Below are 143,426 nucleotides of genomic sequence, written 5' to 3'. Positions count from 1 at the left end.
TGGCTTAAGATATTATGTATTGTAATAGAAAATTGTTATAAAAGCGTTTTGTGTTTGCTGGGAATTCACAGCCATATAATTAATTATAATAACGCACTTTTTGTTTATAAACATGTTAAAAAATACATTAACACAGAATAATGTGGCAACAAATCAAACGTGCATTTAAATGCAACAAGCAAAAATAAATAAATAAAGCAAATGCACGGAAAAGAAACGAGGAATAAAACAAACACCGCGATTAAAAAATCAGATCGTATACTTTGTAATAATTGAAATAAATTATAAAAATCAACAGGTTTATATTTAAAACAAGTAAAAAATATCTGCCAGCGGGGTAAGAAAAATAAACTTAATTCTAGTTTCAACTTAATTCAATAATAAACTCAATTTAGGTTTATTTTTCTTACCCCACTGGCAGATATTTTTACTTGTTTTAAGCCTTAACCTATTACATTTTAGAATTTATTTCAGTAAACAAGACTTAAATTCTAAGCCACTTTGCTTATTAAGTAAATGTATCTTGATTTAAGAATTATTTTTTAACTCGAAAACATGAATAAAATACTAAGTAAACGAACAGATTGGGATGTTCAAAACACTTAAACATTTTTTTTTTCACTCTACCCTTCATATTACAGCTGTCGAAAAACCACAGCAACGTTGACAGACCTGGAAGCCATGATATATTAGCAGTTTTTAAAATAAGTTAAATCTAGAATCCTTATTGGTTTTAGATACTTAAAAGCAATGAATGATCTTCTTTCTTTTGAATTGATTTGGTATTATGGAGGAGCTCTGTGTCTGGTTATTGAAGATGATTTGGTCTTTGCTCCTATGTTGGCTTATTTTTTGTTATTTCCGTTACTATATATATATATTTTTTTTTTTTCCCCTTTGTTTTTTCTGATTTGAGGTTATGAAAATGTTTTAATTTGTAATAAAGGTTTTTTGAAAATTCTAAATTCTCTCTCTCTCTCTCTCTCTCTCTCTCTCTCTCTCTCTCTCTCTCTCTCTCTCATGAGCGTGGATCAGTTCCTGCATCAAGGAAAAAATGCGCATCCTGGTAAATTTCAGAAGTTAGACGACTGAGCTGCAGCGGACAGCGTAAGATTTATGAAAACACATTTGAGAAGAAAGGCAAAGCATGTTTCACAGTTAATCCAAGACCATAATGACAATTTTGCGCTCTGTTTCCCGAAGCTCGTGGAGGCGTGGAGCAGCATACACAGTTAAGGTATGTGCGATCTACCGGCATTACCTTTACGATCGACGTATTGGATCTGCAAGCTGCAAGCAAATTAACTGAAGCTTTACTTCATGTTTCTGTTTGGTTAAGCGATGACTGCTTTTTCCCAACAGTTTGTGTGTGTTTTCTGCATGGGTTTAGAAAACATGAACTTCTGATCTGCTAGCTCAACGTTCTACCTCTGTAACGTATAGAGTTAAATGCCCGCTAGCCTCCACCCCAAAAGCCAGCGCCTTCGCCGGCTCCCCCTTTGGCTGCGTCTATTCCGGTATCGCTTCTCGGCCTTTTGGCTAAGATCAAGTGTAGTATCTGTTCTTATCAGTTTAATGTCTGATACGTCTCCTATCCGGAGACTATATGTTAAATGGATTTTTGACCTTCGGAAACGGAAGCGGAGCTTGCTCCTTCCACTCCATGCATCAACATGGTATTGCAGTGTTTCCATGAATGGTGCGCTCCCCTTCTCGGGGACAAATAAGTCAAATACAAAAAAAGAATTTGCTTCTTTTGTGCGTGAATGACGGTGTTTTTTCTAATACGTGTGTTTCTTTAAATTGCTGTGTTTTCGTTGGCTTTATTGGTTTAACGAAAAGCTTGCGTGGAAATGAACACGCTGATAAAGAAATGTTTTTGTAATGTATTTAATTATTTTCTTTACAAGTTTGTGGTGGTGATCCGAGGACGAATTAAACATCCTCGACACAGCTGAAGGTGCAACAAAAGCGAAAGAGGCCGATTGGAATGTTAAAAACACCTGAAAACTTTTTTCACTACCCTTCATACTACAGCTGTCGAAAATCCACAGCAACTACAGCTGTCGAAAATCCACAGCAACGTCGACAGACCTGGAAGCATAGCTGTACTTGTTTAACTCACAACGACAACGGGTAAGTCATTGAGCCCTGTGTTTTTATTTATCCACGTTCTAAAATTGCTATGCTTTCGTTGTTTCTTGATTGCTCTGTACATTTCTTTGTTTCTATTCCACGTAAAGTTACTTTGTAATAACGAAACCATATATTTGAATGCGCAATTTAAATCCATTTGATTTAAATTGTTTCACATATTTCACTCTACACGGTTCAACCGGGCTGGAAACGGAATAAAAATAGGGTAGATCTCGAAGAATGTTTGGTCTCAGACGTGGCTTCGTGCGCTTTCCACCTGGTCACACACAGTAATGAAATGTTAGTCGGACGGCCTTCGGGGGCGCCGTTGATGTGATCGGTCACAGGAAGATGCGGCCGTCTGGCCTCAAAGGTAGTGATGGGCAGAGCGAGGCTTCGTGAAACACTGAAACAGTTGAATCAATTGTGTCGAGGCTTCGAAACATGGATCGAAACCGCCTCCACAGTGACACCTAGTGGTCATTTGCACGTATTGCCATAGAGCAGCCTTGACAAGGTTTTAGACGAGCACTGACAAATTGTATCCCACATGTTGTGTAATTGATATAAGTGATCAGGTAGGAGAGTGGATAGTGTCCTAGACTCTCATGCAAAAGCCCTTTGGATCGAACCCCGGGAAACGCATTGTTATTACCGTCGTCACAATTAAGTTACATATTTTTTGTTGTTGTTTTAACATCTGTTTGACAACTACATGAGCTTTTAGGCTCATCTTTGTCAATAACTATAAGCTGGTCTATTTAATAAATAAATAGAATAGAGATAAATACCACATAAACAATAAAAAATTAATAAAATATATCAAGCCACCATGTCACATCTGCTGTGTGTGGAAGGACTTAGCCTACTTCTTTTTTACAGATAATTTCTCCAGCCTTTGAAAAACTCCTCTCACAAAAACCCACAAGGTCAATATGCGTTTATTTCACTTTTATACAGATGTGCGATTGTGTTGTCTGTTCCCGACCGTGCCAATCAAACGCTGATTCGGCAGAACACACCTGATGAAACATTTAATGAAACACTTCGAGGCTTCGTTTGGTCATAGTCACGTGACATGGGTGTTTTGAATCACGCTTCGGATCAGTGTTTCGACACATCTGCGCTTCGGGATCTCGCAAAGCTTCGGAACGACTGTTTCGCGTCAGCCATCCCTACTCAAAGGGTGTCGCTCATACTTACCTGGCAGGGGAGACACCATGATCATGAAGGTGGTTCACCCAGGGCGAGGCTCAGCCATTGCACTCCGGTTGTGCTGACCCTTTGCGAATTCCCCAAATGTGGGAATCTCGACTGCAAAATTTCTGATAGTGGGGGACTGCGTTCGCGCTCTCCCCTGACCTATGTGTTAAAAATAGATTCTTTTGTCGTTTTACGTAAAATCCAAGAGACGTCTAACCACGGCCCAAGAATACATTAGTCATCAAAAAAGCGGCTATTCAACGACTACATAATTTCTAATAGACAGCGAATATGTGTCTAGGCTAAAACAAGGCTTAATTTGGGCTGTCAGTGAAAATCTAATAGACGTTTGACCATTCCAAAAGAATAGACTAGCCATTAAATAGAACCACAATCAAACGGCTACATGTCTAAGAGACAGTCAACAAAATAATGCTTAGATGATTCTTTTATTTCCAATATAAGAGGTTCTCGGGAATGGCAATCATCCAAACTAATAAATTATAAAGGCTTTTATAAGAAAATGACAACAGTTAAACAACATAGACAGCGTTGGGCAATACAAAATGCTAATAAATACAAGACAAATTGAAATATTGTACATGCATGTACATTAAACAAGCCAACAAATCTGCCAATGGGCTACGACAATTTTTCTTGAATTAAGTGTTTATATCTAGATTTGTTTCTTACCCCTTTGGCAGATTTATTTGCTTGTTTTAAGCCCAAATTCGCTTAAATTTTGAGTTTTTTTCTCCCTAAAGGCTAGGCTTATTTTCTTAGGGCATTTTGCTCATCAAAAAATGCATCTTATTTTAAGACTTTCTAGATATTTGTACAGTGAAAACAGTTCGAAATAACAAGTAAGAAATGATTTTTTGCAATGTATTCATTCATTCGCTACCCTTCATAATACAGCTGTCGAAAAACCACAGCAACGTCGACAGACCTGGAAGCGTAGCTGTATTTGTTTAACTCACAAAGACAACGGGTAAAGTATTTTCTTGATTACCTAAATGACTTGCCGTAAGAAAATAAGTTTAGGTTTAAGGGGGGGAAATACAGTTTAAAGGGATATTTCAATTTATGATGATAATTCTGTCATCATTTACTCATGCATACAGGCTTACAACAACACGAGGATTAGTTTTTTTCTGAGTAACACAAAAGAAGGTATTTTGAGGAATGATGGTAAACCCACAGCAGATAGTCACCATTGACTTCCATAGTAGGAATAAAAAAAATATGATGGAATTTATTAGGTACCATCAACCGTGTGCTAACCATCACTTTGCAAAATATTTTCTTCATCATTTATCACGATACTTCCAAAATATTTTTTCCTACTAAGTCAATGTTTCATTATTTGCTTTACAAGCTTAAAAATGATGGTGACATGATTCCATGGTAATCACAAACAGTTAAACAAGTAAGATAATCACCATTACTTTTAAAAGCATTTTGAAAATTGCTTGCTTATGCTGGGAGTAAAGGTATTTCACGCAGTGCGCATCCTCTTTAAAAGGTAATGTATGCTTCTTTTAAAGCTGACACATTTGCCACATTAAAATAACAGAAATGTGTACTTTTTAAACTTTTTGGAGCCGGTGTGTCTGTGTTCTTGGGGCACACATCTACATGTAAAAGCAGAATTGCTTATTATTCTTCTCTATTTCTTGTATAGGTCAATTATGAGTGAAGAACCGTTCACCAAATGAAGACCGCAGCCAGGTGACGGGATTCTGTGGTAATCGCAAACAGGTAAACCAGTAAAATAATCATCATTTATTGTTAAAATAATTTTGAAAATTGAAGTTCTGTGTGTTCTTATTGTACTTTATTTATTTCTGCAGGTAAGCACCATACCGTAAGCTTCATTCCCTTTATAACAGGTAAGGTTCATACTGTTTTATTCTTTTGTACTGTTTTATTCGTACTGTTTTAAATCATTCAGTAAATGCAAAGTTAAACTGATGTGTTTTTAATCTAGATTTAAAAGTGTCTACTGTTGAAGCACATCTGATCTCTTCTGAAAGCTGATAATAACTAAATGCTGATGCACCTTGTTTTGAGTGAACCCCTGTTTTTTCTAAATGACCTGATCCTATTGCTCCGAGTAATCGGTTTCATATTCGATTAGCATATCTGTCATGTATTTCGGCCTGTAGCCATGAAGTGGTTTTTAAACAAGTAACAGTACTTTTTTAATCCATTGTCCATTGCAATAATCGGCCCTGCTGGTGATGAAAGCATGAACAAGTTTCTCTAAGTCCTGTCTTGAGACAAAACCTCCAATTCTGGCAATATTTCTGAGATGGTAGTAAAAGCAGAATTCCTTATTATTTTTCTCTATCTCAGGCTCTATGGCATATATGTCATGATTTTATTTGTCTATTTATATGTCTATTTACAAGGACTGCCTTGGCCAAACGTTATTGTTAATTAATATTGAAGCAGTTATTTAACATATTTCCTTTGAGTAGTGATTTGTGTAATGATCCATATATCTATTTTTATGTATATTTTTAACTTAGGAATGTGATTTTAAAGCACATATTTGTTATTGTATGACACCTCTCATGTTATGAAAGTAAAAAATAAATGTATTTTCTGATGTCTTGCATTTCTGTTTTTAAACTGTTAATCCTTATCAAGTGCTATACATTAGAAAGTGGATAAATAACAAAAATGTCACTCCTGACAGCTGATAAATTAATCGTTCTTTATAGCACCACTGAGGTGAGCATTTTTCAAGGCAAGATTCTTTATAGAACCGTATAAAAAGGTTCTATATAGTACCAAAAAAACGGGTTCTGCTATGGTTACAAGCTGAAGAACCCTTATTTGGTACTATTTAGGAGCATTTGTCTTTAGAGTGTTGCGTAGGTTCGAAACTTTCAATCTTTAAACCAAAAAAAAGGGTCACACGGTTTTATTTGTGGTGTGGACATGAACACGCTGCAGGCATTGAAATGTAATTTGTAATTTATTGTCTCATTTCATATTTAACAAATAGAAAGCAAAGTGCTATTCAATCAGTTTAACTAAACAACTGGTGTTCCTCAATTTTGGGGCCTATTTTGTTCAGTATATCAGTTTTGTTCAGTTTTGTATGTGCATGCAAAAAGCATTCAGCGAGCAAATTAACTGAAGCTTTACCTTCGTGTTTCTTTTTGTATGAGTGATAACTGTTTCTGTATGTATTTGTATGGTTTTTTTACAAGTATAGAGTGAAATGCACACGGTGAGTAATGAACGCAGACCTTCAGTGCCGGATCTCTGACCCGCTAACCTCCATCCCGACAGCCAGCGCCTTCTCCGGATGCCATTGCGGTATCGCTCCTCAGCTTTTTGGGTAAAATCGAGTGGACACCGGGGACTACACGTTTGAATGGATTTTTGACCTTCGGCTATGGAAGCGAGGCTTGCTCCGTCCACTCCGTGCATCGACTCTGGCGCTTTCCGGGGACAAATAAGGTGAGTTTAAAACCAGAGTTTGCTTCTTTTGTGCGTGGTTGCCAGTTTGTTTGCCAATCCGTGGTCATAATATGTTCCGCTTCGTGGTTTCTCCATCGCTCAGTACTTTTCTGTGTTTCTATTTTACGTAAAGCTAACACCAAAACGATTGTGGAAAGCGCTATATAGATTGTTCTCAAAGAAAAAACGAGAAACAAACCCATGTGAATATGGGTCAAATTATCTAGGCGGAGCACTTCGTTCAAAGAAAAACGCAACAGAATTGTTTGCGTTGAACAAAGACAATGGTGCGTGCAGACATCGAATGTGTATTGTGGATAAAAAATGGCCAGTGGGGTGGGACAATTTTTCTTGAATTAAGTGTTTATGGGAAAAGTTAACGAATTTTTTCTTACCCTGTAGGCAGATTTATTTGCTTGTTTTAAGCATAAAATAACAGGAGAAGAAATTGTGTAGGGGGAGCAGAGGGTTTTTTTTTTCGTTCAAAGAAAAGCAGCGTGGCACGAATGAATGTTTGGCTGAAATGCTATCGTAATTTCCCCCTTAATTTTCCTTACAAACATGAAACCAGAGAGAAGGGCCAGTTGGCATCGAATTGCACCTTGTATTCGGTGATTGATTGAGGAAAAATATGCGTATGTGTATATATACACTTGTTTTGTTGAACAGAGACAATGGCCGCGTGCTCCAGCGTCACCTATATGCCTATTTCACAAAATGGCGCCTTTGACCGGAAGTAAGGAAAACATCGTTCAGGTTGCACCACTACGATGGCCACTCAATATAGTATGGACTGACAGCTGCTTTGTTTTCTCCTACACATGAATTTACTTGTAAAAATAACAATAACATATATTGTCGATTGGTGTTATATTATTTTTTTAGCATTTCGTCTTATCAAAATATATCATATGTTAGACAGCTGTCAATTTTAAATAAAATAACGAGACATACATAACTATTCGTGTCTGCTCCCGTTTATTGTAATGAGTCTGCACATTTGGAGAAATACTTAGACATTTTACTTCTTATTTCTTTAGACTGAATAATTATTTCTTATTAATTCCAAAGTATGAGACCCGATGATCTAATCGTGGTGTATGTGCTATTCCTCGTTTGTTTGCCTGCATCCATTGCTTTACGGCTTGCTTGTTGCGTTGAAATGCACATTTGATTTCTTTACCAGCATTGGATTTAGACCATTCAATGAGAAGAGTTAACAGCGTTTATTATGATTGATAAGCCCTCAACGGAGAATGAAGTCTGCATACATTAAAAGCCTTATTTTGTTTTTATCGTGTGCCTTCCAAAATGTATGCGACGAAACTTAAATCACGCAAAAAATGAATGGTAACTAGACGTGCTTGTTGTGTGCAGGGAGTGCATTTATTTGTAAACTTTTGCTAAATCAAAATGGTTTATTTGTATTTGCTTTTTACCTGGGTTTTATCAGGTTCGCAGTCGGGACATTTTTAATCCATAGTGTATGGAGTTATCTAGTAGAAAATGATCTGCTGTTTTTTGGTAGAATGTTGTGTGAGCTAAAGAAACGAGGAATAAAACACACACCGCGATTAAAAAAATCAGATCGCATACTTTTTAATTGAAAATAAATAATAATTAATTTCAAAGAAATAAGAAGTAAAATGTGTAAGTATTCCTCAAAATGTGCTTTGGACTAAGTCCCCCGTCATCACAGCAAACGGGAGCAGACCCGAATAGGTATGTCTAGTTATTTTATTAACAATTCCCAGCCGTCTGTAAATTCATGTTTGAAAGAAAAAAGTAAATGAATATCTTACTTACTGTTTTTGTCTTGTTTTCTAGTGAATATCTGACAATTCTTAAATGGAGATACATTTACTTGGTAAGCAAAGTGGCTTAAGATATTATGTATTGTAATAGAAAATTGTTATAAAAACGTTTTGTTTTTGCTGGGAATTCTTGTATATATTTCACAGCTATATAATTAATTATAATAACGCACTTTTTGTTGATAAACATGTTAAAAAATACATTAACACAGAATAATGTGGCAACAAATCAAACGTGCATTTAAATGCAACAAGCAGAAAATAAATAAATAAAGCAAATGCATGGAAAAGAAACGAGGAATAAAACAAACACCGCGATTAAAAAAAATCAGATTGCATACTTTGTAATTGAAAATAAATAATAATTAATTCCAAAGAAATAAGAAGTAAAATGTGTAAGTATTCCTCAAAATGTGCTTTGGACTAAGTCCCCGTCATCACAGCAAACGGGAGCAGACCCGAATAGGTATGTCTAGTTATTTTATTTAAAATTTCCAGCCGTCTGTAAATTCATGTTTGAAAGAAAAAAGTAAATGAATATCTTACTTACTGTTTTTGTCTTGTTTTCTTGTGAATATCTGACAATTCCTAAATGGAGATACATTTACTTGGTAAGCAAAGTGGCTTAAGATATTATGTATTGTAATAGAAAATTGTTATAAAAGCGTTTTGTGTTTGCTGGGAATTCACAGCCATATAATTAATTATAATAACGCACTTTTTGTTTATAAACATGTTAAAAAATACATTAACACAGAATAATGTGGCAACAAATCAAACGTGCATTTAAATGCAACAAGCAAAAATAAATAAATAAAGCAAATGCACGGAAAAGAAACGAGGAATAAAACAAACACCGCGATTAAAAAATCAGATCGTATACTTTGTAATAATTGAAATAAATTATAAAAATCAACAGGTTTATATTTAAAACAAGTAAAAAATATCTGCCAGCGGGGTAAGAAAAATAAACTTAATTCTAGTTTCAACTTAATTCAATAATAAACTCAATTTAGGTTTATTTTTCTTACCCCACTGGCAGATATTTTTACTTGTTTTAAGCCTTAACCTATTACATTTTAGAATTTATTTCAGTAAACAAGACTTAAATTCTAAGCCACTTTGCTTATTAAGTAAATGTATCTTGATTTAAGAATTATTTTTTAACTCGAAAACATGAATAAAATACTAAGTAAACGAACAGATTGGGATGTTCAAAACACTTAAACATTTTTTTTTTCACTCTACCCTTCATATTACAGCTGTCGAAAAACCACAGCAACGTTGACAGACCTGGAAGCCATGATATATTAGCAGTTTTTAAAATAAGTTAAATCTAGAATCCTTATTGGCTTTAGATACTTAAAAGCAATGAATGATCTTCTTTCTTTTGAATTGATTTGGTATTATGGAGGAGCTCTGTGTCTGGTTATTGAAGATGATTTGGTCTTTGCTCCTATGTTGGCTTATTTTTTGTTATTTCCGTTACTATATATATATATATTTTTTTTTTCCCCTTTGTTTTTTCTGATTTGAGGTTATGAAAATGTTTTAATTTGTAATAAAGGTTTTTTGAAAATTCTAAATTCTCTCTCTCTCTCTCTCTCATGAGCGTGGATCAGTTCCTGCATCAAGGAAAAAATGCGCATCCTGGTAAATTTCAGAAGTTAGACGACTGAGCTGCAGCGGACAGCGTAAGATTTATGAAAACACATTTGAGAAGAAAGGCAAAGCATGTTTCACAGTTAATCCAAGACCATAATGACAATTTTGCGCTCTGTTTCCCGAAGCTCGTGGAGGTGTGGAGCAGCATACACAGTTAAGGTATGTGCGATCTACCGGCATTACCTTTACGATCGACGTATTGGATCTGCAAGCTGCAAGCAAATTAACTGAAGCTTTACTTCATGTTTCTGTTTGGTTAAGCGATGACTGCTTTTTCCCAACAGTTTGTGTGTGTTTTCTGCATGGGTTTAGAAAACATGAACTTCTGATCTGCTAGCTCAACGTTCTACCTCTGTAACGTATAGAGTTAAATGCCCGCTAGCCTCCACCCCAAAAGCCAGCGCCTTCGCCGGCTCCCCCTTTGGCTGCGTCTATTCCGGTATCGCTTCTCGGCCTTTTGGCTAAGATCAAGTGTAGTATCTGTTCTTATCAGTTTAATGTCTGATACGTCTCCTATCCGGAGACTATATGTTAAATGGATTTTTGACCTTCGGAAATGGAAGCGGAGCTTGCTCCTTCCACTCCATGCATCAACATGGTATTGCAGTGTTTCCATGAATGGTGCGCTCCCCTTCTCGGGGACAAATAAGTCAAATACAAAAAAAGAATTTGCTTCTTTTGTGCGTGAATGACGGTGTTTTTTCTAATACGTGTGTTTTAAAATTGCTGTGTTTTCGTTGGCTTTATTGGTTTAACGAAAAGCTTGCGTGGAAATGAACACGCTGATAAAGAAATGTTTTTGTAATGTATTTAATTATTTTCTTTACAAGTTTGTGGTGGTGATCCGAGGACGAATTAAACATCCTCGACACAGCTGAAGGTGCAACAAAAGCGAAAGAGGCCGATTGGAATGTTAAAAACACCTGAAAACTTTTTTCACTACCCTTCATACTACAGCTGTCGAAAATCCACAGCAACTACAGCTGTCGAAAATCCACAGCAACGTCGACAGACCTGGAAGCATAGCTGTACTTGTTTAACTCACAACGACAACGGGTAAGTCATTGAGCCCTGTGTTTTTATTTATCCACGTTCTAAAATTGCTATGCTTTCGTTGTTTCTTGATTGCTCTGTACATTTCTTTGTTTCTATTCCACGTAAAGTTACTTTGTAATAACGAAACCATATATTTGAATGCGCAATTTAAATCCATTTGATTTAAATTGTTTCACATATTTCACTCTACACGGTTCAACCGGGCTGGAAACGGAATAAAAATAGGGTAGATCTCGAAGAATGTTTGGTCTCAGACGTGGCTTCGTGCGCTTTCCACCTGGTCACACACAGTAATGAAATGTTAGTCGGACGGCCTTCGGGGGCGCCGTTGATGTGATCGGTCACAGGAAGATGCGGCCGTCTGGCCTCAAAGGGTGTCGCTCATACTTACCTGGCAGGGGAGACACCATGATCATGAAGGTGGTTCACCCAGGGCGAGGCTCAGCCATTGCACTCCGGTTGTGCTGACCCTTTGCGAATTCCCCAAATGTGGGAATCTCGACTGCAAAATTTCTGATAGTGGGGGACTGCGTTCGCGCTCTCCCCTGACCTATGTGTTAAAAATAGATTCTTTTGTCGTTTTACGTAAAATCCAAGAGACGTCTAACCACGGCCCAAGAATACATTAGTCATCAAAAAAGCGGCTATTCAACGACTACATAATTTCTAATAGACAGCGAATATGTGTCTAGGCTAAAACAAGGCTTAATTTGGGCTGTCAGTGAAAATCTAATAGACGTTTGACCATTCCAAAAGAATAGACTAGCCATTAAATAGAACCACAATCAAACGGCTACATGTCTAAGAGACAGTCAACAAAATAATGCTTAGATGATTCTTTTATTTCCAATATAAGAGGTTCTCGGGAATGGCAATCATCCAAACTAATAAATTATAAAGGCTTTTATAAGAAAATGACAACAGTTAAACAACATAGACAGCGTTGGGCAATACAAAATGCTAATAAATACAAGACAAATTGAAATATTGTACATGCATGTACATTAAACAAGCCAACAAATCTGCCAATGGGCTACGACAATTTTTCTTGAATTAAGTGTTTATATCTAGATTTGTTTCTTACCCCTTTGGCAGATTTATTTGCTTGTTTTAAGCCCAAATTCGCTTAAATTTTGAGTTTTTTTCTCCCTAAAGGCTAGGCTTATTTTCTTAGGGCATTTTGCTCATCAAAAAATGCATCTTATTTTAAGACTTTCTAGATATTTGTACAGTGAAAACAGTTCGAAATAACAAGTAAGAAATGATTTTTTGCAATGTATTCATTCATTCGCTACCCTTCATAATACAGCTGTCGAAAAACCACAGCAACGTCGACAGACCTGGAAGCGTAGCTGTATTTGTTTAACTCACAAAGACAACGGGTAAAGTATTTTCTTGATTACCTAAATGACTTGCCGTAAGAAAATAAGTTTAGGTTTAAGGGGGGGAAATACAGTTTAAAGGGATATTTCAATTTATGATGATAATTCTGTCATCATTTACTCATGCATACAGGCTTACAACAACACGAGGATTAGTTTTTTTCTGAGTAACACAAAAGAAGGTATTTTGAGGAATGATGGTAAACCCACAGCAGATAGTCACCATTGACTTCCATAGTAGGAATAAAAAAAATATGATGGAATTTATTAGGTACCATCAACCGTGTGCTAACCATCACTTTGCAAAATATTTTCTTCATCATTTATCACGATACTTCCAAAATATTTTTTCCTACTAAGTCAATGTTTCATTATTTGCTTTACAAGCTTAAAAATGATGGTGACATGATTCCATGGTAATCACAAACAGTTAAACAAGTAAGATAATCACCATTACTTTTAAAAGCATTTTGAAAATTGCTTGCTTATGCTGGGAGTAAAGGTATTTCACGCAGTGCGCATCCTCTTTAAAAGGTAATGTATGCTTCTTTTAAAGCTGACACATTTGCCACATTAAAATAACAGAAATGTGTACTTTTTAAACTTTTTGGAGCCGGTGTGTCTGTGTTCTTGGGGCACACATCTACATGTAAAAGCAGAATTGCTTATTATTCTTCTCTATTTCTTGTATAGGTCAATTATGAGTGAAGAACCGTTCACCAAATGAAGACCGCAGCCAGGTGACGGGATTCTGTGGTAATCGCAAACAGGTAAACCAGTAAAATAATCATCATTTATTGTTAAAATAATTTTGAAAATTGAAGTTCTGTGTGTTCTTATTGTACTTTATTTATTTCTGCAGGTAAGCACCATACCGTAAGCTTCATTCCCTTTATAACAGGTAAGGTTCATACTGTTTTATTCTTTTGTACTGTTTTATTCGTACTGTTTTAAATCATTCAGTAAATGCAAAGTTAAACTGATGTGTTTTTAATCTAGATTTAAAAGTGTCTACTGTTGAAGCACATCTGATCTCTTCTGAAAGCTGATAATAACTAAATGCTGATGCACCTTGTTTTGAGTGAACCCCTGTTTTTTCTAAATGACCTGATCCTATTGCTCCGAGTAATCGGTTTCATATTCGATTAGCATATCTGTCATGTATTTCGGCCTGTAGCCATGAAGTGGTTTTTAAACAAGTAACAGTACTTTTTTAATCCATTGTCCATTGCAATAATCGGCCCTGCTGGTGATGAAAGCATGAACAAGTTTCTCTAAGTCCTGTCTTGAGACAAAACCTCCAATTCTGGCAATATTTCTGAGATGGTAGTAAAAGCAGAATTCCTTATTATTTTTCTCTATCTCAGGCTCTATGGCATATATGTCATGATTTTATTTGTCTATTTATATGTCTATTTACAAGGACTGCCTTGGCCAAACGTTATTGTTAATTAATATTGAAGCAGTTATTTAACATATTTCCTTTGAGTAGTGATTTGTGTAATGATCCATATATCTATTTTTATGTATATTTTTAACTTAGGAATGTGATTTTAAAGCACATATTTGTTATTGTATGACACCTCTCATGTTATGAAAGTAAAAAATAAATGTATTTTCTGATGTCTTGCATTTCTGTTTTTAAACTGTTAATCCTTATCAAGTGCTATACATTAGAAAGTGGATAAATAACAAAAATGTCACTCCTGACAGCTGATAAATTAATCGTTCTTTATAGCACCACTGAGGTGAGCATTTTTCAAGGCAAGATTCTTTATAGAACCGTATAAAAAGGTTCTATATAGTACCAAAAAAACGGGTTCTGCTATGGTTACAAGCTGAAGAACCCTTATTTGGTACTATTTAGGAGCATTTGTCTTTAGAGTGTTGCGTAGGTTCGAAACTTTCAATCTTTAAACCAAAAAAAAGGGTCACACGGTTTTATTTGTGGTGTGGACATGAACACGCTGCAGGCATTGAAATGTAATTTGTAATTTATTGTCTCATTTCATATTTAACAAATAGAAAGCAAAGTGCTATTCAATCAGTTTAACTAAACAACTGGTGTTCCTCAATTTTGGGGCCTATTTTGTTCAGTATATCAGTTTTGTTCAGTTTTGTATGTGCATGCAAAAAGCATTCAGCGAGCAAATTAACTGAAGCTTTACCTTCGTGTTTCTTTTTGTATGAGTGATAACTGTTTCTGTATGTATTTGTATGGTTTTTTTACAAGTATAGAGTGAAATGCACACGGTGAGTAATGAACGCAGACCTTCAGTGCCGGATCTCTGACCCGCTAACCTCCATCCCGACAGCCAGCGCCTTCTCCGGATGCCATTGCGGTATCGCTCCTCGGCTTTTTGGGTAAAATCGAGTGGACACCGGGGACTACACGTTTGAATGGATTTTTGACCTTCGGCTATGGAAGCGAGGCTTGCTCCGTCCACTCCGTGCATCGACTCTGGCGCTTTCCGGGGACAAATAAGGTGAGTTTAAAACCAGAGTTTGCTTCTTTTGTGCGTGGTTGCCAGTTTGTTTGCCAATCCGTGGTCATAATATGTTCCGCTTCGTGGTTTCTCCATCGCTCAGTACTTTTCTGTGTTTCTATTTTACGTAAAGCTAACACCAAAACGATTGTGGAAAGCGCTATATAGATTGTTCTCAAAGAAAAAACGAGAAACAAACCCATGTGAATATGGGTCAAATTATCTAGGCGGAGCACTTCGTTCAAAGAAAAACGCAACAGAATTGTTTGCGTTGAACAAAGACAATGGTGCGTGCAGACATCGAATGTGTATTGTGGATAAAAAATGGCCAGTGGGGTGGGACAATTTTTCTTGAATTAAGTGTTTATGGGAAAAGTTAACGAATTTTTTCTTACCCTGTAGGCAGATTTATTTGCTTGTTTTAAGCATAAAATAACAGGAGAAGAAATTGTGTAGGGGGAGCAGAGGGTTTTTTTTTTCGTTCAAAGAAAAGCAGCGTGGCACGAATGAATGTTTGGCTGAAATGCTATCGTAATTTCCCCCTTAATTTTCCTTACAAACATGAAACCAGAAAGAAGGGCCAGTTGGCATCGAATTGCACCTTGTATTCGGTGATTGATTGAGGAAAAATATGCGTATGTGTATATATACACTTGTTTTGTTGAACAGAGACAATGGTCGCGTGCTCCAGCGTCACCTATATGCCTATTTCACAAAATGGCGCCTTTGACCGGAAGTAAGGAAAACATCGTTCAGGTTGCACCACTACGATGGCCACTCAATATAGTATGGACTGACAGCTGCTTTGTTTTCTCCTACACATGAATTTACTTGTAAAAATAACAATAACATATATTGTCGATTGGTGTTATATTATTTTTTTAGCATTTCGTCTTATCAAAATATATCATATGTTAGACAGCTGTCAATTTTAAATAAAATAACGAGACATACATAACTATTCGTGTCTGCTCCCGTTTATTGTAATGAGTCTGCACATTTGGAGAAATACTTAGACATTTTACTTCTTATTTCTTTAGACTGAATAATTATTTCTTATTAATTCCAAAGTATGAGACCCGATGATCTAATCGTGGTGTATGTGCTATTCCTCGTTTGTTTGCCTGCATCCATTGCTTTACGGCTTGCTTGTTGCGTTGAAATGCACATTTGATTTCTTTACCAGCATTGGATTTAGACCATTCAATGAGAAGAGTTAACAGCGTTTATTATGATTGATAAGCCCTCAACGGAGAATGAAGTCTGCATACATTAAAAGCCTTATTTTGTTTTTATCGTGTGCCTTCCAAAATGTATGCGACGAAACTTAAATCACGCAAAAAATGAATGGTAACTAGACGTGCTTGTTGTGTGCAGGGAGTGCATTTATTTGTAAACTTTTGCTAAATCAAAATGGTTTATTTGTATTTGCTTTTTACCTGGGTTTTATCAGGTTCGCAGTCGGGACATTTTTAATCCATAGTGTATGGAGTTATCTAGTAGAAAATGATCTGCTGTTTTTTGGTAGAATGTTGTGTGAGCTAAAGAAACGAGGAATAAAACACACACCGCGATTAAAAAAATCAGATCGCATACTTTGTAATTGAAAATAAATAATAATTAATTTCAAAGAAATAAGAAGTAAAATGTGTAAGTATTCCTCAAAATGTGCTTTGGACTAAGTCCCCCGTCATCACAGCAAACGGGAGCAGACCCGAATAGGTATGTCTAGTTATTTTATTAAAAATTCCCAGCCGTCTGTAAATTCATGTTTGAAAGAAAAAAGTAAATGAATATCTTACTTACTGTTTTTGTCTTGTTTTCTAGTGAATATCTGACAATTCTTAAATGGAGATACATTTACTTGGTAAGCAAAGTGGCTTAAGATATTATGTATTGTAATAGAAAATTGTTATAAAAACGTTTTGTTTTTGCTGGGAATTCTTGTATATATTTCACAGCTATATAATTAATTATAATAACGCACTTTTTGTTGATAAACATGTTAAAAAATACATTAACACAGAATAATGTGGCAACAAATCAAACGTGCATTTAAATGCAACAAGCAGAAAATAAATAAATAAAGCAAATGCATGGAAAAGAAACGAGGAATAAAACAAACACCGCGATTAAAAAAAATCAGATCGCATACTTTGTAATTGAAAATAAATAATAATTAATTCCAAAGAAATAAGAAGTAAAATGTGTAAGTATTCCTCAAAATGTGCTTTGGACTAAGTCCCCGTCATCACAGCAAACGGGAGCAGACCCGAATAGGTATGTCTAGTTATTTTATTTAAAATTTCCAGCCGTCTGTAAATTCATGTTTGAAAGAAAAAAGTAAATGAATATCTTACTTACTGTTTTTGTCTTGTTTTCTTGTGAATATCTGACAATTCTTAAATGGAGATACATTTACTTGGTAAGCAAAGTGGCTTAAGATATTATGTATTGTAATAGAAAATTGTTATAAAAGCGTTTTGTGTTTGCTGGGAATTCACAGCCATATAATTAATTATAATAACGCACTTTTTGTTTATAAACATGTTAAAAAATACATTAACACAGAATAATGTGGCAACAAATCAAACGTGCATTTAAATGCAACAAGCAAAAATAAATAAATAAAGCAAATGCACGGAAAAGAAACGAGGAATAAAACAAACACCGCGATTAAAAAATCAGATCGTATACTTTGTAATAATTGAAATAAATTATAAAAATCAACAGGTTTATATTTAAAACAAGTAAAAAATATCTGCCAGCGGGGTAAGAAAAATAAACTTAATTCTAGTTTCAACTTAATTCAATAATAAACTCAATTTAGGTTTATTTTTCTTACCCCACTGGCAGATATTTTTACTTGTTTTAAGCCTTAACCTATTACATTTTAGAATTTATTTCAGTAAACAAGACTTAAATTCTAAGCCACTTTGCTTATTAAGTAAATGTATCTTGATTTAAGAATTATTTTTTAACTCGAAAACATGAATAAAATACTAAGTAAACGAACAGATTGGGATGTTCAAAACACTTAAACATTTTTTTTTCACTCTACCCTTCATATTACAGCTGTCGAAAAACCACAGCAACGTTGACAGACCTGGAAGCCATGATATATTAGCAGTTTTTAAAATAAGTTAAATCTAGAATCCTTATTGGTTTTAGATACTTAAAAGCAATGAATGATCTTCTTTCTTTTGAATTGATTTGGTATTATGGAGGAGCTCTGTGTCTGGTTATTGAAGATGATTTGGTCTTTGCTCCTATGTTGGCTTATTTTTTGTTATTTCCGTTACTATATATATATATATATATTTTTTTTTCCCCTTTGTTTTTTCTGATTTGAGGTTATGAAAATGTTTTAATTTGTAATAAAGGTTTTTTGAAAATTCTAAATTCTCTCTCTCTCTCTCTCTCTCTCTCTCTCATGAGCGTGGATCAGTTCCTGCATCAAGGAAAAAATGCGCATCCTGGTAAATTTCAGAAGTTAGACGACTGAGCTGCAGCGGACAGCGTAAGATTTATGAAAACACATTTGAGAAGAAAGGCAAAGCATGTTTCACAGTTAATCCAAGACCATAATGACAATTTTGCGCTCTGTTTCCCGAAGCTCGTGGAGGCGTGGAGCAGCATACACAGTTAAGGTATGTGCGATCTACCGGCATTACCTTTACGATCGACGTATTGGATCTGCAAGCTGCAAGCAAATTAACTGAAGCTTTACTTCATGTTTCTGTTTGGTTAAGCGATGACTGCTTTTTCCCAACAGTTTGTGTGTGTTTTCTGCATGGGTTTAGAAAACATGAACTTCTGATCTGCTAGCTCAACGTTCTACCTCTGTAACGTATAGAGTTAAATGCCCGCTAGCCTCCACCCCAAAAGCCAGCGCCTTCGCCGGCTCCCCCTTTGGCTGCGTCTATTCCGGTATCGCTTCTCGGCCTTTTGGCTAAGATCAAGTGTAGTATCTGTTCTTATCAGTTTAATGTCTGATACGTCTCCTATCCGGAGACTATATGTTAAATGGATTTTTGACCTTCGGAAATGGAAGCGGAGCTTGCTCCTTCCACTCCATGCATCAACATGGTATTGCAGTGTTTCCATGAATGGTGCGCTCCCCTTCTCGGGGACAAATAAGTCAAATACAAAAAAAGAATTTGCTTCTTTTGTGCGTGAATGACGGTGTTTTTTCTAATACGTGTGTTTTAAAATTGCTGTGTTTTCGTTGGCTTTATTGGTTTAACGAAAAGCTTGCGTGGAAATGAACACGCTGATAAAGAAATGTTTTTGTAATGTATTTAATTATTTTCTTTACAAGTTTGTGGTGGTGATCCGAGGACGAATTAAACATCCTCGACACAGCTGAAGGTGCAACAAAAGCGAAAGAGGCCGATTGGAATGTTAAAAACACCTGAAAACTTTTTTCACTACCCTTCATACTACAGCTGTCGAAAATCCACAGCAACTACAGCTGTCGAAAATCCACAGCAACGTCGACAGACCTGGAAGCATAGCTGTACTTGTTTAACTCACAACGACAACGGGTAAGTCATTGAGCCCTGTGTTTTTATTTATCCACGTTCTAAAATTGCTATGCTTTCGTTGTTTCTTGATTGCTCTGTACATTTCTTTGTTTCTATTCCACGTAAAGTTACTTTGTAATAACGAAACCATATATTTGAATGCGCAATTTAAATCCATTTGATTTAAATTGTTTCACATATTTCACTCTACACGGTTCAACCGGGCTGGAAACGGAATAAAAATAGGGTAGATCTCGAAGAATGTTTGGTCTCAGACGTGGCTTCGTGCGCTTTCCACCTGGTCACACACAGTAATGAAATGTTAGTCGGACGGCCTTCGGGGGCGCCGTTGATGTGATCGGTCACAGGAAGATGCGGCCGTCTGGCCTCAAAGGGTGTCGCTCATACTTACCTGGCAGGGGAGACACCATGATCATGAAGGTGGTTCACCCAGGGCGAGGCTCAGCCATTGCACTCCGGTTGTGCTGACCCTTTGCGAATTCCCCAAATGTGGGAATCTCGACTGCAAAATTTCTGATAGTGGGGGACTGCGTTCGCGCTCTCCCCTGACCTATGTGTTAAAAATAGATTCTTTTGTCGTTTTACGTAAAATCCAAGAGACGTCTAACCACGGCCCAAGAATACATTAGTCATCAAAAAAGCGGCTATTCAACGACTACATAATTTCTAATAGACAGCGAATATGTGTCTAGGCTAAAACAAGGCTTAATTTGGGCTGTCAGTGAAAATCTAATAGACGTTTGACCATTCCAAAAGAATAGACTAGCCATTAAATAGAACCACAATCAAACGGCTACATGTCTAAGAGACAGTCAACAAAATAATGCTTAGATGATTCTTTTATTTCCAATATAAGAGGTTCTCGGGAATGGCAATCATCCAAACTAATAAATTATAAAGGCTTTTATAAGAAAATGACAACAGTTAAACAACATAGACAGCGTTGGGCAATACAAAATGCTAATAAATACAAGACAAATTGAAATATTGTACATGCATGTACATTAAACAAGCCAACAAATCTGCCAATGGGCTACGACAATTTTTCTTGAATTAAGTGTTTATATCTAGATTTGTTTCTTACCCCTTTGGCAGATTTATTTGCTTGTTTTAAGCCCAAATTCGCTTAAATTTTGAGTTTTTTTCTCCCTAAAGGCTAGGCTTATTTTCTTAGGGCATTTTGCTCATCAAAAAATGCATCTTATTTTAAGACTTTCTAGATATTTGTACAGTGAAAACAGTTCGAAATAACAAGTAAGAAATGATTTTTTGCAATGTATTCATTCATTCGCTACCCTTCATAATACAGCTGTCGAAAAACCACAGCAACGTCGACAGACCTGGAAGCGTAGCTGTATTTGTTTAACTCACAAAGACAACGGGTAAAGTATTTTCTTGATTACCTAAATGACTTGCCGTAAGAAAATAAGTTTAGGTTTAAGGGGGGGAAATACAGTTTAAAGGGATATTTCAATTCATGATGATAATTCTGTCATCATTTACTCATGCATACAGGCTTACAACAACACGAGGATTAGTTTTTTTCTGAGTAACACAAAAGAAGGTATTTTGAGGAATGATGGTAAACCCACAGCAGATAGTCACCATTGACTTCCATAGTAGGAATAAAAAAAATATGATGGAATTTATTAGGTACCATCAACCGTGTGCTAACCATCACTTTGCAAAATATTTTCTTCATCATTTATCACGATACTTCCAAAATATTTTTTCCTACTAAGTCAATGTTTCATTATTTGCTTTACAAGCTTAAAAATGATGGTGACATGATTCCATGGTAATCACAAACAGTTAAACAAGTAAGATAATCACCATTACTTTTAAAAGCATTTTGAAAATTGCTTGCTTATGCTGGGAGTAAAGGTATTTCACGCAGTGCGCATCCTCTTTAAAAGGTAATGTATGCTTCTTTTAAAGCTGACACATTTGCCACATTAAAATAACAGAAATGTGTACTTTTTAAACTTTTTGGAGCCGGTGTGTCTGTGTTCTTGGGGCACACATCTACATGTAAAAGCAGAATTGCTTATTATTCTTCTCTATTTCTTGTATAGGTCAATTATGAGTGAAGAACCGTTCACCAAATGAAGACCGCAGCCAGGTGACGGGATTCTGTGGTAATCGCAAACAGGTAAACCAGTAAAATAATCATCATTTATTGTTAAAATAATTTTGAAAATTGAAGTTCTGTGTGTTCTTATTGTACTTTATTTATTTCTGCAGGTAAGCACCATACCGTAAGCCTCATTCCCTTTATAACAGGTAAGGTTCATACTGTTTTATTCTTTTGTACTGTTTTATTCGTACTGTTTTAAATCATTCAGTAAATGCAAAGTTAAACTGATGTTAAACTGATGTGTTTTTAATCTAGATTTAAAAGTGTCTACTGTTGAAGCACATCTGATCTCTTCTGAAAGCTGATAATAACTAAATGCTGATGCACCTTGTTTTGAGTGAACCCCTGTTTTTTCTAAATGACCTGATCCTATTGCTCCGAGTAATCGGTTTCATATTCGATTAGCATATCTGTCATGTATTTCGGCCTGTAGCCATGAAGTGGTTTTTAAACAAGTAACAGTACTTTTTTAATCCATTGTCCATTGCAATAATCGGCCCTGCTGGTGATGAAAGCATGAACAAGTTTCTCTAAGTCCTGTCTTGAGACAAAACCTCCAATTCTGGCAATATTTCTGAGATGGTAGTAAAAGCAGAATTCCTTATTATTTTTCTCTATCTCAGGCTCTATGGCATATATGTCATGATTTTATTTGTCTATTTATATGTCTATTTACAAGGACTGCCTTGGCCAAACGTTATTGTTAATTAATATTGAAGCAGTTATTTAACATATTTCCTTTGAGTAGTGATTTGTGTAATGATCCATATATCTATTTTTATGTATATTTTTAACTTAGGAATGTGATTTTAAAGCACATATTTGTTATTGTATGACACCTCTCATGTTATGAAAGTAAAAAATAAATGTATTTTCTGATGTCTTGCATTTCTGTTTTTAAACTGTTAATCCTTATCAAGTGCTATACATTAGAAAGTGGATAAATAACAAAAATGTCACTCCTGACAGCTGATAAATTAATCGTTCTTTATAGCACCACTGAGGTGAGCATTTTTCAAGGCAAGATTCTTTATAGAACCGTATAAAAAGGTTCTATATAGTACCAAAAAAACGGGTTCTGCTATGGTTACAAGCTGAAGAACCCTTATTTGGTACTATTTAGGAGCATTTGTCTTTAGAGTGTTGCGTAGGTTCGAAACTTTCAATCTTTAAACCAAAAAAAAGGGTCACACGGTTTTATTTGTGGTGTGGACATGAACACGCTGCAGGCATTGAAATGTAATTTGTAATTTATTGTCTCATTTCATATTTAACAAATAGAAAGCAAAGTGCTATTCAATCAGTTTAACTAAACAACTGGTGTTCCTCAATTTTGGGGCCTATTTTGTTCAGTATATCAGTTTTGTTCAGTTTTGTATGTGCATGCAAAAAGCATTCAGCGAGCAAATTAACTGAAGCTTTACCTTCGTGTTTCTTTTTGTATGAGTGATAACTGTTTCTGTATGTATTTGTATGGTTTTTTTACAAGTATAGAGTGAAATGCACACGGTGAGTAATGAACGCAGACCTTCAGTGCCGGATCTCTGACCCGCTAACCTCCATCCCGACAGCCAGCGCCTTCTCCGGATGCCATTGCGGTATCGCTCCTCGGCTTTTTGGGTAAAATCGAGTGGACACCGGGGACTACACGTTTGAATGGATTTTTGACCTTCGGCTATGGAAGCGAGGCTTGCTCCGTCCACTCCGTGCATCGACTCTGGCGCTTTCCGGGGACAAATAAGGTGAGTTTAAAACCAGAGTTTGCTTCTTTTGTGCGTGGTTGCCAGTTTGTTTGCCAATCCGTGGTCATAATATGTTCTGCTTCGTGGTTTCTCCATCGCTCAGTACTTTTCTGTGTTTCTATTTTACGTAAAGCTAACACCAAAACGATTGTGGAAAACGCTATATAGATTGTTCTCAAAGAAAAAACGAGAAACAAACCCATGTGAATATGGGTCAAATTATCTAGGCGGAGCACTTCGTTCAAAGAAAAACGCAACAGAATTGTTTGCGTTGAACAAAGACAATGGTGCGTGCAGACATCGAATGTGTATTGTGGATAAAAAATGGCCAGTGGGGTGGGACAATTTTTCTTGAATTAAGTGTTTATGGGAAAAGTTAACGAATTTTTTCTTACCCTGTAGGCAGATTTATTTGCTTGTTTTAAGCATAAAATAACAGGAGAAGAAATTGTGTAGGGGAAGCAGAGGGTTTTTTTTTTCGTTCAAAGAAAAGCAGCGTGGCACGAATGAATGTTTGGCTGAAATGCTATCGTAATTTCCCCCTTAATTTTCCTTACAAACATGAAACCAGAGAGAAGGGCCAGTTGGCATCGAATTGCACCTTGTATTCGGTGATTGATTGAGGAAAAATATGCGTATGTGTATATATACACTTGTTTTGTTGAACAGAGACAATGGCCGCGTGCTCCAGCGTCACCTATATGCCTATTTCACAAAATGGCGCCTTTGACCGGAAGTAAGGAAAACATCGTTCAGGTTGCACCACTACGATGGCCACTCAATATAGTATGGACTGACAGCTGCTTTGTTTTCTCCTACACATGAATTTACTTGTAAAAATAACAATAACATATATTGTCGATTGGTGTTATATTATTTTTTTAGCATTTCGTCTTATCAAAATATATCATATGTTAGACAGCTGTCAATTTTAAATAAAATAACGAGACATACATAACTATTCGTGTCTGCTCCCGTTTATTGTAATGAGTCTGCACATTTGGAGAAATACTTAGACATTTTACTTCTTATTTCTTTAGACTGAATAATTATTTCTTATTAATTCCAAAGTATGAGACCCGATGATCTAATCGTGGTGTATGTGCTATTCCTCGTTTGTTTGCCTGCATCCATTGCTTTACGGCTTGCTTGTTGCGTTGAAATGCACATTTGATTTCTTTACCAGCATTGGATTTAGACCATTCAATGAGAAGAGTTAACAGCGTTTATTATGATTGATAAGCCCTCAACGGAGAATGAAGTCTGCATACATTAAAAGCCTTATTTTGTTTTTATCGTGTGCCTTCCAAAATGTATGCGACGAAACTTAAATCACGCAAAAAATGAATGGTAACTAGACGTGCTTGTTGTGTGCAGGGAGTGCATTTATTTGTAAACTTTTGCTAAATCAAAATGGTTTATTTGTATTTGCTTTTTACCTGGGTTTTATCAGGTTCGCAGTCGGGACATTTTTAATCCATAGTGTATGGAGTTATCTAGTAGAAAATGATCTGCTGTTTTTTGGTAGAATGTTGTGTGAGCTAAAGAAACGAGGAATAAAACACACACCGCGATTAAAAAAATCAGATCGCATACTTTGTAATTGAAAATAAATAATAATTAATTTCAAAGAAATAAGAAGTAAAATGTGTAAGTATTCCTCAAAATGTGCTTTGGACTAAGTCCCCCGTCATCACAGCAAACGGGAGCAGACCCGAATAGGTATGTCTAGTTATTTTATTAAAAATTCCCAGCCGTCTGTAAATTCATGTTTGAAAGAAAAAAGTAAATGAATATCTTACTTACTGTTTTTGTCTTGTTTTCTAGTGAATATCTGACAATTCTTAAATGGAGATACATTTACTTGGTAAGCAAAGTGGCTTAAGATATTATGTATTGTAATAGAAAATTGTTATAAAAACGTTTTGTTTTTGCTGGGAATTCTTGTATATATTTCACAGCTATATAATTAATTATAATAACGCACTTTTTGTTGATAAACATGTTAAAAAATACATTAACACAGAATAATGTGGCAACAAATCAAACGTGCATTTAAATGCAACAAGCAGAAAATAAATAAATAAAGCAAATGCATGGAAAAGAAACGAGGAATAAAACAAACACCGCGATTAAAAAAAATCAGATCGCATACTTTGTAATTGAAAATAAATAATAATTAATTCCAAAGAAATAAGAAGTAAAATGTGTAAGTATTCCTCAAAATGTGCTTTGGACTAAGTCCCCGTCATCACAGCAAACGGGAGCAGACCCGAATAGGTATGTCTAGTTATTTTATTTAAAATTTCCAGCCGTCTGTAAATTCATGTTTGAAAGAAAAAAGTAAATGAATATCTTACTTACTGTTTTTGTCTTGTTTTCTTGTGAATATCTGACAATTCTTAAATGGAGATACATTTACTTGGTAAGCAAAGTGGCTTAAGATATTATGTATTGTAATAGAAAATTGTTATAAAAGCGTTTTGTGTTTGCTGGGAATTCACAGCCATATAATTAATTATAATAACGCACTTTTTGTTTATAAACATGTTAAAAAATACATTAACACAGAATAATGTGGCAACAAATCAAACGTGCATTTAAATGCAACAAGCAAAAATAAATAAATAAAGCAAATGCACGGAAAAGAAACGAGGAATAAAACAAACACCGCGATTAAAAAATCAGATCGTATACTTTGTAATAATTGAAATAAATTATAAAAATCAACAGGTTTATATTTAAAACAAGTAAAAAATATCTGCCAGCGGGGTAAGAAAAATAAACTTAATTCTAGTTTCAACTTAATTCAATAATAAACTCAATTTAGGTTTATTTTTCTTACCCCACTGGCAGATATTTTTACTTGTTTTAAGCCTTAACCTATTACATTTTAGAATTTATTTCAGTAAACAAGACTTAAATTCTAAGCCACTTTGCTTATTAAGTAAATGTATCTTGATTTAAGAATTATTTTTTAACTCGAAAACATGAATAAAATACTAAGTAAACGAACAGATTGGGATGTTCAAAACACTTAAACATTTTTTTTTTCACTCTACCCTTCATATTACAGCTGTCGAAAAACCACAGCAACGTTGACAGACCTGGAAGCCATGATATATTAGCAGTTTTTAAAATAAGTTAAATCTAGAATCCTTATTGGTTTTAGATACTTAAAAGCAATGAATGATCTTCTTTCTTTTGAATTGATTTGGTATTATGGAGGAGCTCTGTGTCTGGTTATTGAAGATGATTTGGTCTTTGCTCCTATGTTGGCTTATTTTTTGTTATTTCCGTTACTATATATATATATATATTTTTTTTTCCCCTTTGTTTTTTCTGATTTGAGGTTATGAAAATGTTTTAATTTGTAATAAAGGTTTTTTGAAAATTCTAAATTCTCTCTCTCTCTCTCTCTCTCTCTCTCTCTCTCTCTCTCATGAGCGTGGATCAGTTCCTGCATCAAGGAAAAAATGCGCATCCTGGTAAATTTCAGAAGTTAGACGACTGAGCTGCAGCGGACAGCGTAAGATTTATGAAAACACATTTGAGAAGAAAGGCAAAGCATGTTTCACAGTTAATCCAAGACCATAATGACAATTTTGCGCTCTGTTTCCCGAAGCTCGTGGAGGCGTGGAGCAGCATACACAGTTAAGGTATGTGCGATCTACCGGCATTACCTTTACGATCGACGTATTGGATCTGCAAGCTGCAAGCAAATTAACTGAAGCTTTACTTCATGTTTCTGTTTGGTTAAGCGATGACTGCTTTTTCCCAACAGTTTGTGTGTGTTTTCTGCATGGGTTTAGAAAACATGAACTTCTGATCTGCTAGCTCAACGTTCTACCTCTGTAAAGTATAGAGTTAAATGCCCGCTAGCCTCCACCCCAAAAGCCAGCGCCTTCGCCGGCTCCCCCTTTGGCTGCGTCTATTCCGGTATCGCTTCTCGGCCTTTTGGCTAAGATCAAGTGTAGTATCTGTTCTTATCAGTTTAATGTCTGATACGTCTCCTATCCGGAGACTATATGTTAAATGGATTTTTGACCTTCGGAAATGGAAGCGGAGCTTGCTCCTTCCACTCCATGCATCAACATGGTATTGCAGTGTTTCCATGAATGGTGCGCTCCCCTTCTCGGGGACAAATAAGTCAAATACAAAAAAATAATTTGCTTCTTTTGTGCGTGAATGACGGTGTTTTTTCTAATACGTGTGTTTTAAAATTGCTGTGTTTTCGTTGGCTTTATTGGTTTAACGAAAAGCTTGCGTGGAAATGAACACGCTGATAAAGAAATGTTTTTGTAATGTATTTAATTATTTTCTTTACAAGTTTGTGGTGGTGATCCGAGGACGAATTAAACATCCTCGACACAGCTGAAGGTGCAACAAAAGCGAAAGAGGCCGATTGGAATGTTAAAAACACCTGAAAACTTTTTTCACTACCCTTCATACTACAGCTGTCGAAAATCCACAGCAACTACAGCTGTCGAAAATCCACAGCAACGTCGACAGACCTGGAAGCATAGCTGTACTTGTTTAACTCACAACGACAACGGGTAAGTCATTGAGCCCTGTGTTTTTATTTATCCACGTTCTAAAATTGCTATGCTTTCGTTGTTTCTTGATTGCTCTGTACATTTCTTTGTTTCTATTCCACGTAAAGTTACTTTGTAATAACGAAACCATATATTTGAATGCGCAATTTAAATCCATTTGATTTAAATTGTTTCACATATTTCACTCTACACGGTTCAACCGGGCTGGAAACGGAATAAAAATAGGGTAGATCTCGAAGAATGTTTGGTCTCAGACGTGGCTTCGTGCGCTTTCCACCTGGTCACACACAGTAATGAAATGTTAGTCGGACGGCCTTCGGGGGCGCCGTTGATGTGATCGGTCACAGGAAGATGCGGCCGTCTGGCCTCAAAGGTAGTGATGGGCAGAGCGAGGCTTCGTGAAACACTGAAACAGTTGAATCAATTGTGTCGAGGCTTCGAAACATGGATCGAAACCGCCTCCACAGTGACACCTAGTGGTCATTTGCACGTATTGCCATAGAGCAGCCTTGACAAGGTTTTAGACGAGCACTGACAAATTGTATCCCACATGTTGTGTAATTGATATAAGTGATCAGGTAGGAGAGTGGATAGTGTCCTAGACTCTCATGCAAAAGCCCTTTGGATCGAACCCCGGGAAACGCATTGTTATTACCGTCGTCACAATTAAGTTACATATTTTTTGTTGTTGTTTTAACATCTGTTTGACAACTACATGAGCTTTTAGGCTCATCTTTGTCAATAACTATAAGCTGGTCTATTTAATAAATAAATAGAATAGAGATAAATACCACATAAACAATAAAAAATTAATAAAATATATTAAGCCACCATGTCACATCTGCTGTGTGTGGAAGGACTTAGCCTACTTCTTTTTTACAGATAATTTCTCCAGCCTTTGAAAAACTCCTCTCACAAAAACCCACAAGGTCAATATGCGTTTATTTCACTTTTATACAGATGTGCGATTGTGTTGTCTGTTCCCGACCGTGCCAATCAAACGCTGATTCGGCAGAACACACCTGATGAAACATTTAATGAAACACTTCGAGGCTTCGTTTGGTCATAGTCACGTGACATGGGTGTTTTGAATCACGCTTCGGATCAGTGTTTCGACACATCTGCGCTTCGGGATCTCGCAAAGCTTCGGAACGACTGTTTCGCGTCAGCCATCCCTACTCAAAGGGTGTCGCTCATACTTACCTGGCAGGGGAGACACCATGATCATGAAGGTGGTTCACCCAGGGCGAGGCTCAGCCATTGCACTCGCGTGATTTTTTTTCCCAAACCAGTTCAGATAGGAGTTTTACTTAAACATGAGCTCAGGGGCAGAAAGAAATTTGATTGGTTCACAAAAATGACCAATGAAAGTCCTCAACCGGAGCCTTCAAGGCAGCTTCTGCAGTGAAGCAGTTCGAGCTCACCGTTGGTCAGGTGAGTAGCGCAGATGGTTAGATAGGAATGTGACTGGTTTGGAATTCAGCTCGAAATGTTTCGAGCGTTTAAGTTACGTGTAACCACGTTTTCACGTGTCCGTGGCACGACTTTCTTTTTCGTGCCAGTTTCACGTAATGGTTACTCAATTTTTTTTCCTTTTTTCAAACCATTGTCGTTTGGGATTGGGGTTAGATTTGTGGGTTTTTTTCATTTTTAAACTGTTTTCGCGTGAGGATGAAGTTGGGTTTGGGTTAGAATGGCAGTGGTTTATACATTTATTTGTCAGCAATTTAAACTGCTTTCACTTGATGTTGGGGTTAGAGTTGGGTTTGGGTTAGGATGTCATTTTACGTAAAAGAAAGTTGTTCTAACCCCAATCCCAAACGACAATGGTAAGAAAATAGGAAAAACAATTGAGTAAACATTACGTGAAACTGGCACGAAAAAGAAAGTCGTGCCACGGACACGTGAAAACGTGGTAACACGTAACTTAAACGCTCGAAACATTTCGAGCTGAATTCAAAACAGTCACATTCCTATCTAACCATCTGCGCTACTCACCTGACCAACGGTGAGCTCGAACTGCTTCACTGCAGAAGCTGCCTTGAAGGCTCCGGTTGAGGACTTTCATTGGTCATTTTTGTGAACCAATCAAATTTCTTTCTGCCCCTGAGCTCATGTTTAAGTAAAACTCCTATCTGAACTGGTTTGGGAAAAAAAATCACGCCATTGCACTCCGGTTGTGCTGACCCTTTGCGAATTCCCCAAATGTGGGAATCTCGACTGCAAAATTTCTGATAGTGGGGGACTGCGTTCGCGCTCTCCCCTGACCTATGTGTTAAAAATAGATTCTTTTGTCGTTTTACGTAAAATCCAAGAGACGTCTAACCACGGCCCAAGAATACATTAGTCATCAAAAAAGCGGCTATTCAACGACTACATAATTTCTAATAGACAGCGAATATGTGTCTAGGCTAAAACAAGGCTTAATTTGGGCTGTCAGTGAAAATCTAATAGACGTTTGACCATTCCAAAAGAATAGACTAGCCATTAAATAGAACCACAATCAAACGGCTACATGTCTAAGAGACAGTCAACAAAATAATGCTTAGATGATTCTTTTATTTCCAATATAAGAGGTTCTCGGGAATGGCAATCATCCAAACTAATAAATTATAAAGGCTTTTATAAGAAAATGACAACAGTTAAACAACATAGACAGCGTTGGGCAATACAAAATGCTAATAAATACAAGACAAATTGAAATATTGTACATGCATGTACATTAAACAAGCCAACAAATCTGCCAATGGGCTACGACAATTTTTCTTGAATTAAGTGTTTATATCTAGATTTGTTTCTTACCCCTTTGGCAGATTTATTTGCTTGTTTTAAGCCCAAATTCGCTTAAATTTTGAGTTTTTTTCTCCCTAAAGGCTAGGCTTATTTTCTTAGGGCATTTTGCTCATCAAAAAATGCATCTTATTTTAAGACTTTCTAGATATTTGTACAGTGAAAACAGTTCGAAATAACAAGTAAGAAATGATTTTTTGCAATGTATTCATTCATTCGCTACCCTTCATAATACAGCTGTCGAAAAACCACAGCAACGTCGACAGACCTGGAAGCGTAGCTGTATTTGTTTAACTCACAAAGACAACGGGTAAAGTATTTTCTTGATTACCTAAATGACTTGCCGTAAGAAAATAAGTTTAGGTTTAAGGGGGGGAAATACAGTTTAAAGGGATATTTCAATTCATGATGATAATTCTGTCATCATTTACTCATGCATACAGGCTTACAACAACACGAGGATTAGTTTTTTTCTGAGTAACACAAAAGAAGGTATTTTGAGGAATGATGGTAAACCCACAGCAGATAGTCACCATTGACTTCCATAGTAGGAATAAAAAAAATATGATGGAATTTATTAGGTACCATCAACCGTGTGCTAACCATCACTTTGCAAAATATTTTCTTCATCATTTATCACGATACTTCCAAAATATTTTTTCCTACTAAGTCAATGTTTCATTATTTGCTTTACAAGCTTAAAAATGATGGTGACATGATTCCATGGTAATCACAAACAGTTAAACAAGTAAGATAATCACCATTACTTTTAAAAGCATTTTGAAAATTGCTTGCTTATGCTGGGAGTAAAGGTATTTCACGCAGTGCGCATCCTCTTTAAAAGGTAATGTATGCTTCTTTTAAAGCTGACACATTTGCCACATTAAAATAACAGAAATGTGTACTTTTTAAACTTTTTGGAGCCGGTGTGTCTGTGTTCTTGGGGCACACATCTACATGTAAAAGCAGAATTGCTTATTATTCTTCTCTATTTCTTGTATAGGTCAATTATGAGTGAAGAACCGTTCACCAAATGAAGACCGCAGCCAGGTGACGGGATTCTGTGGTAATCGCAAACAGGTAAACCAGTAAAATAATCATCATTTATTGTTAAAATAATTTTGAAAATTGAAGTTCTGTGTGTTCTTATTGTACTTTATTTATTTCTGCAGGTAAGCACCATACCGTAAGCTTCATTCCCTTTATAACAGGTAAGGTTCATACTGTTTTATTCTTTTGTACTGTTTTATTCGTACTGTTTTAAATCATTCAGTAAATGCAAAGTTAAACTGATGTGTTTTTAATCTAGATTTAAAAGTGTCTACTGTTGAAGCACATCTGATCTCTTCTGAAAGCTGATAATAACTAAATGCTGATGCACCTTGTTTTGAGTGAACCCCTGTTTTTTCTAAATGACCTGATCCTATTGCTCCGAGTAATCGGTTTCATATTCGATTAGCATATCTGTCATGTATTTCGGCCTGTAGCCATGAAGTGGTTTTTAAACAAGTAACAGTACTTTTTTAATCCATTGTCCATTGCAATAATCGGCCCTGCTGGTGATGAAAGCATGAACAAGTTTCTCTAAGTCCTGTCTTGAGACAAAACCTCCAATTCTGGCAATATTTCTGAGATGGTAGTAAAAGCAGAATTCCTTATTATTTTTCTCTATCTCAGGCTCTATGGCATATATGTCATGATTTTATTTGTCTATTTATATGTCTATTTACAAGGACTGCCTTGGCCAAACGTTATTGTTAATTAATATTGAAGCAGTTATTTAACATATTTCCTTTGAGTAGTGATTTGTGTAATGATCCATATATCTATTTTTATGTATATTTTTAACTTAGGAATGTGATTTTAAAGCACATATTTGTTATTGTATGACACCTCTCATGTTATGAAAGTAAAAAATAAATGTATTTTCTGATGTCTTGCATTTCTGTTTTTAAACTGTTAATCCTTATCAAGTGCTATACATTAGAAAGTGGATAAATAACAAAAATGTCACTCCTGACAGCTGATAAATTAATCGTTCTTTATAGCACCACTGAGGTGAGCATTTTTCAAGGCAAGATTCTTTATAGAACCGTATAAAAAGGTTCTATATAGTACCAAAAAAACGGGTTCTGCTATGGTTACAAGCTGAAGAACCCTTATTTGGTACTATTTAGGAGCATTTGTCTTTAGAGTGTTGCGTAGGTTCGAAACTTTCAATCTTTAAACCAAAAAAAAGGGTCACACGGTTTTATTTGTGGTGTGGACATGAACACGCTGCAGGCATTGAAATGTAATTTGTAATTTATTGTCTCATTTCATATTTAACAAATAGAAAGCAAAGTGCTATTCAATCAGTTTAACTAAACAACTGGTGTTCCTCAATTTTGGGGCCTATTTTGTTCAGTATATCAGTTTTGTTCAGTTTTGTATGTGCATGCAAAAAGCATTCAGCGAGCAAATTAACTGAAGCTTTACCTTCGTGTTTCTTTTTGTATGAGTGATAACTGTTTCTGTATGTATTTGTATGGTTTTTTTACAAGTATAGAGTGAAATGCACACGGTGAGTAATGAACGCAGACCTTCAGTGCCGGATCTCTGACCCGCTAACCTCCATCCCGACAGCCAGCGCCTTCTCCGGATGCCATTGCGGTATCGCTCCTCGGCTTTTTGGGTAAAATCGAGTGGACACCGGGGACTACACGTTTGAATGGATTTTTGACCTTCGGCTATGGAAGCGAGGCTTGCTCCGTCCACTCCGTGCATCGACTCTGGCGCTTTCCGGGGACAAATAAGGTGAGTTTAAAACCAGAGTTTGCTTCTTTTGTGCGTGGTTGCCAGTTTGTTTGCCAATCCGTGGTCATAATATGTTCCGCTTCGTGGTTTCTCCATCGCTCAGTACTTTTCTGTGTTTCTATTTTACGTAAAGCTAACACCAAAACGATTGTGGAAAGCGCTATATAGATTGTTCTCAAAGAAAAAACGAGAAACAAACCCATGTGAATATGGGTCAAATTATCTAGGCGGAGCACTTCGTTCAAAGAAAAACGCAACAGAATTGTTTGCGTTGAACAAAGACAATGGTGCGTGCAGACATCGAATGTGTATTGTGGATAAAAAATGGCCAGTGGGGTGGGACAATTTTTCTTGAATTAAGTGTTTATGGGAAAAGTTAACGAATTTTTTCTTACCCTGTAGGCAGATTTATTTGCTTGTTTTAAGCATAAAATAACAGGAGAAGAAATTGTGTAGGGGGAGCAGAGGGTTTTTTTTTTCGTTCAAAGAAAAGCAGCGTGGCACGAATGAATGTTTGGCTGAAATGCTATCGTAATTTCCCCCTTAATTTTCCTTACAAACATGAAACCAGAGAGAAGGGCCAGTTGGCATCGAATTGCACCTTGTATTCGGTGATTGATTGAGGAAAAATATGCGTATGTGTATATATACACTTGTTTTGTTGAACAGAGACAATGGCCGCGTGCTCCAGCGTCACCTATATGCCTATTTCACAAAATGGCGCCTTTGACCGGAAGTAAGGAAAACATCGTTCAGGTTGCACCACTACGATGGCCACTCAATATAGTATGGACTGACAGCTGCTTTGTTTTCTCCTACACATGAATTTACTTGTAAAAATAACAATAACATATATTGTCGATTGGTGTTATATTATTTTTTTAGCATTTCGTCTTATCAAAATATATCATATGTTAGACAGCTGTCAATTTTAAATAAAATAACGAGACATACATAACTATTCGTGTCTGCTCCCGTTTATTGTAATGAGTCTGCACATTTGGAGAAATACTTAGACATTTTACTTCTTATTTCTTTAGACTGAATAATTATTTCTTATTAATTCCAAATTATGAGACCCGATGATCTAATCGTGGTGTATGTGCTATTCCTCGTTTGTTTGCCTGCATCCATTGCTTTACGGCTTGCTTGTTGCGTTGAAATGCACATTTGATTTCTTTACCAGCATTGGATTTAGACCATTCAATGAGAAGAGTTAACAGCGTTTATTAAGATTGATAAGCCCTCAACGGAGAATGAAGTCTGCATACATTAAAAGCCTTATTTTGTTTTTATCGTGTGCCTTCCAAAATGTATGCGACGAAACTTAAATCACGCAAAAAATGAATGGTAACTAGACGTGCTTGTTGTGTGCAGGGAGTGCATTTATTTGTAAACTTTTGCTAAATCAAAATGGTTTATTTGTATTTGCTTTTTACCTGGGTTTTATCAGGTTCGCAGTCGGGACATTTTTAATCCATAGTGTATGGAGTTATCTAGTAGAAAATGATCTGCTGTTTTTTGGTAGAATGTTGTGTGAGCTAAAGAAACGAGGAATAAAACACACACCGCGATTAAAAAAATCAGATCGCATACTTTGTAATTGAAAATAAATAATAATTAATTTCAAAGAAATAAGAAGTAAAATGTGTAAGTATTCCTCAAAATGTGCTTTGGACTAAGTCCCCCGTCATCACAGCAAACGGGAGCAGACCCGAATAGGTATGTCTAGTTATTTTATTAAAAATTCCCAGCCGTCTGTAAATTCATGTTTGAAAGAAAAAAGTAAATGAATATCTTACTTACTGTTTTTGTCTTGTTTTCTAGTGAATATCTGACAATTCTTAAATGGAGATACATTTACTTGGTAAGCAAAGTGGCTTAAGATATTATGTATTGTAATAGAAAATTGTTATAAAAACGTTTTGTTTTTGCTGGGAATTCTTGTATATATTTCACAGCTATATAATTAATTATAATAACGCACTTTTTGTTGATAAACATGTTAAAAAATACATTAACACAGAATAATGTGGCAACAAATCAAACGTGCATTTAAATGCAACAAGCAGAAAATAAATAAATAAAGCAAATGCATGGAAAAGAAACGAGGAATAAAACAAACACCGCGATTAAAAAAAATCAGATCGCATACTTTGTAATTGAAAATAAATAATAATTAATTCCAAAGAAATAAGAAGTAAAATGTGTAAGTATTCCTCAAAATGTGCTTTGGACTAAGTCCCCGTCATCACAGCAAACGGGAGCAGACCCGAATAGGTATGTCTAGTTATTTTATTTAAAATTTCCAGCCGTCTGTAAATTCATGTTTGAAAGAAAAAAGTAAATGAATATCTTACTTACTGTTTTTGTCTTGTTTTCTTGTGAATATCTGACAATTCTTAAATGGAGATACATTTACTTGGTAAGCAAAGTGGCTTAAGATATTATGTATTGTAATAGAAAATTGTTATAAAAGCGTTTTGTGTTTGCTGGGAATTCACAGCCATATAATTAATTATAATAACGCACTTTTTGTTTATAAACATGTTAAAAAATACATTAACACAGAATAATGTGGCAACAAATCAAACGTGCATTTAAATGCAACAAGCAAAAATAAATAAATAAAGCAAATGCACGGAAAAGAAACGAGGAATAAAACAAACACCGCGATTAAAAAATCAGATCGTATACTTTGTAATAATTGAAATAAATTATAAAAATCAACAGGTTTATATTTAAAACAAGTAAAAAATATCTGCCAGCGGGGTAAGAAAAATAAACTTAATTCTAGTTTCAACTTAATTCAATAATAAACTCAATTTAGGTTTATTTTTCTTACCCCACTGGCAGATATTTTTACTTGTTTTAAGCCTTAACCTATTACATTTTAGAATTTATTTCAGTAAACAAGACTTAAATTCTAAGCCACTTTGCTTATTAAGTAAATGTATCTTGATTTAAGAATTATTTTTTAACTCGAAAACATGAATAAAATACTAAGTAAACGAACAGATTGGGATGTTCAAAACACTTAAACATTTTTTTTTCACTCTACCCTTCATATTACAGCTGTCGAAAAACCACAGCAACGTTGACAGACCTGGAAGCCATGATATATTAGCAGTTTTTAAAATAAGTTAAATCTAGAATCCTTATTGGTTTTAGATACTTAAAAGCAATGAATGATCTTCTTTCTTTTGAATTGATTTGGTATTATGGAGGAGCTCTGTGTCTGGTTATTGAAGATGATTTGGTCTTTGCTCCTATGTTGGCTTATTTTTTGTTATTTCCGTTACTATATATATATATATATTTTTTTTTCCCCTTTGTTTTTTCTGATTTGAGGTTATGAAAATGTTTTAATTTGTAATAAAGGTTTTTTGAAAATTCTAAATTCTCTCTCTCTCTCTCTCTCTCTCTCTCTCTCTCTCATGAGCGTGGATCAGTTCCTGCATCAAGGAAAAAATGCGCATCCTGGTAAATTTCAGAAGTTAGACGACTGAGCTGCAGCGGACAGCGTAAGATTTATGAAAACACATTTGAGAAGAAAGGCAAAGCATGTTTCACAGTTAATCCAAGACCATAATGACAATTTTGCGCTCTGTTTCCCGAAGCTCGTGGAGGCGTGGAGCAGCATACACAGTTAAGGTATGTGCGATCTACCGGCATTACCTTTACGATCGACGTATTGGATCTGCAAGCTGCAAGCAAATTAACTGAAGCTTTACTTCATGTTTCTGTTTGGTTAAGCGATGACTGCTTTTTCCCAACAGTTTGTGTGTGTTTTCTGCATGGGTTTAGAAAACATGAACTTCTGATCTGCTAGCTCAACGTTCTACCTCTGTAACGTATAGAGTTAAATGCCCGCTAGCCTCCACCCCAAAAGCCAGCGCCTTCGCCGGCTCCCCCTTTGGCTGCGTCTATTCCGGTATCGCTTCTCGGCCTTTTGGCTAAGATCAAGTGTAGTATCTGTTCTTATCTTATCAGTGTGGCCCTCAGTATCCCCGAATGAGGTATCTTTTCTGCAAATACAGCTGAGAACATCATCGCCAAAGGAGCCGCAAGAGAATTTCTCTGCGGATCCCAAGGTGATAGGCACTCCTCCTCCTGAACCTAAAACTATTAGTATTAAAGAGGAGCAAGTGTCACAAGAGATTTCATGACCTCAACGAAATGCGTAGTCTTTTAAATAATATGTTTTAATTTCCTTTAAGCTCATGCCTTTTTTACTTAATTTTATCATGGCACTCACAATTTCCACTATTAATGTAAGAAGTGTAAAGTCTATGATAAAAGCACAAATGGTTTTATCATTTTTAAAATCTCAAAAGTCTGATATCTTTTTATTACAAGAATGTGGCTTACCTTTTTTATCTAGTTACAGGATGTGGGAGGAGAAATGGACGCCGGGACCCTCCATATGGAGCGGGTCAAATTTTAACAAAAACGACGGAGTGGCGATTTTACTAAATAACCCTCATATCTTGGTGAAGGGGAGCACGGTGGTGAGAGATGGACGGGCCATTTTAGCAAACTTGACTTTTTTAGATAGAGATTTTAAAGTGTTAAATGTGTATGGTTTTACAGGTAAAAATGATAGGTATGAGCTTTTAGAGGAACTGCAGTCCCACATGCTTGGGAGGGCACCTTTAGTGGTTGGGGGGGATTTTAATTGTGTCTTAGCTAAGACAGACAGGAAGAGGGCAGGGGAAGATTTTAAGGTTGACAAGACGTCAGTTTTAATGCAAAGTTTGGTTAAGGATTTTAAATTAGTTGACTGTTTTAAGACTTGGCATCCAAGAGAGCCGGGCTACACCTGGGTCAGTGGTGATGGCACCAATGCCTCGCGCATCGACTACATCTTCGTGCGCGACTGTCCGCCAACTGATGCTAGATTAACACCCTTGTTTTTTACTGATCACGCTATGTTGTCTTGCACACTTTCCCTCACCAGCAACCTGACGATAGGGAGAGGGATCTGGAAACTGAATTGCTCCCTGTTGCAGAACGAGGAGATAGTTAGAGAATACAGGGAGCAATTCAGTCAATGGCAGACCCTCCAGGACTTTTTTGATTCACATGCACAGTGGTGGGAAATGGTGAAGCATCGGACAAAACTGTTTTTTAGACAGAAAGGGACGGAAAAAAAGAACAAAGAAAAGCGATGCATGTTGGGACTGCAAAAAAGACTACAAAAGTATTTTAAGTTAGTAAATGAGGGCTTTGATTTTAATGAAGAATTAAAAGAGGTTAAGAAGAAAATGGCTGAGATCGAAAAAGAAAGAAATAAAGGGGTGATTTTAAGGAGTCAAGAAAAAGATATAGAAGAAGGTGAAAAATGTACACGATACTTTTTTAAGAAAATTATAACAAACAAGGGGCTAATAGCTAAACTTAAAAATGGCGACAAGGAAGTCAGTAACACTGAAGGAATTTTAGAGGAAGTGGAAACATTTTATAAGGATTTATACAAAAAGAAAGAAGTAACTGATGAAGCAATAAGTAAAGTTCTGGAAAACTTAAATAAGAAAATTGATAATGAGTGTGATGTTTTAACCCAAGATTTTACTATTTTAGAGCTCACTAAAGGCATGAAGGATTTCAAAACAGGTAAGTCACCGGGAAGTGATGGCCTTCCGGTGGAGTTTTATGCAAAATTTTGGGACATTTTAGCACCAGAACTTTTAAAGACCGACTCCCTGACAGTTTTAGAATAGGTATTGTTTCACTTCTACACAAAAAAGGGGATAAGACCGATTTGAAAACGTGGAGACCAATCAGCCTTTTAAACCTTGACTGTAAACTTTTTAGTAAGCTTTTAGCATCACGAATGTCTATGTTTTTAAAAGATGTGATCCACCCGGATCAAGCATGCGCTGTGCCCGGGAAGAGGATCACAGACAGCCTGATATTGATTAGAGACGTCATCTGTTTTGCGAGAGACAGAAACATTGGCCTAATAGTGTTAAATTTAGACTTTGAAAAAGCTTTTGACCGTGTCTCGCACCAGTACCTTTTGCAGGTACTGTGTAAAATGGGGTTCCCAGGGAGGTTCTTAGCATGGGTGGGATTGCTGTATAACGATATAACCAGCAAAATCCTTGTTAACGGGCATCTAACAAATGCTGTCAATATACACAGCGGCGTCCGTCAGGGCTGCCCGTTATCTCCGCTCCTGTATGTGGCTTGCATAGAGCCACTGGCACAGCTCTTGAGAAGGGACCAACGGATCGAAGGTTTTAAAGTACCAGGAATGGGAGGAGTGACAACAAAATGTGTGTTATATATGGATGACGTGACAATTTTAACTACTGACTTTTTATCTGTCCGGAGAGCTTTGGAGTTAACAGACTTTTATGGACAGGCCTCAGGCTCAATATTAAACAGGAACAAGTCTGAGGCCCAGCTCTTTGGACAGTTGGGTGATATAGACTTGGGAGGACTGGACGTGACACTCAGAAAAACGGACATAAAAATTTTAGGTGTAAAATTTGACAGTGAGGGTGGGGGAAGTGGTAACTGGAGTGGAATTTTAGGCAAAGTGAGACAGCGACTAGGACTGTGGGGACTGAGGACTTTGACTATGGAGGGAAAGATTTTAGTTTTTAAAGCTGTGATTTTACCCCTGTTTTTATTATTGTGTTCTGTTTTTAGCCCCCCCAGGTTCTTCATTTTAGCTGTAGAAAGAGCAGTTTTTTATTTCCTTTGGGGTTCTAAGTGGGAGAGGACACGAAGAGAAATCATCAAAAAGAGAAAGGAAAACGGAGGGAAAGGTCTTCCGGACCTCAGCTTGTTTTTAGGGAGTAATTTCACAGCATTACACATCAAGTACGCTACGGCCCCATCAAGTAGTGCGACCACAGCAATGGTTAAGTTTTGGATGGGGTCGTATTTACGCACTTTAAAAGTTTTAAAAGTAGATCTCAGAGCCCCAGTGTCTTTTAACTTGCCAAAAGAATATGGTTTTATTAAGAAATTTTTAAAGAAATATGATTGTGAAAACCAAAATTTGAACGTTTTAACTAATCATAAAAAAATAATCTCTGTTGTGCAGGATCGGGAGAAGGTGAGCCCAGTGTCAGGCCTAATGGAGAACGAGGCAAAGACTGCGTGGAGGAACGCAGCCCACCCTGCCCTCCAGAACCGGCATAAGGACCTTTCGTGGATGGCGGCCCATGAGATCCTCCCGACCAGGGCGGTTATGCACTCCAGGGGCATGTCCACCAACGCAAAATGCCCACGGCCTGGGTGTGATCAACAGGAGACCGTGCGGCATGTCCTCTGGGAGTGCGGCGCTGCACAGGACCAGTGGACCGCGACCGGCCCCCTAGTTTTCCCGTGCCTGCCAGCGGGTGGAGTCCAGATGGACTACAAACTCGCCGTCCTAGGGGTGGGCTGGAGCATGAAGGACTTAACAAAAAAACAGTTTACACAGCTCTGGCTCACCCTGAACGCTATAAAGCATGCAATCTGGACTGCCAGAAACCTGCTGGTGGGGAAACGGGTGACGGTGCCCCTCCACGCCACTGTAAGGACGGTCGAGTACATGCTGCAGGGGCACCGCACCTAATCATTCGGATGGGGGGGCCGGGGTTGCCACAGAGAGGGTCCTGGCCGCCACCGACCCTGGTCGCCCGTAGATGCACCCTCACCACCATTGGCTACGGGAACAGCGGGCCAGCGGGTGGGGATCTCCTCTGGGTCCCTGAAGCAGGGTCTGATGGCTTGAAACTGAGGGCCAGGGGTGGGCCGGAAGGGAAGGCTCACCTCCCCGGTCCAGTATAATAGAACACTGTTTTCACCCCATTTTATCTTGCTTTTACTGATTAGAGGCTTACAAATTACTGTTTTAAATGCTATTTTAACACTGTTTTTTATCCTGGTTCTTAAAACACACTGGAAGCACTTGCAAATAGCTAATGTTATTCTAAAAAATTAAGTATATTGAACTGTAGTTATTTTTAATGGTTTTAAAGATAACATAAATTGTATAGAGGTGCTTTTAAATAGCATGTGGATATCTTATATTTTGTGTTTTAGAGTTTCAGGATTTAAATTGCGTTTTTAATCCTCATTAAAATTATGTTTTATTTCAGATCTATTTTTTGTTTTTAGACCTGCATGTGCAGGGGTATAAAATGTTTTATGTAACCTGACTTGTTTACAGCATGTGCTGTTATTTATATGATGATCTTGTTTCAATAAACAAAAATAGAAAAAAAAAAAATCTGTTCTTATCAGTTTAATGTCTGATACGTCTCCTATCCGGAGACTATATGTTAAATGGATTTTTGACCTTCGGAAATGGAAGCGGAGCTTGCTCCTTCCACTCCATGCATCAACATGGTATTGCAGTGTTTCCATGAATGGTGCGCTCCCCTTCTCGGGGACAAATAAGTCAAATACAAAAAAAGAATTTGCTTCTTTTGTGCGTGAATGACGGTGTTTTTTCTAATACGTGTGTTTTAAAATTGCTGTGTTTTCGTTGGCTTTATTGGTTTAACGAAAAGCTTGCGTGGAAATGAACACGCTGATAAAGAAATGTTTTTGTAATGTATTTCATTATTTTCTTTACAAGTTTGTGGTGGTGATCCGAGGACGAATTAAACATCCTCGACACAGCTGAAGGTGCAACAAAAGCGAAAGAGGCCGATTGGAATGTTAAAAACACCTGAAAACTTTTTTCACTACCCTTCATACTACAGCTGTCGAAAATCCACAGCAACTACAGCTGTCGAAAATCCACAGCAACGTCGACAGACCTGGAAGCATAGCTGTACTTGTTTAACTCACAACGACAACGGGTAAGTCATTGAGCCCTGTGTTTTTATTTATCCACGTTCTAAAATTGCTATGCTTTCGTTGTTTCTTGATTGCTCTGTACATTTCTTTGTTTCTATTCCACGTAAAGTTACTTTGTAATAACGAAACCATATATTTGAATGCGCAATTTAAATCCATTTGATTTAAATTGTTTCACATATTTCACTCTACACGGTTCAACCGGGCTGGAAACGGAATAAAAATAGGGTAGATCTCGAAGAATGTTTGGTCTCAGACGTGGCTTCGTGCGCTTTCCACCTGGTCACACACAGTAATGAAATGTTAGTCGGACGGCCTTCGGGGGCGCCGTTGATGTGATCGGTCACAGGAAGATGCGGCCGTCTGGCCTCAAAGGTAGTGATGGGCAGAGCGAGGCTTCGTGAAACACTGAAACAGTTGAATCAATTGTGTCGAGGCTTCGAAACATGGATCGAAACCGCCTCCACAGTGACACCTAGTGGTCATTTGCACGTATTGCCATAGAGCAGCCTTGACAAGGTTTTAGACGAGCACTGACAAATTGTATCCCACATGTTGTGTAATTGATATAAGTGATCAGGTAGGAGAGTGGATAGTGTCCTAGACTCTCATGCAAAAGCCCTTTGGATCGAACCCCGGGAAACGCATTGTTATTACCGTCGTCACAATTAAGTTACATATTTTTTGTTGTTGTTTTAACATCTGTTTGACAACTACATGAGCTTTTAGGCTCATCTTTGTCAATAACTATAAGCTGGTCTATTTAATAAATAAATAGAATAGAGATAAATACCACATAAACAATAAAAAATTAATAAAATATATCAAGCCACCATGTCACATCTGCTGTGTGTGGAAGGACTTAGCCTACTTCTTTTTTACAGATAATTTCTCCAGCCTTTGAAAAACTCCTCTCACAAAAACCCACAAGGTCAATATGCGTTTATTTCACTTTTATACAGATGTGCGATTGTGTTGTCTGTTCCCGACCGTGCCAATCAAACGCTGATTCGGCAGAACACACCTGATGAAACATTTAATGAAACACTTCGAGGCTTCGTTTGGTCATAGTCACGTGACATGGGTGTTTTGAATCACGCTTCGGATCAGTGTTTCGACACATCTGCGCTTCGGGATCTCGCAAAGCTTCGGAACGACTGTTTCGCGTCAGCCATCCCTACTCAAAGGGTGTCGCTCATACTTACCTGGCAGGGGAGACACCATGATCATGAAGGTGGTTCACCCAGGGCGAGGCTCAGCCATTGCACTCCGGTTGTGCTGACCCTTTGCGAATTCCCCAAATGTGGGAATCTCGACTGCAAAATTTCTGATAGTGGGGGACTGCGTTCGCGCTCTCCCCTGACCTATGTGTTAAAAATAGATTCTTTTGTCGTTTTACGTAAAATCCAAGAGACGTCTAACCACGGTCCAAGAATACATTAGTCATCAAAAAAGCGGCTATTCAACGACTACATAATTTCTAATAGACAGCGAATATGTGTCTAGGCTAAAACAAGTCTTAATTTGGGCTGTCAGTGAAAATCTAATAGACGTTTGACCATTCCAAAAGAATAGACTAGCCATTAAATAGAACCACAATCAAACGGCTACATGTCTAAGAGACAGTCAACAAAATAATGCTTAGATGATTCTTTTATTTCCAATATAAGAGGTTCTCGGGAATGGCAATCATCCAAACTAATAAATTATAAAGGCTTTTATAAGAAAATGACAACAGTTAAACAACATAGACAGCGTTGGGCAATACAAAATGCTAATAAATACAAGACAAATTGAAATATTGTACATGCATGTACATTAAACAAGCCAACAAATCTGCCAATGGGCTACGACAATTTTTCTTGAATTAAGTGTTTATATCTAGATTTGTTTCTTACCCCTTTGGCAGATTTATTTGCTTGTTTTAAGCCCAAATTCGCTTAAATTTTGAGTTTTTTTCTCCCTAAAGGCTAGGCTTATTTTCTTAGGGCATTTTGCTCATCAAAAAATGCATCTTATTTTAAGACTTTCTAGATATTTGTACAGTGAAAACAGTTCGAAATAACAAGTAAGAAATGATTTTTTGCAATGTATTCATTCATTCGCTACCCTTCATAATACAGCTGTCGAAAAACCACAGCAACGTCGACAGACCTGGAAGCGTAGCTGTATTTGTTTAACTCACAAAGACAACGGGTAAAGTATTTTCTTGATTACCTAAATGACTTGCCGTAAGAAAATAAGTTTAGGTTTAAGGGGGGGAAATACAGTTTAAAGGGATATTTCAATTCATGATGATAATTCTGTCATCATTTACTCATGCATACAGGCTTACAACAACACGAGGATTAGTTTTTTTCTGAGTAACACAAAAGAAGGTATTTTGAGGAATGATGGTAAACCCACAGCAGATAGTCACCATTGACTTCCATAGTAGGAATAAAAAAAATATGATGGAATTTATTAGGTACCATCAACCGTGTGCTAACCATCACTTTGCAAAATATTTTCTTCATCATTTATCACGATACTTCCAAAATATTTTTTCCTACTAAGTCAATGTTTCATTATTTGCTTTACAAGCTTAAAAATGATGGTGACATGATTCCATGGTAATCACAAACAGTTAAACAAGTAAGATAATCACCATTACTTTTAAAAGCATTTTGAAAATTGCTTGCTTATGCTGGGAGTAAAGGTATTTCACGCAGTGCGCATCCTCTTTAAAAGGTAATGTATGCTTCTTTTAAAGCTGACACATTTGCCACATTAAAATAACAGAAATGTGTACTTTTTAAACTTTTTGGAGCCGGTGTGTCTGTGTTCTTGGGGCACACATCTACATGTAAAAGCAGAATTGCTTATTATTCTTCTCTATTTCTTGTTATAGGTCAATTATGAGTGAAGAACCGTTCACCAAATGAAGACCGCAGCCAGGTGACGGGATTCTGTGGTAATCGCAAACAGGTAAACCAGTAAAATAATCATCATTTATTGTTAAAATAATTTTGAAAATTGAAGTTCTGTGTGTTCTTATTGTACTTTATTTATTTCTGCAGGTAAGCACCATACCGTAAGCTTCATTCCCTTTATAACAGGTAAGGTTCATACTGTTTTATTCTTTTGTACTGTTTTATTCGTACTGTTTTAAATCATTCAGTAAATGCAAAGTTAAACTGATGTGTTTTTAATCTAGATTTAAAAGTGTCTACTGTTGAAGCACATCTGATCTCTTCTGAAAGCTGATAATAACTAAATGCTGATGCACCTTGTTTTGAGTGAACCCCTGTTTTTTCTAAATGACCTGATCCTATTGCTCCGAGTAATCGGTTTCATATTCGATTAGCATGTCTGTCATGTATTTCGGCCTGTAGCCATGAAGTGGTTTTTAAACAAGTAACAGTACTTTTTTAATCCATTGTCCATTGCAATAATCGGCCCTGCTGGTGATGAAAGCATGAACAAGTTTCTCTAAGTCCTGTCTTGAGACAAAACCTCCAATTCTGGCAATATTTCTGAGATGGTAGTAAAAGCAGAATTCCTTATTATTTTTCTCTATCTCAGGCTCTATGGCATATATGTCATGATTTTATTTGTCTATTTATATGTCTATTTACAAGGACTGCCTTGGCCAAACGTTATTGTTAATTAATATTGAAGCAGTTATTTAACATATTTCCTTTGAGTAGTGATTTGTGTAATGATCCATATATCTATTTTTATGTATATTTTTAACTTAGGAATGTGATTTTAAAGCACATATTTGTTATTGTATGACACCTCTCATGTTATGAAAGTAAAAAATAAATGTATTTTCTGATGTCTTGCATTTCTGTTTTTAAACTGTTAATCCTTATCAAGTGCTATACATTAGAAAGTGGATAAATAACAAAAATGTCACTCCTGACAGCTGATAAATTAATCGTTCTTTATAGCACCACTGAGGTGAGCATTTTTCAAGGCAAGATTCTTTATAGAACCGTATAAAAAGGTTCTATATAGTACCAAAAAAACGGGTTCTGCTATGGTTACAAGCTGAAGAACCCTTATTTGGTACTATTTAGGAGCATTTGTCTTTAGAGTGTTGCGTAGGTTCGAAACTTTCAATCTTTAAACCAAAAAAAAGGGTCACACGGTTTTATTTGTGGTGTGGACATGAACACGCTGCAGGCATTGAAATGTAATTTGTAATTTATTGTCTCATTTCATATTTAACAAATAGAAAGCAAAGTGCTATTCAATCAGTTTAACTAAACAACTGGTGTTCCTCAATTTTGGGGCCTATTTTGTTCAGTATATCAGTTTTGTTCAGTTTTGTATGTGCATGCAAAAAGCATTCAGCGAGCAAATTAACTGAAGCTTTACCTTCGTGTTTCTTTTTGTATGAGTGATAACTGTTTCTGTATGTATTTGTATGGTTTTTTTACAAGTATAGAGTGAAATGCACACGGTGAGTAATGAACGCAGACCTTCAGTGCCGGATCTCTGACCCGCTAACCTCCATCCCGACAGCCAGCGCCTTCTCCGGATGCCATTGCGGTATCGCTCCTCAGCTTTTTGGGTAAAATCGAGTGGACACCGGGGACTACACGTTTGAATGGATTTTTGACCTTCGGCTATGGAAGCGAGGCTTGCTCCGTCCACTCCGTGCATCGACTCTGGCGCTTTCCGGGGACAAATAAGGTGAGTTTAAAACCAGAGTTTGCTTCTTTTGTGCGTGGTTGCCAGTTTGTTTGCCAATCCGTGGTCATAATATGTTCCGCTTCGTGGTTTCTCCATCGCTCAGTACTTTTCTGTGTTTCTATTTTACGTAAAGCTAACACCAAAACGATTGTGGAAAGCGCTATATAGATTGTTCTCAAAGAAAAAACGAGAAACAAACCCATGTGAATATGGGTCAAATTATCTAGGCGGAGCACTTCGTTCAAAGAAAAACGCAACAGAATTGTTTGCGTTGAACAAAGACAATGGTGCGTGCAGACATCGAATGTGTATTGTGGATAAAAAATGGCCAGTGGGGTGGGACAATTTTTCTTGAATTAAGTGTTTATGGGAAAAGTTAACGAATTTTTTCTTACCCTGTAGGCAGATTTATTTGCTTGTTTTAAGCATAAAATAACAGGAGAAGAAATTGTGTAGGGGGAGCAGAGGGTTTTTTTTTTCGTTCAAAGAAAAGCAGCGTGGCACGAATGAATGTTTGGCTGAAATGCTATCGTAATTTCCCCCTTAATTTTCCTTACAAACATGAAACCAGAGAGAAGGGCCAGTTGGCATCGAATTGCACCTTGTATTCGGTGATTGATTGAGGAAAAATATGCGTATGTGTATATATACACTTGTTTTGTTGAACAGAGACAATGGCCGCGTGCTCCAGCGTCACCTATATGCCTATTTCACAAAATGGCGCCTTTGACCGGAAGTAAGGAAAACATCGTTCAGGTTGCACCACTACGATGGCCACTCAATATAGTATGGACTGACAGCTGCTTTGTTTTCTCCTACACATGAATTTACTTGTAAAAATAACAATAACATATATTGTCGATTGGTGTTATATTATTTTTTTAGCATTTCGTCTTATCAAAATATATCATATGTTAGACAGCTGTCAATTTTAAATAAAATAACGAGACATACATAACTATTCGTGTCTGCTCCCGTTTATTGTAATGAGTCTGCACATTTGGAGAAATACTTAGACATTTTACTTCTTATTTCTTTAGACTGAATAATTATTTCTTATTAATTCCAAAGTATGAGACCCGATGATCTAATCGTGGTGTATGTGCTATTCCTCGTTTGTTTGCCTGCATCCATTGCTTTACGGCTTGCTTGTTGCGTTGAAATGCACATTTGATTTCTTTACCAGCATTGGATTTAGACCATTCAATGAGAAGAGTTAACAGCGTTTATTAAGATTGATAAGCCCTCAACGGAGAATGAAGTCTGCATACATTAAAAGCCTTATTTTGTTTTTATCGTGTGCCTTCCAAAATGTATGCGACGAAACTTAAATCACGCAAAAAATGAATGGTAACTAGACGTGCTTGTTGTGTGCAGGGAGTGCATTTATTTGTAAACTTTTGCTAAATCAAAATGGTTTATTTGTATTTGCTTTTTACCTGGGTTTTATCAGGTTCGCAGTCGGGACATTTTTAATCCATAGTGTATGGAGTTATCTAGTAGAAAATGATCTGCTGTTTTTTGGTAGAATGTTGTGTGAGCTAAAGAAACGAGGAATAAAACACACACCGCGATTAAAAAAATCAGATCGCATACTTTGTAATTGAAAATAAATAATAATTAATTTCAAAGAAATAAGAAGTAAAATGTGTAAGTATTCCTCAAAATGTGCTTTGGACTAAGTCCCCCGTCATCACAGCAAACGGGAGCAGACCCGAATAGGTATGTCTAGTTATTTTATTAACAATTCCCAGCCGTCTGTAAATTCATGTTTGAAAGAAAAAAGTAAATGAATATCTTACTTACTGTTTTTGTCTTGTTTTCTAGTGAATATCTGACAATTCTTAAATGGAGATACATTTACTTGGTAAGCAAAGTGGCTTAAGATATTATGTATTGTAATAGAAAATTGTTATAAAAACGTTTTGTTTTTGCTGGGAATTCTTGTATATATTTCACAGCTATATAATTAATTATAATAACGCACTTTTTGTTGATAAACATGTTAAAAAATACATTAACACAGAATAATGTGGCAACAAATCAAACGTGCATTTAAATGCAACAAGCAGAAAATAAATAAATAAAGCAAATGCATGGAAAAGAAACGAGGAATAAAACAAACACCGCGATTAAAAAAAATCAGATCGCATACTTTGTAATTGAAAATAAATAATAATTAATTCCAAAGAAATAAGAAGTAAAATGTGTAAGTATTCCTCAAAATGTGCTTTGGACTAAGTCCCCGTCATCACAGCAAACGGGAGCAGACCCGAATAGGTATGTCTAGTTATTTTATTTAAAATTTCCAGCCGTCTGTAAATTCATGTTTGAAAGAAAAAAGTAAATGAATATCTTACTTACTGTTTTTGTCTTGTTTTCTTGTGAATATCTGACAATTCTTAAATGGAGATACATTTACTTGGTAAGCAAAGTGGCTTAAGATATTATGTATTGTAATAGAAAATTGTTATAAAAGCGTTTTGTGTTTGCTGGGAATTCACAGCCATATAATTAATTATAATAACGCACTTTTTGTTTATAAACATGTTAAAAAATACATTAACACAGAATAATGTGGCAACAAATCAAACGTGCATTTAAATGCAACAAGCAAAAATAAATAAATAAAGCAAATGCACGGAAAAGAAACGAGGAATAAAACAAACACCGCGATTAAAAAATCAGATCGTATACTTTGTAATAATTGAAATAAATTATAAAAATCAACAGGTTTATATTTAAAACAAGTAAAAAATATCTGCCAGCGGGGTAAGACAAATAAACTTAATTCTAGTTTCAACTTAATTCAATAATAAACTCAATTTAGGTTTATTTTTCTTACCCCACTGGCAGATATTTTTACTTGTTTTAAGCCTTAACCTATTACATTTTAGAATTTATTTCAGTAAACAAGACTTAAATTCTAAGCCACTTTGCTTATTAAGTAAATGTATCTTGATTTAAGAATTATTTTTTAACTCGAAAACATGAATAAAATACTAAGTAAACGAACAGATTGGGATGTTCAAAACACTTAAACATTTTTTTTTCACTCTACCCTTCATATTACAGCTGTCGAAAAACCACAGCAACGTTGACAGACCTGGAAGCCATGATATATTAGCAGTTTTTAAAATAAGTTAAATCTAGAATCCTTATTGGTTTTAGATACTTAAAAGCAATGAATGATCTTCTTTCTTTTGAATTGATTTGGTATTATGGAGGAGCTCTGTGTCTGGTTATTGAAGATGATTTGGTCTTTGCTCCTATGTTGGCTTATTTTTTGTTATTTCCGTTACTATATATATATATATATATATTTTTTTCCCCTTTGTTTTTTCTGATTTGAGGTTATGAAAATGTTTTAATTTGTAATAAAGGTTTTTTGAAAATTCTAAATTCTCTCTCTCTCTCTCTCTCTCTCTCTCTCTCATGAGCGTGGATCAGTTCCTGCATCAAGGAAAAAATGCGCATCCTGGTAAATTTCAGAAGTTAGACGACTGAGCTGCAGCGGACAGCGTAAGATTTATGAAAACACATTTGAGAAGAAAGGCAAAGCATGTTTCACAGTTAATCCAAGACCATAATGACAATTTTGCGCTCTGTTTCCCGAAGCTCGTGGAGGCGTGGAGCAGCATACACAGTTAAGGTATGTGCGATCTACCGGCATTACCTTTACGATCGACGTATTGGATCTGCAAGCTGCAAGCAAATTAACTGAAGCTTTACTTCATGTTTCTGTTTGGTTAAGCGATGACTGCTTTTTCCCAACAGTTTGTGTGTGTTTTCTGCATGGGTTTAGAAAACATGAACTTCTGATCTGCTAGCTCAACGTTCTACCTCTGTAACGTATAGAGTTAAATGCCCGCTAGCCTCCACCCCAAAAGCCAGCGCCTTCGCCGGCTCCCCCTTTGGCTGCGTCTATTCCGGTATCGCTTCTCGGCCTTTTGGCTAAGATCAAGTGTAGTATCTGTTCTTATCAGTTTAATGTCTGATACGTCTCCTATCCGGAGACTATATGTTAATTGGATTTTTGACCTTCGGAAATGGAAGCGGAGCTTGCTCCTTCCACTCCATGCATCAACATGGTATTGCAGTGTTTCCATGAATGGTGCGCTCCCCTTCTCGGGGACAAATAAGTCAAATACAAAAAAAGAATTTGCTTCTTTTGTGCGTGAATGACAGTGTTTTTTCTAATACGTGTGTTTTAAAATTGCTGTGTTTTCGTTGGCTTTATTGGTTTAACGAAAAGCTTGCGTGGAAATGAACACGCTGATAAAGAAATGTTTTTGTAATGTATTTAATTATTTTCTTTACAAGTTTGTGGTGGTGATCCGAGGACGAATTAAACATCCTCGACACAGCTGAAGGTGCAACAAAAGCGAAAGAGGCCGATTGGAATGTTAAAAACACCTGAAAACTTTTTTCACTACCCTTCATACTACAGCTGTCGAAAATCCACAGCAACTACAGCTGTCGAAAATCCACAGCAACGTCGACAGACCTGGAAGCATAGCTGTACTTGTTTAACTCACAACGACAACGGGTAAGTCATTGAGCCCTGTGTTTTTATTTATCCACGTTCTAAAATTGCTATGCTTTCGTTGTTTCTTGATTGCTCTGTACATTTCTTTGTTTCTATTCCACGTAAAGTTACTTTGTAATAACGAAACCATATATTTGAATGCGCAATTTAAATCCATTTGATTTAAATTGTTTCACATATTTCACTCTACACGGTTCAACCGGGCTGGAAACGGAATAAAAATAGGGTAGATCTCGAAGAATGTTTGGTCTCAGACGTGGCTTCGTGCGCTTTCCACCTGGTCACACACAGTAATGAAATGTTAGTCGGACGGCCTTCGGGGGCGCCGTTGATGTGATCGGTCACAGGAAGATGCGGCCGTCTGGCCTCAAAGGGTGTCGCTCATACTTACCTGGCAGGGGAGACACCATGATCATGAAGGTGGTTCACCCAGGGCGAGGCTCAGCCATTGCACTCCGGTTGTGCTGACCCTTTGCGAATTCCCCAAATGTGGGAATCTCGACTGCAAAATTTCTGATAGTGGGGGACTGCGTTCGCGCTCTCCCCTGACCTATGTGTTAAAAATAGATTCTTTTGTCGTTTTACGTAAAATCCAAGAGACGTCTAACCACGGCCCAAGAATACATTAGTCATCAAAAAAGCGGCTATTCAACGACTACATAATTTCTAATAGACAGCGAATATGTGTCTAGGCTAAAACAAGGCTTAATTTGGGCTGTCAGTGAAAATCTAATAGACGTTTGACCATTCCAAAAGAATAGACTAGCCATTAAATAGAACCACAATCAAACGGCTACATGTCTAAGAGACAGTCAACAAAATAATGCTTAGATGATTCTTTTATTTCCAATATAAGAGGTTCTCGGGAATGGCAATCATCCAAACTAATAAATTATAAAGGCTTTTATAAGAAAATGACAACAGTTAAACAACATAGACAGCGTTGGGCAATACAAAATGCTAATAAATACAAGACAAATTGAAATATTGTACATGCATGTACATTAAACAAGCCAACAAATCTGCCAATGGGCTACGACAATTTTTCTTGAATTAAGTGTTTATATCTAGATTTGTTTCTTACCCCTTTGGCAGATTTATTTGCTTGTTTTAAGCCCAAATTCGCTTAAATTTTGAGTTTTTTTCTCCCTAAAGGCTAGGCTTATTTTCTTAGGGCATTTTGCTCATCAAAAAATGCATCTTATTTTAAGACTTTCTAGATATTTGTACAGTGAAAACAGTTCGAAATAACAAGTAAGAAATGATTTTTTGCAATGTATTCATTCATTCGCTACCCTTCATAATACAGCTGTCGAAAAACCACAGCAACGTCGACAGACCTGGAAGCGTAGCTGTATTTGTTTAACTCACAAAGACAACGGGTAAAGTATTTTCTTGATTACCTAAATGACTTGCCGTAAGAAAATAAGTTTAGGTTTAAGGGGGGGAAATACAGTTTAAAGGGATATTTCAATTCATGATGATAATTCTGTCATCATTTACTCATGCATACAGGCTTACAACAACACGAGGATTAGTTTTTTTCTGAGTAACACAAAAGAAGGTATTTTGAGGAATGATGGTAAACCCACAGCAGATAGTCACCATTGACTTCCATAGTAGGAATAAAAAAAATATGATGGAATTTATTAGGTACCATCAACCGTGTGCTAACCATCACTTTGCAAAATATTTTCTTCATCATTTATCACGATACTTCCAAAATATTTTTTCCTACTAAGTCAATGTTTCATTATTTGCTTTACAAGCTTAAAAATGATGGTGACATGATTCCATGGTAATCACAAACAGTTAAACAAGTAAGATAATCACCATTACTTTTAAAAGCGTTTTGAAAATTGCTTGCTTATGCTGGGAGTAAAGGTATTTCACGCAGTGCGCATCCTCTTTAAAAGGTAATGTATGCTTCTTTTAAAGCTGACACATTTGCCACATTAAAATAACAGAAATGTGTACTTTTTAAACTTTTTGGAGCCGGTGTGTCTGTGTTCTTGGGGCACACATCTACATGTAAAAGCAGAATTGCTTATTATTCTTCTCTATTTCTTGTATAGGTCAATTATGAGTGAAGAACCGTTCACCAAATGAAGACCGCAGCCAGGTGACGGGATTCTGTGGTAATCGCAAACAGGTAAACCAGTAAAATAATCATCATTTATTGTTAAAATAATTTTGAAAATTGAAGTTCTGTGTGTTCTTATTGTACTTTATTTATTTCTGCAGGTAAGCACCATACCGTAAGCTTCATTCCCTTTATAACAGGTAAGGTTCATACTGTTTTATTCTTTTGTACTGTTTTATTCGTACTGTTTTAAATCATTCAGTAAATGCAAAGTTAAACTGATGTGTTTTTAATCTAGATTTAAAAGTGTCTACTGTTGAAGCACATCTGATCTCTTCTGAAAGCTGATAATAACTAAATGCTGATGCACCTTGTTTTGAGTGAACCCCTGTTTTTTCTAAATGACCTGATCCTATTGCTCCGAGTAATCGGTTTCATATTCGATTAGCATATCTGTCATGTATTTCGGCCTGTAGCCATGAAGTGGTTTTTAAACAAGTAACAGTACTTTTTTAATCCATTGTCCATTGCAATAATCGGCCCTGCTGGTGATGAAAGCATGAACAAGTTTCTCTAAGTCCTGTCTTGAGACAAAACCTCCAATTCTGGCAATATTTCTGAGATGGTAGTAAAAGCAGAATTCCTTATTATTTTTCTCTATCTCAGGCTCTATGGCATATATGTCATGATTTTATTTGTCTATTTATATGTCTATTTACAAGGACTGCCTTGGCCAAACGTTATTGTTAATTAATATTGAAGCAGTTATTTAACATATTTCCTTTGAGTAGTGATTTGTGTAATGATCCATATATCTATTTTTATGTATATTTTTAACTTAGGAATGTGATTTTAAAGCACATATTTGTTATTGTATGACACCTCTCATGTTATGAAAGTAAAAAATAAATGTATTTTCTGATGTCTTGCATTTCTGTTTTTAAACTGTTAATCCTTATCAAGTGCTATACATTAGAAAGTGGATAAATAACAAAAATGTCACTCCTGACAGCTGATAAATTAATCGTTCTTTATAGCACCACTGAGGTGAGCATTTTTCAAGGCAAGATTCTTTATAGAACCGTATAAAAAGGTTCTATATAGTACCAAAAAAACGGGTTCTGCTATGGTTACAAGCTGAAGAACCCTTATTTGGTACTATTTAGGAGCATTTGTCTTTAGAGTGTTGCGTAGGTTCGAAACTTTCAATCTTTAAACCAAAAAAAAGGGTCACACGGTTTTATTTGTGGTGTGGACATGAACACGCTGCAGGCATTGAAATGTAATTTGTAATTTATTGTCTCATTTCATATTTAACAAATAGAAAGCAAAGTGCTATTCAATCAGTTTAACTAAACAACTGGTGTTCCTCAATTTTGGGGCCTATTTTGTTCAGTATATCAGTTTTGTTCAGTTTTGTATGTGCATGCAAAAAGCATTCAGCGAGCAAATTAACTGAAGCTTTACCTTCGTGTTTCTTTTTGTATGAGTGATAACTGTTTCTGTATGTATTTGTATGGTTTTTTTACAAGTATAGAGTGAAATGCACACGGTGAGTAATGAACGCAGACCTTCAGTGCCGGATCTCTGACCCGCTAACCTCCATCCCGACAGCCAGCGCCTTCTCCGGATGCCATTGCGGTATCGCTCCTCGGCTTTTTGGGTAAAATCGAGTGGACACCGGGGACTACACGTTTGAATGGATTTTTGACCTTCGGCTATGGAAGCGAGGCTTGCTCCGTCCACTCCGTGCATCGACTCTGGCGCTTTCCGGGGACAAATAAGGTGAGTTTAAAACCAGAGTTTGCTTCTTTTGTGCGTGGTTGCCAGTTTGTTTGCCAATCCGTGGTCATAATATGTTCCGCTTCGTGGTTTCTCCATCGCTCAGTACTTTTCTGTGTTTCTATTTTACGTAAAGCTAACACCAAAACGATTGTGGAAAGCGCTATATAGATTGTTCTCAAAGAAAAAACGAGAAACAAACCCATGTGAATATGGGTCAAATTATCTAGGCGGAGCACTTCGTTCAAAGAAAAACGCAACAGAATTGTTTGCGTTGAACAAAGACAATGGTGCGTGCAGACATCGAATGTGTATTGTGGATAAAAAATGGCCAGTGGGGTGGGACAATTTTTCTTGAATTAAGTGTTTATGGGAAAAGTTAACGAATTTTTTCTTACCCTGTAGGCAGATTTATTTGCTTGTTTTAAGCATAAAATAACAGGAGAAGAAATTGTGTAGGGGGAGCAGAGGGTTTTTTTTTTTCGTTCAAAGAAAAGCAGCGTGGCACGAATGAATGTTTGGCTGAAATGCTATCGTAATTTCCCCCTTAATTTTCCTTACAAACATGAAACCAGAGAGAAGGGCCAGTTGGCATCGAATTGCACCTTGTATTCGGTGATTGATTGAGGAAAAATATGCGTATGTGTATATATACACTTGTTTTGTTGAACAGAGACAATGGTCGCGTGCTCCAGCGTCACCTATATGCCTATTTCACAAAATGGCGCCTTTGACCGGAAGTAAGGAAAACATCGTTCAGGTTGCACCACTACGATGGCCACTCAATATAGTATGGACTGACAGCTGCTTTGTTTTCTCCTACACATGAATTTACTTGTAAAAATAACAATAACATATATTGTCGATTGGTGTTATATTATTTTTTTAGCATTTCGTCTTATCAAAATATATCATATGTTAGACAGCTGTCAATTTTAAATAAAATAACGAGACATACATAACTATTCGTGTCTGCTCCCGTTTATTGTAATGAGTCTGCACATTTGGAGAAATACTTAGACATTTTACTTCTTATTTCTTTAGACTGAATAATTATTTCTTATTAATTCCAAATTATGAGACCCGATGATCTAATCGTGGTGTATGTGCTATTCCTCGTTTGTTTGCCTGCATCCATTGCTTTACGGCTTGCTTGTTGCGTTGAAATGCACATTTGATTTCTTTACCAGCATTGGATTTAGACCATTCAATGAGAAGAGTTAACAGCGTTTATTAAGATTGATAAGCCCTCAACGGAGAATGAAGTCTGCATACATTAAAAGCCTTATTTTGTTTTTATCGTGTGCCTTCCAAAATGTATGCGACGAAACTTAAATCACGCAAAAAATGAATGGTAACTAGACGTGCTTGTTGTGTGCAGGGAGTGCATTTATTTGTAAACTTTTGCTAAATCAAAATGGTTTATTTGTATTTGCTTTTTACCTGGGTTTTATCAGGTTCGCAGTCGGGACATTTTTAATCCATAGTGTATGGAGTTATCTAGTAGAAAATGATCTGCTGTTTTTTGGTAGAATGTTGTGTGAGCTAAAGAAACGAGGAATAAAACACACACCGCGATTAAAAAAATCAGATCGCATACTTTGTAATTGAAAATAAATAATAATTAATTTCAAAGAAATAAGAAGTAAAATGTGTAAGTATTCCTCAAAATGTGCTTTGGACTAAGTCCCCCGTCATCACAGCAAACGGGAGCAGACCCGAATAGGTATGTCTAGTTATTTTATTAAAAATTCCCAGCCGTCTGTAAATTCATGTTTGAAAGAAAAAAGTAAATGAATATCTTACTTACTGTTTTTGTCTTGTTTTCTAGTGAATATCTGACAATTCTTAAATGGAGATACATTTACTTGGTAAGCAAAGTGGCTTAAGATATTATGTATTGTAATAGAAAATTGTTATAAAAACGTTTTGTTTTTGCTGGGAATTCTTGTATATATTTCACAGCTATATAATTAATTATAATAACGCACTTTTTGTTGATAAACATGTTAAAAAATACATTAACACAGAATAATGTGGCAACAAATCAAACGTGCATTTAAATGCAACAAGCAGAAAATAAATAAATAAAGCAAATGCATGGAAAAGAAACGAGGAATAAAACAAACACCGCGATTAAAAAAAATCAGATCGCATACTTTGTAATTGAAAATAAATAATAATTAATTCCAAAGAAATAAGAAGTAAAATGTGTAAGTATTCCTCAAAATGTGCTTTGGACTAAGTCCCCGTCATCACAGCAAACCGGAGCAGACCCGAATAGGTATGTCTAGTTATTTTATTTAAAATTTCCAGCCGTCTGTAAATTCATGTTTGAAAGAAAAAAGTAAATGAATATCTTACTTACTGTTTTTGTCTTGTTTTCTTGTGAATATCTGACAATTCTTAAATGGAGATACATTTACTTGGTAAGCAAAGTGGCTTAAGATATTATGTATTGTAATAGAAAATTGTTATAAAAGCGTTTTGTGTTTGCTGGGAATTCACAGCCATATAATTAATTATAATAACGCACTTTTTGTTTATAAACATGTTAAAAAATACATTAACACAGAATAATGTGGCAACAAATCAAACGTGCATTTAAATGCAACAAGCAAAAATAAATAAATAAAGCAAATGCACGGAAAAGAAACGAGGAATAAAACAAACACCGCGATTAAAAAATCAGATCGTATACTTTGTAATAATTGAAATAAATTATAAAAATCAACAGGTTTATATTTAAAACAAGTAAAAAATATCTGCCAGCGGGGTAAGAAAAATAAACTTAATTCTAGTTTCAACTTAATTCAATAATAAACTCAATTTAGGTTTATTTTTCTTACCCCACTGGCAGATATTTTTACTTGTTTTAAGCCTTAACCTATTACATTTTAGAATTTATTTCAGTAAACAAGACTTAAATTCTAAGCCACTTTGCTTATTAAGTAAATGTATCTTGATTTAAGAATTATTTTTTAACTCGAAAACATGAATAAAATACTAAGTAAACGAACAGATTGGGATGTTCAAAACACTTAAACATTTTTTTTTCACTCTACCCTTCATATTACAGCTGTCGAAAAACCACAGCAACGTTGACAGACCTGGAAGCCATGATATATTAGCAGTTTTTAAAATAAGTTAAATCTAGAATCCTTATTGGTTTTAGATACTTAAAAGCAATGAATGATCTTCTTTCTTTTGAATTGATTTGGTATTATGGAGGAGCTCTGTGTCTGGTTATTGAAGATGATTTGGTCTTTGCTCCTATGTTGGCTTATTTTTTGTTATTTCCGTTACTATATATATATATATATTTTTTTTTCCCCTTTGTTTTTTCTGATTTGAGGTTATGAAAATGTTTTAATTTGTAATAAAGGTTTTTTGAAAATTCTAAATTCTCTCTCTCTCTCTCTCTCTCTCTCTCTCTCTCATGAGCGTGGATCAGTTCCTGCATCAAGGAAAAAATGCGCATCCTGGTAAATTTCAGAAGTTAGACGACTGAGCTGCAGCGGACAGCGTAAGATTTATGAAAACACATTTGAGAAGAAAGGCAAAGCATGTTTCACAGTTAATCCAAGACCATAATGACAATTTTGCGCTCTGTTTCCCGAAGCTCGTGGAGGCGTGGAGCAGCATACACAGTTAAGGTATGTGCGATCTACCGGCATTACCTTTACGATCGACGTATTGGATCTGCAAGCTGCAAGCAAATTAACTGAAGCTTTACTTCATGTTTCTGTTTGGTTAAGCGATGACTGCTTTTTCCCAACAGTTTGTGTGTGTTTTCTGCATGGGTTTAGAAAACATGAACTTCTGATCTGCTAGCTCAACGTTCTACCTCTGTAACGTATAGAGTTAAATGCCCGCTAGCCTCCACCCCAAAAGCCAGCGCCTTCGCCGGCTCCCCCTTTGGCTGCGTCTATTCCGGTATCGCTTCTCGGCCTTTTGGCTAAGATCAAGTGTAGTATCTGTTCTTATCAGTTTAATGTCTGATACGTCTCCTATCCGGAGACTATATGTTAATTGGATTTTTGACCTTCGGAAATGGAAGCGGAGCTTGCTCCTTCCACTCCATGCATCAACATGGTATTGCAGTGTTTCCAAGAATGGTGCGCTCCCCTTCTCGGGGACAAATAAGTCAAATACAAAAAAAGAATTTGCTTCTTTTGTGCGTGAATGACAGTGTTTTTTCTAATACGTGTGTTTTAAAATTGCTGTGTTTTCGTTGGCTTTATTGGTTTAACGAAAAGCTTGCGTGGAAATGAACACGCTGATAAAGAAATGTTTTTGTAATGTATTTAATTATTTTCTTTACAAGTTTGTGGTGGTGATCCGAGGACGAATTAAACATCCTCGACACAGCTGAAGGTGCAACAAAAGCGAAAGAGGCCGATTGGAATGTTAAAAACACCTGAAAACTTTTTTCACTACCCTTCATACTACAGCTGTCGAAAATCCACAGCAACTACAGCTGTCGAAAATCCACAGCAACGTCGACAGACCTGGAAGCATAGCTGTACTTGTTTAACTCACAACGACAACGGGTAAGTCATTGAGCCCTGTGTTTTTATTTATCCACGTTCTAAAATTGCTATGCTTTCGTTGTTTCTTGATTGCTCTGTACATTTCTTTGTTTCTATTCCACGTAAAGTTACTTTGTAATAACGAAACCATATATTTGAATGCGCAATTTAAATCCATTTGATTTAAATTGTTTCACATATTTCACTCTACACGGTTCAACCGGGCTGGAAACGGAATAAAAATAGGGTAGATCTCGAAGAATGTTTGGTCTCAGACGTGGCTTCGTGCGCTTTCCACCTGGTCACACACAGTAATGAAATGTTAGTCGGACGGCCTTCGGGGGCGCCGTTGATGTGATCGGTCACAGGAAGATGCGGCCGTCTGGCCTCAAAGGGTGTCGCTCATACTTACCTGGCAGGGGAGACACCATGATCATGAAGGTGGTTCACCCAGGGCGAGGCTCAGCCATTGCACTCCGGTTGTGCTGACCCTTTGCGAATTCCCCAAATGTGGGAATCTCGACTGCAAAATTTCTGATAGTGGGGGACTGCGTTCGCGCTCTCCCCTGACCTATGTGTTAAAAATAGATTCTTTTGTCGTTTTACGTAAAATCCAAGAGACGTCTAACCACGGCCCAAGAATACATTAGTCATCAAAAAAGCGGCTATTCAACGACTACATAATTTCTAATAGACAGCGAATATGTGTCTAGGCTAAAACAAGGCTTAATTTGGGCTGTCAGTGAAAATCTAATAGACGTTTGACCATTCCAAAAGAATAGACTAGCCATTAAATAGAACCACAATCAAACGGCTACATGTCTAAGAGACAGTCAACAAAATAATGCTTAGATGATTCTTTTATTTCCAATATAAGAGGTTCTCGGGAATGGCAATCATCCAAACTAATAAATTATAAAGGCTTTTATAAGAAAATGACAACAGTTAAACAACATAGACAGCGTTGGGCAATACAAAATGCTAATAAATACAAGACAAATTGAAATATTGTACATGCATGTACATTAAACAAGCCAACAAATCTGCCAATGGGCTACGACAATTTTTCTTGAATTAAGTGTTTATATCTAGATTTGTTTCTTACCCCTTTGGCAGATTTATTTGCTTGTTTTAAGCCCAAATTCGCTTAAATTTTGAGTTTTTTTCTCCCTAAAGGCTAGGCTTATTTTCTTAGGGCATTTTGCTCATCAAAAAATGCATCTTATTTTAAGACTTTCTAGATATTTGTACAGTGAAAACAGTTCGAAATAACAAGTAAGAAATGATTTTTTGCAATGTATTCATTCATTCGCTACCCTTCATAATACAGCTGTCGAAAAACCACAGCAACGTCGACAGACCTGGAAGCGTAGCTGTATTTGTTTAACTCACAAAGACAACGGGTAAAGTATTTTCTTGATTACCTAAATGACTTGCCGTAAGAAAATAAGTTTAGGTTTAAGGGGGGGAAATACAGTTTAAAGGGATATTTCAATTCATGATGATAATTCTGTCATCATTTACTCATGCATACAGGCTTACAACAACACGAGGATTAGTTTTTTTCTGAGTAACACAAAAGAAGGTATTTTGAGGAATGATGGTAAACCCACAGCAGATAGTCACCATTGACTTCCATAGTAGGAATAAAAAAAATATGATGGAATTTATTAGGTACCATCAACCGTGTGCTAACCATCACTTTGCAAAATATTTTCTTCATCATTTATCACGATACTTCCAAAATATTTTTTCCTACTAAGTCAATGTTTCATTATTTGCTTTACAAGCTTAAAAATGATGGTGACATGATTCCATGGTAATCACAAACAGTTAAACAAGTAAGATAATCACCATTACTTTTAAAAGCGTTTTGAAAATTGCTTGCTTATGCTGGGAGTAAAGGTATTTCACGCAGTGCGCATCCTCTTTAAAAGGTAATGTATGCTTCTTTTAAAGCTGACACATTTGCCACATTAAAATAACAGAAATGTGTACTTTTTAAACTTTTTGGAGCCGGTGTGTCTGTGTTCTTGGGGCACACATCTACATGTAAAAGCAGAATTGCTTATTATTCTTCTCTATTTCTTGTATAGGTCAATTATGAGTGAAGAACCGTTCACCAAATGAAGACCGCAGCCAGGTGACGGGATTCTGTGGTAATCGCAAACAGGTAAACCAGTAAAATAATCATCATTTATTGTTAAAATAATTTTGAAAATTGAAGTTCTGTGTGTTCTTATTGTACTTTATTTATTTCTGCAGGTAAGCACCATACCGTAAGCTTCATTCCCTTTATAACAGGTAAGGTTCATACTGTTTTATTCTTTTGTACTGTTTTATTCGTACTGTTTTAAATCATTCAGTAAATGCAAAGTTAAACTGATGTGTTTTTAATCTAGATTTAAAAGTGTCTACTGTTGAAGCACATCTGATCTCTTCTGAAAGCTGATAATAACTAAATGCTGATGCACCTTGTTTTGAGTGAACCCCTGTTTTTTCTAAATGACCTGATCCTATTGCTCCGAGTAATCGGTTTCATATTCGATTAGCATATCTGTCATGTATTTCGGCCTGTAGCCATGAAGTGGTTTTTAAACAAGTAACAGTACTTTTTTAATCCATTGTCCATTGCAATAATCGGCCCTGCTGGTGATGAAAGCATGAACAAGTTTCTCTAAGTCCTGTCTTGAGACAAAACCTCCAATTCTGGCAATATTTCTGAGATGGTAGTAAAAGCAGAATTCCTTATTATTTTTCTCTATCTCAGGCTCTATGGCATATATGTCATGATTTTATTTGTCTATTTATATGTCTATTTACAAGGACTGCCTTGGCCAAACGTTATTGTTAATTAATATTGAAGCAGTTATTTAACATATTTCCTTTGAGTAGTGATTTGTGTAATGATCCATATATCTATTTTTATGTATATTTTTAACTTAGGAATGTGATTTTAAAGCACATATTTGTTATTGTATGACACCTCTCATGTTATGAAAGTAAAAAATAAATGTATTTTCTGATGTCTTGCATTTCTGTTTTTAAACTGTTAATCCTTATCAAGTGCTATACATTAGAAAGTGGATAAATAACAAAAATGTCACTCCTGACAGCTGATAAATTAATCGTTCTTTATAGCACCACTGAGGTGAGCATTTTTCAAGGCAAGATTCTTTATAGAACCGTATAAAAAGGTTCTATATAGTACCAAAAAAACGGGTTCTGCTATGGTTACAAGCTGAAGAACCCTTATTTGGTACTATTTAGGAGCATTTGTCTTTAGAGTGTTGCGTAGGTTCGAAACTTTCAATCTTTAAACCAAAAAAAAGGGTCACACGGTTTTATTTGTGGTGTGGACATGAACACGCTGCAGGCATTGAAATGTAATTTGTAATTTATTGTCTCATTTCATATTTAACAAATAGAAAGCAAAGTGCTATTCAATCAGTTTAACTAAACAACTGGTGTTCCTCAATTTTGGGGCCTATTTTGTTCAGTATATCAGTTTTGTTCAGTTTTGTATGTGCATGCAAAAAGCATTCAGCGAGCAAATTAACTGAAGCTTTACCTTCGTGTTTCTTTTTGTATGAGTGATAACTGTTTCTGTATGTATTTGTATGGTTTTTTTACAAGTATAGAGTGAAATGCACACGGTGAGTAATGAACGCAGACCTTCAGTGCCGGATCTCTGACCCGCTAACCTCCATCCCGACAGCCAGCGCCTTCTCCGGATGCCATTGCGGTATCGCTCCTCGGCTTTTTGGGTAAAATCGAGTGGACACCGGGGACTACACGTTTGAATGGATTTTTGACCTTCGGCTATGGAAGCGAGGCTTGCTCCGTCCACTCCGTGCATCGACTCTGGCGCTTTCCGGGGACAAATAAGGTGAGTTTAAAACCAGAGTTTGCTTCTTTTGTGCGTGGTTGCCAGTTTGTTTGCCAATCCGTGGTCATAATATGTTCCGCTTCGTGGTTTCTCCATCGCTCAGTACTTTTCTGTGTTTCTATTTTACGTAAAGCTAACACCAAAACGATTGTGGAAAGCGCTATATAGATTGTTCTCAAAGAAAAAACGAGAAACAAACCCATGTGAATATGGGTCAAATTATCTAGGCGGAGCACTTCGTTCAAAGAAAAACGCAACAGAATTGTTTGCGTTGAACAAAGACAATGGTGCGTGCAGACATCGAATGTGTATTGTGGATAAAAAATGGCCAGTGGGGTGGGACAATTTTTCTTGAATTAAGTGTTTATGGGAAAAGTTAACGAATTTTTTCTTACCCTGTAGGCAGATTTATTTGCTTGTTTTAAGCATAAAATAACAGGAGAAGAAATTGTGTAGGGGGAGCAGAGGGTTTTTTTTTTCGTTCAAAGAAAAGCAGCGTGGCACGAATGAATGTTTGGCTGAAATGCTATCGTAATTTCCCCCTTAATTTTCCTTACAAACATGAAACCAGAGAGAAGGGCCAGTTGGCATCGAATTGCACCTTGTATTCGGTGATTGATTGAGGAAAAATATGCGTATGTGTATATATACACTTGTTTTGTTGAACAGAGACAATGGTCGCGTGCTCCAGCGTCACCTATATGCCTATTTCACAAAATGGCGCCTTTGACCGGAAGTAAGGAAAACATCGTTCAGGTTGCACCACTACGATGGCCACTCAATATAGTATGGACTGACAGCTGCTTTGTTTTCTCCTACACATGAATTTACTTGTAAAAATAACAATAACATATATTGTCGATTGGTGTTATATTATTTTTTTAGCATTTCGTCTTATCAAAATATATCATATGTTAGACAGCTGTCAATTTTAAATAAAATAACGAGACATACATAACTATTCGTGTCTGCTCCCGTTTATTGTAATGAGTCTGCACATTTGGAGAAATACTTAGACATTTTACTTCTTATTTCTTTAGACTGAATAATTATTTCTTATTAATTCCAAATTATGAGACCCGATGATCTAATCGTGGTGTATGTGCTATTCCTCGTTTGTTTGCCTGCATCCATTGCTTTACGGCTTGCTTGTTGCGTTGAAATGCACATTTGATTTCTTTACCAGCATTGGATTTAGACCATTCAATGAGAAGAGTTAACAGCGTTTATTAAGATTGATAAGCCCTCAACGGAGAATGAAGTCTGCATACATTAAAAGCCTTATTTTGTTTTTATCGTGTGCCTTCCAAAATGTATGCGACGAAACTTAAATCACGCAAAAAATGAATGGTAACTAGACGTGCTTGTTGTGTGCAGGGAGTGCATTTATTTGTAAACTTTTGCTAAATCAAAATGGTTTATTTGTATTTGCTTTTTACCTGGGTTTTATCAGGTTCGCAGTCGGGACATTTTTAATCCATAGTGTATGGAGTTATCTAGTAGAAAATGATCTGCTGTTTTTTGGTAGAATGTTGTGTGAGCTAAAGAAACGAGGAATAAAACACACACCGCGATTAAAAAAATCAGATCGCATACTTTGTAATTGAAAATAAATAATAATTAATTTCAAAGAAATAAGAAGTAAAATGTGTAAGTATTCCTCAAAATGTGCTTTGGACTAAGTCCCCCGTCATCACAGCAAACGGGAGCAGACCCGAATAGGTATGTCTAGTTATTTTATTAAAAATTCCCAGCCGTCTGTAAATTCATGTTTGAAAGAAAAAAGTAAATGAATATCTTACTTACTGTTTTTGTCTTGTTTTCTAGTGAATATCTGACAATTCTTAAATGGAGATACATTTACTTGGTAAGCAAAGTGGCTTAAGATATTATGTATTGTAATAGAAAATTGTTATAAAAACGTTTTGTTTTTGCTGGGAATTCTTGTATATATTTCACAGCTATATAATTAATTATAATAACGCACTTTTTGTTGATAAACATGTTAAAAAATACATTAACACAGAATAATGTGGCAACAAATCAAACGTGCATTTAAATGCAACAAGCAGAAAATAAATAAATAAAGCAAATGCATGGAAAAGAAACGAGGAATAAAACAAACACCGCGATTAAAAAAAATCAGATCGCATACTTTGTAATTGAAAATAAATAATAATTAATTCCAAAGAAATAAGAAGTAAAATGTGTAAGTATTCCTCAAAATGTGCTTTGGACTAAGTCCCCGTCATCACAGCAAACGGGAGCAGACCCGAATAGGTATGTCTAGTTATTTTATTTAAAATTTCCAGCCGTCTGTAAATTCATGTTTGAAAGAAAAAAGTAAATGAATATCTTACTTACTGTTTTTGTCTTGTTTTCTTGTGAATATCTGACAATTCTTAAATGGAGATACATTTACTTGGTAAGCAAAGTGGCTTAAGATATTATGTATTGTAATAGAAAATTGTTATAAAAGCGTTTTGTGTTTGCTGGGAATTCACAGCCATATAATTAATTATAATAACGCACTTTTTGTTTATAAACATGTTAAAAAATACATTAACACAGAATAATGTGGCAACAAATCAAACGTGCATTTAAATGCAACAAGCAAAAATAAATAAATAAAGCAAATGCACGGAAAAGAAACGAGGAATAAAACAAACACCGCGATTAAAAAATCAGATCGTATACTTTGTAATAATTGAAATAAATTATAAAAATCAACAGGTTTATATTTAAAACAAGTAAAAAATATCTGCCAGCGGGGTAAGAAAAATAAACTTAATTCTAGTTTCAACTTAATTCAATAATAAACTCAATTTAGGTTTATTTTTCTTACCCCACTGGCAGATATTTTTACTTGTTTTAAGCCTTAACCTATTACATTTTAGAATTTATTTCAGTAAACAAGACTTAAATTCTAAGCCACTTTGCTTATTAAGTAAATGTATCTTGATTTAAGAATTATTTTTTAACTCGAAAACATGAATAAAATACTAAGTAAACGAACAGATTGGGATGTTCAAAACACTTAAACATTTTTTTTTCACTCTACCCTTCATATTACAGCTGTCGAAAAACCACAGCAACGTTGACAGACCTGGAAGCCATGATATATTAGCAGTTTTTAAAATAAGTTAAATCTAGAATCCTTATTGGTTTTAGATACTTAAAAGCAATGAATGATCTTCTTTCTTTTGAATTGATTTGGTATTATGGAGGAGCTCTGTGTCTGGTTATTGAAGATGATTTGGTCTTTGCTCCTATGTTGGCTTATTTTTTGTTATTTCCGTTACTATATATATATATATATTTTTTTTTCCCCTTTGTTTTTTCTGATTTGAGGTTATGAAAATGTTTTAATTTGTAATAAAGGTTTTTTGAAAATTCTAAATTCTCTCTCTCTCTCTCTCTCTCTCTCTCTCTCTCTCATGAGCGTGGATCAGTTCCTGCATCAAGGAAAAAATGCGCATCCTGGTAAATTTCAGAAGTTAGACGACTGAGCTGCAGCGGACAGCGTAAGATTTATGAAAACACATTTGAGAAGAAAGGCAAAGCATGTTTCACAGTTAATCCAAGACCATAATGACAATTTTGCGCTCTGTTTCCCGAAGCTCGTGGAGGCGTGGAGCAGCATACACAGTTAAGGTATGTGCGATCTACCGGCATTACCTTTACGATCGACGTATTGGATCTGCAAGCTGCAAGCAAATTAACTGAAGCTTTACTTCATGTTTCTGTTTGGTTAAGCGATGACTGCTTTTTCCCAACAGTTTGTGTGTGTTTTCTGCATGGGTTTAGAAAACATGAACTTCTGATCTGCTAGCTCAACGTTCTACCTCTGTAACGTATAGAGTTAAATGCCCGCTAGCCTCCACCCCAAAAGCCAGCGCCTTCGCCGGCTCCCCCTTTGGCTGCGTCTATTCCGGTATCGCTTCTCGGCCTTTTGGCTAAGATCAAGTGTAGTATCTGTTCTTATCAGTTTAATGTCTGATACGTCTCCTATCCGGAGACTATATGTTAATTGGATTTTTGACCTTCGGAAATGGAAGCGGAGCTTGCTCCTTCCACTCCATGCATCAACATGGTATTGCAGTGTTTCCATGAATGGTGCGCTCCCCTTCTCGGGGACAAATAAGTCAAATACAAAAAAAGAATTTGCTTCTTTTGTGCGTGAATGACAGTGTTTTTTCTAATACGTGTGTTTTAAAATTGCTGTGTTTTCGTTGGCTTTATTGGTTTAACGAAAAGCTTGCGTGGAAATGAACACGCTGATAAAGAAATGTTTTTGTAATGTATTTAATTATTTTCTTTACAAGTTTGTGGTGGTGATCCGAGGACGAATTAAACATCCTCGACACAGCTGAAGGTGCAACAAAAGCGAAAGAGGCAGATTGGAATGTTAAAAACACCTGAAAACTTTTTTCACTACCCTTCATACTACAGCTGTCGAAAATCCACAGCAACTACAGCTGTCGAAAATCCACAGCAACGTCGACAGACCTGGAAGCATAGCTGTACTTGTTTAACTCACAACGACAACGGGTAAGTCATTGAGCCCTGTGTTTTTATTTATCCACGTTCTAAAATTGCTATGCTTTCGTTGTTTCTTGATTGCTCTGTACATTTCTTTGTTTCTATTCCACGTAAAGTTACTTTGTAATAACGAAACCATATATTTGAATGCGCAATTTAAATCCATTTGATTTAAATTGTTTCACATATTTCACTCTACACGGTTCAACCGGGCTGGAAACGGAATAAAAATAGGGTAGATCTCGAAGAATGTTTGGTCTCAGACGTGGCTTCGTGCGCTTTCCACCTGGTCACACACAGTAATGAAATGTTAGTCGGACGGCCTTCGGGGGCGCCGTTGATGTGATCGGTCACAGGAAGATGCGGCCGTCTGGCCTCAAAGGGTGTCGCTCATACTTACCTGGCAGGGGAGACACCATGATCATGAAGGTGGTTCACCCAGGGCGAGGCTCAGCCATTGCACTCCGGTTGTGCTGACCCTTTGCGAATTCCCCAAATGTGGGAATCTCGACTGCAAAATTTCTGATAGTGGGGGACTGCGTTCGCGCTCTCCCCTGACCTATGTGTTAAAAATAGATTCTTTTGTCGTTTTACGTAAAATCCAAGAGACGTCTAACCACGGCCCAAGAATACATTAGTCATCAAAAAAGCGGCTATTCAACGACTACATAATTTCTAATAGACAGCGAATATGTGTCTAGGCTAAAACAAGGCTTAATTTGGGCTGTCAGTGAAAATCTAATAGACGTTTGACCATTCCAAAAGAATAGACTAGCCATTAAATAGAACCACAATCAAACGGCTACATGTCTAAGAGACAGTCAACAAAATAATGCTTAGATGATTCTTTTATTTCCAATATAAGAGGTTCTCGGGAATGGCAATCATCCAAACTAATAAATTATAAAGGCTTTTATAAGAAAATGACAACAGTTAAACAACATAGACAGCGTTGGGCAATACAAAATGCTAATAAATACAAGACAAATTGAAATATTGTACATGCATGTACATTAAACAAGCCAACAAATCTGCCAATGGGCTACGACAATTTTTCTTGAATTAAGTGTTTATATCTAGATTTGTTTCTTACCCCTTTGGCAGATTTATTTGCTTGTTTTAAGCCCAAATTCGCTTAAATTTTGAGTTTTTTTCTCCCTAAAGGCTAGGCTTATTTTCTTAGGGCATTTTGCTCATCAAAAAATGCATCTTATTTTAAGACTTTCTAGATATTTGTACAGTGAAAACAGTTCGAAATAACAAGTAAGAAATGATTTTTTGCAATGTATTCATTCATTCGCTACCCTTCATAATACAGCTGTCGAAAAACCACAGCAACGTCGACAGACCTGGAAGCGTAGCTGTATTTGTTTAACTCACAAAGACAACGGGTAAAGTATTTTCTTGATTACCTAAATGACTTGCCGTAAGAAAATAAGTTTAGGTTTAAGGGGGGGAAATACAGTTTAAAGGGATATTTCAATTCATGATGATAATTCTGTCATCATTTACTCATGCATACAGGCTTACAACAACACGAGGATTAGTTTTTTTCTGAGTAACACAAAAGAAGGTATTTTGAGGAATGATGGTAAACCCACAGCAGATAGTCACCATTGACTTCCATAGTAGGAATAAAAAAAATATGATGGAATTTATTAGGTACCATCAACCGTGTGCTAACCATCACTTTGCAAAATATTTTCTTCATCATTTATCACGATACTTCCAAAATATTTTTTCCTACTAAGTCAATGTTTCATTATTTGCTTTACAAGCTTAAAAATGATGGTGACATGATTCCATGGTAATCACAAACAGTTAAACAAGTAAGATAATCACCATTACTTTTAAAAGCGTTTTGAAAATTGCTTGCTTATGCTGGGAGTAAAGGTATTTCACGCAGTGCGCATCCTCTTTAAAAGGTAATGTATGCTTCTTTTAAAGCTGACACATTTGCCACATTAAAATAACAGAAATGTGTACTTTTTAAACTTTTTGGAGCCGGTGTGTCTGTGTTCTTGGGGCACACATCTACATGTAAAAGCAGAATTGCTTATTATTCTTCTCTATTTCTTGTATAGGTCAATTATGAGTGAAGAACCGTTCACCAAATGAAGACCGCAGCCAGGTGACGGGATTCTGTGGTAATCGCAAACAGGTAAACCAGTAAAATAATCATCATTTATTGTTAAAATAATTTTGAAAATTGAAGTTCTGTGTGTTCTTATTGTACTTTATTTATTTCTGCAGGTAAGCACCATACCGTAAGCTTCATTCCCTTTATAACAGGTAAGGTTCATACTGTTTTATTCTTTTGTACTGTTTTATTCGTACTGTTTTAAATCATTCAGTAAATGCAAAGTTAAACTGATGTGTTTTTAATCTAGATTTAAAAGTGTCTACTGTTGAAGCACATCTGATCTCTTCTGAAAGCTGATAATAACTAAATGCTGATGCACCTTGTTTTGAGTGAACCCCTGTTTTTTCTAAATGACCTGATCCTATTGCTCCGAGTAATCGGTTTCATATTCGATTAGCATATCTGTCATGTATTTCGGCCTGTAGCCATGAAGTGGTTTTTAAACAAGTAACAGTACTTTTTTAATCCATTGTCCATTGCAATAATCGGCCCTGCTGGTGATGAAAGCATGAACAAGTTTCTCTAAGTCCTGTCTTGAGACAAAACCTCCAATTCTGGCAATATTTCTGAGATGGTAGTAAAAGCAGAATTCCTTATTATTTTTCTCTATCTCAGGCTCTATGGCATATATGTCATGATTTTATTTGTCTATTTATATGTCTATTTACAAGGACTGCCTTGGCCAAACGTTATTGTTAATTAATATTGAAGCAGTTATTTAACATATTTCCTTTGAGTAGTGATTTGTGTAATGATCCATATATCTATTTTTATGTATATTTTTAACTTAGGAATGTGATTTTAAAGCACATATTTGTTATTGTATGACACCTCTCATGTTATGAAAGTAAAAAATAAATGTATTTTCTGATGTCTTGCATTTCTGTTTTTAAACTGTTAATCCTTATCAAGTGCTATACATTAGAAAGTGGATAAATAACAAAAATGTCACTCCTGACAGCTGATAAATTAATCGTTCTTTATAGCACCACTGAGGTGAGCATTTTTCAAGGCAAGATTCTTTATAGAACCGTATAAAAAGGTTCTATATAGTACCAAAAAAACGGGTTCTGCTATGGTTACAAGCTGAAGAACCCTTATTTGGTACTATTTAGGAGCATTTGTCTTTAGAGTGTTGCGTAGGTTCGAAACTTTCAATCTTTAAACCAAAAAAAAGGGTCACACGGTTTTATTTGTGGTGTGGACATGAACACGCTGCAGGCATTGAAATGTAATTTGTAATTTATTGTCTCATTTCATATTTAACAAATAGAAAGCAAAGTGCTATTCAATCAGTTTAACTAAACAACTGGTGTTCCTCAATTTTGGGGCCTATTTTGTTCAGTATATCAGTTTTGTTCAGTTTTGTATGTGCATGCAAAAAGCATTCAGCGAGCAAATTAACTGAAGCTTTACCTTCGTGTTTCTTTTTGTATGAGTGATAACTGTTTCTGTATGTATTTGTATGGTTTTTTTACAAGTATAGAGTGAAATGCACACGGTGAGTAATGAACGCAGACCTTCAGTGCCGGATCTCTGACCCGCTAACCTCCATCCCGACAGCCAGCGCCTTCTCCGGATGCCATTGCGGTATCGCTCCTCGGCTTTTTGGGTAAAATCGAGTGGACACCGGGGACTACACGTTTGAATGGATTTTTGACCTTCGGCTATGGAAGCGAGGCTTGCTCCGTCCACTCCGTGCATCGACTCTGGCGCTTTCCGGGGACAAATAAGGTGAGTTTAAAACCAGAGTTTGCTTCTTTTGTGCGTGGTTGCCAGTTTGTTTGCCAATCCGTGGTCATAATATGTTCCGCTTCGTGGTTTCTCCATCGCTCAGTACTTTTCTGTGTTTCTATTTTACGTAAAGCTAACACCAAAACGATTGTGGAAAGCGCTATATAGATTGTTCTCAAAGAAAAAACGAGAAACAAACCCATGTGAATATGGGTCAAATTATCTAGGCGGAGCACTTCGTTCAAAGAAAAACGCAACAGAATTGTTTGCGTTGAACAAAGACAATGGTGCGTGCAGACATCGAATGTGTATTGTGGATAAAAAATGGCCAGTGGGGTGGGACAATTTTTCTTGAATTAAGTGTTTATGGGAAAAGTTAACGAATTTTTTCTTACCCTGTAGGCAGATTTATTTGCTTGTTTTAAGCATAAAATAACAGGAGAAGAAATTGTGTAGGGGGAGCAGAGGGTTTTTTTTTTTCGTTCAAAGAAAAGCAGCGTGGCACGAATGAATGTTTGGCTGAAATGCTATCGTAATTTCCCCCTTAATTTTCCTTACAAACATGAAACCAGAGAGAAGGGCCAGTTGGCATCGAATTGCACCTTGTATTCGGTGATTGATTGAGGAAAAATATGCGTATGTGTATATATACACTTGTTTTGTTGAACAGAGACAATGGTCGCGTGCTCCAGCGTCACCTATATGCCTATTTCACAAAATGGCGCCTTTGACCGGAAGTAAGGAAAACATCGTTCAGGTTGCACCACTACGATGGCCACTCAATATAGTATGGACTGACAGCTGCTTTGTTTTCTCCTACACATGAATTTACTTGTAAAAATAACAATAACATATATTGTCGATTGGTGTTATATTATTTTTTTAGCATTTCGTCTTATCAAAATATATCATATGTTAGACAGCTGTCAATTTTAAATAAAATAACGAGACATACATAACTATTCGTGTCTGCTCCCGTTTATTGTAATGAGTCTGCACATTTGGAGAAATACTTAGACATTTTACTTCTTATTTCTTTAGACTGAATAATTATTTCTTATTAATTCCAAATTATGAGACCCGATGATCTAATCGTGGTGTATGTGCTATTCCTCGTTTGTTTGCCTGCATCCATTGCTTTACGGCTTGCTTGTTGCGTTGAAATGCACATTTGATTTCTTTACCAGCATTGGATTTAGACCATTCAATGAGAAGAGTTAACAGCGTTTATTAAGATTGATAAGCCCTCAACGGAGAATGAAGTCTGCATACATTAAAAGCCTTATTTTGTTTTTATCGTGTGCCTTCCAAAATGTATGCGACGAAACTTAAATCACGCAAAAAATGAATGGTAACTAGACGTGCTTGTTGTGTGCAGGGAGTGCATTTATTTGTAAACTTTTGCTAAATCAAAATGGTTTATTTGTATTTGCTTTTTACCTGGGTTTTATCAGGTTCGCAGTCGGGACATTTTTAATCCATAGTGTATGGAGTTATCTAGTAGAAAATGATCTGCTGTTTTTTGGTAGAATGTTGTGTGAGCTAAAGAAACGAGGAATAAAACACACACCGCGATTAAAAAAATCAGATCGCATACTTTGTAATTGAAAATAAATAATAATTAATTTCAAAGAAATAAGAAGTAAAATGTGTAAGTATTCCTCAAAATGTGCTTTGGACTAAGTCCCCCGTCATCACAGCAAACGGGAGCAGACCCGAATAGGTATGTCTAGTTATTTTATTAAAAATTCCCAGCCGTCTGTAAATTCATGTTTGAAAGAAAAAAGTAAATGAATATCTTACTTACTGTTTTTGTCTTGTTTTCTAGTGAATATCTGACAATTCTTAAATGGAGATACATTTACTTGGTAAGCAAAGTGGCTTAAGATATTATGTATTGTAATAGAAAATTGTTATAAAAACGTTTTGTTTTTGCTGGGAATTCTTGTATATATTTCACAGCTATATAATTAATTATAATAACGCACTTTTTGTTGATAAACATGTTAAAAAATACATTAACACAGAATAATGTGGCAACAAATCAAACGTGCATTTAAATGCAACAAGCAGAAAATAAATAAATAAAGCAAATGCATGGAAAAGAAACGAGGAATAAAACAAACACCGCGATTAAAAAAAATCAGATCGCATACTTTGTAATTGAAAATAAATAATAATTAATTCCAAAGAAATAAGAAGTAAAATGTGTAAGTATTCCTCAAAATGTGCTTTGGACTAAGTCCCCGTCATCACAGCAAACCGGAGCAGACCCGAATAGGTATGTCTAGTTATTTTATTTAAAATTTCCAGCCGTCTGTAAATTCATGTTTGAAAGAAAAAAGTAAATGAATATCTTACTTACTGTTTTTGTCTTGTTTTCTTGTGAATATCTGACAATTCTTAAATGGAGATACATTTACTTGGTAAGCAAAGTGGCTTAAGATATTATGTATTGTAATAGAAAATTGTTATAAAAGCGTTTTGTGTTTGCTGGGAATTCACAGCCATATAATTAATTATAATAACGCACTTTTTGTTTATAAACATGTTAAAAAATACATTAACACAGAATAATGTGGCAACAAATCAAACGTGCATTTAAATGCAACAAGCAAAAATAAATAAATAAAGCAAATGCACGGAAAAGAAACGAGGAATAAAACAAACACCGCGATTAAAAAATCAGATCGTATACTTTGTAATAATTGAAATAAATTATAAAAATCAACAGGTTTATATTTAAAACAAGTAAAAAATATCTGCCAGCGGGGTAAGAAAAATAAACTTAATTCTAGTTTCAACTTAATTCAATAATAAACTCAATTTAGGTTTATTTTTCTTACCCCACTGGCAGATATTTTTACTTGTTTTAAGCCTTAACCTATTACATTTTAGAATTTATTTCAGTAAACAAGACTTAAATTCTAAGCCACTTTGCTTATTAAGTAAATGTATCTTGATTTAAGAATTATTTTTTAACTCGAAAACATGAATAAAATACTAAGTAAACGAACAGATTGGGATGTTCAAAACACTTAAACATTTTTTTTTCACTCTACCCTTCATATTACAGCTGTCGAAAAACCACAGCAACGTTGACAGACCTGGAAGCCATGATATATTAGCAGTTTTTAAAATAAGTTAAATCTAGAATCCTTATTGGTTTTAGATACTTAAAAGCAATGAATGATCTTCTTTCTTTTGAATTGATTTGGTATTATGGAGGAGCTCTGTGTCTGGTTATTGAAGATGATTTGGTCTTTGCTCCTATGTTGGCTTATTTTTTGTTATTTCCGTTACTATATATATATATATATTTTTTTTTCCCCTTTGTTTTTTCTGATTTGAGGTTATGAAAATGTTTTAATTTGTAATAAAGGTTTTTTGAAAATTCTAAATTCTCTCTCTCTCTCTCTCTCTCTCTCTCTCTCTCATGAGCGTGGATCAGTTCCTGCATCAAGGAAAAAATGCGCATCCTGGTAAATTTCAGAAGTTAGACGACTGAGCTGCAGCGGACAGCGTAAGATTTATGAAAACACATTTGAGAAGAAAGGCAAAGCATGTTTCACAGTTAATCCAAGACCATAATGACAATTTTGCGCTCTGTTTCCCGAAGCTCGTGGAGGCGTGGAGCAGCATACACAGTTAAGGTATGTGCGATCTACCGGCATTACCTTTACGATCGACGTATTGGATCTGCAAGCTGCAAGCAAATTAACTGAAGCTTTACTTCATGTTTCTGTTTGGTTAAGCGATGACTGCTTTTTCCCAACAGTTTGTGTGTGTTTTCTGCATGGGTTTAGAAAACATGAACTTCTGATCTGCTAGCTCAACGTTCTACCTCTGTAACGTATAGAGTTAAATGCCCGCTAGCCTCCACCCCAAAAGCCAGCGCCTTCGCCGGCTCCCCCTTTGGCTGCGTCTATTCCGGTATCGCTTCTCGGCCTTTTGGCTAAGATCAAGTGTAGTATCTGTTCTTATCAGTTTAATGTCTGATACGTCTCCTATCCGGAGACTATATGTTAATTGGATTTTTGACCTTCGGAAATGGAAGCGGAGCTTGCTCCTTCCACTCCATGCATCAACATGGTATTGCAGTGTTTCCAAGAATGGTGCGCTCCCCTTCTCGGGGACAAATAAGTCAAATACAAAAAAAGAATTTGCTTCTTTTGTGCGTGAATGACAGTGTTTTTTCTAATACGTGTGTTTTAAAATTGCTGTGTTTTCGTTGGCTTTATTGGTTTAACGAAAAGCTTGCGTGGAAATGAACACGCTGATAAAGAAATGTTTTTGTAATGTATTTAATTATTTTCTTTACAAGTTTGTGGTGGTGATCCGAGGACGAATTAAACATCCTCGACACAGCTGAAGGTGCAACAAAAGCGAAAGAGGCCGATTGGAATGTTAAAAACACCTGAAAACTTTTTTCACTACCCTTCATACTACAGCTGTCGAAAATCCACAGCAACTACAGCTGTCGAAAATCCACAGCAACGTCGACAGACCTGGAAGCATAGCTGTACTTGTTTAACTCACAACGACAACGGGTAAGTCATTGAGCCCTGTGTTTTTATTTATCCACGTTCTAAAATTGCTATGCTTTCGTTGTTTCTTGATTGCTCTGTACATTTCTTTGTTTCTATTCCACGTAAAGTTACTTTGTAATAACGAAACCATATATTTGAATGCGCAATTTAAATCCATTTGATTTAAATTGTTTCACATATTTCACTCTACACGGTTCAACCGGGCTGGAAACGGAATAAAAATAGGGTAGATCTCGAAGAATGTTTGGTCTCAGACGTGGCTTCGTGCGCTTTCCACCTGGTCACACACAGTAATGAAATGTTAGTCGGACGGCCTTCGGGGGCGCCGTTGATGTGATCGGTCACAGGAAGATGCGGCCGTCTGGCCTCAAAGGGTGTCGCTCATACTTACCTGGCAGGGGAGACACCATGATCATGAAGGTGGTTCACCCAGGGCGAGGCTCAGCCATTGCACTCCGGTTGTGCTGACCCTTTGCGAATTCCCCAAATGTGGGAATCTCGACTGCAAAATTTCTGATAGTGGGGGACTGCGTTCGCGCTCTCCCCTGACCTATGTGTTAAAAATAGATTCTTTTGTCGTTTTACGTAAAATCCAAGAGACGTCTAACCACGGCCCAAGAATACATTAGTCATCAAAAAAGCGGCTATTCAACGACTACATAATTTCTAATAGACAGCGAATATGTGTCTAGGCTAAAACAAGGCTTAATTTGGGCTGTCAGTGAAAATCTAATAGACGTTTGACCATTCCAAAAGAATAGACTAGCCATTAAATAGAACCACAATCAAACGGCTACATGTCTAAGAGACAGTCAACAAAATAATGCTTAGATGATTCTTTTATTTCCAATATAAGAGGTTCTCGGGAATGGCAATCATCCAAACTAATAAATTATAAAGGCTTTTATAAGAAAATGACAACAGTTAAACAACATAGACAGCGTTGGGCAATACAAAATGCTAATAAATACAAGACAAATTGAAATATTGTACATGCATGTACATTAAACAAGCCAACAAATCTGCCAATGGGCTACGACAATTTTTCTTGAATTAAGTGTTTATATCTAGATTTGTTTCTTACCCCTTTGGCAGATTTATTTGCTTGTTTTAAGCCCAAATTCGCTTAAATTTTGAGTTTTTTTCTCCCTAAAGGCTAGGCTTATTTTCTTAGGGCATTTTGCTCATCAAAAAATGCATCTTATTTTAAGACTTTCTAGATATTTGTACAGTGAAAACAGTTCGAAATAACAAGTAAGAAATGATTTTTTGCAATGTATTCATTCATTCGCTACCCTTCATAATACAGCTGTCGAAAAACCACAGCAACGTCGACAGACCTGGAAGCGTAGCTGTATTTGTTTAACTCACAAAGACAACGGGTAAAGTATTTTCTTGATTACCTAAATGACTTGCCGTAAGAAAATAAGTTTAGGTTTAAGGGGGGGAAATACAGTTTAAAGGGATATTTCAATTCATGATGATAATTCTGTCATCATTTACTCATGCATACAGGCTTACAACAACACGAGGATTAGTTTTTTTCTGAGTAACACAAAAGAAGGTATTTTGAGGAATGATGGTAAACCCACAGCAGATAGTCACCATTGACTTCCATAGTAGGAATAAAAAAAATATGATGGAATTTATTAGGTACCATCAACCGTGTGCTAACCATCACTTTGCAAAATATTTTCTTCATCATTTATCACGATACTTCCAAAATATTTTTTCCTACTAAGTCAATGTTTCATTATTTGCTTTACAAGCTTAAAAATGATGGTGACATGATTCCATGGTAATCACAAACAGTTAAACAAGTAAGATAATCACCATTACTTTTAAAAGCATTTTGAAAATTGCTTGCTTATGCTGGGAGTAAAGGTATTTCACGCAGTGCGCATCCTCTTTAAAAGGTAATGTATGCTTCTTTTAAAGCTGACACATTTGCCACATTAAAATAACAGAAATGTGTACTTTTTAAACTTTTTGGAGCCGGTGTGTCTGTGTTCTTGGGGCACACATCTACATGTAAAAGCAGAATTGCTTATTATTCTTCTCTATTTCTTGTATAGGTCAATTATGAGTGAAGAACCGTTCACCAAATGAAGACCGCAGCCAGGTGACGGGATTCTGTGGTAATCGCAAACAGGTAAACCAGTAAAATAATCATCATTTATTGTTAAAATAATTTTGAAAATTGAAGTTCTGTGTGTTCTTATTGTACTTTATTTATTTCTGCAGGTAAGCACCATACCGTAAGCTTCATTCCCTTTATAACAGGTAAGGTTCATACTGTTTTATTCTTTTGTACTGTTTTATTCGTACTGTTTTAAATCATTCAGTAAATGCAAAGTTAAACTGATGTGTTTTTAATCTAGATTTAAAAGTGTCTACTGTTGAAGCACATCTGATCTCTTCTGAAAGCTGATAATAACTAAATGCTGATGCACCTTGTTTTGAGTGAACCCCTGTTTTTTCTAAATGACCTGATCCTATTGCTCCGAGTAATCGGTTTCATATTCGATTAGCATATCTGTCATGTATTTCGGCCTGTAGCCATGAAGTGGTTTTTAAACAAGTAACAGTACTTTTTTAATCCATTGTCCATTGCAATAATCGGCCCTGCTGGTGATGAAAGCATGAACAAGTTTCTCTAAGTCCTGTCTTGAGACAAAACCTCCAATTCTGGCAATATTTCTGAGATGGTAGTAAAAGCAGAATTCCTTATTATTTTTCTCTATCTCAGGCTCTATGGCATATATGTCATGATTTTATTTGTCTATTTATATGTCTATTTACAAGGACTGCCTTGGCCAAACGTTATTGTTAATTAATATTGAAGCAGTTATTTAACATATTTCCTTTGAGTAGTGATTTGTGTAATGATCCATATATCTATTTTTATGTATATTTTTAACTTAGGAATGTGATTTTAAAGCACATATTTGTTATTGTATGACACCTCTCATGTTATGAAAGTAAAAAATAAATGTATTTTCTGATGTCTTGCATTTCTGTTTTTAAACTGTTAATCCTTATCAAGTGCTATACATTAGAAAGTGGATAAATAACAAAAATGTCACTCCTGACAGCTGATAAATTAATCGTTCTTTATAGCACCACTGAGGTGAGCATTTTTCAAGGCAAGATTCTTTATAGAACCGTATAAAAAGGTTCTATATAGTACCAAAAAAACGGGTTCTGCTATGGTTACAAGCTGAAGAACCCTTATTTGGTACTATTTAGGAGCATTTGTCTTTAGAGTGTTGCGTAGGTTCGAAACTTTCAATCTTTAAACCAAAAAAAAGGGTCACACGGTTTTATTTGTGGTGTGGACATGAACACGCTGCAGGCATTGAAATGTAATTTGTAATTTATTGTCTCATTTCATATTTAACAAATAGAAAGCAAAGTGCTATTCAATCAGTTTAACTAAACAACTGGTGTTCCTCAATTTTGGGGCCTATTTTGTTCAGTATATCAGTTTTGTTCAGTTTTGTATGTGCATGCAAAAAGCATTCAGCGAGCAAATTAACTGAAGCTTTACCTTCGTGTTTCTTTTTGTATGAGTGATAACTGTTTCTGTATGTATTTGTATGGTTTTTTTACAAGTATAGAGTGAAATGCACACGGTGAGTAATGAACGCAGACCTTCAGTGCCGGATCTCTGACCCGCTAACCTCCATCCCGACAGCCAGCGCCTTCTCCGGATGCCATTGCGGTATCGCTCCTCGGCTTTTTGGGTAAAATCGAGTGGACACCGGGGACTACACGTTTGAATGGATTTTTGACCTTCGGCTATGGAAGCGAGGCTTGCTCCGTCCACTCCGTGCATCGACTCTGGCGCTTTCCGGGGACAAATAAGGTGAGTTTAAAACCAGAGTTTGCTTCTTTTGTGCGTGGTTGCCAGTTTGTTTGCCAATCCGTGGTCATAATATGTTCCGCTTCGTGGTTTCTCCATCGCTCAGTACTTTTCTGTGTTTCTATTTTACGTAAAGCTAACACCAAAACGATTGTGGAAAGCGCTATATAGATTGTTCTCAAAGAAAAAACGAGAAACAAACCCATGTGAATATGGGTCAAATTATCTAGGCGGAGCACTTCGTTCAAAGAAAAACGCAACAGAATTGTTTGCGTTGAACAAAGACAATGGTGCGTGCAGACATCGAATGTGTATTGTGGATAAAAAATGGCCAGTGGGGTGGGACAATTTTTCTTGAATTAAGTGTTTATGGGAAAAGTTAACGAATTTTTTCTTACCCTGTAGGCAGATTTATTTGCTTGTTTTAAGCATAAAATAACAGGAGAAGAAATTGTGTAGGGGAAGCAGAGGATTTTTTTTTTCGTTCAAAGAAAAGCAGCGTGGCACGAATGAATGTTTGGCTGAAATGCTATCGTAATTTCCCCCTTAATTTTCCTTACAAACATGAAACCAGAGAGAAGGGCCAGTTGGCATCGAATTGCACCTTGTATTCGGTGATTGATTGAGGAAAAATATGCGTATGTGTATATATACACTTGTTTTGTTGAACAGAGACAATGGCCGCGTGCTCCAGCGTCACCTATATGCCTATTTCACAAAATGGCGCCTTTGACCGGAAGTAAGGAAAACATCGTTCAGGTTGCACCACTACGATGGCCACTCAATATAGTATGGACTGACAGCTGCTTTGTTTTCTCCTACACATGAATTTACTTGTAAAAATAACAATAACATATATTGTCGATTGGTGTTATATTATTTTTTTAGCATTTCGTCTTATCAAAATATATCATATGTTAGACAGCTGTCAATTTTAAATAAAATAACGAGACATACATAACTATTCGTGTCTGCTCCCGTTTATTGTAATGAGTCTGCACATTTGGAGAAATACTTAGACATTTTACTTCTTATTTCTTTAGACTGAATAATTATTTCTTATTAATTCCAAAGTATGAGACCCGATGATCTAATCGTGGTGTATGTGCTATTCCTCGTTTGTTTGCCTGCATCCATTGCTTTACGGCTTGCTTGTTGCGTTGAAATGCACATTTGATTTCTTTACCAGCATTGGATTTAGACCATTCAATGAGAAGAGTTAACAGCGTTTATTATGATTGATAAGCCCTCAACGGAGAATGAAGTCTGCATACATTAAAAGCCTTATTTTGTTTTTATCGTGTGCCTTCCAAAATGTATGCGACGAAACTTAAATCATGCAAAAAATGAATGGTAACTAGACGTGCTTGTTGTGTGCAGGGAGTGCATTTATTTGTAAACTTTTGCTAAATCAAAATGGTTTATTTGTATTTGCTTTTTACCTGGGTTTTATCAGGTTCGCAGTCGGGACATTTTTAATCCATAGTGTATGGAGTTATCTAGTAGAAAATGATCTGCTGTTTTTTGGTAGAATGTTGTGTGAGCTAAAGAAACGAGGAATAAAACACACACCGCGATTAAAAAAATCAGATCGCATACTTTGTAATTGAAAATAAATAATAATTAATTTCAAAGAAATAAGAAGTAAAATGTGTAAGTATTCCTCAAAATGTGCTTTGGACTAAGCCCCCCGTCATCACAGCAAACGGGAGCAGACCCGAATAGGTATGTCTAGTTATTTTATTAAAAATTCCCAGCCGTCTGTAAATTCATGTTTGAAAGAAAAAAGTAAATGAATATCTTACTTACTGTTTTTGTCTTGTTTTCTAGTGAATATCTGACAATTCTTAAATGGAGATACATTTACTTGGTAAGCAAAGTGGCTTAAGATATTATGTATTGTAATAGAAAATTGTTATAAAAACGTTTTGTTTTTGCTGGGAATTCTTGTATATATTTCACAGCTATATAATTAATTATAATAACGCACTTTTTGTTGATAAACATGTTAAAAAATACATTAACACAGAATAATGTGGCAACAAATCAAACGTGCATTTAAATGCAACAAGCAGAAAATAAATAAATAAAGCAAATGCATGGAAAAGAAACGAGGAATAAAACAAACACCGCGATTAAAAAAAATCAGATCGCATACTTTGTAATTGAAAATAAATAATAATTAATTCCAAAGAAATAAGAAGTAAAATGTGTAAGTATTCCTAAAAATGTGCTTTGGACTAAGTCCCCGTCATCACAGCAAACGGGAGCAGACCCGAATAGGTATGTCTAGTTATTTTATTTAAAATTTCCAGCCGTCTGTAAATTCATGTTTGAAAGAAAAAAGTAAATGAATATCTTACTTACTGTTTTTGTCTTGTTTTCTTGTGAATATCTGACAATTCTTAAATGGAGATACATTTACTTGGTAAGCAAAGTGGCTTAAGATATTATGTATTGTAATAGAAAATTGTTATAAAAGCGTTTTGTGTTTGCTGGGAATTCACAGCCATATAATTAATTATAATAACGCACTTTTTGTTTATAAACATGTTAAAAAATACATTAACACAGAATAATGTGGCAACAAATCAAACGTGCATTTAAATGCAACAAGCAAAAATAAATAAATAAAGCAAATGCACGGAAAAGAAACGAGGAATAAAACAAACACCGCGATTAAAAAATCAGATCGTATACTTTGTAATAATTGAAATAAATTATAAAAATCAACAGGTTTATATTTAAAACAAGTAAAAAATATCTGCCAGCGGGGTAAGAAAAATAAACTTAATTCTAGTTTCAACTTAATTCAATAATAAACTCAATTTAGGTTTATTTTTCTTACCCCACTGGCAGATATTTTTACTTGTTTTAAGCCTTAACCTATTACATTTTAGAATTTATTTCAGTAAACAAGACTTAAATTCTAAGCCACTTTGCTTATTAAGTAAATGTATCTTGATTTAAGAATTATTTTTTAACTCGAAAACATGAATAAAATACTAAGTAAACGAACAGATTGGGATGTTCAAAACACTTAAACATTTTTTTTTCACTCTACCCTTCATATTACAGCTGTCGAAAAACCACAGCAACGTTGACAGACCTGGAAGCCATGATATATTAGCAGTTTTTAAAATAAGTTAAATCTAGAATCCTTATTGGTTTTAGATACTTAAAAGCAATGAATGATCTTCTTTCTTTTGAATTGATTTGGTATTATGGAGGAGCTCTGTGTCTGGTTATTGAAGATGATTTGGTCTTTGCTCCTATGTTGGCTTATTTTTTGTTATTTCCGTTACTATATATATATATATTTTTTTTTTTCCCCTTTGTTTTTTCTGATTTGAGGTTATGAAAATGTTTTAATTTGTAATAAAGGTTTTTTGAAAATTCTAAATTCTCTCTCTCTCTCTCTCTCTCTCTCTCTCTCTCTCTCATGAGCGTGGATCAGTACCTGCATCAAGGAAAAAATGCGCATCCTGGTAAATTTCAGAAGTTAGACGACTGAGCTGCAGCGGACAGCGTAAGATTTATGAAAACACATTTGAGAAGAAAGGCAAAGCATGTTTCACAGTTAATCCAAGACTATAATGACAATTTTGCGCTCTGTTTCCCGAAGCTCGTGGAGGCGTGGAGCAGCATACACAGTTAAGGTATGTGCGATCTACCGGCATTACCTTTACGATCGACGTATTGGATCTGCAAGCTGCAAGCAAATTAACTGAAGCTTTACTTCATGTTTCTGTTTGGTTAAGCGATGACTGCTTTTTCCCAACAGTTTGTGTGTGTTTTCTGCATGGGTTTAGAAAACATGAACTTCTGATCTGCTAGCTCAACGTTCTACCTCTGTAACGTATAGAGTTAAATGCCCGCTAGCCTCCACCCCAAAAGCCAGCGCCTTCGCCGGCTCCCCCTTTGGCTGCGTCTATTCCGGTATCGCTTCTCGGCCTTTTGGCTAAGATCAAGTGTAGTATCTGTTCTTATCAGTTTAATGTCTGATACGTCTCCTATCCGGAGACTATATGTTAAATGGATTTTTGACCTTCGGAAATGGAAGCGGAGCTTGCTCCTTCCACTCCATGCATCAACATGGTATTGCAGTGTTTCCATGAATGGTGCGCTCCCCTTCTCGGGGACAAATAAGTCAAATACAAAAAAAGAATTTGCTTCTTTTGTGCGTGAATGACGGTGTTTTTTCTAATACGTGTGTTTTAAAATTGCTGTGTTTTCGTTGGCTTTATTGGTTTAACGAAAAGCTTGCGTGGAAATGAACACGCTGATAAAGAAATGTTTTTGTAATGTATTTAATTATTTTCTTTACAAGTTTGTGGTGGTGATCCGAGGACGAATTAAACATCCTCGACACAGCTGAAGGTGCAACAAAAGCGAAAGAGGCCGATTGGAATGTTAAAAACACCTGAAAACTTTTTTCACTACCCTTCATACTACAGCTGTCGAAAATCCACAGCAACTACAGCTGTCGAAAATCCACAGCAACGTCGACAGACCTGGAAGCATAGCTGTACTTGTTTAACTCACAACGACAACGGGTAAGTCATTGAGCCCTGTGTTTTTATTTATCCACGTTCTAAAATTGCTATGCTTTCGTTGTTTCTTGATTGCTCTGTACATTTCTTTGTTTCTATTCCACGTAAAGTTACTTTGTAATAACGAAACCATATATTTGAATGCGCAATTTAAATCCATTTGATTTAAATTGTTTCACATATTTCACTCTACACGGTTCAACCGGGCTGGAAACGGAATAAAAATAGGGTAGATCTCGAAGAATGTTTGGTCTCAGACGTGGCTTCGTGCGCTTTCCACCTGGTCACACACAGTAATGAAATGTTAGTCGGACGGCCTTCGGGGGCGCCGTTGATGTGATCGGTCACAGGAAGATGCGGCCGTCTGGCCTCAAAGGGTGTCGCTCATACTTACCTGGCAGGGGAGACACCATGATCATGAAGGTGGTTCACCCAGGGCGAGGCTCAGCCATTGCACTCCGGTTGTGCTGACCCTTTGCGAATTCCCCAAATGTGGGAATCTCGACTGCAAAATTTCTGATAGTGGGGGACTGCGTTCGCGCTCTCCCCTGACCTATGTGTTAAAAATAGATTCTTTTGTCGTTTTACGTAAAATCCAAGAGACGTCTAACCACGGCCCAAGAATACATTAGTCATCAAAAAAGCGGCTATTCAACGACTACATAATTTCTAATAGACAGCGAATATGTGTCTAGGCTAAAACAAGGCTTAATTTGGGCTGTCAGTGAAAATCTAATAGACGTTTGACCATTCCAAAAGAATAGACTAGCCATTAAATAGAACCACAATCAAACGGCTACATGTCTAAGAGACAGTCAACAAAATAATGCTTAGATGATTCTTTTATTTCCAATATAAGAGGTTCTCGGGAATGGCAATCATCCAAACTAATAAATTATAAAGGCTTTTATAAGAAAATGACAACAGTTAAACAACATAGACAGCGTTGGGCAATACAAAATGCTAATAAATACAAGACAAATTGAAATATTGTACATGCATGTACATTAAACAAGCCAACAAATCTGCCAATGGGCTACGACAATTTTTCTTGAATTAAGTGTTTATATCTAGATTTGTTTCTTACCCCTTTGGCAGATTTATTTGCTTGTTTTAAGCCCAAATTCGCTTAAATTTTGAGTTTTTTTCTCCCTAAAGGCTAGGCTTATTTTCTTAGGGCATTTTGCTCATCAAAAAATGCATCTTATTTTAAGACTTTCTAGATATTTGTACAGTGAAAACAGTTCGAAATAACAAGTAAGAAATGATTTTTTGCAATGTATTCATTCATTCGCTACCCTTCATAATACAGCTGTCGAAAAACCACAGCAACGTCGACAGACCTGGAAGCGTAGCTGTATTTGTTTAACTCACAAAGACAACGGGTAAAGTATTTTCTTGATTACCTAAATGACTTGCCGTAAGAAAATAAGTTTAGGTTTAAGGGGGGGAAATACAGTTTAAAGGGATATTTCAATTTATGATGATAATTCTGTCATCATTTACTCATGCATACAGGCTTACAACAACACGAGGATTAGTTTTTTTCTGAGTAACACAAAAGAAGGTATTTTGAGGAATGATGGTAAACCCACAGCAGATAGTCACCATTGACTTCCATAGTAGGAATAAAAAAAATATGATGGAATTTATTAGGTACCATCAACCGTGTGCTAACCATCACTTTGCAAAATATTTTCTTCATCATTTATCACGATACTTCCAAAATATTTTTTCCTACTAAGTCAATGTTTCATTATTTGCTTTACAAGCTTAAAAATGATGGTGACATGATTCCATGGTAATCACAAACAGTTAAACAAGTAAGATAATCACCATTACTTTTAAAAGCATTTTGAAAATTGCTTGCTTATGCTGGGAGTAAAGGTATTTCACGCAGTGCGCATCCTCTTTAAAAGGTAATGTATGCTTCTTTTAAAGCTGACACATTTGCCACATTAAAATAACAGAAATGTGTACTTTTTAAACTTTTTGGAGCCGGTGTGTCTGTGTTCTTGGGGCACACATCTACATGTAAAAGCAGAATTGCTTATTATTCTTCTCTATTTCTTGTATAGGTCAATTATGAGTGAAGAACCGTTCACCAAATGAAGACCGCAGCCAGGTGACGGGATTCTGTGGTAATCGCAAACAGGTAAACCAGTAAAATAATCATCATTTATTGTTAAAATAATTTTGAAAATTGAAGTTCTGTGTGTTCTTATTGTACTTTATTTATTTCTGCAGGTAAGCACCATACCGTAAGCTTCATTCCCTTTATAACAGGTAAGGTTCATACTGTTTTATTCTTTTGTACTGTTTTATTCGTACTGTTTTAAATCATTCAGTAAATGCAAAGTTAAACTGATGTGTTTTTAATCTAGATTTAAAAGTGTCTACTGTTGAAGCACATCTGATCTCTTCTGAAAGCTGATAATAACTAAATGCTGATGCACCTTGTTTTGAGTGAACCCCTGTTTTTTCTAAATGACCTGATCCTATTGCTCCGAGTAATCGGTTTCATATTCGATTAGCATATCTGTCATGTATTTCGGCCTGTAGCCATGAAGTGGTTTTTAAACAAGTAACAGTACTTTTTTAATCCATTGTCCATTGCAATAATCGGCCCTGCTGGTGATGAAAGCATGAACAAGTTTCTCTAAGTCCTGTCTTGAGACAAAACCTCCAATTCTGGCAATATTTCTGAGATGGTAGTAAAAGCAGAATTCCTTATTATTTTTCTCTATCTCAGGCTCTATGGCATATATGTCATGATTTTATTTGTCTATTTATATGTCTATTTACAAGGACTGCCTTGGCCAAACGTTATTGTTAATTAATATTGAAGCAGTTATTTAACATATTTCCTTTGAGTAGTGATTTGTGTAATGATCCATATATCTATTTTTATGTATATTTTTAACTTAGGAATGTGATTTTAAAGCACATATTTGTTATTGTATGACACCTCTCATGTTATGAAAGTAAAAAATAAATGTATTTTCTGATGTCTTGCATTTCTGTTTTTAAACTGTTAATCCTTATCAAGTGCTATACATTAGAAAGTGGATAAATAACAAAAATGTCACTCCTGACAGCTGATAAATTAATCGTTCTTTATAGCACCACTGAGGTGAGCATTTTTCAAGGCAAGATTCTTTATAGAACCGTATAAAAAGGTTCTATATAGTACCAAAAAAACGGGTTCTGCTATGGTTACAAGCTGAAGAACCCTTATTTGGTACTATTTAGGAGCATTTGTCTTTAGAGTGTTGCGTAGGTTCGAAACTTTCAATCTTTAAACCAAAAAAAAGGGTCACACGGTTTTATTTGTGGTGTGGACATGAACACGCTGCAGGCATTGAAATGTAATTTGTAATTTATTGTCTCATTTCATATTTAACAAATAGAAAGCAAAGTGCTATTCAATCAGTTTAACTAAACAACTGGTGTTCCTCAATTTTGGGGCCTATTTTGTTCAGTATATCAGTTTTGTTCAGTTTTGTATGTGCATGCAAAAAGCATTCAGCGAGCAAATTAACTGAAGCTTTACCTTCGTGTTTCTTTTTGTATGAGTGATAACTGTTTCTGTATGTATTTGTATGGTTTTTTTACAAGTATAGAGTGAAATGCACACGGTGAGTAATGAACGCAGACCTTCAGTGCCGGATCTCTGACCCGCTAACCTCCATCCCGACAGCCAGCGCCTTCTCCGGATGCCATTGCGGTATCGCTCCTCGGCTTTTTGGGTAAAATCGAGTGGACACCGGGGACTACACGTTTGAATGGATTTTTGACCTTCGGCTATGGAAGCGAGGCTTGCTCCGTCCACTCCGTGCATCGACTCTGGCGCTTTCCGGGGACAAATAAGGTGAGTTTAAAACCAGAGTTTGCTTCTTTTGTGCGTGGTTGCCAGTTTGTTTGCCAATCCGTGGTCATAATATGTTCCGCTTCGTGGTTTCTCCATCGCTCAGTACTTTTCTGTGTTTCTATTTTACGTAAAGCTAACACCAAAACGATTGTGGAAAGCGCTATATAGATTGTTCTCAAAGAAAAAACGAGAAACAAACCCATGTGAATATGGGTCAAATTATCTAGGCGGAGCACTTCGTTCAAAGAAAAACGCAACAGAATTGTTTGCGTTGAACAAAGACAATGGTGCGTGCAGACATCGAATGTGTATTGTGGATAAAAAATGGCCAGTGGGGTGGGACAATTTTTCTTGAATTAAGTGTTTATGGGAAAAGTTAACGAATTTTTTCTTACCCTGTAGGCAGATTTATTTGCTTGTTTTAAGCATAAAATAACAGGAGAAGAAATTGTGTAGGGGGAGCAGAGGGTTTTTTTTTTCGTTCAAAGAAAAGCAGCGTGGCACGAATGAATGTTTGGCTGAAATGCTATCGTAATTTCCCCCTTAATTTTCCTTACAAACATGAAACCAGAGAGAAGGGCCAGTTGGCATCGAATTGCACCTTGTATTCGGTGATTGATTGAGGAAAAATATGCGTATGTGTATATATACACTTGTTTTGTTGAACAGAGACAATGGCCGCGTGCTCCAGCGTCACCTATATGCCTATTTCACAAAATGGCGCCTTTGACCGGAAGTAAGGAAAACATCGTTCAGGTTGCACCACTACGATGGCCACTCAATATAGTATGGACTGACAGCTGCTTTGTTTTCTCCTACACATGAATTTACTTGTAAAAATAACAATAACATATATTGTCGATTGGTGTTATATTATTTTTTTAGCATTTCGTCTTATCAAAATATATCATATGTTAGACAGCTGTCAATTTTAAATAAAATAACGAGACATACATAACTATTCGTGTCTGCTCCCGTTTATTGTAATGAGTCTGCACATTTGGAGAAATACTTAGACATTTTACTTCTTATTTCTTTAGACTGAATAATTATTTCTTATTAATTCCAAAGTATGAGACCCGATGATCTAATCGTGGTGTATGTGCTATTCCTCGTTTGTTTGCCTGCATCCATTGCTTTACGGCTTGCTTGTTGCGTTGAAATGCACATTTGATTTCTTTACCAGCATTGGATTTAGACCATTCAATGAGAAGAGTTAACAGCGTTTATTATGATTGATAAGCCCTCAACGGAGAATGAAGTCTGCATACATTAAAAGCCTTATTTTGTTTTTATCGTGTGCCTTCCAAAATGTATGCGACGAAACTTAAATCATGCAAAAAATGAATGGTAACTAGACGTGCTTGTTGTGTGCAGGGAGTGCATTTATTTGTAAACTTTTGCTAAATCAAAATGGTTTATTTGTATTTGCTTTTTACCTGGGTTTTATCAGGTTCGCAGTCGGGACATTTTTAATCCATAGTGTATGGAGTTATCTAGTAGAAAATGATCTGCTGTTTTTTGGTAGAATGTTGTGTGAGCTAAAGAAACGAGGAATAAAACACACACCGCGATTAAAAAAATCAGATCGCATACTTTGTAATTGAAAATAAATAATAATTAATTTCAAAGAAATAAGAAGTAAAATGTGTAAGTATTCCTCAAAATGTGCTTTGGACTAAGCCCCCCGTCATCACAGCAAACGGGAGCAGACCCGAATAGGTATGTCTAGTTATTTTATTAAAAATTCCCAGCCGTCTGTAAATTCATGTTTGAAAGAAAAAAGTAAATGAATATCTTACTTACTGTTTTTGTCTTGTTTTCTAGTGAATATCTGACAATTCTTAAATGGAGATACATTTACTTGGTAAGCAAAGTGGCTTAAGATATTATGTATTGTAATAGAAAATTGTTATAAAAACGTTTTGTTTTTGCTGGGAATTCTTGTATATATTTCACAGCTATATAATTAATTATAATAACGCACTTTTTGTTGATAAACATGTTAAAAAATACATTAACACAGAATAATGTGGCAACAAATCAAACGTGCATTTAAATGCAACAAGCAGAAAATAAATAAATAAAGCAAATGCATGGAAAAGAAACGAGGAATAAAACAAACACCGCGATTAAAAAAAATCAGATCGCATACTTTGTAATTGAAAATAAATAATAATTAATTCCAAAGAAATAAGAAGTAAAATGTGTAAGTATTCCTCAAAATGTGCTTTGGAATAAGTCCCCGTCATCACAGCAAACGGGAGCAGACCCGAATAGGTATGTCTAGTTATTTTATTTAAAATTTCCAGCCGTCTGTAAATTCATGTTTGAAAGAAAAAAGTAAATGAATATCTTACTTACTGTTTTTGTCTTGTTTTCTTGTGAATATCTGACAATTCTTAAATGGAGATACATTTACTTGGTAAGCAAAGTGGCTTAAGATATTATGTATTGTAATAGAAAATTGTTATAAAAGCGTTTTGTGTTTGCTGGGAATTCACAGCCATATAATTAATTATAATAACGCACTTTTTGTTTATAAACATGTTAAAAAATACATTAACACAGAATAATGTGGCAACAAATCAAACGTGCATTTAAATGCAACAAGCAAAAATAAATAAATAAAGCAAATGCACGGAAAAGAAACGAGGAATAAAACAAACACCGCGATTAAAAAATCAGATCGTATACTTTGTAATAATTGAAATAAATTATAAAAATCAACAGGTTTATATTTAAAACAAGTAAAAAATATCTGCCAGCGGGGTAAGAAAAATAAACTTAATTCTAGTTTCAACTTAATTCAATAATAAACTCAATTTAGGTTTATTTTTCTTACCCCACTGGCAGATATTTTTACTTGTTTTAAGCCTTAACCTATTACATTTTAGAATTTATTTCAGTAAACAAGACTTAAATTCTAAGCCACTTTGCTTATTAAGTAAATGTATCTTGATTTAAGAATTATTTTTTAACTCGAAAACATGAATAAAATACTAAGTAAACGAACAGATTGGGATGTTCAAAACAATTAAACATTTTTTTTTCACTCTACCCTTCATATTACAGCTGTCGAAAAACCACAGCAACGTTGACAGACCTGGAAGCCATGATATATTAGCAGTTTTTAAAATAAGTTAAATCTAGAATCCTTATTGGTTTTAGATACTTAAAAGCAATGAATGATCTTCTTTCTTTTGAATTGATTTGGTATTATGGAGGAGCTCTGTGTCTGGTTATTGAAGATGATTTGGTCTTTGCTCCTATGTTGGCTTATTTTTTGTTATTTCCGTTACTATATATATATATTTTTTTTTTTTCCCCTTTGTTTTTTCTGATTTGAGGTTATGAAAATGTTTTAATTTGTAATAAAGGTTTTTTGAAAATTCTAAATTCTCTCTCTCTCTCTCTCTCTCTCTCTCTCTCTCTCTCTCTCTCTCTCTCTCTCATGAGCGTGGATCAGTTCCTGCATCAAGGAAAAAATGCGCATCCTGGTAAATTTCAGAAGTTAGACGACTGAGCTGCAGCGGACAGCGTAAGATTTATGAAAACACATTTGAGAAGAAAGGCAAAGCATGTTTCACAGTTAATCCAAGACCATAATGACAATTTTGCGCTCTGTTTCCCGAAGCTCGTGGAGGCGTGGAGCAGCATACACAGTTAAGGTATGTGCGATCTACCGGCATTACCTTTACGATCGACGTATTGGATCTGCAAGCTGCAAGCAAATTAACTGAAGCTTTACTTCATGTTTCTGTTTGGTTAAGCGATGACTGCTTTTTCCCAACAGTTTGTGTGTGTTTTCTGCATGGGTTTAGAAAACATGAACTTCTGATCTGCTAGCTCAACGTTCTACCTCTGTAACGTATAGAGTTAAATGCCCGCTAGCCTCCACCCCAAAAGCCAGCGCCTTCGCCGGCTCCCCCTTTGGCTGCGTCTATTCCGGTATCGCTTCTCGGCCTTTTGGCTAAGACTGCGATCGACTTCTCTGTTTGGGAAGTAGATTATTGCTAAACAGTGGCATTAATCTTTACCAACGGAGGGAAATTTTGGACATACGTGTGGATCATTTTCTGTTTGTACGGAATTACAGGTTTTTTTTCAGGGTAAATAACATCTCGCCGTTAAAGGAGAAAAACTCGCGTCTACGGGTAAGTGCCTCTTATTCCTTTCGCTTTTACTATTTATTGCTTTGTGTAGTTTTTTAGTTATTTATTTGGTAGTTTAATCTTTTAGATATTTATTGTTGGTTTTAGTTATTTATTGGCTGGCGGTGCCTCCAGCATGGCGGCTGCTAGGGCCGGTATGCGGAGGCACCATAGCGTGCGCTTTTTGTTTAATAAAAATAACGATGGGACGTTAATGGTAATGTCTAGGCTTGATTTCTCACGTAAGTTAGTACAAAAAGTGTTGGGTTTCTCGGTGACTGACGTGAACTGCTTATTGACTTTGCCCCAAAACCGTGGATTTGATTTAAGTTTTAATAGCGCTTCACTGCTCAACGTTTTCTGGTCTCGGTTTGAAACGTTAAAAGCCAATTTTTCCATGTTCACAGTGGAGAAACTGACTGATAATTCGCTTAAGGTAGTAATTGTCAGGATGTTTAATGAAACTGTGAGTGGAGAGGACATTTATGTGTGGTTGGCTAGATATTGCTCTATTCGTGGACAGCCAGTTAAGGTGTTAGATGAAGACGGCATCTGGAACTGCGCTTGGAGAGTGCCCATTAAACAATGGGAGAATCCAAGCGGGTTTCACGGCTTGAGTCAAATACCTTCCATGATTGTGCTGGGCGAAAATAGAGGTTACATTCATTATCAAGGGATGCCCAAATTGTGCCGCAAGTGTGGCCAAAATGGGCATCTCGCCGAGGCATGCCAGGAAATAGTGTGTGGAAAGTGCAGAGAAATTGGTCACGTTTTTGATGAATGTACCAATGGCAGGAAGTGCAATCTCTGTGGGGAATTTAACCATCTTTATAGAGATTGCCCTAAATCGTTTGCCAACATACTGAAAGCTAAAATGGCCGCCCCAAACAACCCGATCAGAGAGGAAGAGGCGGTCCCTGAGGTTTTGGAGGGAATTTCAAATACTCATTCAAGCCCAGGGATTGGCCAAAACGGAGCGGAGGGGGCGGTCCAAGGGGCGGAGCCAGAAGCGAGTAACGGCCGGGAAGATGAAGCTCCTCCCCCCCAACAAGACAAGGTAAAGTTATGTGTGGTGGCAGACAAGGAAAGGGAAGAGGAGGAGTCAGATGAATCAGACGCCTCCTCTTTGATAACAGTACCAGAAGTAGAAATGGAAGAAGATTATATTGAAAGCACCGGTGATATAACTTCTGATTGGTTACCAAATGCACAATTGCAAAAAAGACCTGCGGGGTCCCCTTTGTGTCAAACAGAGGAGAAAAAATTGAGGTCCACCAGTTCGGGTGACAATGAGGAGGACAGGGTGTGGCCCTCAGTATCCCCGAATGAGGTATCTTTTCTGCAAATACAGCTGAGAACGTCATCGCCAAAGGAGCCGCAAGAGAATTTCTCTGCGGATCCCAAGGTGATAGGCACTCCTCCTCCTGAACCTAAAACTATTAGTATTAAAGAGGAGCAAGTGTCACAAGAGATTTCATGACCTCAACGAAATGCGTAGTCTTTTAAATAATATGTTTTAATTCCTTTAAGCTCATGCCTTTTTTACTTAATTTTATCATGGCACTCACAATTTCCACTATTAATGTAAGAAGTGTAAAGTCTATGATAAAAGCACAAATGGTTTTATCATTTTTAAAATCTCAAAAGTCTGATATCTTTTTATTACAAGAATGTGGCTTACCTTTTTTATCTAGTTACAGGATGTGGGAGGAGAAATGGACGCCGGGACCCTCCATATGGAGCGGGTCAAATTTTAACAAAAACGACGGAGTGGCGATTTTACTAAATAACCCTCATATCTTGGTGAATGGGAGCACGGTGGTGAGAGATGGACGGGCCATTTTAGCAAACTTGACTTTTTTAGATAGAGATTTTAAAGTGTTAAATGTGTATGGTTTTACAGGTAAAAATGATAGGTATGAGCTTTTAGAGGAACTGCAGTCCCACATGCTTGGGAGGGCACCTTTAGTGGTTGGGGGGGATTTTAATTGTGTCTTAGCTAAGACAGACAGGAAGAGGGCAGGGGAAGATTTTAAGGTTGACAAGACGTCAGTTTTAATGCAAAGTTTGGTTAAGGATTTTAAATTAGTTGACTGTTTTAAGACTTTGCATCCAAGAGAGCCGGGCTACACCTGGGTCAGTGGTGATGGCACCAATGCCTCGCGCATCGACTACATCTTCGTGCGCGACTGTCCGCCAACTGATGCTAGATTAACACCCTTGTTTTTTACTGATCACGCTATGTTGTCTTGCACACTTTCCCTCACCAGCAACCTGACGATAGGGAGAGGGATCTGGAAACTGAATTGCTCCCTGTTGCAGAACGAGGAGATAGTTAGAGAATACAGGGAGCAATTCAGTCAATGGCAGACCCTCCAGGACTTTTTTGATTCACATGCACAGTGGTGGGAAATGGTGAAGCATCGGACAAAACTGTTTTTTAGACAGAAAGGGACGGAAAAAAAGAACAAAGAAAAGCGATGCATGTTGGGACTGCAAAAAAGACTACAAAAGTATTTTAAGTTAGTAAATGAGGGCTTTGATTTTAATGAAGAATTAAAAGAGGTTAAGAAGAAAATGGCTGAGATCGAAAAAGAAAGAAATAAAGGGGTGATTTTAAGGAGTCAAGAAAAAGATATAGAAGAAGGTGAAAAATGTACACGATACTTTTTTAAGAAAATTATAACAAACAAGGGGCTAATAGCTAAACTTAAAAATGGCGACAAGGAAGTCAGTAACACTGAAGGAATTTTAGAGGAAGTGGAAACATTTTATAAGGATTTATACAAAAAGAAAGAAGTAACTGATGAAGCAATAAGTAAAGTTCTGGAAAACTTAAATAAGAAAATTGATAATGAGTGTGATGTTTTAACCCAAGATTTTACTATTTTAGAGCTCACTAAAGGCATGAAGGATTTCAAAACAGGTAAGTCACCGGGAAGTGATGGCCTTCCGGTGGAGTTTTATGCAAAATTTTGGGACATTTTAGCACCAGAACTTTTAAAGGCTTTTAATGACTTTGACAGACTGGACCGACTCCCTGACAGTTTTAGAATAGGTATTGTTTCACTTCTACACAAAAAAGGGGATAAGACCGATTTGAAAACGTGGAGACCAATCAGCCTTTTAAACCTTGACTGTAAACTTTTTAGTAAGCTTTTAGCATCACGAATGTCTATGTTTTTAAAAGATGTGATCCACCCAGATCAAGCATGCGCTGTGCCCGGGAAGAGGATCACAGACAGCCTGATATTGATTAGAGACGTCATCTGTTTTGCGAGAGACAGAAACATTGGCCTAATAGTGTTAAATTTAGACTTTGAAAAAGCTTTTGACCGTGTCTCGCACCAGTACCTTTTGCAGGTACTGTGTAAAATGGGGTTCCCAGGGAGGTTCTTAGCATGGGTGGGATTGCTGTATAACGATATAACCAGCAAAATCCTTGTTAACGGGCATCTAACAAATGCTGTCAATATACACAGCGGCGTCCGTCAGGGCTGCCCGTTATCTCCGCTCCTGTATGTGGCTTGCATAGAGCCACTGGCACAGCTCTTGAGAAGGGACCAACGGATCGAAGGTTTTAAAGTACCAGGAATGGGAGGAGTGACAACAAAATGTGTGTTATATATGGATGACGTGACAATTTTAACTACTGACTTTTTATCTGTCCGGAGAGCTTTGGAGTTAACAGACTTTTATGGACAGGCCTCAGGCTCAATATTAAACAGGAACAAGTCTGAGGCCCAGCTCTTTGGACAGTTGGGTGATATAGACTTGGGAGGACTGGACGTGACACTCAGAAAAACGGACATAAAAATTTTAGGTGTAAAATTTGACAGTGAGGGTGGGGGAAGTGGTAACTGGAGTGGAATTTTAGGCAAAGTGAGACAGCGACTAGGACTGTGGGGACTGAGGACTTTGACTATGGAGGGAAAGATTTTAGTTTTTAAAGCTGTGATTTTACCCCTGTTTTTATTATTGTGTTCTGTTTTTAGCCCCCCCAGGTTCTTCATTGTAGCTGTAGAAAGAGCAGTTTTTTATTTCCTTTGGGGTTCTAAGTGGGAGAGGACACGAAGAGAAATCATCAAAAAGAGAAAGGAAAACGGAGGGAAAGGTCTTCCGGACCTCAGCTTGTTTTTAGGGAGTAATTTCACAGCATTACACATCAAGTACGCTACGGCCCCATCAAGTAGTGCGACCACAGCAATGGTTAAGTTTTGGATGGGGTCGTATTTACGCACTTTAAAAGTTTTAAAAGTAGATCTCAGAGCCCCAGTGTCTTTTAACTTGCCAAAAGAATATGGTTTTATTAAGAAATTTTTAAAGAAATATGATTGTGAAAACCAAAATTTGAACGTTTTAACTAATCATAAAAAATAATCTCTGTTGTGCAGGATCGGGAGAAGGTGAGCCCAGTGTCAGGCCTAATGGAGAGCGAGGCAAAGACTGCGTGGAGGAACGCAGCCCACCCTGCCCTCCAGAACCGGCATAAGGACCTTTCGTGGATGGCGGCCCATGAGATCCTCCCGACCAGGGCGGTTATGCACTCCAGGGGCATGTCCACCAACGCAAAATGCCCACGGCCTGGGTGTGATCAACAGGAGACCGTGCGGCATGTCCTCTGGGAGTGCGGCGCTGCACAGGACCAGTGGACCGCGACCGGCCCCCTAGTTTTCCCGTGCCTGCCAGCGGGTGGAGTCCAGATGGACTACAAACTCGCCGTCCTAGGGGTGGGCTGGAGCATGAAGGACTTAACAAAAAAACAGTTTACACAGCTCTGGCTCACCCTGAACGCTATAAAGCATGCAATCTGGACTGCCAGAAACCTGCTGGTGGGGAAACGGGTGACGGTGCCCCTCCACGCCACTGTAAGGACGGTCGAGTACATGCTGCAGGGGCACCGCACCTAATCATTCGGATGGGGGGGCCGGGGTTGCCACAGAGAGGGTCCTGGCCGCCACCGACCCTGGTCGCCCGTAGATGCACCCTCACCACCATTGGCTACGGGAACAGCGGGCCAGCGGGTGGGGATCTCCTCTGGGTCCCTGAAGCAGGGTCTGATGGCTTGAAACTGAGGGCCAGGGGTGGGCCGGAAGGGAAGGCTCACCTCCCCGGTCCAGTATAATAGAACACTGTTTTCACCCCATTTTATCTTGCTTTTACTGATTAGAGGCTTACAAATTACTGTTTTAAATGCTATTTTAACACTGTTTTTTATCCTGGTTCTTAAAACACACTGGAAGCACTTGCAAATAGCTAATGTTATTCTAAAAAATTAAGTATATTGAACTGTAGTTATTTTTAATGGTTTTAAAGATAACATAAATTGTATAGAGGTGCTTTTAAATAGCATGTGGATATCTTATATTTTGTGTTTTAGAGTTTCAGGATTTAAATGGCGTTTTTAATCCTCATTAAAATTATGTTTTATTTCAGATCTATTTTTTGTTTTTAGACCTGCATGTGCAGGGGTATAAAATGTTTTATGTAACCTGACTTGTTTACAGCATGTGCTGTTATTTATATGATGATCTTGTTTCAATAAACAAAAATAGAAAGAAAAAATCTGTTCTTATCAGTTTAATGTCTGATACGTCTCCTATCCGGAGACTATATGTTAAATGGATTTTTGACCTTCGGAAATGGAAGCGGAGCTTGCTCCTTCCACTCCATGCATCAACATGGTATTGCAGTGTTTCCATGAATGGTGCGCTCCCCTTCTCGGGGACAAATAAGTCAAATACAAAAAAAGAATTTGCTTCTTTTGTGCGTGAATGACGGTGTTTTTTTTAATACGTGTGTTTTAAAATTGCTGTGTTTTCGTTGGCTTTATTGGTTTAACGAAAAGCTTGCGTGGAAATGAACACGCTGATAAAGAAATGTTTTTGTAATGTATTTAATTATTTTCTTTACAAGTTTGTGGTGGTGATCCGAGGACGAATTAAACCTCCTCGACACAGCTGAAGGTGCAACAAAAGCGAAAGAGGCCGATTGGAATGTTAAAAACACCTGAAAACTTTTTTCACTACCCTTCATACTACAGCTGTCGAAAATCCAAAGCAACGTCGACAGACCTGGAAGCATAGCTGTACTTGTTTAACTCACAACGACAACGGGTAAGTCATTGAGCCCTGTGTTTTTATTTATCCACGTTCTAAAATTGCTATGCTTTCGTTGTTTCTTGATTGCTCTGTACATTTCTTTGTTTCTATTCCACGTAAAGTTACTTTGTAATAACGAAACCATATATTTGAATGCGCAATTTAAATCCATTTGATTTAAATTGTTTCACATATTTCACTCTACACGGTTCAACCGGGCTGGAAACGGAATAAAAATAGGGTAGATCTCGAAGAATGTTTGGTCTCAGACGTGGCTTCGTGCGCTTTCCACCTGGTCACACACAGTAATGAAATGTTAGTCGGACGGCCTTCGGGGGCGCCGTTGATGTGATCGGTCACAGGAAGATGCGGCCGTCTGGCCTCAAAGGGTGTCGCTCATACTTACCTGGCAGGGGAGACACCATGATCATGAAGGTGGTTCACCCAGGGCGAGGCTCAGCCATTGCACTCCGGTTGTGCTGACCCTTTGCGAATTCCCCAAATGTGGGAATCTCGACTGCAAAATTTCTGATAGTGGGGAACTGCGTTCGCGCTCTCCCCTGACCTATGTGTTAAAAATAGATTCTTTTGTCGTTTTACGTAAAATCCAAGAGACGTCTAACCACGGCCCAAGAATACATTAGTCATCAAAAAAGCGGCTATTCAACGACTACATAATTTCTAATAGACAGCGAATATGTGTCTAGGCTAAAACAAGGCTTAATTTGGGCTGTCAGCCCAGGTGAAAAAGAAATATATTTAAATAGTATTTTTTGGGACATACTTAATATATTTAAAAGCTACTATACTAAATGCATATTAAATGTATTATATTGAACCCACTTCAAGTATATTAAATGCATTTCAAGATATATTTAAAGTCAATTTTAATCTATTTGCATTATATTTAATATATTGAAATTGTGTTAAATTGGAACAACTTCAAATATATTTAGTGCAATTTAAGTGTACTTCTTTAAAATTCATTTGAAATGCACTTCTCATACACTTAAAAATACAGTTAGAATACATTTAAAGCTTAATTTAACTGTGCTTTAAGAACACTTTAATAGTACTTCAGCATATTAGAAATATACTAGCATTACATTAATAGAAATGTATTAGCATTACACTACTATTTTATTATAAAGCTGTTTTTAATATTTAAAATGTTATATTAAAATCATTAAATTTTAAGACACATACACAGATTTTGAATACAGAACAATTTAATATACTTCATATTGTGTTGTGTACATTACAAAAATACCTAAAGTAAATTAATCAAGCACAGAGACATACATAATCTCTTGACCAAAGAGAAACATATAAAACAAATATCAGAGAAATGCAATTACAGAGCTACTTCTATCAAATTGTACAACATTAACATTAAATGTATTAATGAAAAGTACACTATGAATATGCAATCACTAAATATTCATAAGCAATGATTATATAATAATCATAATGTAATTCTCTGCATAAAAAGTTAATGAAAAAAAATGTTTAAGTGCAATTTAAAGATGGAGTGCACAATGTTTGAAAAACGCTTTGTAAAAGGAAATTGGGCCGACTACCAAAACACACTTTGTAGCCAACCAGCAGTAAGGGGCGTGTCTACTAACTGACATCCTTGCCGGGGTTGCGTATGTGTGTGGTGGCTCTATCAAAAGAAGGTCCCGATTCTATTGGGGTAGAGGCATGTTTGTTTAGGTAATTTCAAATGTTAACATTGGCTTTCAAAAATAGTGCACTCTGCCTTTAACCAACTTAAGATAAACCTATAAAAAGCTGAACTAAAACACAAAACAGTTTAGATGTCACATGTTTAAGTGGAGGGTGACTTCTTCTTGCAATTCAGACACCGTAGTAATTGAAGACTGCTTTATCACACGGGCTGTGAAAAGGAAACAGAATATACCAATTAACCAATAATGAATGAACATTTGGATATCCATGTTTAAAATAAATTGGCATAGATATGCATGTATGGAAGTTTTGTTAACTTCTCAGTTTACCTTTTAAAGCTTTGACTGTGTCCTCATCAAGCGTGTCAGTTTTATCTGTCAGAGCACTCTACAAGTGGGAATGAAGATAGGATTAGAACAGGCTCATGAAATAAAGCAACCTGTGTGTATTACAGGATATGTTTTACATTGATAATTGTGTTTTATTTGAACCTAGATCATTTTCCATTGTTTGTCTATTGTGGTCTTGCAAACTTAAGGTTCACCTCTGTTTAAGGAGATTTAAGGAAATCAGAAATGATGCCAAACAGGGCTCCAGACTGCTATCAAATGGTGGCATTTTGCCACCTAAATTTGAGAGTGTGCCACTGAATTTTACATCCGGTCGCACATGTGCGACGAGCAAATGTGACCTTTTTTTTGTGATATGACCACTGATCTATATAAATGACTGGATTGGAACGCTTGACGTAACTGCGTGAGTTGAAGCCAGCGCAGAGTTCGAGCCGCCATCTTGGTATACCCAACCGGCAGAGAGCGTCATTGACTTCCATTCAAAATCATGATCAAAATTTACCCCCTTTACAGCGTATCAGTTACACAAGGTTAATTTTTAGGATATGTGTACGTTAATTATTTGTTAATTCTGGTGTTATTTGCAATGTTTATGTTTTAATCGGGCAGGATAATGGATTTATAAAAAAACGTTAAGGTGAGTGTGTCTGCTGCATTTGCTAATGACACGGGTATAAATAAAGTTTTTTTTGACATTCAGCTACACTGTGACGGTCAGCGTTATATCTCTAAATAAGTTTAGGTAACATGTAAGTTAAGATAACATAATTACAAAACTAGCAAATTATTGCATGCACATACTGTACAAAGCATGATTATTTATTTAGATTTCAGAATGAGCACGTTTATTGTCATTAATACTAAATATGCTGCGGTCTGTCTGCTGATCTGATACTGTAATAAAGATGAATGTATAATAACTGTTTAAAATGCAAAATGTACAACTTTCAGTAAATAACTATTTACATGCTTTGGACGTTTGTGTTGTAATAATGTACAGGGTAACTTCAGATATAAAAACGAAGATGAGTAAAGTGATGTTTTATCATTAAAATCTGATAACGTCCATTGATTAAATAGAACGTTTGGGTATACCAACATGGCGGCGCGGTGGCTTCACAAGTGTGACGTCATGTGCAATCCAGTCATTTATATAGATCAGTGGATATGACACTAATCTGAAACAGCACATTGTACTTTCTGAATCTATAATTAAAGTATTTATTAGTAATACAGTCTAAATTAGTAGACATGTGAATATTTGGTTAGCATGTTGTTTTACCGTGTGTGCCCCTAAATTTTCTGGTTGCGCCCCTAAAATTTTCAGTTGGGGGCCACTGTGCTCCTAGTAAAAACAGTTAGTCTGGTGCCCTGCCAAATGGTGCAATGATGACTAGGCCAAGTCCCTTACAGCTTTACAATAAAAAAACGTTTTTTACAAGAATAATTCAAAAGGACAGAAATTAGCCACCTGGAATGGATGTGTTGCAAACGTTTTTCTTCACTCCACATTTGCCCCGATTCAAAAATGTCAATAGCAGTTGATCTGAAAAACAACAGGCAGGTAAATGATGATTAATGATTTGTTTTCGTTTTAAGATTTACTTACCCCGAGTACAATATATTAAGACAATATAATATAATCAAACCCAGCCTCGGCAGTTTTACAATCTCTCATAAAAGTATCCCTTCTTACAATGTCATTTTTGTGTCCATATGTAATTAGAAATACATTTAAAAATAAACAAAAAGACAATAAGGTTGTCAAGATTGAACTGATATAAACATTAGCCATTGAACATTACTGGAGTTATAATAACCATATGGTCATATCATGGTATTTTCAGGTAAGACAGCTCAAACATTCATTTTAAACTAACGTTAGCGTTGCAAGAGAAACATTAGAAAAACTTAAACGTGAAATCAAATAGCAACAACAAACTTACCACCAAGAATAAGTCTTTCTATGCGCTATATCTTCATTTGTTCCTGTCTACTTGGGATCTGGTTGGTCATATTTATGTCGCTGTGCTAAAAAAAATGAAAGGTTTTAATGATTTCTGAAATGCTTAAGAGAAATGCCTACCGTTAGTCAGAAAATAAAGATGTTCCAATTACCACACGCAACACAGACATAACGTTACATAAAGAAGCTGGGTTAAATGTAATGTAATGTTTAACTTATTTAATAGTTAACTAAATAAAGAAATGTGAAAATCTGTCATCACTTACCCTCGTGTTATCTCGTTCATCTCCAAACAAAAAGCGAAATACTTTTTCCCTCAACGTCAGATCCACTAAAACTGCTCATATTTTAAATCGAGTTGTTTTATCTTAGTCCTCTGGTGAAATATGATCGCCGATTAATTAAATAAATACGTTTAATGCAGAGTCGCCATCTAATTTAACAGTTTATACGTTTAATGCAAGCAACCGCATGCACCGTGAACAACTGAACTAAACTGAACAAGTTTCAAATAGCACCGTGACGTGTTACTATGACAACAACCAATCAGGTTTAGTCACGTGTGTCACGTGTGTTGTTTGAAATTAAACAAGTAAGATTTTGAAATTAAACAAGTAAGATTTTAAGCAAATCTTTGAAAAAATAGCTTATTGTGCAATCGGAATGATATAATGTTGAAAGGCTTGAGGAAAGTTCAATGTTAGCTTATTACAATTTAATGAATCATGTTTTGAAAAAAGTATGTTTTATCCAAATATACTAAAACTTCACTAGAAGTACATTTGTGTTTAGCATATTTCTTAAAAGTGTAATTATGCATATATTTATTACCAGCATACTTTTAGTACACTTAATATAAATACATTAAAAATATTCTTAAGTTTAGCATATTTTTTAAAAATGTAATAAAGCATATATTTATTACCAATGTACTTCTAGTACACTTAATACAAATACATTAAAAATATTCTTAAGTTTAGCATATTTCTTAAAAATATAATTAAGTATATATTTATTACCAATGTACTTCTAGTACACTTAATATAAATACATTAAAAATATTCTTAAGTTTAGCATATTTCTTAAAAATGTAATTAAGTATATATTTATTACAAGTGTACTTCTAGTGTACTTTTAAAAAATATGTTTAAATGCAATTTAACGTATTTTTAATACACTTCAAATAAGTATGTTGGAAATACAAATGTATTATAAACATACTATTTGTATTTTAAGTATATTTTTAATACATTAAATACTACGTCTTTTTGACCTGGGAGTGAAAATCTAATAGACGTTTGACCATTCCAAAAGAATAGACTAGCCATTAAATAGAACCACAATCAAACGGCTACATGTCTAAGAGACAGTCAACAAAATAATGCTTAGATGATTCTTTTATTTCCAATATAAGAGGTTCTCGGGAATGGCAATCATCCAAACTAATAAATTATAAAGGCTTTTATAAGAAAATGACAACAGTTAAACAACATAGACAGCGTTGGGCAATACAAAATGCTAATAAATACAAGACAAATTGAAATATTGTACATGCATGTACATTAAACAAGCCAACAAATCTGCCAATGGGCTACGACAATTTTTCTTGAATTAAGTGTTTATATCTAGATTTGTTTCTTACCCCTTTGGCAGATTTATTTGCTTGTTTTAAGCCCAAATTCGCTTAAATTTTGAGTTTTTTTCTCCCTAAAGGCTAGGCTTATTTTCTTAGGGCATTTTGCTCATCAAAAAATGCATCTTATTTTAAGACTTTCTAGATATTTGTACAGTGAAAACAGTTCGAAATAACAAGTAAGAAATGATTTTTTGCAATGTATTCATTCATTCGCTACCCTTCATAATACAGCTGTCGAAAAACCACAGCAACGTCGACAGACCTGGAAGCGTAGCTGTATTTGTTTAACTCACAAAGACAACGGGTAAAGTATTTTCTTGATTACCTAAATGACTTGCCGTAAGAAAATAAGTTTAGGTTTAAGGGGGGGAAATACAGTTTAAAGGGATATTTCAATTCATGATGATAATTCTGTCATCATTTACTCATGCATACAGGCTTACAACAACACGAGGATTAGTTTTTTTCTGAGTAACACAAAAGAAGGTATTTTGAGGAATGATGGTAAACCCACAGCAGATAGTCACCATTGACTTCCATAGTAGGAATAAAAAAAATATGATGGAATTTATTAGGTACCATCAACCGTGTGCTAACCATCACTTTGCAAAATATTTTCTTCATCATTTATCACGATACTTCCAAAATATTTTTTCCTACTAAGTCAATGTTTCATTATTTGCTTTACAAGCTTAAAAATGATGGTGACATGATTCCATGGTAATCACAAACAGTTAAACAAGTAAGATAATCACCATTACTTTTAAAAGCATTTTGAAAATTGCTTGCTTATGCTGGGAGTAAAGGTATTTCACGCAGTGCGCATCCTCTTTAAAAGGTAATGTATGCTTCTTTTAAAGCTGACACATTTGCCACATTAAAATAACAGAAATGTGTACTTTTTAAACTTTTTGGAGCCGGTGTGTCTGTGTTCTTGGGGCACACATCTACATGTAAAAGCAGAATTGCTTATTATTCTTCTCTATTTCTTGTATAGGTCAATTATGAGTGAAGAACCGTTCACCAAATGAAGACCGCAGCCAGGTGACGGGATTCTGTGGTAATCGCAAACAGGTAAACCAGTAAAATAATCATCATTTATTGTTAAAATAATTTTGAAAATTGAAGTTCTGTGTGTTCTTATTGTACTTTATTTATTTCTGCAGGTAAGCACCATACCGTAAGCTTCATTCCCTTTATAACAGGTAAGGTTCATACTGTTTTATTCTTTTGTACTGTTTTATTCGTACTGTTTTAAATCATTCAGTAAATGCAAAGTTAAACTGATGTGTTTTTAATCTAGATTTAAAAGTGTCTACTGTTGAAGCACATCTGATCTCTTCTGAAAGCTGATAATAACTAAATGCTGATGCACCTTGTTTTGAGTGAACCCCTGTTTTTTCTAAATGACCTGATCCTATTGCTCCGAGTAATCGGTTTCATATTCGATTAGCATATCTGTCATGTATTTCGGCCTGTAGCCATGAAGTGGTTTTTAAACAAGTAACAGTACTTTTTTAATCCATTGTCCATTGCAATAATCGACCCTGCTGGTGATGAAAGCATGAACAAGTTTCTCTAAGTCCTGTCTTGAGACAAAACCTCCAATTCTGGCAATATTTCTGAGATGGTAGTAAAAGCAGAATTCCTTATTATTTTTCTCTATCTCAGGCTCTATGGCATATATGTCATGATTTATTTGTCTATTTATATGTCTATTTACAAGGACTGCCTTGGCCAAACGTTATTGTTAATTAATATTGAAGCAGTTATTTAACATATTTCCTTTGAGTAGTGATTTGTGTAATGATCCATATATCTATTTTTATGTATATTTTTAACTTAGGAATGTGATTTTAAAGCACATATTTGTTATTGTATGACACCTCTCATGTTATGAAAGTAAAAAATAAATGTATTTTCTGATGTCTTGCATTTCTGTTTTTAAACTGTTAATCCTTATCAAGTGCTATACATTAGAAAGTGGATAAATAACAAAAATGTCACTCCTGACAGCTGATAAATTAATCGTTCTTTATAGCACCACTGAGGTGAGCATTTTTCAAGGCAAGATTCTTTATAGAACCGTATAAAAAGGTTCTATATAGTACCCAAAAAACGGGTTCTGCTATGGTTACAAGCTGAAGAACCCTTATTTGGTACTATTTAGGAGCATTTGTCTTTAGAGTGTTGCGTAGGTTCGAAACTTTCAATCTTTAAACCAAAAAAAAGGGTCACACGGTTTTATTTGTGGTGTGGACATGAACACGCTGCAGGCATTGAAATGTAATTTGTAATTTATTGTCTCATTTCATATTTAACAAATAGAAAGCAAAGTGCTATTCAATCAGTTTAACTAAACAACTGGTGTTCCTCAATTTTGGGGCCTATTTTGTTCAGTATATCAGTTTTGTTCAGTTTTGTATGTGCATGCAAAAAGCATTCAGCGAGCAAATTAACTGAAGCTTTACCTTCGTGTTTCTTTTTGTATGAGTGATAACTGTTTCTGTATGTATTTGTATGGTTTTTTTACAAGTATAGAGTGAAATGCACACGGTGAGTAATGAACGCAGACCTTCAGTGCCGGATCTCTGACCCGCTAACCTCCATCCCGACAGCCAGCGCCTTCTCCGGATGCCATTGCGATATCGCTCCTCGGCTTTTTGGGTAAAATCGAGTGGACACCGGGGACTACACGTTTGAATGGATTTTTGACCTTCGGCTATGGAAGCGAGGCTTGCTCCGTCCACTCCGTGCATCGACTCTGGCGCTTTCCGGGGACAAATAAGGTGAGTTTAAAACCAGAGTTTGCTTCTTTTGTGCGTGGTTGCCAGTTTGTTTGCCAATCCGTGGTCATAATATGTTCCGCTTCGTGGTTTCTCCATCGCTCAGTACTTTTCTGTGTTTCTATTTTACGTAAAGCTAACACCAAAACGATTGTGGAAAGCGCTATATAGATTGTTCTCAAAGAAAAAACGAGAAACAAACCCATGTGAATATGGGTCAAATTATCTAGGCGGAGCACTTCGTTCAAAGAAAAACGCAACAGAATTGTTTGCGTTGAACAAAGACAATGGTGCGTGCAGACATCGAATGTGTATTGTGGATAAAAAATGGCCAGTGGGGTGGGACAATTTTTCTTGAATTAAGTGTTTATGGGAAAAGTTAACGAATTTTTTCTTACCCTGTAGGCAGATTTATTTGCTTGTTTTAAGCATAAAATAACAGGAGAAGAAATTGTGTAGGGGGAGCAGAGGGTTTTTTTTTTCGTTCAAAGAAAAGCAGCGTGGCACGAATGAATGTTTGGCTGAAATGCTATCGTAATTTCCCCCTTAATTTTCCTTACAAACATGAAACCAGAGAGAAGGGCCAGTTGGCATCGAATTGCACCTTGTATTCGGTGATTGATTGAGGAAAAATATGCGTATGTGTATATATACACTTGTTTTGTTGAACAGAGACAATGGCCGCGTGCTCCAGCGTCACCTATATGCCTATTTCACAAAATGGCGCCTTTGACCGGAAGTAAGGAAAACATCGTTCAGGTTGCACCACTACGATGGCCACTCAATATAGTATGGACTGACAGCTGTTTTGTTTTCTCCTACACATGAATTTACTTGTAAAAATAACAATAACATATATTGTCGATTGGTGTTATATTATTTTTTTAGCATTTCGTCTTATCAAAATATATCATATGTTAGACAGCTGTCAATTTTAAATAAAATAACGAGACATACATAACTATTCGTGTCTGCTCCCGTTTATTGTAATGAGTCTGCACATTTGGAGAAATACTTAGACATTTTACTTCTTATTTCTTTAGACTGAATAATTATTTCTTATTAATTCCAAAGTATGAGACCCGATGATCTAATCGTGGTGTATGTGCTATTCCTCGTTTGTTTGCCTGCATCCATTGCTTTACGGCTTGCTTGTTGCGTTGAAATGCACATTTGATTTCTTTACCAGCATTGGATTTAGACCATTCAATGAGAAGAGTTAACAGCGTTTATTATGATTGATAAGCCCTCAACGGAGAATGAAGTCTGCATACATTAAAAGCCTTATTTTGTTTTTATCGTGTGCCTTCCAAAATGTATGCGACGAAACTTAAATCACGCAAAAAATGAATGGTAACTAGACGTGCTTGTTGTGTGCAGGGAGTGCATTTATTTGTAAACTTTTGCTAAATCAAAATGGTTTATTTGTATTTGCTTTTTACCTGGGTTTTATCAGGTTCGCAGTCGGGACATTTTTAATCCATAGTGTATGGAGTTATCTAGTAGAAAATGATCTGCTGTTTTTTGGTAGAATGTTGTGTGAGCTAAAGAAACGAGGAATAAAACACACACCGCGATTAAAAAAATCAGATCGCATACTTTGTAATTGAAAATAAATAATAATTAATTCCAAAGAAATAAGAAGTAAAATGTGTAAGTATTCCTCAAAATGTGCTTTGGACTAAGTCCCCGTCATCACAGCAAACGGGAGCAGACCCGAATAGGTATGTCTAGTTATTTTATTTAAAATTTTCAGCCGTCTGTAAATTCATGTTTGAAAGAAAAAAGTAAATGAATATCTTACTTACTGTTTTTGTCTTGTTTTCTTGTGAATATCTGACAATTCTTAAATGGAGATACATTTACTTGGTAAGCAAAGTGGCTTAAGATATTATGTATTGTAATAGAAAATTGTTATAAAAGCGTTTTGTGTTTGCTGGGAATTCACAGCCATATAATTAATTATAATAACGCACTTTTTGTTGATAAACATGTTAAAAAATACATTAACACAGAATAATGTGGCAACAAATCAAACGTGCATTTAAATGCAACAAGCAGAAAATAAATAAATAAAGCAAATGCATGGAAAAGAAACGAGGAATAAAACAAACACCGCGATTAAAAAAAGTCAGATCGCATACTTTGTAATTGAAAATAAATAATAATTAATTCCAAAGAAATAAGAAGTAAAATGTGTAAGTATTCCTCAAAATGTGCTTTGGACTAAGTCCCCGTCATCACAGCAAACGGGAGCAGACCCGAATAGGTATGTCTAGTTATTTTATTTAAAATTTCCAGCCGTCTGTAAATTCATGTTTGAAAGAAAAAAGTAAATGAATATCTTACTTACTGTTTTTGTCTTGTTTTCTTGTGAATATCTGACAATTCTTAAATGGAGATACATTTACTTGGTAAGCAAAGTGGCTTAAGATATTATGTATTGTAATAGAAAATTGTTATAAAAGCGTTTTGTGTTTGCTGGGAATTCACAGCCATATAATTAATTATAATAACGCACTTTTTGTTTATAAACATGTTAAAAAATACATTAACACAGAATAATGTGGCAACAAATCAAACGTGCATTTAAATGCAACAAGCAAAAATAAATAAATAAAGCAAATGCACGGAAAAGAAACGAGGAATAAAACAAACACCGCGATTAAAAAATCAGATCGTATACTTTGTAATAATTGAAATAAATTATAAAAATCAACAGGTTTATATTTAAAACAAGTAAAAAATATCTGCCAGCGGGGTAAGAAAAATAAACTTAATTCTAGTTTCAACTTAATTCAATAATAAACTCAATTTAGGTTTATTTTTCTTACCCCACTGGCAGATATTTTTACTTGTTTTAAGCCTTAACCTATTACATTTTAGAATTTATTTCAGTAAACAAGACTTAAATTCTAAGCCACTTTGCTTATTAAGTAAATGTATCTTGATTTAAGAATTATTTTTTAACTCGAAAACATGAATAAAATACTAAGTAAACGAACAGATTGGGATGTTCAAAACACTTAAACATTTTTTTTTCACTCTACCCTTCATATTACAGCTGTCGAAAAACCACAGCAACGTTGACAGACCTGGAAGCCATGATATATTAGCAGTTTTTAAAATAAGTTAAATCTAGAATCCTTATTGGTTTTAGATACTTAAAAGCAATGAATGATCTTCTTTCTTTTGAATTGATTTGGTATTATGGAGGAGCTCTGTGTCTGGTTATTGAAGATGATTTGGTCTTTGCTCCTATGTTGGCTTATTTTTTGTTATTTCCGTTACTATATATATATATATATTTTTTTTTTCCCCTTTGTTTTTTCTGATTTGAGGTTATGAAAATGTTTTAATTTGTAATAAAGGTTTTTTGAAAATTCTAAATTCTCTCTCTCTCTCTCTCTCTCTCTCTCTCTCTCTCATGAGCGTGGATCAGTTCCTGCATCAAGGAAAAAATGCGCATCCTGGTAAATTTCAGAAGTTAGACGACTGAGCTGCAGCGGACAGCGTAAGATTTATGAAAACACATTTGAGAAGAAAGGCAAAGCATGTTTCACAGTTAATCCAAGACCATAATGACAATTTTGCGCTCTGTTTCCCGAAGCTCGTGGAGGCGTGGAGCAGCATACACAGTTAAGGTATGTGCGATCTACCGGCATTACCTTTACGATCGACGTATTGGATCTGCAAGCTGCAAGCAAATTAACTGAAGCTTTACTTCATGTTTCTGTTTGGTTAAGCGATGACTGCTTTTTCCCAACAGTTTGTGTGTGTTTTCTGCATGGGTTTAGAAAACATGAACTTCTGATCTGCTAGCTCAACGTTCTACCTCTGTAACGTATAGAGTTAAATGCCCGCTAGCCTCCACCCCAAAAGCCAGCGCCTTCGCCGGCTCCCCCTTTGGCTGCGTCTATTCCGGTATCGCTTCTCGGCCTTTTGGCTAAGATCAAGTGTAGTATCTGTTCTTATCAGTTTAATGTCTGATACGTCTCCTATCCGGAGACTATATGTTAAATGGATTTTTGACCTTCGGAAATGGAAGCGGAGCTTGCTCCTTCCACTCCATGCATCAACATGGTATTGCAGTGTTTCCATGAATGGTGCGCTCCCCTTCTCGGGGACAAATAAGTCAAATACAAAAAAAGAATTTGCTTCTTTTGTGCGTGAATGACGGTGTTTTTTCTAATACGTGTGTTTTAAAATTGCTGTGTTTTCGTTGGCTTTATTGGTTTAACGAAAAGCTTGCGTGGAAATGAACACGCTGATAAAGAAATGTTTTTGTAATGTATTTAATTATTTTCTTTACAAGTTTGTGGTGGTGATCCGAGGACGAATTAAACATCCTCGACACAGCTGAAGGTGCAACAAAAGCGAAAGAGGCCGATTGGAATGTTAAAAACACCTGAAAACTTTTTTCACTACCCTTCATACTACAGCTGTCGAAAATCCACAGCAACTACAGCTGTCGAAAATCCACAGCAACGTCGACAGACCTGGAAGCATAGCTGTACTTGTTTAACTCACAACGACAACGGGTAAGTCATTGAGCCCTGTGTTTTTATTTATCCACGTTCTAAAATTGCTATGCTTTCGTTGTTTCTTGATTGCTCTGTACATTTCTTTGTTTCTATTCCACGTAAAGTTACTTTGTAATAACGAAACCATATATTTGAATGCGCAATTTAAATCCATTTGATTTAAATTGTTTCACATATTTCACTCTACACGGTTCAACCGGGCTGGAAACGGAATAAAAATAGGGTAGATCTCGAAGAATGTTTGGTCTCAGACGTGGCTTCGTGCGCTTTCCACCTGGTCACACACAGTAATGAAATGTTAGTCGGACGGCCTTCGGGGGCGCCGTTGATGTGATCGGTCACAGGAAGATGCGGCCGTCTGGCCTCAAAGGGTGTCGCTCATACTTACCTGGCAGGGGAGACACCATGATCATGAAGGTGGTTCACCCAGGGCGAGGCTCAGCCATTGCACTCCGGTTGTGCTGACCCTTTGCGAATTCCCCAAATGTGGGAATCTCGACTGCAAAATTTCTGATAGTGGGGGACTGCGTTCGCGCTCTCCCCTGACCTATGTGTTAAAAATAGATTCTTTTGTCGTTTTACGTAAAATCCAAGAGACGTCTAACCACGGCCCAAGAATACATTAGTCATCAAAAAAGCGGCTATTCAACGACTACATAATTTCTAATAGACAGCGAATATGTGTCTAGGCTAAAACAAGGCTTAATTTGGGCTGTCAGTGAAAATCTAATAGACGTTTGACCATTCCAAAAGAATAGACTAGCCATTAAATAGAACCACAATCAAACGGCTACATGTCTAAGAGACAGTCAACAAAATAATGCTTAGATGATTCTTTTATTTCCAATATAAGAGGTTCTCGGGAATGGCAATCATCCAAACTAATAAATTATAAAGGCTTTTATAAGAAAATGACAACAGTTAAACAACATAGACAGCGTTGGGCAATACAAAATGCTAATAAATACAAGACAAATTGAAATATTGTACATGCATGTACATTAAACAAGCCAACAAATCTGCCAATGGGCTACGACAATTTTTCTTGAATTAAGTGTTTATATCTAGATTTGTTTCTTACCCCTTTGGCAGATTTATTTGCTTGTTTTAAGCCCAAATTCGCTTAAATTTTGAGTTTTTTTCTCCCTAAAGGCTAGGCTTATTTTCTTAGGGCATTTTGCTCATCAAAAAATGCATCTTATTTTAAGACTTTCTAGATATTTGTACAGTGAAAACAGTTCGAAATAACAAGTAAGAAATGATTTTTTGCAATGTATTCATTCATTCGCTACCCTTCATAATACAGCTGTCGAAAAACCACAGCAACGTCGACAGACCTGGAAGCGTAGCTGTATTTGTTTAACTCACAAAGACAACGGGTAAAGTATTTTCTTGATTACCTAAATGACTTGCCGTAAGAAAATAAGTTTAGGTTTAAGGGGGGGAAATACAGTTTAAAGGGATATTTCAATTCATGATGATAATTCTGTCATCATTTACTCATGCATACAGGCTTACAACAACACGAGGATTAGTTTTTTTCTGAGTAACACAAAAGAAGGTATTTTGAGGAATGATGGTAAACCCACAGCAGATAGTCACCATTGACTTCCATAGTAGGAATAAAAAAAATATGATGGAATTTATTAGGTACCATCAACCGTGTGCTAACCATCACTTTGCAAAATATTTTCTTCATCATTTATCACGATACTTCCAAAATATTTTTTCCTACTAAGTCAATGTTTCATTATTTGCTTTACAAGCTTAAAAATGATGGTGACATGATTCCATGGTAATCACAAACAGTTAAACAAGTAAGATAATCACCATTACTTTTAAAAGCATTTTGAAAATTGCTTGCTTATGCTGGGAGTAAAGGTATTTCACGCAGTGCGCATCCTCTTTAAAAGGTAATGTATGCTTCTTTTAAAGCTGACACATTTGCCACATTAAAATAACAGAAATGTGTACTTTTTAAACTTTTTGGAGCCGGTGTGTCTGTGTTCTTGGGGCACACATCTACATGTAAAAGCAGAATTGCTTATTATTCTTCTCTATTTCTTGTATAGGTCAATTATGAGTGAAGAACCGTTCACCAAATGAAGACCGCAGCCAGGTGACGGGATTCTGTGGTAATCGCAAACAGGTAAACCAGTAAAATAATCATCATTTATTGTTAAAATAATTTTGAAAATTGAAGTTCTGTGTGTTCTTATTGTACTTTATTTATTTCTGCAGGTAAGCACCATACCGTAAGCTTCATTCCCTTTATAACAGGTAAGGTTCATACTGTTTTATTCTTTTGTACTGTTTTATTCGTACTGTTTTAAATCATTCAGTAAATGCAAAGTTAAACTGATGTGTTTTTAATCTAGATTTAAAAGTGTCTACTGTTGAAGCACATCTGATCTCTTCTGAAAGCTGATAATAACTAAATGCTGATGCACCTTGTTTTGAGTGAACCCCTGTTTTTTCTAAATGACCTGATCCTATTGCTCCGAGTAATCGGTTTCATATTCGATTAGCATATCTGTCATGTATTTCGGCCTGTAGCCATGAAGTGGTTTTTAAACAAGTAACAGTACTTTTTTAATCCATTGTCCATTGCAATAATCGGCCCTGCTGGTGATGAAAGCATGAACAAGTTTCTCTAAGTCCTGTCTTGAGACAAAACCTCCAATTCTGGCAATATTTCTGAGATGGTAGTAAAAGCAGAATTCCTTATTATTTTTCTCTATCTCAGGCTCTATGGCATATATGTCATGATTTTATTTGTCTATTTATATGTCTATTTACAAGGACTGCCTTGGCCAAACGTTATTGTTAATTAATATTGAAGCAGTTATTTAACATATTTCCTTTGAGTAGTGATTTGTGTAATGATCCATATATCTATTTTTATGTATATTTTTAACTTAGGAATGTGATTTTAAAGCACATATTTGTTATTGTATGACACCTCTCATGTTATGAAAGTAAAAAATAAATGTATTTTCTGATGTCTTGCATTTCTGTTTTTAAACTGTTAATCCTTATCAAGTGCTATACATTAGAAAGTGGATAAATAACAAAAATGTCACTCCTGACAGCTGATAAATTAATCGTTCTTTATAGCACCACTGAGGTGAGCATTTTTCAAGGCAAGATTCTTTATAGAACCGTATAAAAAGGTTCTATATAGTACCCAAAAAACGGGTTCTGCTATGGTTACAAGCTGAAGAACCCTTATTTGGTAATATTTAGGAGCATTTGTCTTTAGAGTGTTGCGTAGGTTCGAAACTTTCAATCTTTAAACCAAAAAAAAGGGTCACACGGTTTTATTTGTGGTGTGGACATGAACACGCTGCAGGCATTGAAATGTAATTTGTAATTTATAGTCTCATTTCATATTTAACAAATAGAAAGCAAAGTGCTATTCAATCAGTTTAACTAAACAACTGGTGTTCCTCAATTTTGGGGCCTATTTTGTTCAGTATATCAGTTTTGTTCAGTTTTGTATGTGCATGCAAAAAGCATTCAGCGAGCAAATTAACTGAAGCTTTACCTTCGTGTTTCTTTTTGTATGAGTGATAACTGTTTCTGTATGTATTTGTATGGTTTTTTTACAAGTATAGAGTGAAATGCACACGGTGAGTAATGAACGCAGACCTTCAGTGCCGGATCTCTGACCCGCTAACCTCCATCCCGACAGCCAGCGCCTTCTCCGGATGCCATTGCGGTATCGCTCCTCGGCTTTTTGGGTAAAATCGAGTGGACACCGGGGACTACACGTTTGAATGGATTTTTGACCTTCGGCTATGGAAGCGAGGCTTGCTCCGTCCACTCCGTGCATCGACTCTGGCGCTTTCCGGGGACAAATAAGGTGAGTTTAAAACCAGAGTTTGCTTCTTTTGTGCGTGGTTGCCAGTTTGTTTGCCAATCCGTGGTCATAATATGTTCCGCTTCGTGGTTTCTCCATCGCTCAGTACTTTTCTGTGTTTCTATTTTACGTAAAGCTAACACCAAAACGATTGTGGAAAGCGCTATATAGATTGTTCTCAAAGAAAAAACGAGAAACAAACCCATGTGAATATGGGTCAAATTATCTAGGCGGAGCACTTCGTTCAAAGAAAAACGCAACAGAATTGTTTGCGTTGAACAAAGACAATGGTGCGTGCAGACATCGAATGTGTATTGTGGATAAAAAATGGCCAGTGGGGTGGGACAATTTTTCTTGAATTAAGTGTTTATGGGAAAAGTTAACGAATTTTTTCTTACCCTGAAGGCAGATTTATTTGCTTGTTTTAAGCATAAAATAACAGGAGAAGAAATTGTGTAGGGGGAGCAGAGGGTTTTTTTTTTCGTTCAAAGAAAAGCAGCGTGGCACGAATGAATGTTTGGCTGAAATGCTATCGTAATTTCCCCCTTAATTTTCCTTACAAACATGAAACCAGAGAGAAGGGCCAGTTGGCATCGAATTGCACCTTGTATTCGGTGATTGATTGAGGAAAAATATGCGTATGTGTATATATACACTTGTTTTGTTGAACAGAGACAATGGCCGCGTGCTCCAGCGTCACCTATATGCCTATTTCACAAAATGGCGCCTTTGACCGGAAGTAAGGAAAACATCGTTCAGGTTGCACCACTACGATGGCCACTCAATATAGTATGGACTGACAGCTGCTTTGTTTTCTCCTACACATGAATTTACTTGTAAAAATAACAATAACATATATTGTCGATTGGTGTTATATTATTTTTTTAGCATTTCGTCTCATCAAAATATATCATATGTTAGACAGCTGTCAATTTTAAATAAAATAACGAGACATACATAACTATTCGTGTCTGCTCCCGTTTATTGTAATGAGTCTGCACATTTGGAGAAATACTTAGACATTTTACTTCTTATTTCTTTAGACTGAATAATTATTTCTTATTAATTCCAAAGTATGAGACCCGATGATCTAATCGTGGTGTATGTGCTATTCCTCGTTTGTTTGCCTGCATCCATTGCTTTACGGCTTGCTTGTTGCGTTGAAATGCACATTTGATTTCTTTACCAGCATTGGATTTAGACCATTCAATGAGAAGAGTTAACAGCGTTTATTAAGATTGATAAGCCCTCAACGGAGAATGAAGTCTGCATACATTAAAAGCCTTATTTTGTTTTTATCGTGTGCCTTCCAAAATGTATGCGACGAAACTTAAATCACGCAAAAAATGAATGGTAACTAGACGTGCTTGTTGTGTGCAGGGAGTGCATTTATTTGTAAACTTTTGCTAAATCAAAATGGTTTATTTGTATTTGCTTTTTACCTGGGTTTTATCAGGTTCGCAGTCGGGACATTTTTAATCCATAGTGTATGGAGTTATCTAGTAGAAAATGATCTGCTGTTTTTTGGTAGAATGTTGTGTGAGCTAAAGAAACGAGGAATAAAACACACACCGCGATTAAAAAAATCAGATCGCATACTTTGTAATTGAAAATAAATAATAATTAATTTAAAAGAAATAAGAAGTAAAATGTGTAAGTATTCCTCAAAATGTGCTTTGGACTAAGTCCCCCGTCATCACAGCAAACGGGAGCAGACCCGAATAGGTATGTCTAGTTATTTTATTAAAAATTCCCAGCCGTCTGTAAATTCATGTTTGAAAGAAAAAAGTAAATGAATATCTTACTTACTGTTTTTGTCTTGTTTTCTAGTGAATATCTGACAATTCTTAAATGGAGATACATTTACTTGGTAAGCAAAGTGGCTTAAGATATTATGTATTGTAATAGAAAATTGTTATAAAAACGTTTTGTTTTTGCTGGGAATTCTTGTATATATTTCACAGCTATATAATTAATTATAATAACGCACTTTTTGTTGATAAACATGTTAAAAAATACATTAACACAGAATAATGTGGCAACAAATCAAACGTGCATTTAAATGCAACAAGCAGAAAATAAATAAATAAAGCAAATGCATGGAAAAGAAACGAGGAATAAAACAAACACCGCGATTAAAAAAAATCAGATCGCATACTTTGTAATTGAAAATAAATAATAATTAATTCCAAAGAAATAAGAAGTAAAATGTGTAAGTATTCCTCAAAATGTGCTTTGGAATAAGTCCCCGTCATCACAGCAAACGGGAGCAGACCCGAATAGGTATGTCTAGTTATTTTATTTAAAATTTCCAGCCGTCTGTAAATTCATGTTTGAAAGAAAAAAGTAAATGAATATCTTACTTACTGTTTTTGTCTTGTTTTCTTGTGAATATCTGACAATTCTTAAATGGAGATACATTTACTTGGTAAGCAAAGTGGCTTAAGATATTATGTATTGTAATAGAAAATTGTTATAAAAGCGTTTTGTGTTTGCTGGGAATTCACAGCCATATAATTAATTATAATAACGCACTTTTTGTTTATAAACATGTTAAAAAATACATTAACACAGAATAATGTGGCAACAAATCAAACGTGCATTTAAATGCAACAAGCAAAAATAAATAAATAAAGCAAATGCACGGAAAAGAAACGAGGAATAAAACAAACACCGCGATTAAAAAATCAGATCGTATACTTTGTAATAATTGAAATAAATTATAAAAATCAACAGGTTTATATTTAAAACAAGTAAAAAATATCTGCCAGCGGGGTAAGAAAAATAAACTTAATTCTAGTTTCAACTTAATTCAATAATAAACTCAATTTAGGTTTATTTTTCTTACCCCACTGGCAGATATTTTTACTTGTTTTAAGCCTTAACCTATTACATTTTAGAATTTATTTCAGTAAACAAGACTTAAATTCTAAGCCACTTTGCTTATTAAGTAAATGTATCTTGATTTAAGAATTATTTTTTAACTCGAAAACATGAATAAAATACTAAGTAAACGAACAGATTGGGATGTTCAAAACACTTAAACATTTTTTTTTCACTCTACCCTTCATATTACAGCTGTCGAAAAACCACAGCAACGTTGACAGACCTGGAAGCCATGATATATTAGCAGTTTTTAAAATAAGTTAAATCTAGAATCCTTATTGGTTTTAGATACTTAAAAGCAATGAATGATCTTCTTTCTTTTGAATTGATTTGGTATTATGGAGGAGCTCTGTGTCTGGTTATTGAAGATGATTTGGTCTTTGCTCCTATGTTGGCTTATTTTTTGTTATTTCCGTTACTATATATATATATATATTTTTTTTCCCCCTTTGTTTTTTCTGATTTGAGGTTATGAAAATGTTTTAATTTGTAATAAAGGTTTTTTGAAAATTCTAAATTCTCTCTCTCTCTCTCTCTCTCTCTCTCTCTCTCTCTCTCTCTCTCTCTCTCTCTCTCTCTCTCTCTCTCTCTCTCTCTCTCTCTCTCTCTCTCTCTCTCTCTCATGAGCGTGGATCAGTTCCTGCATCAAGGAAAAAATGCGCATCCTGGTAAATTTCAGAAGTTAGACGACTGAGCTGCAGCGGACAGCGTAAGATTTATGAAAACACATTTGAGAAGAAAGGCAAAGCATGTTTCACAGTTAATCCAAGACCATAATGACAATTTTGCGCTCTGTTTCCCGAAGCTCGTGGAGGCGTGGAGCAGCATACACAGTTAAGGTATGTGCGATCTACCGGCATTACCTTTACGATCGACGTATTGGATCTGCAAGCTGCAAGCAAATTAACTGAAGCTTTACTTCATGTTTCTGTTTGGTTAAGCGATGACTGCTTTTTCCCAACAGTTTGTGTGTGTTTTCTGCATGGGTTTAGAAAACATGAACTTCTGATCTGCTAGCTCAACGTTCTACCTCTGTAACGTATAGAGTTAAATGCCCGCTAGCCTCCACCCCAAAAGCCAGCGCCTTCGCCGGCTCCCCCTTTGGCTGCGTCTATTCCGGTATCGCTTCTCGGCCTTTTGGCTAAGATCAAGTGTAGTATCTGTTCTTATCAGTTTAATGTCTGATACGTCTCCTATCCGGAGACTATATGTTAAATGGATTTTTGACCTTCGGAAATGGAAGCGGAGCTTGCTCCTTCCACTCCATGCATCAACATGGTATTGCAGTGTTTCCATGAATGGTGCGCTCCCCTTCTCGGGGACAAATAAGTCAAATACAAAAAAAGAATTTGCTTCTTTTGTGCGTGAATGACGGTGTTTTTTCTAATACGTGTGTTTTAAAATTGCTGTGTTTTCGTTGGCTTTATTGGTTTAACGAAAAGCTTGCGTGGAAATGAACACGCTGATAAAGAAATGTTTTTGTAATGTATTTAATTATTTTCTTTACAAGTTTGTGGTGGTGATCCGAGGACGAATTAAACATCCTCGACACAGCTGAAGGTGCAACAAAAGCGAAAGAGGCCGATTGGAATGTTAAAAACACCTGAAAACTTTTTTCACTACCCTTCATACTACAGCTGTCGAAAATCCACAGCAACTACAGCTGTCGAAAATCCACAGCAACGTCGACAGACCTGGAAGCATAGCTGTACTTGTTTAACTCACAACGACAACGGGTAAGTCATTGAGCCCTGTATGAAAGTGAATAGGTGCCGTTTAAATTGTATGGCAACCGCTGCAGAATGTTCAGACAGAACAATAAATCACTCGGTCCATGTCCTTATTAAACAATTTTACTGTTTCCAATCCCAATAGGTACAGATGCGTATATATGTGTATGGTTCTGCAAAAGCATAATAAAGAAACTTGTAAGCACAATAAGAATAAGAAACAGTAATAATTAAACATTATACAATGACTTAGAAAGTAGAAAATAACAATGCAATAGCATTAGAATATCTTCACATCATTCCAATGTGTGTAAAATAAAGCTCCCTTTTGCAGGATGAGGAGATAATTAGTGACTACAGGGAGCAATTCAGTCAATGGCAGACCCTCCAGGACTTTTTTGATTCACGTGCACAGTGGTGGGAGATGGTGAAACACAGGACGAGACTGTTTTTTAGAAAGAAAGGGATTGAAAAAAAGAACAAAGAAAAAAGATGCATGTCGGGACTGCAAAAAAGATTACAAAGGTATTTTAAGTTTGTAAATGAAGGGTTTGACTTTAATGAAGAACTAAATGAGGTTAAAAAAGAAATGGCTGATTTAGAAAAACAAAGAAGTAAAGGGTTGATTTTAAGAAGCAAGGAAAAAGATCTGGAAGAAGGCGAAAAATGCACAAGATATTTTTTTAAGAGGATTTTAACAAACAAAGGTGTAATAACCAAATTAAAAAATGGGGAGAAGGAAGTCAGAAATACAGAAGAAATATTAGAAGAAGTAGAAACTTTTTATGCAGATTTATACAACAAAAAAGAGGTAACAAAGAAAGCCATAGAAAACATTTTGGAAAATTTAGAAATGAAAATTGAAAATGAGTGTGCAATTTTAACCCAAGATTTTACTCTTTTAGAGCTTACAAAATGTATGAAGGATTTTAAAACAGGTAAGTCGCCGGGAAGTGACGGCCTTCCCGTGGAATTTTATTCAAAATTTTGGGACATTTTAGCACCAGAACTTTTAATGGTTTTTAAGGACTTTGACAGACTGGACAAACTCCCTGACAGTTTTAGACTAGGCATTGTTTCGCTTTTACATAAAAAAGGAGACAAAACAGACTTAAAAACGTGGAGACCAATCAGCCTTTTAAATTTGGATTGCAAACTTTTTAGCAAGCTTTTAGCAACACGCATGTCCATGTTTTTAAAGGACGTGATTCACCCGGATCAAGCGTGCGCTGTGCCCGGGAAGAGGATCACGGACAGCCTGATATTGATCCGAGATGCCATCTGTTTTGCGAGGGACAGAAACATTGGCCTCATAGTGCTAAATTTAGATTTTGAAAAAGCATTTGATCGGGTCTCGCACCAGTACCTATTGCGGGTACTGGAGAAAATGGGTTTCCCAGGGAGGTTTTTAGCATGGGTGGGATTGCTGTATAACGATATAACCAGCAAAATTCTCGTAAACGGGCATTTAACAAAAGCTGTTAACATACACAGCGGCGTCCGTCAAGGTTGCCCGTTATCCCCGCTCTTGTATGTGGCATGCATCGAGCCACTGGCACAGCTCTTGAGAAGGGACCAACGGATCGAAGGACTCAAACTTCCAGGAGGCTTGACAGCAAAATGTGTTTTATACATGGACGATGTGACAATTTTAACGACTGACTTTTTATCTGTCCGAAGAGCTTTGGAATTAACAGATTCTTATGGACGGGCCTCAGGCTCTAAATTAAACAGAGACAAGTCAGAGGCCCAGCTCTTCGGACAGTGGCGCGACATAGACGTGGAAGGACTGGACGTGACTCTAAGGGAAAATGATATAAAAATTCTAGGTATAAAGTTTGATAGGGAGGGTGGTGGACGAGGAAATTGGACTGATACTTTAGGAAAAGTAAGACAGCGACTGGGTTTATGGGGACTAAGGAATTTGACAATGGAGGGGAAGATTTTAGTTTTTAAAGCAGTGATCTTACCTTTGTTTTTATTGTTGTGTTCTGTTTTTAGCCCCCCCAGGTCCTTCATTTTAGCGGTGGAACGTGCTGTCTTTTATTTCCTCTGGGGGTCCAGGTGGGAGAGAATAAAGAGAGAAACCGTCAAAAAACGAAAGGAAAATGGAGGCAAAGGACTCCCAGACCTTGGTCTTTTTTTAGGGAGTAATTTTACTGCTTTACATTTGAAGTATGCCACATCCCCATCCAGTGACAAGACCGTAGCATTAGTCAAGTTCTGGATGGGGTCGTATTTACGCTATCTGAAAATTTTAACAGTGGATCTTAGAACCCCAGTGTCTTTTAACTTGCCAAAAGAATATGCTTTTATTAAGAAATTTCTAAGGAAACAAGACTTAGAACGTGAAAATTTGAATGTTTTAAAGGACCATAAAATGATTATCTCTGTTGTGCAGGACCGGGAGAAGGTGAGCCCAGTACCAGGCCTAACGGAGATTGAGGCAAAAACAGTGTGGAGGAACGCAGCCCACCCTGCCCTTCGGAACCATCAAAAGGACCAGATGTGGATGGTGGCCCATGAGATCCTACCGACCAGGGCGGTTATGCACTCCCGCGGCATGGCCGCCAACGCAAAGTGCCCACGGCTCGGGTGTAACCACGAAGAGACCGTGCGGCACGTCCTCTGGGAGTGCGGCGCTGCACAGGACCAGTGGACCGCGACCGGCCCCCTGGTTTTCCCGTGCCTGCCAGTGGGTGGGGTCCAGATGGACTATAATCTCGCCGTCCTAGGGGTGGGCCGGAGGACAAAGGATTTAACATCGGAACAGTTCACAACGCTCTGGCTCACCCTGAATGCTATAATGCACGCAATCTGGACTGCCAGAAACCTGCTGGTGGGGAAACGGGTGACGGTGCCCCTCCACGCCACTGTAAGGACGGTCGAGAACCTGCTGCAGGGGCACCGCGCCTAATCATTCGGATGGGGGGGCCGGGGTTGCCACAGAGAGGGTCCTGGCCGCCACCGACCTTGGTCGCCCGTAGATGTACCCTCACCACTTTCGGCTACGGGAGCAGCGGGCCAGAGGGTACGGATCTCCTCTGGGCCCTTGAAACCGGGTTTTGATTGCCTGGGACTGAAGGGTGAGAGTGGGCCCATAGGGAAGGCTCACCTCTCCAGTCAAGCACAACAGAGTATTGTTTTTAAGACTTTTATTATTTAAAATGTTTTATTCATTGAGGATTACTCACCAGCTTTGTTGTATTGTTTTATTCTGGCTTTTAAAACACACTGGAAGCACTTTTAATATATGTAAAAGAAACAATAAACGATATTTAACCCTTTTTTCTCTTTCTACAAGGTTTTAAGGATTGCATGCTTTTACATGGGCCATTTTAGGTGCTTCATTTGTATTTTAAAATGTGGTGTGTTTTAGGGATTCAGGATTTTAATGGTGTTTTAACCCTCGAAGTTTAAATTTTCTTGACTAGTTTTTGACTTTTCACCTGCATTTGTACATTAGTGTTTTTACTTAATTTATTGTTTCATGTACACTTGTTTAAATTTGTGATTATGTATCAATAAAAACCAGTCAAAAGAAAAAATCTGTTCTTATCAGTTTAATGTCTGATACGTCTCCTATCCGGAGACTATATGTTAAATGGATTTTTGACCTTCGGAAATGGAAGCGGAGCTTGCTCCTTCCACTCCATGCATCAACATGGTATTGCAGTGTTTCCATGAATGGTGCGCTCCCCTTCTCGGGGACAAATAAGTCAAATACAAAAAATGAATTTGCTTCTTTTGTGCGTGAATGACGGTGTTTTTTCTAATACGTGTGTTTTAAAATTGCTGTGTTTTCGTTGGCTTTATTGGTTTAACGAAAAGCTTGCGTGGAAATGAACACGCTGATAAAGAAATGTTTTTGTAATGTATTTAATTATTTTCTTTACAAGTTTGTGGTGGTGATCCGAGGACGAATTAAACATCCTCGACACAGCTGAAGGTGCAACAAAAGCGAAAGAGGCCGATTGGAATGTTAAAAACACCTGAAAACTTTTTTCACTACCCTTCATACTACAGCTGTCGAAAATCCACAGCAACGTCGACAGACCTGGAAGCATAGCTGTACTTGTTTAACTCACAACGACAACGGGTAAGTCATTGAGCCCTGTGTTTTTATTTATCCACGTTCTAAAATTGCTATGCTTTCGTTGTTTCTTGATTGCTCTGTACATTTCTTTGTTTCTATTCCACGTAAAGTTACTTTGTAATAACGAAACCATATATTTGAATGCGCAATTTAAATCCATTTGATTTAAATTGTTTCACATATTTCACTCTACACGGTTCAACCGGGCTGGAAACGGAATAAAAATAGGGTAGATCTCGAAGAATGTTTGGTCTCAGACGTGGCTTCGTGCGCTTTCCACCTGGTCACACACAGTAATGAAATGTTAGTCGGACGGCCTTCGGGGGCGCCGTTGATGTGATCGGTCACAGGAAGATGCGGCCGTCTGGCCTCAAAGGGTGTCGCTCATACTTACCTGGCAGGGGAGACACCATGATCATGAAGGTGGTTCACCCAGGGCGAGGCTCAGCCATTGCACTCCGGTTGTGCTGACCCTTTGCGAATTCCCCAAATGTGGGAATCTCGACTGCAAAATTTCTGATAGTGAGGGACTGCGTTCGCGCTCTCCCCTGACCTATGTGTTAAAAATAGATTCTTTTGTCGTTTTACGTAAAATCCAAGAGACGTCTAACCACGGCCCAAGAATACATTAGTCATCAAAAAAGCGGCTATTCAACGACTACATAATTTCTAATAGACAGCGAATATGTGTCTAGGCTAAAACAAGGCTTAATTTGGGCTGTCAGTGAAAATCTAATAGACGTTTGACCATTCCAAAAGAATAGACTAGCCATTAAATAGAACCACAATCAAACGGCTACATGTCTAAGAGACAGTCAACAAAATAATGCTTAGATGATTCTTTTATTTCCAATATAAGAGGTTCTCGGGAATGGCAATCATCCAAACTAATAAATTATAAAGGCTTTTATAAGAAAATGACAACAGTTAAACAACATAGACAGCGTTGGGCAATACAAAATGCTAATAAATACAAGACAAATTGAAATATTGTACATGCATGTACATTAAACAAGCCAACAAATCTGCCAATGGGCTACGACAATTTTTCTTGAATTAAGTGTTTATATCTAGATTTGTTTCTTACCCCTTTGGCAGATTTATTTGCTTGTTTTAAGCCCAAATTCGCTTAAATTTTGAGTTTTTTTCTCCCTAAAGGCTAGGCTTATTTCCTTAGGGCATTTTGCTCATCAAAAAATGCATCTTATTTTAAGACTTTCTAGATATTTGTACAGTGAAAACAGTTCGAAATAACAAGTAAGAAATGATTTTTTGCAATGTATTCATTCATTCGCTACCCTTCATAATACAGCTGTCGAAAAACCACAGCAACGTCGACAGACCTGGAAGCGTAGCTGTATTTGTTTAACTCACAAAGACAACGGGTAAAGTATTTTCTTGATTACCTAAATGACTTGCCGTAAGAAAATAAGTTTAGGTTTAAGGGGGGGAAATACAGTTTAAAGGGATATTTCAATTTATGATGATAATTCTGTCATCATTTACTCATGCATACAGGCTTACAACAACACGAGGATTAGTTTTTTTCTGAGTAACACAAAAGAAGGTATTTTGAGGAATGATGGTAAACCCACAGCAGATAGTCACCATTGACTTCCATAGTAGGAATAAAAAAAATATGATGGAATTTATTAGGTACCATCAACCGTGTGCTAACCATCACTTTGCAAAATATTTTCTTCATCATTTATCACGATACTTCCAAAATATTTTTTCCTACTAAGTCAATGTTTCATTATTTGCTTTACAAGCTTAAAAATGATGGTGACATGATTCCATGGTAATCACAAACAGTTAAACAAGTAAGATAATCACCATTACTTTTAAAAGCATTTTGAAAATTGCTTGCTTATGCTGGGAGTAAAGGTATTTCACGCAGTGCGCATCCTCTTTAAAAGGTAATGTATGCTTCTTTTAAAGCTGACACATTTGCCACATTAAAATAACAGAAATGTGTACTTTTTAAACTTTTTGGAGCCGGTGTGTCTGTGTTCTTGGGGCACACATCTACATGTAAAAGCAGAATTGCTTATTATTCTTCTCTATTTCTTGTATAGGTCAATTATGAGTGAAGAACCGTTCACCAAATGAAGACCGCAGCCAGGTGACGGGATTCTGTGGTAATCGCAAACAGGTAAACCAGTAAAATAATCATCATTTATTGTTAAAATAATTTTGAAAATTGAAGTTCTGTGTGTTCTTATTGTACTTTATTTATTTCTGCAGGTAAGCACCATACCGTAAGCTTCATTCCCTTTATAACAGGTAAGGTTCATACTGTTTTATTCTTTTGTACTGTTTTATTCGTACTGTTTTAAATCATTCAGTAAATGCAAAGTTAAACTGATGTGTTTTTAATCTAGATTTAAAAGTGTCTACTGTTGAAGCACATCTGATCTCTTCTGAAAGCTGATAATAACTAAATGCTGATGCACCTTGTTTTGAGTGAACCCCTGTTTTTTCTAAATGACCTGATCCTATTGCTCCGAGTAATCGGTTTCATATTCGATTAGCATATCTGTCATGTATTTCGGCCTGTAGCCATGAAGTGGTTTTTAAACAAGTAACAGTACTTTTTTAATCCATTGTCCATTGCAATAATCGGCCCTGCTGGTGATGAAAGCATGAACAAGTTTCTCTAAGTCCTGTCTTGAGACAAAACCTCCAATTCTGGCAATATTTCTGAGATGGTAGTAAAAGCAGAATTCCTTATTATTTTTCTCTATCTCAGGCTCTATGGCATATATGTCATGATTTTATTTGTCTATTTATATGTCTATTTACAAGGACTGCCTTGGCCAAACGTTATTGTTAATTAATATTGAAGCAGTTATTTAACATATTTCCTTTGAGTAGTGATTTGTGTAATGATCCATATATCTATTTTTATGTATATTTTTAACTTAGGAATGTGATTTTAAAGCACATATTTGTTATTGTATGACACCTCTCATGTTATGAAAGTAAAAAATAAATGTATTTTCTGATGTCTTGCATTTCTGTTTTTAAACTGTTAATCCTTATCAAGTGCTATACATTAGAAAGTGGATAAATAACAAAAATGTCACTCCTGACAGCTGATAAATTAATCGTTCTTTATAGCACCACTGAGGTGAGCATTTTTCAAGGCAAGATTCTTTATAGAACCGTATAAAAAGGTTCTATATAGTACCCAAAAAACGGGTTCTGCTATGGTTACAAGCTGAAGAACCCTTATTTGGTACTATTTAGGAGCATTTGTCTTTAGAGTGTTGCGTAGGTTCGAAACTTTCAATCTTTAAACCAAAAAAAAGGGTCACACGGTTTTATTTGTGGTGTGGACATGAACACGCTGCAGGCATTGAAATGTAATTTGTAATTTATTGTCTCATTTCATATTTAACAAATAGAAAGCAAAGTGCTATTCAATCAGTTTAACTAAACAACTGGTGTTCCTCAATTTTGGGGCCTATTTTGTTCAGTATATCAGTTTTGTTCAGTTTTGTATGTGCATGCAAAAAGCATTCAGCGAGCAAATTAACTGAAGCTTTACCTTCGTGTTTCTTTTTGTATGAGTGATAACTGTTTCTGTATGTATTTGTATGGTTTTTTTACAAGTATAGAGTGAAATGCACACGGTGAGTAATGAACGCAGACCTTCAGTGCCGGATCTCTGACCCGCTAACCTCCATCCCGACAGCCAGCGCCTTCTCCGGATGCCATTGCGGTATCGCTCCTCGGCTTTTTGGGTAAAATCGAGTGGACACCGGGGACTACACGTTTGAATGGATTTTTGACCTTCGGCTATGGAAGCGAGGCTTGCTCCGTCCACTCTGTGCATCGACTCTGGCGCTTTCCGGGGACAAATAAGGTGAGTTTAAAACCAGAGTTTGCTTCTTTTGTGCGTGGTTGCCAGTTTGTTTGCCAATCCGTGGTCATAATATGTTCCGCTTCGTGGTTTCTCCATCGCTCAGTACTTTTCTGTGTTTCTATTTTACGTAAAGCTAACACCAAAACGATTGTGGAAAGCACTATATAGATTGTTCTCAAAGAAAAAACGAGAAACAAACCCATGTGAATATGGGTCAAATTATCTAGGCGGAGCACTTCGTTCAAAGAAAAACGCAACAGAATTGTTTGCGTTGAACAAAGACAATGGTGCGTGCAGACATCGAATGTGTATTGTGGATAAAAAATGGCCAGTGGGGTGGGACAATTTTTCTTGAATTAAGTGTTTATGGGAAAAGTTAACGAATTTTTTCTTACCCTGTAGGCAGATTTATTTGCTTGTTTTAAGCATAAAATAACAGGAGAAGAAATTGTGTAGGGGGAGCAGAGGGGTTTTTTTTTCGTTCAAAGAAAAGCAGCGTGGCACGAATGAATGTTTGGCTGAAATGCTATCGTAATTTCCCCCTTAATTTTCCTTACAAACATGAAACCAGAGAGAAGGGCCAGTTGGCATCGAATTGCACCTTGTATTCGGTGATTGATTGAGGAAAAATATGCGTATGTGTATATATACACTTGTTTTGTTGAACAGAGACAATGGCCGCGTGCTCCAGCGTCACCTATATGCCTATTTCACAAAATGGCGCCTTTGACCGGAAGTAAGGAAAACATCGTTCAGGTTGCACCACTACGATGGCCACTCAATATAGTATGGACTGACAGCTGCTTTGTTTTCTCCTACACATGAATTTACTTGTAAAAATAACAATAACATATATTGTCGATTGGTGTTATATTATTTTTTTAGCATTTCGTCTTATCAAAATATATCATGTTAGACAGCTGTCAATTTTAAATAAAATAACGAGACATACATAACTATTCGTGTCTGCTCCCGTTTATTGTAATGAGTCTGCACATTTGGAGAAATACTTAGACATTTTACTTCTTATTTCTTTAGACTGAATAATTATTTCTTATTAATTCCAAAGTATGAGACCCGATGATCTAATCGTGGTGTATGTGCTATTCCTCGTTTGTTTGCCTGCATCCATTGCTTTACGGCTTGCTTGTTGCGTTGAAATGCACATTTGATTTCTTTACCAGCATTGGATTTAGACCATTCAATGAGAAGAGTTAACAGCGTTTATTATGATTGATAAGCCCTCAACGGAGAATGAAGTCTGCATACATTAAAAGCCTTATTTTGTTTTTATCGTGTGCCTTCCAAAATGTATGCGACGAAACTTAAATCACGCAAAAAATGAATGGTAACTAGACGTGCTTGTTGTGTGCAGGGAGTGCATTTATTTGTAAACTTTTGCTAAATCAAAATGGTTTATTTGTATTTGCTTTTTACCTGGGTTTTATCAGGTTCGCAGTCGGGACATTTTTAATCCATAGTGTATGGAGTTATCTAGTAGAAAATGATCTGCTGTTTTTTGGTAGAATGTTGTGTGAGTTAAAGAAACGAGGAATAAAACACACACCGCGATTAAAAAAATCAGATCGCATACTTTGTAATTGAAAATAAATAATAATTAATTTCAAAGAAATAAGAAGTAAAATGTGTAAGTATTCCTCAAAATGTGCTTTGGACTAAGTCCCCCGTCATCACAGCAAACGGGAGCAGACCCGAATAGGTATGTCTAGTTATTTTATTAAAAATTCCCAGCCGTCTGTAAATTCATGTTTGAAAGAAAAAAGTAAATGAATATCTTACTTACTGTTTTTGTCTTGTTTTCTAGTGAATATCTGACAATTCTTAAATGGAGATACATTTACTTGGTAAGCAAAGTGGCTTAAGATATTATGTATTGTAATAGAAAATTGTTATAAAAACGTTTTGTTTTTGCTGGGAATTCTTGTATATATTTCACAGCTATATAATTAATTATAATAACGCACTTTTTGTTGATAAACATGTTAAAAAATACATTAACACAGAATAATGTGGCAACAAATCAAACGTGCATTTAAATGCAACAAGCAGAAAATAAATAAATAAAGCAAATGCATGGAAAAGAAACGAGGAATAAAACAAACACCGCGATTAAAAAAAATCAGATCGCATACTTTGTAATTGAAAATAAATAATAATTAATTCCAAAGAAATAAGAAGTAAAATGTGTAAGTATTCCTCAAAATGTGCTTTGGACTAAGTCCCCGTCATCACAGCAAACGGGAGCAGACCCAGATAGGTATGTCTAGTTATTTTATTTAAAATTTTCAGCCGTCTGTAAATTCATGTTTGAAAGAAAAAAGTAAATGAATATCTTACTTACTGTTTTTGTCTTGTTTTCTTGTGAATATCTGACAATTCTTAAATGGAGATACATTTACTTGGTAAGCAAAGTGGCTTAAGATATTATGTATTGTAATAGAAAATTGTTATAAAAGCGTTTTGTGTTTGCTGGGAATTCACAGCCATATAATTAATTATAATAACGCACTTTTTGTTTATAAACATGTTAAAAAATACATTAACACAGAATAATGTGGCAACAAATCAAACGTGCATTTAAATGCAACAAGCAAAAATAAATAAATAAAGCAAATGCACGGAAAAGAAACGAGGAATAAAACAAACACCGCGATTAAAAAATCAGATCGTATACTTTGTAATAATTGAAATAAATTATAAAAATCAACAGGTTTATATTTAAAACAAGTAAAAAATATCTGCCAGCGGGGTAAGAAAAATAAACTTAATTCTAGTTTCAACTTAATTCAATAATAAACTCAATTTAGGTTTATTTTTCTTACCCCACTGGCAGATATTTTTACTTGTTTTAAGCCTTAACCTATTACATTTTAGAATTTATTTCAGTAAACAAGACTTAAATTCTAAGCCACTTTGCTTATTAAGTAAATGTATCTTGATTTAAGAATTATTTTTTAACTCGAAAACATGAATAAAATACTAAGTAAACGAACAGATTGGGATGTTCAAAACACTTAAACATTTTTTTTTCACTCTACCCTTCATATTACAGCTGTCGAAAAACCACAGCAACGTTGACAGACCTGGAAGCCATGATATATTAGCAGTTTTTAAAATAAGTTAAATCTAGAATCCTTATTGGTTTTAGATACTTAAAAGCAATGAATGATCTTCTTTCTTTTGAATTGATTTGGTATTATGGAGGAGCTCTGTGTCTGGTTATTGAAGATGATTTGGTCTTTGCTCCTATGTTGGCTTATTTTTTGTTATTTCCGTTACTATATATATATATATATATATATATATATATTTCCCCTTTGTTTTGTCTGATTTGAGGTTATGAAAATGTTTTAATTTGTAATAAAGGTTTTTTGAAAATTCTAAATTCTCTCTCTCTCTCTCTCTCTCTCTCTCATGAGCGTGGATCAGTTCCTGCATCAAGGAAAAAATGCGCATCCTGGTAAATTTCAGAAGTTAGACGACTGAGCTGCAGCGGACAGCGTAAGATTTATGAAAACACATTTGAGAAGAAAGGCAAAGCATGTTTCACAGTTAATCCAAGACCATAATGACAATTTTGCGCTCTGTTTCCCGAAGCTCGTGGAGGCGTGGAGCAGCATACACAGTTAAGGTATGTGCGATCTACCGGCATTACCTTTACGATCGACGTATTGGATCTGCAAGCTGCAAGCAAATTAACTGAAGCTTTACTTCATGTTTCTGTTTGGTTAAGCGATGACTGCTTTTTCCCAACAGTTTGTGTGTGTTTTCTGCATGGGTTTAGAAAACATGAACTTCTGATCTGCTAGCTCAACGTTCTACCTCTGTAACGTATAGAGTTAAATGCCCGCTAGCCTCCACCCCAAAAGCCAGCGCCTTCGCCGGCTCCCCCTTTGGCTGCGTCTATTCCGGTATCGCTTCTCGGCCTTTTGGCTAAGATCAAGTGTAGTATCTGTTCTTATCAGTTTAATGTCTGATACGTCTCCTATCCGGAGACTATATGTTAAATGGATTTTTGACCTTCGGAAATGGAAGCGGAGCTTGCTCCTTCCACTCCATGCATCAACATGGTATTGCAGTGTTTCCATGAATGGTGCGCTCCCCTTCTCGGGGACAAATAAGTCAAATACAAAAAAAGAATTTGCTTCTTTTGTGCGTGAATGACGGTGTTTTTTCTAATACGTGTGTTTTAAAATTGCTGTGTTTTCGTTGGCTTTATTGGTTTAACGAAAAGCTTGCGTGGAAATGAACACGCTGATAAAGAAATGTTTTTGTAATGTATTTAATTATTTTCTTTACAAGTTTGTGGTGGTGATCCGAGGACGAATTAAACATCCTCGACACAGCTGAAGGTGCAACAAAAGCGAAAGAGGCCGATTGGAATGTTAAAAACACCTGAAAACTTTTTTCACTACCCTTCATACTACAGCTGTCGAAAATCCACAGCAACTACAGCTGTCGAAAATCCACAGCAACGTCGACAGACCTGGAAGCATAGCTGTACTTGTTTAACTCACAACGACAACGGGTAAGTCATTGAGCCCTGTGTTTTTATTTATCCACGTTCTAAAATTGCTATGCTTTCGTTGTTTCTTGATTGCTCTGTACATTTCTTTGTTTCTATTCCACGTAAAGTTACTTTGTAATAACGAAACCATATATTTGAATGCGCAATTTAAATCCATTTGATTTAAATTGTTTCACATATTTCACTCTACACGGTTCAACCGGGCTGGAAACGGAATAAAAATAGGGTAGATCTCGAAGAATGTTTGGTCTCAGACGTGGCTTCGTGCGCTTTCCACCTGGTCACACACAGTAATGAAATGTTAGTCGGACGGCCTTCGGGGGCGCCGTTGATGTGATCGGTCACAGGAAGATGCGGCCGTCTGGCCTCAAAGGGTGTCGCTCATACTTACCTGGCAGGGGAGACACCATGATCATGAAGGTGGTTCACCCAGGGCGAGGCTCAGCCATTGCACTCCGGTTGTGCTGACCCTTTGCGAATTCCCCAAATGTGGGAATCTCGACTGCAAAATTTCTGATAGTGGGGGACTGCGTTCGCGCTCTCCCCTGACCTATGTGTTAAAAATAGATTCTTTTGTCGTTTTACGTAAAATCCAAGAGACGTCTAACCACGGCCCAAGAATACATTAGTCATCAAAAAAGCGGCTATTCAACGACTACATAATTTCTAATAGACAGCGAATATGTGTCTAGGCTAAAACAAGGCTTAATTTGGGCTGTCAGTGAAAATCTAATAGACGTTTGACCATTCCAAAAGAATAGACTAGCCATTAAATAGAACCACAATCAAACGGCTACATGTCTAAGAGACAGTCAACAAAATAATGCTTAGATGATTCTTTTATTTCCAATATAAGAGGTTCTCGGGAATGGCAATCATCCAAACTAATAAATTATAAAGGCTTTTATAAGAAAATGACAACAGTTAAACAACATAGACAGCGTTGGGCAATACAAAATGCTAATAAATACAAGACAAATTGAAATATTGTACATGCATGTACATTAAACAAGCCAACAAATCTGCCAATGGGCTACGACAATTTTTCTTGAATTAAGTGTTTATATCTAGATTTGTTTCTTACCCCTTTGGCAGATTTATTTGCTTGTTTTAAGCCCAAATTCGCTTAAATTTTGAGTTTTTTTCTCCCTAAAGGCTAGGCTTATTTCCTTAGGGCATTTTGCTCATCAAAAAATGCATCTTATTTTAAGACTTTCTAGATATTTGTACAGTGAAAACAGTTCGAAATAACAAGTAAGAAATGATTTTTTGCAATGTATTCATTCATTCGCTACCCTTCATAATACAGCTGTCGAAAAACCACAGCAACGTCGACAGACCTGGAAGCGTAGCTGTATTTGTTTAACTCACAAAGACAACGGGTAAAGTATTTTCTTGATTACCTAAATGACTTGCCGTAAGAAAATAAGTTTAGGTTTAAGGGGGGGAAATACAGTTTAAAGGGATATTTCAATTTATGATGATAATTCTGTCATCATTTACTCATGCATACAGGCTTACAACAACACGAGGATTAGTTTTTTTCTGAGTAACACAAAAGAAGGTATTTTGAGGAATGATGGTAAACCCACAGCAGATAGTCACCATTGACTTCCATAGTAGGAATAAAAAAAATATGATGGAATTTATTAGGTACCATCAACCGTGTGCTAACCATCACTTTGCAAAATATTTTCTTCATCATTTATCACGATACTTCCAAAATATTTTTTCCTACTAAGTCAATGTTTCATTATTTGCTTTACAAGCTTAAAAATGATGGTGACATGATTCCATGGTAATCACAAACAGTTAAACAAGTAAGATAATCACCATTACTTTTAAAAGCATTTTGAAAATTGCTTGCTTATGCTGGGAGTAAAGGTATTTCACGCAGTGCGCATCCTCTTTAAAAGGTAATGTATGCTTCTTTTAAAGCTGACACATTTGCCACATTAAAATAACAGAAATGTGTACTTTTTAAACTTTTTGGAGCCGGTGTGTCTGTGTTCTTGGGGCACACATCTACATGTAAAAGCAGAATTGCTTATTATTCTTCTCTATTTCTTGTATAGGTCAATTATGAGTGAAGAACCGTTCACCAAATGAAGACCGCAGCCAGGTGACGGGATTCTGTGGTAATCGCAAACAGGTAAACCAGTAAAATAATCATCATTTATTGTTAAAATAATTTTGAAAATTGAAGTTCTGTGTGTTCTTATTGTACTTTATTTATTTCTGCAGGTAAGCACCATACCGTAAGCTTCATTCCCTTTATAACAGGTAAGGTTCATACTGTTTTATTCTTTTGTACTGTTTTATTCGTACTGTTTTAAATCATTCAGTAAATGCAAAGTTAAACTGATGTGTTTTTAATCTAGATTTAAAAGTGTCTACTGTTGAAGCACATCTGATCTCTTCTGAAAGCTGATAATAACTAAATGCTGATGCACCTTGTTTTGAGTGAACCCCTGTTTTTTCTAAATGACCTGATCCTATTGCTCCGAGTAATCGGTTTCATATTCGATTAGCATATCTGTCATGTATTTCGGCCTGTAGCCATGAAGTGGTTTTTAAACAAGTAACAGTACTTTTTTAATCCATTGTCCATTGCAATAATCGGCCCTGCTGGTGATGAAAGCATGAACAAGTTTCTCTAAGTCCTGTCTTGAGACAAAACCTCCAATTCTGGCAATATTTCTGAGATGGTAGTAAAAGCAGAATTCCTTATTATTTTTCTCTATCTCAGGCTCTATGGCATATATGTCATGATTTTATTTGTCTATTTATATGTCTATTTACAAGGACTGCCTTGGCCAAACGTTATTGTTAATTAATATTGAAGCAGTTATTTAACATATTTCCTTTGAGTAGTGATTTGTGTAATGATCCATATATCTATTTTTATGTATATTTTTAACTTAGGAATGTGATTTTAAAGCACATATTTGTTATTGTATGACACCTCTCATGTTATGAAAGTAAAAAATAAATGTATTTTCTGATGTCTTGCATTTCTGTTTTTAAACTGTTAATCCTTATCAAGTGCTATACATTAGAAAGTGGATAAATAACAAAAATGTCACTCCTGACAGCTGATAAATTAATCGTTCTTTATAGCACCACTGAGGTGAGCATTTTTCAAGGCAAGATTCTTTATAGAACCGTATAAAAAGGTTCTATATAGTACCCAAAAAACGGGTTCTGCTATGGTTACAAGCTGAAGAACCCTTATTTGGTACTATTTAGGAGCATTTGTCTTTAGAGTGTTGCGTAGGTTCGAAACTTTCAATCTTTAAACCAAAAAAAAGGGTCACACGGTTTTATTTGTGGTGTGGACATGAACACGCTGCAGGCATTGAAATGTAATTTGTAATTTATTGTCTCATTTCATATTTAACAAATAGAAAGCAAAGTGCTATTCAATCAGTTTAACTAAACAACTGGTGTTCCTCAATTTTGGGGCCTATTTTGTTCAGTATATCAGTTTTGTTCAGTTTTGTATGTGCATGCAAAAAGCATTCAGCGAGCAAATTAACTGAAGCTTTACCTTCGTGTTTCTTTTTGTATGAGTGATAACTGTTTCTGTATGTATTTGTATGGTTTTTTTACAAGTATAGAGTGAAATGCACACGGTGAGTAATGAACGCAGACCTTCAGTGCCGGATCTCTGACCCGCTAACCTCCATCCCGACAGCCAGCGCCTTCTCCGGATGCCATTGCGGTATCGCTCCTCGGCTTTTTGGGTAAAATCGAGTGGACACCGGGGACTACACGTTTGAATGGATTTTTGACCTTCGGCTATGGAAGCGAGGCTTGCTCCGTCCACTCCGTGCATCGACTCTGGCGCTTTCCGGGGACAAATAAGGTGAGTTTAAAACCAGAGTTTGCTTCTTTTGTGCGTGGTTGCCAGTTTGTTTGCCAATCCGTGGTCATAATATGTTCCGCTTCGTGGTTTCTCCATCGCTCAGTACTTTCCTGTGTTTCTATTTTACGTAAAGCTAACACCAAAACGATTGTGGAAAGCGCTATATAGATTGTTCTCAAAGAAAAAACGAGAAACAAACCCATGTGAATATGGGTCAAATTATCTAGGCGGAGCACTTCGTTCAAAGAAAAACGCAACAGAATTGTTTGCGTTGAACAAAGACAATGGTGCGTGCAGACATCGAATGTGTATTGTGGATAAAAAATGGCCAGTGGGGTGGGACAATTTTTCTTGAATTAAGTGTTTATGGGAAAAGTTAACGAATTTTTTCTTACCCTGTAGGCAGATTTATTTGCTTGTTTTAAGCATAAAATAACAGGAGAAGAAATTGTGTAGGGGGAGCAGAGGGTTTTTTTTTTCGTTCAAAGAAAAGCAGCGTGGCACGAATGAATGTTTGGCTGAAATGCTATCGTAATTTCCCCCTTAATTTTCCTTACAAACATGAAACCAGAGAGAAGGGCCGGTTGGCATCGAATTGCACCTTGTATTCGGTGATTGATTGAGGAAAAATATGCGTATGTGTATATATACACTTGTTTTGTTGAACAGAGACAATGGCCGCGTGCTCCAGCGTCACCTATATGCCTATTTCACAAAATGGCGCCTTTGACCGGAAGTAGGGAAAACATCGTTCAGGTTGCACCACTACGATGGCCACTCAATATAGTATGGACTGACAGCTGCTTTGTTTTCTCCTACACATGAATTTACTTGTAAAAATAACAATAACATATATTGTCGATTGGTGTTATATTATTTTTTTAGCATTTCGTATTATCAAAATATATCATATGTTAGACAGCTGTCAATTTTAAATAAAATAACGAGACATACATAACTATTCGTGTCTGCTCCCGTTTATTGTAATGAGTCTGCACAATTGGAGAAATACTTAGACATTTTACTTCTTATTTCTTTAGACTGAATAATTATTTCTTATTAATTCCAAAGTATGAGACCCGATGATCTAATCGTGGTGTATGTGCTATTCCTCGTTTGTTTGCCTGCATCCATTGCTTTACGGCTTGCTTGTTGCGTTGAAATGCACATTTGATTTCTTTACCAGCATTGGATTTAGACCATTCAATGAGAAGAGTTAACAGCGTTTATTATGATTGATAAGCCCTCAACGGAGGATGAAGTCTGCATACATTAAAAGCCTTATTTTGTTTTTATCGTGTGCCTTCCAAAATGTATGCGACGAAACTTAAATCACGCAAAAAATGAATGGTAACTAGACGTGCTTGTTGTGTGCAGGGAGTGCATTTATTTGTAAACTTTTGCTAAATCAAAATGGTTTATTTGTATTTTCTTTTTACCTGGGTTTTATCAGGTTCGGGACATTTTTAATCCATAGTGTATGGAGTTATCTAGTAGAAAATGATCTGCTGTTTTTTGGTAGAATGTTGTGTGAGTTAAAGAAACGAGGAATAAAACACACACCGCGATTAAAAAAATCAGATCGCATACTTTGTAATTGAAAATAAATAATAATTAATTTCAAAGAAATAAGAAGTAAAATGTGTAAGTATTCCTCAAAATGTGCTTTGGACTAAGTCCCCCGTCATCACAGCAAACGGGAGCAGACCCGAATAGGTATGTCTAGTTATTTTATTAAAAATTCCCAGCCGTCTGTAAATTCATGTTTGAAAGAAAAAAGTAAATGAATATCTTACTTACTGTTTTTGTCTTGTTTTCTAGTGAATATCTGACAATTCTTAAATGGAGATACATTTACTTGGTAAGCAAAGTGGCTTAAGATATTATGTATTGTAATAGAAAATTGTTATAAAAACGTTTTGTTTTTGCTGGGAATTCTTGTATATATTTCACAGCTATATAATTAATTATAATAACGCACTTTTTGTTGATAAACATGTTAAAAAATACATTAACACAGAATAATGTGGCAACAAATCAAACGTGCATTTAAATGCAACAAGCAGAAAATAAATAAATAAAGCAAATGCATGGAAAAGAAACGAGGAATAAAACAAACACCGCGATTAAAAAAAATCAGATCGCATACTTTGTAATTGAAAATAAATAATAATTAATTCCAAAGAAATAAGAAGTAAAATGTGTAAGTATTCCTCAAAATGTGCTTTGGACTAAGTCCCCGTCATCACAGCAAACGGGAGCAGACCCAGATAGGTATGTCTAGTTATTTTATTTAAAATTTTCAGCCGTCTGTAAATTCATGTTTGAAAGAAAAAAGTAAATGAATATCTTACTTACTGTTTTTGTCTTGTTTTCTTGTGAATATCTGACAATTCTTAAATGGAGATACATTTACTTGGTAAGCAAAGTGGCTTAAGATATTATGTATTGTAATAGAAAATTGTTATAAAAGCGTTTTGTGTTTGCTGGGAATTCACAGCCATATAATTAATTATAATAACGCACTTTTTGTTTATAAACATGTTAAAAAATACATTAACACAGAATAATGTGGCAACAAATCAAACGTGCATTTAAATGCAACAAGCAAAAATAAATAAATAAAGCAAATGCACGGAAAAGAAACGAGGAATAAAACAAACACCGCGATTAAAAAATCAGATCGTATACTTTGTAATAATTGAAATAAATTATAAAAATCAACAGGTTTATATTTAAAACAAGTAAAAAATATCTGCCAGCGGGGTAAGAAAAATAAACTTAATTCTAGTTTCAACTTAATTCAATAATAAACTCAATTTAGGTTTATTTTTCTTACCCCACTGGCAGATATTTTTACTTGTTTTAAGCCTTAACCTATTACATTTTAGAATTTATTTCAGTAAACAAGACTTAAATTCTAAGCCACTTTGCTTATTAAGTAAATGTATCTTGATTTAAGAATTATTTTTAACTCGAAAACATGAATAAAATACTAAGTAAACGAACAGATTGGGATGTTCAAAACACTTAAAAAATTTTTTTTCACTCTACCCTTCATATTACAGCTGTCGAAAAACCACAGCAACGTTGACAGACCTGGAAGCCATGATATATTAGCAGTTTTTAAAATAAGTTAAATCTAGAATCCTTATTGGTTTTAGATACTTAAAAGCAATGAATGATCTTCTTTCTTTTGAATTGATTTGGTATTATGGAGGAGCTCTGTGTCTGGTTATTGAAGATGATTTGGTCTTTGCTCCTATGTTGGCTTATTTTTTGTTATTTCCGTTACTATATATATATATATATATATATATATTTCCCCTTTGTTTTTTCTGATTTGAGGTTATGAAAATGTTTTAATTTGTAATAAAGGTTTTTTGAAAATTCTAAATTCTCTCTCTCTCTCTCTCTCTCTCTCATGAGCGTGGATCAGTTCCTGCATCAAGGAAAAAATGCGCATCCTGGTAAATTTCAGAAGTTAGACGACTGAGCTGCAGCGGACAGCGTAAGATTTATGAAAACACATTTGAGAAGAAAGGCAAAGCATGTTTCACAGTTAATCCAAGACCATAATGACAATTTTGCGCTCTGTTTCCCGAAGCTCGTGGAGGCGTGGAGCAGCATACACAGTTAAGGTATGTGCGATCTACCGGCATTACCTTTACGATCGACGTATTGGATCTGCAAGCTGCAAGCAAATTAACTGAAGCTTTACTTCATGTTTCTGTTTGGTTAAGCGATGACTGCTTTTTCCCAACAGTTTGTGTGTGTTTTCTGCATGGGTTTAGAAAACATGAACTTCTGATCTGCTAGCTCAACGTTCTACCTCTGTAACGTATAGAGTTAAATGCCCGCTAGCCTCCACCCCAAAAGCCAGCGCCTTCGCCGGCTCCCCCTTTGGCTGCGTCTATTCCGGTATCGCTTCTCGGCCTTTTGGCTAAGATCAAGTGTAGTATCTGTTCTTATCAGTTTAATGTCTGATACGTCTCCTATCCGGAGACTATATGTTAAATGGATTTTTGACCTTCGGAAATGGAAGCGGAGCTTGCTCCTTCCACTCCATGCATCAACATGGTATTGCAGTGTTTCCATGAATGGTGCGCTCCCCTTCTCGGGGACAAATAAGTCAAATACAAAAAAAGAATTTGCTTCTTTTGTGCGTGAATGACGGTGTTTTTTCTAATACGTGTGTTTCTTTAAATTGCTGTGTTTTCGTTGGCTTTATTGGTTTAACGAAAAGCTTGCGTGGAAATGAACACGCTGATAAAGAAATGTTTTTGTAATGTATTTAATTATTTTCTTTACAAGTTTGTGGTGGTGATCCGAGGACGAATTAAACATCCTCGACACAGCTGAAGGTGCAACAAAAGCGAAAGAGGCCGATTGGAATGTTAAAAACACCTGAAAACTTTTTTCACTACCCTTCATACTACAGCTGTCGAAAATCCACAGCAACGTCGACAGACCTGGAAGCATAGCTGTACTTGTTTAACTCACAACGACAACGGGTAAGTCATTGAGCCCTGTGTTTTTATTTATCCACGTTCTAAAATTGCTATGCTTTCGTTGTTTCTTGATTGCTCTGTACATTTCTTTGTTTCTATTCCACGTAAAGTTACTTTGTAATAACGAAACCATATATTTGAATGCGCAATTTAAATCCATTTGATTTAAATTGTTTCACATATTTCACTCTACACGGTTCAACCGGGCTGGAAACGGAATAAAAATAGGGTAGATCTCGAAGAATGTTTGGTCTCAGACGTGGCTTCGTGCGCTTTCCACCTGGTCACACACAGTAATGAAATGTTAGTCGGACGGCCTTCGGGGGCGCCGTTGATGTGATCGGTCACAGGAAGATGCGGCCGTCTGGCCTCAAAGGGTGTCGCTCATACTTACCTGGCAGGGGAGACACCATGATCATGAAGGTGGTTCACCCAGGGCGAGGCTCAGCCATTGCACTCCGGTTGTGCTGACCCTTTGCGAATTCCCCAAATGTGGGAATCTCGACTGCAAAATTTCTAAAAGTGGGGGACTGCGTTCGCGCTCTCCCCTGACCTATGTGTTAAAAATAGATTCTTTTGTCGTTTTACGTAAAATCCAAGAGACGTCTAACCACGGCCCAAGAATACATTAGTCATCAAAAAAGCGGCTATTCAACGACTACATAATTTCTAATAGACAGCGAATATGTGTCTAGGCTAAAACAAGGCTTAATTTGGGCTGTCAGTGAAAATCTAATAGACGTTTGACCATTCCAAAAGAATAGACTAGCCATTAAATAGAACCACAATCAAACGGCTACATGTCTAAGAGACAGTCAACAAAATAATGCTTAGATGATTCTTTTATTTCCAATATAAGAGGTTCTCGGGAATGGCAATCATCCAAACTAATAAATTATAAAGGCTTTTATAAGAAAATGACAACAGTTAAACAACATAGACAGCGTTGGGCAATACAAAATGCTAATAAATACAAGACAAATTGAAATATTGTACATGCATGTACATTAAACAAGCCAACAAATCTGCCAATGGGCTACGACAATTTTTCTTGAATTAAGTGTTTATATCTAGATTTGTTTCTTACCCCTTTGGCAGATTTATTTGCTTGTTTTAAGCCCAAATTCGCTTAAATTTTGAGTTTTTTTCTCCCTAAAGGCTAGGCTTATTTCCTTAGGGCATTTTGCTCATCAAAAAATGCATCTTATTTTAAGACTTTCTAGATATTTGTACAGTGAAAACAGTTCGAAATAACAAGTAAGAAATGATTTTTTGCAATGTATTCATTCATTCGCTACCCTTCATAATACAGCTGTCGAAAAACCACAGCAACGTCGACAGACCTGGAAGCGTAGCTGTATTTGTTTAACTCACAAAGACAACGGGTAAAGTATTTTCTTGATTACCTAAATGACTTGCCGTAAGAAAATAAGTTTAGGTTTAAGGGGGG

At 36.2% G+C, this 143,426-nt stretch overlaps 1 long non-coding RNA gene, 30 other non-coding genes and 2 pseudogenes across 31 annotated transcripts; 32 read left to right on the top strand and 1 right to left on the bottom strand.

Moving 5' to 3' along the window:
* Positions 1-1,519: 1,519 nt before the first annotated feature.
* LOC135727026 (U2 spliceosomal RNA) lies at positions 1,520-1,710 on the top strand. The gene has a single exon (XR_010525110.1). It is a non-coding gene; the product is annotated as a U2 spliceosomal RNA (small nuclear RNA).
* A 1,621-nt stretch (positions 1,711-3,331) lies between these two features.
* On the top strand, positions 3,332-3,496 carry LOC135726971 (U1 spliceosomal RNA). Its single transcript, XR_010525058.1, has one exon. It is a non-coding gene; the product is annotated as a U1 spliceosomal RNA (small nuclear RNA).
* A 7,240-nt stretch (positions 3,497-10,736) lies between these two features.
* Positions 10,737-10,927, top strand: LOC135727006 (U2 spliceosomal RNA). The gene has a single exon (XR_010525090.1). It is a non-coding gene; the product is annotated as a U2 spliceosomal RNA (small nuclear RNA).
* An 807-nt stretch (positions 10,928-11,734) lies between these two features.
* On the top strand, positions 11,735-11,899 carry LOC135726968 (U1 spliceosomal RNA). Its single transcript, XR_010525057.1, has one exon. It is a non-coding gene; the product is annotated as a U1 spliceosomal RNA (small nuclear RNA).
* Positions 11,900-19,151: 7,252 nt separating this feature from the next.
* On the top strand, positions 19,152-19,342 carry LOC135727005 (U2 spliceosomal RNA). Its single transcript, XR_010525089.1, has one exon. It is a non-coding gene; the product is annotated as a U2 spliceosomal RNA (small nuclear RNA).
* Positions 19,343-20,149: 807 nt separating this feature from the next.
* On the top strand, positions 20,150-20,314 carry LOC135726967 (U1 spliceosomal RNA). The gene has a single exon (XR_010525056.1). It is a non-coding gene; the product is annotated as a U1 spliceosomal RNA (small nuclear RNA).
* Positions 20,315-27,586: 7,272 nt separating this feature from the next.
* LOC135727004 (U2 spliceosomal RNA) lies at positions 27,587-27,777 on the top strand. The gene has a single exon (XR_010525088.1). It is a non-coding gene; the product is annotated as a U2 spliceosomal RNA (small nuclear RNA).
* A 2,556-nt stretch (positions 27,778-30,333) lies between these two features.
* Positions 30,334-30,467, top strand: LOC135726992 (U1 spliceosomal RNA; annotated as a pseudogene).
* A 7,256-nt stretch (positions 30,468-37,723) lies between these two features.
* LOC135727045 (U2 spliceosomal RNA) lies at positions 37,724-37,910 on the top strand. The gene has a single exon (XR_010525126.1). It is a non-coding gene; the product is annotated as a U2 spliceosomal RNA (small nuclear RNA).
* Positions 37,911-41,983: 4,073 nt separating this feature from the next.
* LOC135727039 (U2 spliceosomal RNA) lies at positions 41,984-42,173 on the top strand. The gene has a single exon (XR_010525122.1). It is a non-coding gene; the product is annotated as a U2 spliceosomal RNA (small nuclear RNA).
* Positions 42,174-43,792: 1,619 nt separating this feature from the next.
* On the top strand, positions 43,793-43,957 carry LOC135726966 (U1 spliceosomal RNA). Its single transcript, XR_010525055.1, has one exon. It is a non-coding gene; the product is annotated as a U1 spliceosomal RNA (small nuclear RNA).
* A 7,255-nt stretch (positions 43,958-51,212) lies between these two features.
* On the top strand, positions 51,213-51,403 carry LOC135727017 (U2 spliceosomal RNA). Its single transcript, XR_010525101.1, has one exon. It is a non-coding gene; the product is annotated as a U2 spliceosomal RNA (small nuclear RNA).
* An 807-nt stretch (positions 51,404-52,210) lies between these two features.
* Positions 52,211-52,375, top strand: LOC135726965 (U1 spliceosomal RNA). Its single transcript, XR_010525054.1, has one exon. It is a non-coding gene; the product is annotated as a U1 spliceosomal RNA (small nuclear RNA).
* Positions 52,376-59,630: 7,255 nt separating this feature from the next.
* Positions 59,631-59,821, top strand: LOC135727032 (U2 spliceosomal RNA). Its single transcript, XR_010525115.1, has one exon. It is a non-coding gene; the product is annotated as a U2 spliceosomal RNA (small nuclear RNA).
* Positions 59,822-60,628: 807 nt separating this feature from the next.
* Positions 60,629-60,793, top strand: LOC135726964 (U1 spliceosomal RNA). Its single transcript, XR_010525053.1, has one exon. It is a non-coding gene; the product is annotated as a U1 spliceosomal RNA (small nuclear RNA).
* A 7,256-nt stretch (positions 60,794-68,049) lies between these two features.
* On the top strand, positions 68,050-68,240 carry LOC135727016 (U2 spliceosomal RNA). Its single transcript, XR_010525100.1, has one exon. It is a non-coding gene; the product is annotated as a U2 spliceosomal RNA (small nuclear RNA).
* Positions 68,241-69,047: 807 nt separating this feature from the next.
* Positions 69,048-69,212, top strand: LOC135726963 (U1 spliceosomal RNA). Its single transcript, XR_010525052.1, has one exon. It is a non-coding gene; the product is annotated as a U1 spliceosomal RNA (small nuclear RNA).
* Positions 69,213-76,467: 7,255 nt separating this feature from the next.
* LOC135727031 (U2 spliceosomal RNA) lies at positions 76,468-76,658 on the top strand. The gene has a single exon (XR_010525114.1). It is a non-coding gene; the product is annotated as a U2 spliceosomal RNA (small nuclear RNA).
* Positions 76,659-77,465: 807 nt separating this feature from the next.
* On the top strand, positions 77,466-77,630 carry LOC135726961 (U1 spliceosomal RNA). The gene has a single exon (XR_010525050.1). It is a non-coding gene; the product is annotated as a U1 spliceosomal RNA (small nuclear RNA).
* A 7,258-nt stretch (positions 77,631-84,888) lies between these two features.
* On the top strand, positions 84,889-85,079 carry LOC135727003 (U2 spliceosomal RNA). Its single transcript, XR_010525087.1, has one exon. It is a non-coding gene; the product is annotated as a U2 spliceosomal RNA (small nuclear RNA).
* An 807-nt stretch (positions 85,080-85,886) lies between these two features.
* On the top strand, positions 85,887-86,051 carry LOC135726960 (U1 spliceosomal RNA). The gene has a single exon (XR_010525049.1). It is a non-coding gene; the product is annotated as a U1 spliceosomal RNA (small nuclear RNA).
* Positions 86,052-99,055: 13,004 nt separating this feature from the next.
* Positions 99,056-99,243, top strand: LOC135727040 (U2 spliceosomal RNA). The gene has a single exon (XR_010525123.1). It is a non-coding gene; the product is annotated as a U2 spliceosomal RNA (small nuclear RNA).
* A 781-nt stretch (positions 99,244-100,024) lies between these two features.
* On the top strand, positions 100,025-100,189 carry LOC135726983 (U1 spliceosomal RNA). The gene has a single exon (XR_010525070.1). It is a non-coding gene; the product is annotated as a U1 spliceosomal RNA (small nuclear RNA).
* A 350-nt stretch (positions 100,190-100,539) lies between these two features.
* Positions 100,540-104,342, bottom strand: LOC135721873 (uncharacterized). The gene is made up of 5 exons (XR_010521629.2): positions 103,904-104,342; positions 103,618-103,702; positions 103,143-103,217; positions 101,648-101,705; positions 100,540-101,526 (listed from the first exon to the last, which is right to left on the bottom strand). It is a non-coding gene; the product is annotated as an uncharacterized lncRNA (long non-coding RNA).
* A 7,643-nt stretch (positions 104,343-111,985) lies between these two features.
* On the top strand, positions 111,986-112,176 carry LOC135727001 (U2 spliceosomal RNA). Its single transcript, XR_010525086.1, has one exon. It is a non-coding gene; the product is annotated as a U2 spliceosomal RNA (small nuclear RNA).
* An 807-nt stretch (positions 112,177-112,983) lies between these two features.
* On the top strand, positions 112,984-113,148 carry LOC135726959 (U1 spliceosomal RNA). Its single transcript, XR_010525048.1, has one exon. It is a non-coding gene; the product is annotated as a U1 spliceosomal RNA (small nuclear RNA).
* A 7,324-nt stretch (positions 113,149-120,472) lies between these two features.
* LOC135727000 (U2 spliceosomal RNA) lies at positions 120,473-120,663 on the top strand. The gene has a single exon (XR_010525085.1). It is a non-coding gene; the product is annotated as a U2 spliceosomal RNA (small nuclear RNA).
* Positions 120,664-124,601: 3,938 nt separating this feature from the next.
* LOC135727041 (U2 spliceosomal RNA) lies at positions 124,602-124,782 on the top strand (annotated as a pseudogene).
* Positions 124,783-125,563: 781 nt separating this feature from the next.
* On the top strand, positions 125,564-125,728 carry LOC135726989 (U1 spliceosomal RNA). Its single transcript, XR_010525075.1, has one exon. It is a non-coding gene; the product is annotated as a U1 spliceosomal RNA (small nuclear RNA).
* Positions 125,729-132,982: 7,254 nt separating this feature from the next.
* Positions 132,983-133,173, top strand: LOC135726999 (U2 spliceosomal RNA). The gene has a single exon (XR_010525084.1). It is a non-coding gene; the product is annotated as a U2 spliceosomal RNA (small nuclear RNA).
* Positions 133,174-133,980: 807 nt separating this feature from the next.
* Positions 133,981-134,145, top strand: LOC135726958 (U1 spliceosomal RNA). Its single transcript, XR_010525047.1, has one exon. It is a non-coding gene; the product is annotated as a U1 spliceosomal RNA (small nuclear RNA).
* A 7,243-nt stretch (positions 134,146-141,388) lies between these two features.
* On the top strand, positions 141,389-141,579 carry LOC135726997 (U2 spliceosomal RNA). The gene has a single exon (XR_010525082.1). It is a non-coding gene; the product is annotated as a U2 spliceosomal RNA (small nuclear RNA).
* A 783-nt stretch (positions 141,580-142,362) lies between these two features.
* LOC135726990 (U1 spliceosomal RNA) lies at positions 142,363-142,527 on the top strand. The gene has a single exon (XR_010525076.1). It is a non-coding gene; the product is annotated as a U1 spliceosomal RNA (small nuclear RNA).
* The last annotated feature ends 899 nt before the right edge of the window (positions 142,528-143,426 follow it).

Source organism: Paramisgurnus dabryanus, chromosome 9 (genome assembly GCF_030506205.2).
Source record: "Paramisgurnus dabryanus chromosome 9, PD_genome_1.1, whole genome shotgun sequence".
Lineage (NCBI taxonomy): Eukaryota > Metazoa > Chordata > Actinopteri > Cypriniformes > Cobitidae > Paramisgurnus > Paramisgurnus dabryanus.
The sequence above is the reverse complement of the archived record's forward strand: the minus strand, read 5'-3'. Positions and strand labels throughout refer to the sequence as shown.